Source organism: Scomber scombrus, chromosome 7, assembly GCF_963691925.1.
Source record: "Scomber scombrus chromosome 7, fScoSco1.1, whole genome shotgun sequence".
Taxonomy (NCBI): domain Eukaryota; kingdom Metazoa; phylum Chordata; class Actinopteri; order Scombriformes; family Scombridae; genus Scomber; species Scomber scombrus.
In genome coordinates this window covers 5,251,937-5,396,115 of record NC_084976.1, presented here as the reverse complement: position 1 = coordinate 5,396,115, position 144,179 = coordinate 5,251,937, and the positions used below count along the sequence as shown (strand labels likewise).

General features: G+C 40.2%; 5 protein-coding genes across 8 annotated transcripts; 1 reads left to right on the top strand and 4 right to left on the bottom strand.

Annotated features, from left to right (window-relative positions):
* Nucleotides 1–15,354: 15,354 nt before the first annotated feature.
* Nucleotides 15,355–21,206, bottom strand: LOC133983165 (polyadenylate-binding protein 1A). Of its 2 annotated transcripts, none has more exons than XM_062422133.1 (15): nt 20,393–21,206; nt 19,754–19,947; nt 19,451–19,566; nt 18,559–18,689; nt 18,368–18,462; nt 18,118–18,255; nt 17,781–17,876; nt 17,409–17,681; nt 17,208–17,298; nt 16,958–17,080; nt 16,700–16,842; nt 16,392–16,476; nt 16,126–16,256; nt 15,826–15,916; nt 15,355–15,718 (listed from the first exon to the last, which is right to left on the bottom strand). In XM_062422133.1, exons 1-14 carry the CDS (start codon nt 20,583–20,585, stop codon nt 15,827–15,829), a joined length of 1,899 nt encoding a protein of 632 aa, XP_062278117.1. In that variant the 5' UTR covers nt 20,586–21,206; the 3' UTR covers nt 15,355–15,718; nt 15,826. The 2 variants fall into 2 exon arrangements, with proteins under 2 accessions (XP_062278117.1, XP_062278116.1); XM_062422132.1 differs by having other exon boundaries at nt 18,550–18,689; nt 20,393–21,205.
* Nucleotides 21,207–25,134: 3,928 nt separating this feature from the next.
* LOC133983218 (14-3-3 protein zeta-like) lies at nt 25,135–37,494 on the bottom strand. Its single transcript, XM_062422217.1, has 6 exons — nt 37,418–37,494; nt 34,837–35,148; nt 29,611–29,734; nt 26,889–27,052; nt 26,578–26,673; nt 25,135–26,322 (listed from the first exon to the last, which is right to left on the bottom strand). Exons 2-6 carry the CDS (start codon nt 35,137–35,139, stop codon nt 26,266–26,268), a joined length of 744 nt encoding a protein of 247 aa, XP_062278201.1. The 5' UTR covers nt 35,140–35,148; nt 37,418–37,494; the 3' UTR covers nt 25,135–26,265.
* A 4,401-nt stretch (nt 37,495–41,895) lies between these two features.
* On the bottom strand, nt 41,896–45,603 carry LOC133983493 (zinc finger protein 706). The gene is made up of 3 exons (XM_062422585.1): nt 45,528–45,603; nt 44,477–44,625; nt 41,896–43,223 (listed from the first exon to the last, which is right to left on the bottom strand). Exons 2-3 carry the CDS (start codon nt 44,609–44,611, stop codon nt 43,128–43,130), a joined length of 231 nt encoding a protein of 76 aa, XP_062278569.1. The 5' UTR covers nt 44,612–44,625; nt 45,528–45,603; the 3' UTR covers nt 41,896–43,127.
* Nucleotides 45,604–47,541: 1,938 nt separating this feature from the next.
* Nucleotides 47,542–57,306, top strand: LOC133983333 (grainyhead-like protein 2 homolog). Its single transcript, XM_062422387.1, has 14 exons — nt 47,542–47,622; nt 47,723–48,133; nt 48,453–48,514; nt 49,250–49,508; nt 49,681–49,792; nt 51,050–51,144; nt 55,074–55,232; nt 55,355–55,412; nt 55,641–55,780; nt 55,997–56,034; nt 56,625–56,716; nt 56,825–56,910; nt 57,039–57,103; nt 57,186–57,306. Exons 1-14 carry the CDS (start codon nt 47,557–47,559, stop codon nt 57,304–57,306), a joined length of 1,764 nt encoding a protein of 587 aa, XP_062278371.1. The 5' UTR covers nt 47,542–47,556.
* A 3,110-nt stretch (nt 57,307–60,416) lies between these two features.
* LOC133983201 (neurocalcin-delta A) lies at nt 60,417–130,879 on the bottom strand. 3 transcript variants are annotated; one of them, XM_062422192.1, is made up of 8 exons: nt 130,781–130,862; nt 128,749–128,828; nt 128,314–128,453; nt 113,919–113,984; nt 76,550–76,960; nt 67,435–67,540; nt 64,836–64,955; nt 60,417–63,605 (listed from the first exon to the last, which is right to left on the bottom strand). In XM_062422192.1, the coding sequence occupies exons 5-7, from the start codon at nt 76,925–76,927 to the stop codon at nt 64,858–64,860; spliced, it is 582 nt and encodes a 193-aa protein (XP_062278176.1). In that variant the 5' UTR covers nt 76,928–76,960; nt 113,919–113,984; nt 128,314–128,453; nt 128,749–128,828; nt 130,781–130,862; the 3' UTR covers nt 60,417–63,605; nt 64,836–64,857. The 3 variants fall into 3 exon arrangements, with proteins under 3 accessions (XP_062278176.1, XP_062278178.1, XP_062278177.1); XM_062422194.1 differs by lacking the exon at nt 128,749–128,828 and having other exon boundaries at nt 130,781–130,879; XM_062422193.1 differs by lacking the exons at nt 113,919–113,984; nt 128,314–128,453; nt 128,749–128,828; nt 130,781–130,862 and adding an exon at nt 100,068–100,402.
* Nucleotides 130,880–144,179: the final 13,300 nt, after the last annotated feature.

Sequence of the window (144,179 nt, the reverse complement as noted above, 5' to 3'; positions counted from 1 at the left end):
GTGACAGCGCAAAATGGGAAGGAAGCAAAGACATTAACAATAAAAGAACAGAGAGAAAGACAAGAGAGAGAAAATAGAGAGGTCTCAATAACTTAACATTCCCAAAATCTCTCTAAAAGCAGATTATGCTTCATCACCCGGAAGTATTGGCTCACTAAGGACTAAATAACGTACTTTCAGGGCTTATTTTGCTGAAAAAGTGAGTGGGTCTGGAAGAAAGGCCAGGGATCAGATTTCGCAGGACATTTTTTGACAGATTTAATCAACATTGGTGCTGTGTATTTTATATGGCCTTGTGTGGAGAGTAGAAGCACTGGATGATGAAATGTTAATGTATGTACATTTTTGTAGTTGTGGAAACTATTGATCCCCTGCAGGGAAATTGTGTGACACAACGTGAGGCCACTAGATAGACTCCACAGGACGACTCGGACATCAGGATAAAATGATGGAGCGCACTAGACAGAAGAAAAAAATGTGAAATGCAACCAAAGTTCTCATGACAGCATGGCCAACAGCCTACTCAATAACACTGTTTGTTGCAGCAGGAGGAATAATATGAATCAGAGCACAATACATAAACATAGGAAAGGAAGTAAAGTCAACCCAGCTGCTAATAACTGAAACTGTTTTTTGAGGATGATCAGTATCTACCATTCACCCCCTCTAGCAGTTAAACAAGCATGCGTACATGCACACATGTATCAACACTACACACACCCTAAATATCAATACGCAGTTTGTTTACATCTGATCCGAGACAAAAGCGCCCACATTTGACAAGCTGTCCTTTAGCTGCTGTAAACAACTGTCCAAAACCGATTAGTGAACAACCACATGAGGCCTGAAGGAACAAAACATTTGTGTTGTGGAACAAACAGTGAAAGTCTTGATCCCATTTGAGATCATAGGTGAGATCACAATCTTCCTGTAGAAAAGCCATTTGTTACTTGTCTTCCTTTAAAAAGAAAAAAGTTTTTGTAACAGTTCTCGTTGTTTATGTTGTGTCAATCTTTGAACTAAACAATTTTTAAAATGGCCAAAAATGGCAGCCATGAATTTTAAAGAGCAGCTGTACCAAACAACAATATAACTCTGACATGTATACTGTGACAGAATAAAGCACCTTTCAGGTCCCTGCAGGCTGATTGTCATATTATAATAAAATAAAGGGAAGCCAGAGGGTCAATGGAGGTTTTCTACTATAAAAAAGCCTAGTGATGGCGCTCCATGACGAGACACACCAAGCCATTTGAATGCAAAAGTAAACATTTAAAATGTTTCAGTGTAAATATAAATGCTCTCTATAGCAACATTAATCTTCTAATATAAAAGTGCTGCAGTCACCACATTACTGCATTAATGCAATCACGTCACACCCACTGCAGAGTGGAGCTGATTGCTGCTTCACCGCTGCGTGAACGGCTTCACTGACGGGACATTAGTTATTCTCTCAGGCTTGACATAAAAAATGACGTGCTGCCCAACGCCGACCAGTACTCCTGCTGCAAAGTCACCTCTTCATGAAAACACTGGAGTAAAGACACATATTGAGACTATAGAGGCTATAAAGAGCAAAGTAAATACATCAGAAAAGTTTACTTTAATGATCCCTATATAGGACTTTTTTTTCCTGGACATGAGTCTTATATTCAGTGTCTAGATAATTATATGTTTACTATATCAGATCTTCTTTGTGAATGGATGAAGTATGAGTGTTAAAATGAGTCTTACACTGAGTGTTGTATTATAGATTGTTTGTAGGATTAATGTTAAGTGTCTTAAAGTCTGTTTACAGTGAGTCTGTTAGTCTGTTTCATTACACCCGGGCCACAGAGCCTACTTCTACTAGACCATAGAGTTTGACTTTGATAATGACCATGAATAATAGAATGTTTCCTATCATTTTTAGTGATTGTATTGATTATTCTGCCAGCCGCTCCAAGTGAAAAAAAATCCTTCCAGACAACACCAAGTTCCTAAAGTGAGCCAATCACACTCAGACAATCAAACATCCAAACTACCTTTCAGGAGAGAAACTGACACTGGTTTGAACTAATATCACAGAAAGTGAGCAGGAGTCAGAAAATAAGCTTGGTGTGTTACCACCAGAGAGGGTCAGCATGCCCCATTGTGTACCAGGCAGGCTGATACAGATATTGGGACTCTAGTGAAAGGTGTAATATTACTGGTATGACGTCAATATGACTATCAACAAATCATTTTGAATGTCGATCTTTGCTGAGAACGGCACAAGTCACACGGGAAAAAACAGGTCAGACCCCGAATCGGTAGATGATGCACCACAACAGCCACAAGTGAACTAAATGCCTCATGTGTGGCTGTGTGACTTCTCTAATCTGTCAACATGGGATCCAAAATGAAAAACAAGTCGTGCAAAACTTGTTCCACGATGCTTACGCAGGCTGTGTATCCCGACCGTTAAGTTTCTGAGGCCTAATGTAACATACATTTATGACGAATGAAAACAAGTTCAAATTGTCTTCTGACGTTTCTTCTGCAGAACTGAAACATGTCGAGCTGCCAAACACCCCCATCACAGAAGATAAGGAGCTCAAAAACACAAACAGACAGTGTTATGAATGCTAACTGCTGGATAAAATCATGTCTGACTGCTTCCAAGAGCCTGGTAGGATATGGGGAAAGGAAAAAAAATCAATATTGTGGCAGCTCTAGTCTAATAAAGCATGTGCTACACACAGAGTTTGACCACTGCAACCACCACGTATCTTCATCAGAAAAAAGCTCTCTGTAATCTTGGGTAATCACCAGTTCAACGCTGACTCGAGCCTGTCTCGAGTATGACACAAATGAACACCGTGGAAACGTGTGCGCATCCTCCAGAACAACAGAGTGAGAAAGCAGATAGAGAGATGGGAGCTGGTAGACGTGCCAGAGATTTCCTCTGGGATGGGGGTTCATTAGGCATTCCACAGAGGAACAGAGTCATGACTGACCTCAGATGACCCGCTGTAGCCTGGGAGAGTACGACTCTCACTGAGCACACCACTTTTACATGCAGCACAGATTGAGTGGAGATTGGTGTTTTAAATGTCTAAATAAATCCAGCTAAATGAATATGGAGGAATATTTAGGACAGGTTTGTGTAAAAAAAGAAAAAGAAAAAAGGATTTAGCCCCAAATTATTTGAAGAGTGGTGAAGCTGCAGAACAAACAATAAGAATATTACATATTTTTTATATCAACATTTATTTTAAAAATCACGATGATGACACTACTCATGATATCAAAATGTGGTCAGACACACTCAGACACTGGTCTTAAGTTTTAGTTGTCTATTTAAAACTTACTTCAAAATGGATATACTATAAAGTGATACACTACACTACACATTAGGGCCCCACCGATACTGGATTTTAGTGCACTGATGTCATTTTAAAGGATAATTATGATAAGTTATAAATTAAAAACAAAACAAAATGTGTATATATAAAACTTGAATTAAGAAAAAGGATCAAATATAGATAAAAGGCTGCCTATTTAACTTTCAATAAAAATATATATCGGCACATATCCGACAATATCGCAGATACTGTTATATATCTGTGAGTAATACATCAGTCGGGCTCTACTACACGTATCAGACATTATTAAGTATTATTCACATGTGTAGCATTTACTTGATCACCACCACAACTAAAGTCGGCCTCTGAGGTCATTTATTCATCACAGTCCTCTCTGTAACACTTCCTGTATTATCAGTTCTGGCAAACAGAAACACATTTTAACAACCTGTATGTTATTCAGAGCTAAGTGGCCCTCGAAACCCACTAAACAAACAATCAGTTAAAGGGGCCTTTGAATTATGTTCCAGCTTGGTGACACACTGGTTAAACATAAACCTGGTTAGAGGGGAATTATAAAGGGCAAACCTCTTCATATCCAACACATTTTCTAGGTGAGGAAAGGTAAACCACCACCTTTTCTTTAGAGTAACAGAAAGGAGAGGAGAGGAGAAGAGAAGACCACCGAGTGACTCAGCAGTGCAAAAGAATGCCTGCCACTCCGCTGAGCTGATAATTAGACCCGGGATTCTACCGAGTCTAAACTTAGAGTCACTAGTGAGCTGTGTTTCTATAAGTGGTAAGCAGCATGTGCGAGTGTGTGGAGTTACATATGACTGAGGCCAAAGGAAACCACCCACAAAGAGATGAGAGGTCCGTATTACTACTGCCTGCTGTGGGTAGAGACACACCTAGAGACAAGCAGGGGGACTGGTGGACGGACAGGTATTCAGACACAGACAGAGAAAGGGGGGGGACAAAACAGTGACGGCAAACAGACTAATGTGAACAGTGAAACATGCAGCAGCTGAGCCGGTGTAGTTGTCCAGTCCAGTCCAGTATCAGTCCAGCTGCATTCCAGGCCTGCCTGTCTCCTGTGTAATGCTGCCTCTGTGCACATTCCTGGGCTTCTATGGGGCCGGGGACAGTCGACGCATTAGTGAGGGCTTCCACTGCATCGGGAACAGACGCAGCGACAACCTCCTGGCAGGCTGAGCTGAGCAGCTATTGACTGATGTGGGATGAAAGTCAAACAGCGTGTCTCTCCCTCCTCTCTCTCTCTCTCTCTCTGTCTCTCTCACTCTCTTTCTCTCTCTTCACTAAAGTGTGGAGCAAGCTGAAAAACTGAGGGTGTGGTCAGCGGCTGCGTTTAAATGACAGGTTTAACCTTGCGCCAGTGTTCAGATTTGTTCACATCAAAAGCCTAGCCGTGCAGTGTGTTTTTTGTTGTTTGCCGACCCTACGACAGACAAATCTCCATCTTTTTTTTTAAGCGGTATGACCGCGACGGCAGTGTTAACAGGGAAGCCATTGTTGAGTGTACAAAGAGAGGCAACGCAGGCCGACGCGGAGAAGAAAAGGAAAAGTTTCCAACACCAACAAAGCCAGTACAGTCTCCAGCTGCCCCCCCCCAACTCCCTCCCTCCTCCTCGCAGACTTCCCCTCTTTCCTCCCTCACTTCACTTGAGAGGGGAGGAAATGAGGTAAGCATCCTGGCATTTCTGCTCAGCTGAGAGAGCTGAGAGCTCAGGAAGAGGGTGTGAAATAGAAAGGAATAAAATGGTCAATTTGGGAGTGTGATATAGTTGCCCTGGTAACGCAAGCAAACTAATTCTACTTTAATTATGGGCGTTACAATAAAAGACGATAAATATCTGTCACAATTCCACGCATACCGAGGCAGCCATCCCTTCAACATCTCTGGTTATATTAATGCTGTCATAACTATCTATTGTGTCTCTTCATTGTTTCCAAGACAGTCTTCATTCCTGTCTTTTGCTTGATCATGCTTTTTGAATAGAATGAAGGTGTTGTTGTGCGTTTGTTGTTCAGGTAACATTTACACTGATTGCTTCTTAACACGAACGTCCTCTGAGGCTGAGTAAGTGAATGGCAGTTCAGTGTGCGTTTCAGGGCTGACGGCTGTTTAACAGTTTAACAGGATAGGAAAAAAAGAGCAGTGATGGAGCATGTGAAAGATTCAGACCTCCCCCTCCCACGTTAGAGACGGAGGGACGATCGAGAATCTGCTTCACTGGAACATCTGAGCCAGAGACGGGTACGAGAAAACCTTCAGCTGATGTACAGTAGGGGTGTAAGTGTACACTACGTTCACAGTTTGTATGGACCTTGGTTTTGGGGTCTGTGTGATTTCAGTGCAGCAGAAAAACAAGAAAAGTAGAGAATAATATTTTTTTTTTTGTCTTTTATTTTGAAAAATGTAAATATCCAACAAAAAGGCTCATCACTGAAACAGTTTAGTTGTGCCGCAGCGGAAAAAGAAAATAACTTTTCAGTATCTTGCAGGGAGTCAGGACAGCTGCTGACAGCTGTTTTATGTTGATTTATGGTCTAACTGTTTATAAAGTAGTACCATGAGCAGCTACAACAGTAACATGCTGCTCTAACACCGATGCACCAGTATTAATAATCTAATGATGTCAATGTTAAAAGTCCAGAGATTTAGTCTCTTCCTCGAGTGTTTGATGTGGTGCGTTTCATTTCTACTTAAACTACAACTGGAGAGCGGGTTTGACCAGGTCACCCTCAGAAAAGAGATTTCAATCTCAAAGGACTTCCTGGATAAGTAAAAAATTATGAGTCAGAGGGACCAAGCCAATACTTTTACTTTCATTGTTTTTAACCATTGACTGTGTCAAGGTCAAAGGTTGCCTGCCTTTGTATTATGGCTGTCAGGTGATGTTGACGGAACAAAAGAGGCGAAACTCTGACAGCACTTAAATGCATGTTTTAATTTACTAACTAAATATTCCCTTTGTGAGACGAACATGAAGTATGCTGTGAAAATTCTACACCGTCATTAAGAACTCCAGCAGTAACAAATGAGACCTGCTGACCAACACAGACTGCAGCATTTAACAACTGAAACCAACTCTAAGGTGAAGAAAATAACTAAGTGCTCAGTCTGCCTCAGCTCAACAACGCTGCGCCTGCTCAGTTTGTCGGACAGTGATGACTTTTCCGGAGCTAACGGTGGAGCAGAGAGGCTGCTCTCCACTGCTGGAGACATGATGTTCATAAGACAGCGGAGCAGTTTGTTATTCACAAACCAGTGAATGGTTCGGCACACAGTATACTGGACAAGAGACTGAAAATAGTGCCTTCTTTTCTATTCATTCTAGGGTTGGGTCATCGACCAGTAAGCCTGTATCATTGTAACATCATGATTAAAAAAGACTTCTCCAAGCCCTAATTCATTCACCCAGGTATCATGATAGTACTGAACTGGGAGATAAATATATTGTCCCAGGCCTGTAAAATAAATACTGTCATTTGTCACAACCATAACTATTCATATTTTTCTTCCATCTTGGTATAAAATTTAAATCCCTACTAATAATCCACTGATGACTGACTGATTTTATTAATAGAGGCCGGTACAGACAGCAAAGCTCTTTAATACAATGGAAGAAGTTTTGTTCTTGTCTATGTTTCAACACTACAGCTGTATTTTGGTCGATGAGGGCTGGGCATTGCACACAATGACTAACCGGCTCTATCCTGGAAACAGAACAACAACAGAGCACCTCCTTTATTTGTTTCCACATCTTCTACATGAATCACGTACCAGTGAGGACGCTGACATTTTGTCTGGGACATGTCAACTTTAGCCTCGGCCATTAGCAGCTGCAGCATCGTTACACAATGCTGAGTCATTATGGTATTATGTTTGTGTGGCCATTAAATTATATATTTAAGACACTTTAGATAAGTTAGCTGGAATGGGAAGTTTCAACCAACCCATAATGGTAACTTTAACTGTCCATTGTTTCAAAACCAAAGAGAGCATTATCGTTGTGCTAAAATGGACAGCTTGACAGGCATAGCATAGCAAACATTTAATTGCAAATTAATCAGCAGCAAATGACAGATCATTAGAGAGATTGTCAGCAGCACTACATGCTGGCTAAAGATGTGAGATCTTTCACACTGTGTTAATCTACTGAGTACGTCTGCACTGCAGTTTGGATGACAGCCTTTATGGGAGGAGCTGGGAGTTAACATACAGCTTATGGTTTTATACGGCCTTTTAACACTTAACAAATTTGACAAACCACCAACCACCTCAAGAGATGATCTGACCAACCAGACCACCACATAATCCTTAGTCAAAGCATAAAAAATGTACATGTGTTTAAGCACAATCAAATAAGTGCCCCAAAAGGCAGAGGTGCACTAGAGACAGACGCATATCGTAATCAATGACGACTTCCTGGTGTGTTGGTCTGGCCTCCGCCACCTATAGCCTTGCAGCGGGAGGTCACACACGCGGGTCATGACAAACGCACACAGAACACAGGCCAGGTCACCATGTTGGGCCAATGACATTACTTTGGAAGAACACACAGGTCTGGACGACATGCTGCTGAGCCCGGGGAGGCCTCCGACACCCCAACACTGATGACTCTGGAAGCCCTCAAAACACACAGTAAATGTGGTCTCGTCACAATCATTTATTTTCCATTTTGAAAACATCCTGACACATTGGTGGTTTAGCTTTTTTTTTTGGTACTAATTCATAGTCAAGTTGATTTTTATTTACCCCAGTATCATAAATCACAAGTATGCCTTGTACAGCACACGACATCCTCTATACTTAGACCCTAGACTGACCAAAACCAGATGACTGCTCAATGTAAAATATGCAGAGGAAGCGTCCCAAAAGAAGACGGGTAATGCCAAACATGGGGTGAATAGTTAACACTGCCTACATAGGCCAGAATCAGAAGATCCCTCTTGGAAGTCTTGGAAAGGTTTTAGGAAAAACTAAGAAGACCACAGTGCTACAAGACGGCGCTTTGCCACTAAAAGATGCTATAAAATGTAGGACCTAGTATTTGGTTTGTGTTTAATATACGGCGGGGTCCAAAAGGGTGGGACCACACTGAAAATCTCTATTTTCATGTGAACCTGGAAATATTTAAAAAGTTTGAAGATTGAGAAAGATTTTTTAGCCGAGTCATAGCATTGACCAACCTAACTGCTTTGTACAAAAAGGTCCCATTTCCTTGAGCCAATGTTCAACTGTTATAAACATGGCTTTGCCTCAAGTTTCCAGCAGATCATCCATTACTAACGAGTATAATGATGGTAGGCAACAACTAAGTAAGAGTGTCGGAATTCAAATAGTTATTCTAAGCAAAAAGGGGCTTTCTCATCATCAAATCATGGCTAAGATGAAAGGTTTCTAAGGGGGCAGCGCTTCAAACTCTTAAATCTTTGCAGAAACTGGATTTGTTGTATCCAAAGCACGATGAGGCAGTGACCACACATTTAAAAGATCAGTACATCACGTTTACTCCCCTGAGAGATAAAAAAGCAACTTCATCACAGATACAGACCTTGTTAAAGAAAGAACTCAAGTCTTCAATCAGCAAAACTACCATCAAGAGAAGGCTTTGTTGTGGTGGTCTCAGAGTCACAATTTTGCCTACTGTGGACACCTAAACAGGACTGACTACACCCTGAAATAGGAGAGGAACCACCACTCTATTCTTCAGAGACATGCTACACCCTCTGCTTTTCATCTCCGTAGAGAAGGACTCATACCGCAGCAGGATAAGGACCACAAACACACCTCAAAGCTCTGCAACAACTACTTCAAGACCAAAGAAGACAGAGAGGTCCCGACTGTCATGAACTTTCCTCCGAGGTCACCTGACCTCAACCACTCATCCGAGTGACTTCACGCTCTGCGGGTGTATTGCTGAGGACCCAAGGAAAAGTGGTGTGAAGCTGTTTAAATGAGTGACTCTGAAGAAAGCCCAAAGCAGCATTACCAGAGGCCAAGCGAAAGTTTTGAACAGGCACTGAGCTAGTTAAGACAAAAGGGGGTCTCAGACATCGGGTCACCACTTTATCCAGAAATATGAAATGACTTTTGAACAGAGCAGACACACCACAGACGCACTGTTAATCTGGGGGCAACACTGGGCAATAAAACTGTCAAGAACGGAAAACATTACATCTGGCAGTCACAAGTTTCACAATCAACAATTTACATCACAGCAAACAGTTTTACAAGACCAACAACTGCTTACTGAATTTTTTTTACTAGTTAAAGCTGCTTTAATTAGCTGTGCCTATTATTCTTTTTTGTATAAATGGAAACATCATTTTGATTAAGCCCAACTTTAGGAATGTACATACAAGTGTGTCCATGAGGTCTTTTATCCTAAAAATAGCATAAAATTCACATTCTCTGCTATATGACTACATGAGAAATGCACTGTGGGGCTTTTTCATGTTATTCGGGCTCATTTTTCAACAAAGCCCAAAGTAGCTGGAATGAGCCGTGTTTTCCCACAGTACTGAGAACCCAGAGGATGAGAGCCTTGTGGCTGTATAATCCTTCCCCATTTTTTGATATACTGCCTTTCCACCACCAGCGCAAGGCAATGACAGGGCAGCTGCTGTGTGTGCCAAAACATTTGAACCAAGTGTTCAATCTTTCTTCAGCCGAGGATGATAAGCCAAGCACAAAAAACTACACTGGAGGGCAGACGGGGGGAAGCAAAACACATTTTTCTACTCCACTGTACAGTCTTATATTTACTACCGTGTACAACTGGGCACAGCTCTCCATCACTCATTGACTAACTTGGTACAGCTGATTCAGATCCAGCAGAAAGGGAGGATCTCAGACAGTGAAAGACTTGGCTAGACCTCAAGGTAGCAAAGGTAGCTGAGCCAGACATTTTATGAACACCTCACCTGCATATTGACTATCAACTGCTGATTAATGAAGAAAGCACTAAAGCTTCATTGTTATAGAAAAGTCCCTAACATACAGGTCCTATGCATAAATTAGAGTCTGACCGATATATCAGTAAGCCAATATTGCCGGTTGATACTTGCATATAATAGATTGTCAGTATCAGTGAATATGTTATCTGATATATGCCGATATATATATATATATTTTTAAAGTTATATAAAGAAGCATTTTGTGTATAATTGATGCTTTTTCTTAATTCAAGTTTAGTAAAAAAAATTTTTGTTTTGTGTGATTTTATTACTCATAGCTATTTATAATGATTACATTCCCAGCTGTGTTTACTGTTTCAGTGCACGGATGTCATTTAATACAACAAAGTTTATTGTTAGACAGTTAAATATCATTGTCATCACTAACAAGTGTTTGATATCCACATCTGAGGGATCATTTGTTTAAGTATATATTCTGTATATATAACAATATCGGCCAATATATCGATATCGGAATTTTTCTTGCTCTCTAATATCGGCGTCGCCCCCCTAAAATCCAGTATCGGTCGGACCCTAATACAAATGTATATCCAGATGCTGATCAGGTTGACACAAGGATCACTGCAGTTGTGGTGCTGCTTACCCATCCACTTTATAACCTCAGAGCTTGCATATTAGCATTTTATGAGATTTGTATCTCCTTCCTTATCTCGGATTTTCCGGTATTACAAGAAGCATCAAAGGTCGTGAAAAAGTAATCTTGATTCACCTGGAAAACCCCTTATCTACAGAGAAAAATCTAGCCAATGTCTCCACTTCCTCCCCCCAAAAGTAAAAAGCATCAACACCCAATAGACTTTTTCTCAACTTCACGGCTGAATCCTTCCCCTGTTTCACATGTTAGATTACACACGCAGCGTTACAAAGCACCCTGAAATCACAACTTTTTCCTCCCATTGCTGCAGATTTCTCTTCTCATGGTAATCATTAGTAAATCAGTTAAACACACTGGCGCGTTGCTTGACGTCGGATTAAGGACAACTCTTTCACTGGCAACAAAGTGAAGTCCTGTAATCATTGATTCATATTTAAAAGCAGCTGGTATGGTTTATAAAGTAATGATGATGCCAACAGTTGTGCTGCTCCTTGTCTCCCACTTCTCAATAACGGCACACTGATAGTTCGCCTGTCCACATAGTCCATTGTGTTAATGTCAGCTTACGTTACCATACAAATTATCACTATCTATTACAATTGTACAGACTGAAAACAAGACACATGACGTTCACAAAAATATAGCTATGAGCCAGTGGAAATGCTGTCGGTAACCAGAGTGGCAGCCAGCTAACACTGCCAAACACAGCAAGCGTTAGCAGCTGGCTAGCAAAGGTTAGCTACAAACGATGAGAACGTACCGTCTGTTGCTAGTGACACTTGTTCAGGAGACAGTGACAAAGAAGAAAGGAAATGTTCTTCTTTCCAAAACGCAATGTGAAGTGAATTAATCAGTAGTCCCGGTGCATAGCCGTGAAGTACTCCTGTTTCCCTCTGCTCTTCGGTCCCACCTTTCCGTTCCGTTTCGAGCGACAACAGCCCGCACAGATCTCGCTCTGTTGTTTGCTGCTCTCGTTCTAGCTCAGAAATTCAAATCGTATCGCGAGATTTGGACCAAAGTTCAATTGGGCCTAAACGGTTTTAACCGTAGTCTGGTCATATCACTTTATATATGTCACCGTTTATTTCTCTCTCTCTCTCTCTCTCTCTCTCTCTCTCTCTCTCTCTCTCTCTCTCTCTCTCTCTCTCTCTCTCTCTCTCTCTCTCTCTCTCTCTTTCTCTGTGCGTGTGTGTGTGTGTGTGTGTGTGGTCAGTTTGATGACTATTTTTGTAACCAAATTTTGTATTCACATATCCAAATTAAAAGACAAACTTTTCAGAGCCATATCAAACATTTGTTGAGTATTTGAATATACAAACAAAACAGCTGTTAAAACATATAACCACTCTAACTAGACACTTAACTTTTTTTATTATCTTATCTTTGTTTTTATTACAACCTTTTATAAAGTAGAAGTTGTATACACAAAGTGCTATAAACTATTTGTTTCTATAAAGCTGTTTAAAGCATAGTCTAGGGTCAGGGGTGTCAAGGGCCTCATACAGCCCAGTTTGATCTCAAGTGGGCCGGACTAGTAAAACCATTGCAGATAACCTAGAAATCTTAGAAACCTTATAACTTTACTATTATAAATCATCAATTTACTTAAGAAAAATGAGTGCAATCTTAACAATATTATGTTTCAGTTTTGTTTTGTTTTTTCCAGATTATTTTGCAAAGAAGCTGCTGATTGACAACATTTTGCACAATGTTCAATATCTTAGTGATTTAAATATGATCACAATATGTATTCATGGTCAGGATGGAAAAACCTCTGACCTCACATTTCTGTTTGTGTACATTATGTTACTTGGCAAAAAATGACATTTATTAAAATAAACAAATCTGAGTAAAGATCAAGGGGCATACGAGGCCTGAAATCATCTTCATGCTTGGGAACTTCAAACACATCTCTGTCCATAGCAACTGCTTAAACAGCCATAAAACCATCAAGTCATCTATCCGGCTAAAATAAACATCCCCTCATATGAATGTCATTAATAAATTGTATTAATGAAGCCGAAGCATCAGAGTCGGTCGAATCTGTATGAAAAGAAGAAAAAAATGATGGATGACAGCAAATATGGTATAAACTAAAGCGCTATGTATATATCAAAGTCAAGCACTAAGCTCAGTCATGTTTCAGAAATGACATCCTCTAAATCACATGAATATATTAATTTCGTTATGAACCAAAAGTGGACAGATTCATATAGTGCAAATATTCAGTTGATGGAAGTGGCAGACAGGGCAGCTCCAGACAGACAGACAAACCTAATCCAAGCTCGAGAGGATTACATGATAGCTCTCTCTGTGTGCGTTTATCATTATTTAAAGAGATGCGAGAGGAAGTGACGAATGAGTTTGATGACACATCTCTACTGACATATCAGAAACGCTGTGTTTACTGGAAGCAAGGATTCCTGATCGCGATGCCTAATTAGGAAGGAAAGCCAAGCAAAACAAGTAAGAGCCTGAACCAGACCGTGGAAATCATGTGATAGCAGGAATCTAGGGTAAGCTGAGAGTTGTTGGGTTTTTTTCACTAATAAGAGTACATAACATACACACTCATGCATTCCTGCATTTAGTATGTGCTGTATGTACACACTCTAAATCCTACACTGCACAGGCTCCACACATGTTTAAAAGCATGTTTAAAAGCATGAAACTATCAAACTGTGTGGATTTTGAAATGCATTTACTCAAACCCCCCCCCCCTCTCTCCTCTGCGAACCATAAACAGACATGAACAAACATCATACGAGTCAAAGCTGGATAATCCTTGTAAAATCCCTGTGGAAAGTTGTTTTGGGTCGGCCGTGAAATATGTTCTCAGTCTGGTCCAGCTTTAACAAGACCTGATCTTGAGCCTGGGAGTGTTTGTGCTGGAGCGGCAGGGGAGACATTAAGAGGAGCCTGGACACGCTGGTGATATATTAAATTGCTGTTTTTTCTGGGCCCAATGATACAATGAAGTCATGAAAATAAGCAAAGATGTGATAAAACCGCACATTCCGACTTAAGAATTTTTACTGATCAAAAGCTCAGTTGGAGAAAGTACACTTAAGACAAAGGCCAAATCCAACCAGAGTTTTCTCTCCTGTCTCCACTGCTGTCTAGAAAATAAATAAAAATGTGGAAAGCCCCCTTTATAAGTGACATGAAGTAGATGAATTTACTCTTAAAACCAGCATTCTCAAGTTACAGGACTGGATGCTGAATGAGTTCTGGTAATAACTTTTCATAGGATTTCATCCAAAAACATCACAGGTTTTCTCTGTATCCAAAAGCACCAGGATAGTGACAGTATAGGTCGACGGCGTGTTCTGTTTCCCACCAATACAATATATGAGGAGAAACAGCAGTTATTCCCACAAAAAGCCCCCGTTCCCTCATCCTCTTTGACACACTCACGCTTTGTCGGTTCCAGGTTCATTCTACAAGATCCCCTCTGTGCTCTACGCTGGCTGGGAAAAGTGTCTCTCTCTCTCTTACCGTTGTGAACGTTTACGACAGAGCTCTATTTCAAGTGCAGGAAAGGAAATAGAATTGGCACATGTAGGAAAAAATTTGTAGGAGTGGAGAGAGAAGTTACAATAAACAGATGACGGCCGTAAGTTTAAACAGAGAGCAGAGAGTGCATGTTAGCTCAGGGGTGCAGTGGCTTTCATTATACGAGGGACTTGCTTCAATATCAGTCTACAGGTTAAACTCTCATTTTCTTTATTACATTTTATGAAATTGTCAAAGTTTGGTTCTGGTTTGAACACTTTTAGAGATTAACTGAAGTGAGAGGCTTGTATAATCAAACTGATAGTGATATAACATAGAAAAGTGATACTGTTAATATTGTTACACAAATTAGTTCTCCAAATAGTAAAAGGTACGACTTTAATGGCTCTGAGCTGATGCCACTCACTCAAATGTTTATTTATGCAAAGCTGTCTTACTTCTTCTGAAGAGTATCATGTATGTAGATCAGAGCTGCACACAAAGCAGCTGTTCAAGCATGGAGATTCATCAGGCTACAGTGTACATTCGATGACATAATATACAATTCTTGCTGTATATTCATTGTATAGTAAAACCTAGGATGTGTGTATTGCAAGAAAACATGTGTGGAGCTGTAAATCATACAGGCTGCACTAGTACAACTGTTCAAAGAAAGTACAGATGGACATAATCAAGCACATGTGCCTCAGTTCCAAGGAAATTATTTTGACCTGCTGAATAGATGAGCTACAGTGACACCAACTGGATGACAGCAGTACTGCACATGGCAAAAACCATATGAAAATCATGATCCAATCAGCAGTTTAATGTAATGTTTGACAAAGAATCATTCAGCAAATATAATTAAAAAAATCAGTGTCAGTGTTTTGTGTATTACTATTATGTTGAGTCAATAAAAAAACAAGCATATATTTTGAATGAAATTTATTAACCAGTAGTTTAAGATACAAATCACCTTTCAAATGCTCAGCTACCTCCATCCTGTACATGTCTGATATTCTGAGCACTGACACAGTAAAATGACATAAAACAGGAATGCATTCAAATTTTGTCATCTCAATGTTTTTCCGTATTTTTCTTTTTTTTTTCAACAAATTTTTGTTTATGATCAAGATCTAGTCAAACCATCCCTAGACCTGGCAGAGTCAATGTTTTATTCTTTTTTTAAGAAATAATTTATCATTTTGCGATGTTTTCAGTGTTTTAGGTTTTTCAATGTTTAAGTTTTTTTTTCTCTTTTTCCATCGGTGAAGCAGGTTTCAAAACGCCCTATCTGTGAAAAAAATAAGAAAAGGTCAGTCATTTACTTATGGCGTCTATAAATCTGTTATCTAGAACTTGTAATCTCAGACTTTATAAAATCCCTTCCTGTGTACACACCTTAGACGCTGGGAACACCAGCGGGAGTGGTGGACTTCTGAGCAGCTTCCTTGGCCTGGTGGGCCTGAAGCACAGCAACAGCCTCATCCACCTAAAAACAACAAAAACACTGAGTGAACCACTGTGTATGGACTATCAAACTCAATAAACTGCATGACAAACTCAACAGGTTATGATCTACCGAGTTGTAAAGACAAACACAACCAGGAATGAAGACTTAAAAGATGAGCAATGACAGAAGGAAATGATCTCAGCAAACAGGCTTCCAGTGATGTATTTAGAGATTAGCTGTTGACTGACCTTTGAGCGCAGAGACTCAGGTGACTCAAGCATGTGGAGCAGCTCTGAGTTATCAATCTCCAGCAGCATACCGGTGATCTTGCCCGCCAGGCTGGGGTGCATGTTCTGGATCAGGGGGAACAGACGCTCACCTGTGGGGAGAAAAGTCATTAACAACCACAGTTCAAAGTCAGAAACGGGATAACGACGAAGAATCGCATCGGGTACACGAAACACTTTCATATTCATGCGGGTTCATTTTAGATCCAAGCAGAGGATATACTAACCCAGCATCTGCTTCTGTTCCTGTGGAGGAGCAGCAGCCAGCATAGAGGCAGTCAGGGGCTCCTGTCCTTGGACATGGACAGCAGGCTGAGGAAGAGGGAGGAAAAAGGATTAGAGCCAACCTCTAGAAAACGGTTACAAACTTTTCCCTCTACACATCTCATCTAGCCGTAGTCTTGGGCTCCTGCCATATTATCGACACTGTATACACCTTGTCTAAAGGGTGAATCAGAACTTTAGAAACGGACTGGCCCAATAACCAAATCTTTTATTGTGTTCTACTGAAATCATGGGATGGTGGCATTCTTACCTGCTGCATGGCGACCTGTGGCTGGGAGGCCATGTGCTGCTGGGGGTTGCGCACACCGGCAGCGTATTTGTACTGGGGCATGGCACGCACTGGGGCTGCAGTGGCTGAAGCACCGGTGGGGCGCTGGCTGAGGGGCTGGGTGGCTGTCGAGCAGACGAAAGAAAAATGATCACATAAACATCGTATGAGAGGAAGCAAATGACAGTGAAACAAAATAAAGCAAATTTAAAGTTCAGTTATAGCAGCTGTAATACTTACGCATGCGCTGGGATGCCATCATGCGTGGGACCTGGGTGTTGGCGGTCGCGGTGGGACGGATGGCGTTGAAGGCCTGGGGCCTGGGAGCTGAGGGGCGCATAGCGTTGGGCATGTTCTGGAAGTCTGGAGGAAGAGCAAACAATGTTACAACCAAAACACTGACCCTCTTTATGCCATTTAAAATTGGGAGTGGAAGTTGTGGAAGACCTGCATTCCAATGTGTAGAATGAAAGAAAAAGTGGCTACTTACGCTGGGGGCGCACTCCCTGGGTGGCCCAACGTGGGCTGGGGCGGAGTTGAGCCAGCTGGTTGGCGGAGTAGTACGCAGCACGGTTCTGTGCCTGAAAAGGACAAAATCAAATTTATTACCACATGGTTGTTATCCATCTACTCTCAGTTTGGTGTATGTGAAGCAAACTCAGCAGATTGGATAGAGGGATGGGGGACTCACCTGAGGTATAGCCGCCATAAAGTAGCCTGAGGGTGGAGCAGGCTGGTATGGGTTGAGGACTGGGTTGGGCACAGCACGGACAGTGGCCATCCTCTGCATGTACTGGTTGGTCAGATGGGCCTGGCGCTCCTCCTTGCGCTGGGCCAGGGCCACGTACAGTGGCTTTGTGGCAACAATACGGCCGTTCATCTCTGTCACAGCCTTGGTGGCCTCCTCTGGAGAAGAGAAGCACACAAAGCCGAAACCTTTGCTGCGGCCACCCTCCATCATCACCTGTGAGGGAGAAGAAATTGATTAATGTCCATCCTGATAAATTATCACCTTGTTTATCTACGGAAAATTACATCATTATGTAGTCTTTTCTTTCTTTACCTTTGCACTTGTGATGGTTCCAAATGGAGAGAATTCTTTGCGCAGGCGCTCATCATCAAGGCCATCATCCAGGTTTTTCACATATAGGTTAACGCCCTGATACATGGACAAACAACAATGAGATGGTTTCCAGTCCAACAAGATCAAGTCAAATCAACTCTTAGTCTTGAGAAGGCAGCCATACTTAAGTCACTTCATGACAGAATGTATGCACAAAGCAGTTGAACAGGAAGGTTTGAATAGCAGCAATATCTGCAAGCGTCTGACACACTTTCATTTTGATTCCACGGTAGTTCCCGATTATAAATACACAACCACTAGGAGCGTTCTGACAAACCTGGTATCTGGTCATGCGGTCCTGTTTCATCTGTTCAAATTTGCGCTTGAGCTCGTTCTGGCGCTCTCCTTTCTTCTGTGCGCGGCCCACGTACACCTGCCTGCCGTTCAGCTCTTTACCGTTCATTTCGTCTACAGCCTGCAATGAAGTAGAAAAGTTTAAAATCCAACCCCATCAGCAGAGGTACACAGACAAACAACTGTTGCTTCATTTAACAGAGAAAAAGAATGGTGCAGTAAAGAAGACTAACCTTCTGTGCGTCTTCATGTCTCTCAAAGCTGACAAAGCCAAAGCCCTTGGATTTGCCACCATCATCGGTCATAACGCGAATACTGAGTGCAGGTCCTACAAAGCGGTTAACATGTAACAGCACAAGTTAGACGGATAACTCTCCGAGTTTTAAGCTCGGCTAAACTCTAATAAATGTCTTACCGTATTTACCAAACAATTCCTTCAGTTTCTCGTCGTCCATGTCCTCTCCGAAGTTCTTGATGTAAACATTGGTAAACTCTCTGGCGCGAGCCCCGAGTTCAGCCTCCCTCTCTTTGCGTGATTTGAAGCGCCCGACGAACCTGTTAGTCAAATGATCGGAATATTAGAACAAGCCATACACACAAGGATGAAACGCTCTCTCATCCCCAATTACCATTTAACTTAAACTACTTTTACATTAATGAGAAAGTCTGTTCTTCATAACATATTTCAACTTTTCTGTGAAATCACGTGTTTACTTTCCTCCAGATCATATTGAAAACATTATAAACATTAAGTGTCATTAAAAACTTGTTTCAGTGTGTGACATGCGGCTGCTTTCACACCTACAAAAGATTTCAAACCTGTCAGGCAGGTACCAGCTAATTGAAGAATTTCCCGCCAAAATTGTATTAATGATGGGGCTTTCTTTAGTTTCACCCACTAAGTGATCAGATCATTTAGACTTTAGACTGGAGATTTGAGGGCACATTTAAAAAAACATGTCGAGGAATGTTGAGTGGACTTCAGGAAAAATGTGACCGCAAGCAGTTTTAGTTTAAGAGTTGGAGTTTGAACCTGTGACAGTACCAGGAAACACTTTCATTTCAACAGCTCATCAGAATGTAATTAATCTGACAATGAAACACCACATACCTCTAATTCTATAGTTTTAAATCTCACCCCAGTTTACACAATTTAGTTGTTTGATTAAGTAAGTTAGGCATGACTGGCAGATGAATGGTCAACAAGATGCAGTTTAACACAAACAAAAACCTTTTATTAGCTGTCATGTTATATGTTGTTAATCACTCCCCCACACATTTTATTTACTATAATGGGTAATCATAATACCACTTACACTTTTCTGTCATTGAGCAACATGCCATTCATTTTCTCAATGGCACGCTCAGCAGCCTCGTGGGTCTCAAAGTGCACAAAGCCGTAACCCTTTGAGCCATTTTCATCACAAACCACCTTGGAAAGGGGGGGGAAATTTGAGCACGTCAGCAACAATCCCAAACACCATGCATTTCAAACAAAAAAACACATTACACACAGTCAGCTTCAAAATGGTGCAGTGTTGAGTCATGCAAAGTAGTGGTCTGTATGTAAAGCTACCAAAAACACATGAGGCAAACCAGATGAATGCCGCCCCGCCTACCTTGCAGGAGAGGATGTTTCCGAATGCAGAGAAGGTATCGTAGAGGGCTTTGTTATCAATGGACTTGTCCAGGTTCTTGATGAAGATGTTACCCACTCCGCTCTTCCTCAAGGAAGGGTCACGTTGGGACCACATGATGCGGAGGGGCCTGCCTTTGATTACATCAAAGTTCATGGTGTCCAGGGCTCTTTCGGCTGAAAAACAGGACCCCCAAACGACAACAGTTTTAATTAAACTGGACTATGGAAACAGCTGCAAGCTCTTGCTGAATGGCATGTCTATACTTTAATAACAGGTGACTTGGCATGTGCACTCAGCAATCTGACATCATTAAATTCAGTCATGAGATAAGACATCTTTATTGATCCCCTTGTGAGGAAATTCACAGCAGTACAGTGGAAAAATGTAGCAGTGTTTCTTAGATTATATACATGTGAATGTTCCTGAGTTTTACAGAATATGCCCTCAAAGGGATATATATATATATGTGCAGTATTCCCGGGATTGACATAGAAAGGTACTTTAAAACATGTGCAGCAGATCAACTTAATGACCCTAACAGCACCAGAGCTTATCTAAACAGATATACTAACTTCAAAATGGAGTCAATTGGCACCACATGTTGCTAGTAAAACCTACCATCAGCCGGCTGCTGGAAGTTGACATAGGCGTATCCGAGGGACCGGCGGGTGATCATGTCTCTGCACACTCTGATGGAGAGAATGGGCCCAGCCGGACTGAACTTCTCGTAAAGCATGGCCTCGGTAACGTCTGGATGCAGGTCCCCCACATACAGGGAGGCCATCGGGTAACTAGGCGCGCTCGGATTCATGTCGGCGTTTTGCTCAGGCAACGTGACAATGCGGTAAACCGAATGGGTTAGAAAAGCTCGATATTAACGTGGCAATTCCCGGTTAACACGGGCCTTCTAAAAGGAGTGGTTCTTTTTCGCGGTCTGCTCGCTACCTTCACAGTTAGCAACGTGGGCTAGTTAGCTCGTTAGCAAAATGTCGGAGCGTGGCCTAACAGATGCGGCTCGCGGAATTCACTATTTTCCAATCAGTACGCGTTCACAGTCAAGTTAGTAAGAAAATTCCCGTTAGTTTACGAGGCGAATGACTTCACTCGCACTGAAAACTGGAATGCCAAAGCCCGTAAAAGGAAGAAATAAGTGGTTAAGTGTCTAACGTTAGTCACCCACGCTTTCAACAATGACGCTAACGCCGCTAGCCTTCTTCTCGTTCCGTCTTCTTCTTCTTCGCGTTGCTTTTTTTTGAGTTGGCAAATCAAATCCTGCTTCACCGATTTTTTTTTTGGTTTTTTTTTTCTTATAAAAATATGTCTGCGTGTGCTCTCTAGCTTTTGGTTTGTTTCATAATAATAAAATGTGTGCCGAGACTAGCTCCGGAGCACACCCTACGCAGACGGATTACGGGAATGAAAGGAAGGTCGGTGGAGGTTGTTTCACGATGCTAGTCACCGCCGGCTGACGTCACGCTTCTCGCGATACTTGTGCCTTTTAAATTGCACTGCGCTCACTGCAGATGATTTCTCTCTACTTGATTGCATTTAGGTTTCATCGGCAGATAAGAAATGTGTCAATGATTTCCACTTGTTTTACAACTGTTCTCCAATCAGAAACATGTGACAGCAAATACTACTACTGCAGCAGCATTTCTGACCAGTATTAATCCAATCTGAATTCATTTGCTTCAGTTCACACTATGCGATTTACATGCAGTCATGAAAATAAAATTAGCCTATATCTATGTAAAAAGCTTATTAGATACCTTTTGGCTTTTAGAAAACAATATACTCGCAGTTTATAAAATGTTACATATAGATATTTAGCTTGGAGGTGACTGATAGTCTAAAAAAATAAATAAATAAAAAGGGTAAAAAAAAAAAAAAAAAGGGTAGGACTAGAAAAGCTCATTGCTTCATCCTACACCCATTCGAACATTATATATTTATTGTTTGTTGTATGCCTGAAAAAGGAAAGGAAAAAGAAAGGAGAAAAAGAGAGGGAGGAAGAAATAAAAAAAGAAAATGGAAAGAAAATATATGTGTATATGTATGTATATGTGTATATATATGTATGTGTATATGTATATATGTTGTTGTTTTTTTGTTTTTTAAATTTCTATTTCTTTTTTTTGCTATACTTTCTATTTTGCCATAAACCACTGCCTGTTTGTTTTGTTTCGCTATTTTAACATGTTCGAAATAAACTTAACTATATGTATAGATCCCATCCAGACTTGTATGTATTTTTTTTTAAACTATAATTTCTGTCTGATATAGTTTTTCCACAAAAATGTTATCTCATAAAATATTAAAATTACATCTACTCATTCTCCCTCATCCAGAATCTATGAATATGCAAATCATATTTAATTTAAAAGGTATTGTCACCTGCACATATTTTATTTAGGGCCACTTTGGTAAGGAGAATTTGCCTGCATAAATATGGAGGGAACTCTATTCTCAAGTACTCTACGCTATTCAAGTACTGTACTAAGAACAATTCTGACTATATCCAAATTTAAATTGTATCTTGCCAATTTGCTAACAACTGAAAAGAATTATAACAATTAAACAATTAATAGTTTATATTCTGGTCAGTGTAGGTGGGTTTTGGTTAGGGTCTAATACAGTTTTATGTGATCAGTGATGGAAAGTAAGTGCATTTACTTAAGTACTGTACTTTAGTACATCTGGAAGTACTTGCACTTTCTTTCAGCATTTCCATTTGATGCTACTTCACATTTCCACTCCACTACATTTCAGAGGGAAATATTGTACTCTCCACTCCGCTACATTTATTGGACAGCTTTAGTTACTTTTCAGATGAAGATTTGACACAATGGATAATATAACAAGCTTTTAAAATACAACACATTGTTAAAGATGAAACCAAAAAGCAGTGTGTAGTCAGGCTCACATTTCAGATGTCTATGAGTTGTTAACAGCTCCACCAAATAGTGATTTTCCCTCTAAACTTCTCACATGGTTTCATTTCAATAAATGTTCAAATGATCCAATATTTCAGCAAAAATTAAAGATTAGAGAAAAAGTCCAAAAACTGAAGACACATTTGTGTATCAGAACTTTGTTTTTTTCTTCTTTCCTCTCCTATTAATCATCTCACCACCCCTCACATTTATCTGCTGACCCTTTGGAGGGGCCCCACCCCTAGGTTGGGAACCACTGGACTAAACTAGCTAACTGTATATAAAGTAGTGTAAACTAGCTCCACCTCCAGCAGCTACAACAGTAACAAGCTGCTCTAACACTGATGCTTCACTATTAATAATCTAATGATGTCATATATAATAATATATCAGTCAGAGGGACCAAACCACTACTTTAACTGTAATACTGCATACTACATCACTCATAATACTGCAGTACTTTTACTGTAATACTGCATACTACATCGCTCATAATGCTGCAGTACTTTTACTGTAATACTGCATACTACATCGCTCATAATGCTGCAGTGCTTTTACTGTAATACTGCATACTACATCACTCATAATACTGCAGTACTTTTACTGTAATACTGCATACTACATCACTCATAATGCTGCAGTGCTTTTACTGTAATACTGCATACTACATCACTCATAATACTGCAGTACTTTTACTGTAATACTGCATACTACATCACTCATAATACTGCAGTACTTTTACTGTAATGCTGCATACTACATCACTCATAATACTGCAGTAATTTTACTGTAATACTGCATACTACATCACTCATAATGCTGCAGTGCTTTTACTGTAATACTGCATACTACATCACTCATAATACTGCAGTACTTTTACTGTAATACTGCATACTACATCACTCATAATACTGCAGTACTTTTACTGTAATGCTGCATACTACATCACTATAATACTGCAGTAATTTTACTGTAATGCTGCATACTACATCACTCATAATACTGCAGTAGTTTTACTGTAATGCTGCATACTACATCACTCATAATACTGCAGTACTTTTACTGCAATACTGCATACTACATCACTCATAATACTGCAGTACTTTTACTGCAATACTGCATACTACATCACTCATAATACTTGTGTATTTTGGACAGGATTTTCCATGCAGGGCATTTACTTGTAATGGAGTGTCTTTTCTTTTTTTTCTTTACTGTATTGGTACTTTTACTAAAGTATGAGATCTTAGTACTTCTTCCACGACTGGCTATTCCAATCAAGACAAATAAAATCACTCAATGAACTTCACGGGTGAATTCCCCCTCCACTCAAACAAATGTGTTTTGCTTATTGTTACATCACATGGATGTTTGAGTTTCACTGTGCAGAATGATGTATGTGCAGAGTGACACCAGAAGGCTGTTTTCACATTCATCTGCTGGAAGGGAAAACTTTGCTCACCTTCAATCTGAGTTCATCACGTGTACATATGAGTGAGAATTTCTGACATAAACAACTAGCTTGGAAACCGATCACGGTCTAGGCCAGCATTCAATTTACACAACTGTGATATGGAAACTGAAACCTCCAGTGCTTTCTCAGTGGATGTGTCATTGAAAGAGTATCACCTATAAAATAAAGTAATATTACCTTGATTGCACTTGAGGGTAAAGTCTGCTTGAACAGTGTTCTGCTGAGGATGCGTTTCACTTCTCTCATGATCACAGTTTAAGAGGTGGCACTGTAACTCTACATTCCTCTGCGGTGGCCTCAGTGCCCTCCTCCCACAGTGGGGCAGACACACCCAGGAGGGTGTGTAGAAGGAAATGCCTTTTTTTTTTTTTTTTAAGTTTCCCTTCCTTCACTTTAAGCATTGAAGCAAACGGAGGGGCTTTGACATAAGATATAAGTATCATACCTGGTTCTTCTGTAATGGTTGTTCAATGATAAGATAAGCCTTTTTGGATGTGAATGAGATTTTGCAGTTACCTTCTGTCTCCACATGCTCCATGTATTCAAGGGCGTGGCCTTTCTGTTTGTGTTCAAGTTCTTATATTTTCCTGGTTGAGACTAAATCTTTGGTTTCCCACTAAGTACAAATCAGTGTGATGTATTGCATTACAATGGAACAAACAGCATCACTGACCACAGCAACGGGAGGCTGTTTCCATTGGAGACAGTGAATCAAACTGCTGTTTAGAGTGAAGAGGACTTTCTGTGGGTCTTGTCATCTGCTCCCAGCTTCCACCTCACTGTGACTCACTTATTCTTTCACAGTGATTCACAGCAGCTGATTTAGAATGGTGGCTGGGTTTACCACTCAAACATAACAAAACCTACTGCTTTCTGAGGTAAGATGACCACTACTGAGAGTGGAATCAGCAGTGTATCCCTTCAAAAAAAAAAAAAAAAAAAGGACAAGTTGAAACTTTTAAATTATCTTTTTTTATTCCACTTACATGAAATTACACATTTCCCCCCAAATAACAGTTATGCTTGGGTGTTCTGTATGAAAATTTCCAAAGACATGAACAAAGCTAGCCAGCCTGACAACGACCTTCCTTAACATCTCCACAAACTACTTCTTACCGACATGCAGTTTAGGCAAGTATTGAAAGAAAAAAAAAGGAGGATAAAAAGACAAACCAAATAAAAATATTAATTAGAAAAAGCAGTAACTAGATAAGCATGTGGGAATTTTTTTTTCAACTGCTGTGCTCGTACAAAAGAGTGACAAACTTGTGCGCTCTTTTGTTTTTGAAAGTTTTCTATACCTCGTAATTAATACATAGACATAAGAATGCACCCGAAAATTTAAAAAAGAAAAAAGAAACAAATGAGTAGAAAGTTGAGCAACTGACAGTAAATGGAATGTAACCTTTATGTTCCAACTAACTCTTGCCTTTTTGCCTCCAGCGCTCCCCATCGCCTCTTCCGCTTTTACCTCCAGCCAACTAACAGCTACTGTCTCTTCCTCGCAGGTGCAGAGCCGACTCCTGACTTTGTTTAACCAGGTGTTTCATTTGATAGATTGTACTCATCAATAACAACAGCACTGTTAACATGAACAGGATAACACATACAGTACGACTGTTTCCTGATTCTAAAAAAACAAAAAAACCCAAAACCTAACCAGCTGCGTATTTTTTTGTTGTTGAGAACTTGCCCTCTCACCCACCACCTTAATAATGCAACACCCCCAATTTCTCCCATAGACTGAAAAAAAAAAAAGTCAGCAGACAGGCAACCGATCCCAAACGCACTTGACCCTATCCCACCCTTTCCACACAATCCCGAGCTTACCCTCCCTATCCCCATCCCCCTTTTCCCCACAGTTACTACAAAAAGAAGAAACCGATAGGAGTGAGATGAGTGTTGAGAGTACTGAATTAAAAAAAAAAAAATTAAAATTAACAAAGAAAATAGATGGAGAGAGCTGGACGACAATGATGATGATGATAATGAGGTGGTCTCAGTGTTTATGATGGTGATGAAGATGAGCCGGGACAATGGCAGGCAGATGGGAATGACTAAGAGGGGGGGGAGGGGGGTCGAGCTCAATCTCTGGGCTCCTCTGCATCCTCTCCGTCGCCCTGGTTGTCAGAGGTCCACAGCTGAAGAAACAAGAAGAGGATTAGAAGGAGGAAGAGGCAGAAAAAAAGGGGAAACATCCGTTAATACCTTCAGTTTCAATTGTATGGTAAGTTAATAGCGCCACAAAGTCTTCAAGCACTGTCAACAACATTTATAAAACACTGACTCATCACATCTTCATACTTGAATGTCGGTTCAATAATCTAACATCTGTTCATGTCATTTCAATTGTTACATTTATGCTCATGCAAACTGAACTGCTTGAACAAACTTACCGTCAAGTTGTCTCGCAGTAGCTGCATGATAAGTGTGCTGTCTTTGTATGAGTCTTCACTCAGTGTGTCGAGCTCTGCGATGGCATCATCGAAAGCCTGCAGGATTCAAACAAACACATTTTTAACTGCTGTATTTAGCCATTATGCATCAGTAGACAAGAATGTGTTTGTGTTTCAGGTCAGTTTGTTCATTTTATTGCCGTCTCACTGTGTGTGCATTAAACAACAGCTGCACATTCAGCCTGATAGGTTTGTATTAAATACAGCAGTGTAATGTCCACATAGGTATGAATAATGAGATGTGTCCTTACGCGTTTGGCCAGCTGGCAGGCCTGATCAGGCGAGTTCAGGATCTCGTAGAAGAAAACAGAGAAATTGAGGGCGAGACCTAGACGGATTGGGTGTGTGGGCTGCATTTCTTCTTTGCTGATATCGAAGGCGCTTTGGTAGGCGTTCTGCGAGTCTTTAATGATGTCTGAGAGGAAAAAAAGACAAAAAAAGAGCATTAGAAGACTTCATACTATACCAGACACTCTTGAAACTGTTTATTAGGTACACTAAATTAATCTAATGTAACAGTCCTGCAGTAAATCATGTCATGATGGTTGGTGATGTTCAGGCTATAGTTTGTGGAGCTACTGAATTGTATTGCTTACACTCATGTCTTTCTAATATAGTGTCAGTCATGTTTATATCAATGAGGTAAAATCAAGTTGAATCAACAACTCTCTAAAACAGGTTTAAACAGATAAAGTCACAAAAATAAGGTGCAAAAAGGGAGTTTTGTGTTAGTGCTCCTGTATCCACATCACAGTGAATGGTCTCTCTGCTGTCCTCTACCTTCACCCCATCTCTCAGAGGGGACAAAAACAACTCAACTGCTAAATGTGTTTGATATACACCACATTGCCGGTGAATAGATAAGCCTAGATTCCCACACTGGCACTCTAACTGGCTCGACAAAGCATCTAATGACTCTCCAACGCTCTACTGCAATACAGTAGCAATGACTGATGACTAATACTGTAGACGAGCCACACCTCTCTGTGGTATTGTCTAGGGAGGCTGTTTCTCACATTTGGTAAGGTGTAGAGCACTGAAAGGGGGCGGCTTGTTGAGAGATCTAATACACAATCACTCCTTTAAGCCTAAATAAACCTTTTCAGAGCACAGTATTGAAAAAGCCAAATAGTAAATGATCTCATACAGCAGATTGGTTTGGTGGGGTGGTGAGGGGCGGCCAACACGTCATGCTGACACAGCTAAATCCCCCCTACTAATGAACACACCACAGCTAGTTTGTTTAAATCAATACAACAACTGGAGAGCAAAAACCACCATCTGCAGTTTTTAGAGGGGTTATTACGAGCAGGATCAGTTTTTTGGCCAGGCGCGGTAACTTGCTGAAGTTGTGTGTTGTCGCCGGGATGTTGCCGGGGCGACCGCTGAAGCCTCCAGGAAGTCACCAGTGGCAGCCAAGAAAGAGTCATGGACACAACCCACCATAAAAAAACTAAATTCATCATTTTTTGTACAACTTTTGGCCTTTATATGACTGAATGCAAAAGTAGTGAATTTAAACATGTATAATTATGAAGCTATTGTTTGGTTTAAGCAGTGTTCTCTACATTGTAACTACAGCTGTATTGCGACACGCATAAATCAATAAAATACAACCCAGACAAGCTTCCATTATGTCATAAGTTCCTTTACTTGTCCTCTGGCGTCGAATCAACATCTGAGCGGAAAGCTAAAAACACAGAGAGGAGCCTTTCCTCACCCCCGAGTCAAACATCCTGTGGCTGTCGTTTTATGAATGAATGTGGAGGACAGAGTGCTGAAAGCTGCCAGTGGGTAAACCCACTGCTGTAAAATGTGCTCAACGAATATATTATATTTTCAAGCGATTTCTTAACACCCTTTAGGTTCATGACTAATTACATAAAACAAGCATTGTCAATATTTCAGTAATTTATGGTTAATCTATCCAATATTTCATTACAAAAAATTGAGAGAATACCTTCAATTTCTTGTAAATTTCACTAACAACGTTTATCTTGCGGCTGCTTAGGGTGGACCTGACCCCTAGGTTGTGGACCCTTCTGTTATCAGGATGTAAAATTAGAAAAATTCAGACAGTCTACAGTAGAGTGAGTTAATGATTGTGCTTCAGTCCATTATCTGGTTACACTGACATGTCTCTGAACAGCCACAAGGGGGCAAAAAGGTTAACAGCAACAGAAAAAAGGTGGAAAATGTGACACAAATAGAAACTACTGAGTTCAATAAAAAAATCTGAAAGTTTTCCACTCTTTCTAAAAATGGCTAAAATGAAATGTCTCTAATTATCCTGGCCTTGCCTGCTGTTTATATGTTCTACACTTACTATTAGTGTCTGTATTGACTGATCAAGACTCCCAAGTGTAGCTAAGAGCTTTCCCTTTCTCCTATAGACACACTCCCTGGACCCATGGGGGGAAATAAAAATCAATAAATCAATACATTAAAACAATGCCTATTGATTCCACTGCAGCCTACATGATAATGTTCATCTGTCAGTCAAGCTAATGAAGACAGATTGGCTGGCAGCTGTCCAGGAGCTACATGCTGCTAACAGGACAGTTGGTTTTTTTAGACAGTAATGGTTGAGTATAATGCTTAAGGCCTATTACAGCCAATTAGAAGGCTGACAAATTTCCTATTGGTTGCAGTTTAAGTGTAAGTTGCAAAAACCAATCTATTCCATAAAAAAATGACTTATGAGTGACTATTAATCATCAGCACCAGTGAAAGAAAGTGTCAGCTTCCATTACTTACAGCCAGAGGAGCATATGATACTGTAGTAATCAGCATTAAGGAGCCCATGTCACAAAGCTGACAACAAATACTTACGAGTTCATTAATAGGATCTTGGCCTAATACGTCTTATTTGGCTAGGAGACGTAGATATCAGTCCTTACAGTCCAGCTTTTCAACCAGACACACACACACAGAAATAATGGTGTAAAAAGGAACTTGAAAGACAGTTCTTACTTTTCTTTTCGTCTCCTGTGGCCACCTCAGCCAAGTAGCGGAAGTAGTCTCCTTTCATTTTCAAATAGAAGACTTTGCTCTCTGGTACGGTGGCTTTGGGGATGAGAAAAGCATCCAACAGACCCTGTGACAGAAAAAAAACAAGCAAAAGAGACAGAAGACTTTAAATAAACCCCATATATTCTCAGATACACAATCCCGTGTGTCGGCTGTAATTTTCAGCCACCTCTCAAAGGGGTCGTTTCTAAAATCAGACCTAAATGAGGGTAGAGAGACGAGCCGGCTACCTCCAATAGCCTCGGGGCTTGAGCCTGGAACTTAGCCTGAGCTACATCACAGATGCTTCAGAGACCACTGAGGGGAGGGGGTGGATAACATGAAAGCATGGTGGTGGGGAGCAGGAAAGGGACAGGCAGGACAGAAAAAGTGGGGAGGAAAAGGGTTGGAGGAGGAGGAGGGGGAGAGAGATGGTGGGAGTATTGGAATATAGATGAGAAAAGGAAGGGGGAGGAGAGAGAGATAGAGAGAGACAGTCGGCTGAACTCCTGATGAGCTTTTGCTGAGGAAGTAGGTCACTCGCGGCGCCCGGCTCGAGCGTGCATTGCTTGATAGCTTCTCCCTGTTGCTAACTGGAATGCTAGCGGGCGGCGGACAGTGTCTTGTATTGTGATAAAGGGGTGGGAGGTGTGCACACATATTTAACACAGCAGCTGTAAAGTTATTAATCTACTGTGTTTAAGTGCTTTGGAACAAAGAGGATTAAATGTCGCCTTTACACGACATGACTTAATATGGAGTTTTAAGAGCAGATTTGGCTTAACTGTGGATTTTAATGCAGTTTTAATGTTTGTCATTCAAAATAACTGACGTGTTGAGTAAAAGAAAGCACACTGCCTTTTTTTTACAGCTACAGCTATGGGTTGACTGGAGTGATGGACTGAGCCTGGGTCCCTGGGTAGAAGACAAAAATGATCATTTAGGTCACAAGTTGAAAAAAAAAATGCATAGCTGGTTCTAAAAAAAAAAAAAAGTATCACATGACTGCACCATGTTTACAGTTTAAACTAGTGCTCCACATGGTTTCAGAGATTTTTGCAAGTTCTGCAACATCCTGTTCTGTACATTCTCCCAGTTCTAATGTAATAAACAAGGCTGGTCTTTTAGACTGATGTAAGGGATCCTCTGGGAGCTGGATGTAGAACTAGGCCACCGGCAAGGGCATAGCTAAAAAATTAAATTACCACCATAGCAGGAATGTTTAGAGTCTGTGCATCCAATGATTAGACAGGATCTTCCTTTAGATCCCTGTTGCTTTAAAAGGAACTGAAGATATTCCCAGAGAGGGCAAAGAAGAAGAGCAAAGATTTAAGAAAAACAGGTCTAAGTGATACGCAACACAGCCAGATTCACAAAGATATGCATAAGTCAGGCCTCTGCACATTTTTTTGTGTGTGTGTGTGTGTGTGTGTGTCTGGTATGCACAAGCAGCATGGGGTGGCAGCACTAATACACCACGATTAGCATGAGATTAAACAGTAAGTTCAGTAAGCAATAAAACATGTTACTTAAAAGTGAGCACCACAGAGCGTACAGAGTTTATTTATTTTATTTGGGTTAGTTTGTCATACAGCTAAACTCAAAGCACAGCTGTTTATGTACATTACTAAAGGTTTGAAACAACTTTGTACTGCTGGAAATGCATCCAAACATTTTACATTAAAGTGACAACACGGTTAAAACCCATCTGGCTCTGCAGCAACACTCCTGATCTTTTCAGTATTAAGTGGGGAAAATAATGTGTTTTAAAGGTCAGTTTGTCTTATTTCCGTTTTATATTAATACTTCATTAATTAATCAAAATTAATGTTGGCATCAGTTTGGGCTATAATGCAAAGTAAAGGCATCCCTGTGCTTCAAATTAAGTGTTTGTTGGATCTTTGAAAAGAGCCTGAAACCCTCCACACCCACACCTTTCCATGTCATAATGGGAAGAGCTGCGTCCAACAATAATTGCGACTTTCCGAAAACAAAAATTCCAACGAATGAGCCCACTTCACTAGTGATGGCTTCAGGCACAGTCATTAAGCTTTAATTCATACTGTCTAAACTAAGACGTTTTTTTTGGATTCAGTCGAAGATTGATTGTGAGGGAAGAGGCATCACCCTAAAACTAATGTACGACTATTTATCAACACTATTATGCAGCTCTTCTCATAGTCGTACCTACAGATTGTGACTATTTTTTTTATTTTTTTTTAGGTGTTATAACTCAATTGCCCCTCTCTGATTTTTCAACCTGCAGCAATTCAGCACAGGAATAAACATTAGCCAACATTTGAATGTGGTTAACTCCTCATACAAAGTAGTTTCCTTCATACTCTAGCCTTCTCCCACTTTACCCTCTTATCCCTCTCTGTTTCAATCCCCATACGGCTATATGGCTGAGGTGGAGGTCAGCGGGGCAGACCGCTGGTGGCTCAGATCCTGTCATTATAGGATTAGTAGCTGTGAGTCATCAGGCAGATAATGTACAGGCTGAATGACGAACAGTGAAGAGCAGCAGAGGTCCTACAGATAACCACACTGCTTCAAGTATGTACATACGTCAATATGAAAGTAGTTAATACCACTAACAACACTAGTGGGAAACTGGCATTATAATTAGTTAAACTTGTGTTTGATGCTATATGGTCATAATCATGGTTATATTCATGCATGTTGAAAAAGAAGAATTTATTACACACTTACAAAAAGGGGCTCTAAAGGGCAATGAGAATCCTGAGCTTTCAAGTTTCATCAGGAGTTATTAATAACACCATCAAGCATATCATGTTTAATTAGGGAAAGCAGTTAAAAAACACCCACACAAAGGGAAACCATTTACTGTATATTGCCATTAGAAACTGAGCTGATAATTAGCCTGATTAGCTACCGTCAGTAACCAGTAAAAACACATTATTAAGCCTGTAAACCATTAATCAAACCAATAATTAACAAGAGTGTCAATGTCAGACAAGCGTATAATACTTAACAGTTAACTAGTGAACAAAAAAAAGTTCAAAACTACATTGTGCTCTCCAGGAAAAATATTACACCAAACTCCCTTTAAGAAATATGATATTTTAACAATTTCTTACATTTCAGCAAAAACACATAACTCTAGAAACACATGATAAAAGATGTAATATGTCCACTGTCCTCTTGTCAATTTGGCGTCAGTGTAATCCGTAAAGATTAACTGTATTTGAATATGAACTTTACATTTGGGATTTTTTTGGCCTCAACCTGCTCCCAGCCTCAACTGCTTATCTGCTCTATTTTAGTTGGAGGAGACTGGGAATGAAAGGTGAGCCATTTAAAAAATTATAATATATTAAATGTATTCTAATGTTAAGGAAAAAGGGTGCTGACAGTTTGATAAAAGCATGAAAGTCTCAGAGATGAAGCCTGCAACCCAGCACAACTTTCAGAAAATAGTTATTTAGCTTCTTTCCTTCAGCAGTTTCTCAGATTACAACTTGTATGATAAATTCATACAGAAAAGCCAACATTGCATTACTCTAATGCCCTGCATACTAATACATCATTGGTGTCGAGAGCTGCTAGGTCTGAAGAATGCTTAGCATGGGGTCAAGTTGCCCCTGCTGCCTGGGTGTCCTCCAGTTTCACTGTTATATACTGTAGAATCAGTCCTGCTATAACAAAGACTCCCATTCACAAACATCCTGACACACAGCCAAACCCAATCTCTGTAATACTGTCCATCTTAAAATACCACAACATTACATTCACACCTTTTTATCTACTGCATATGGAAACTACACTGAGGTCAAGTTTATTTCCTCAAATAAAAAACTGTAGTCAATTAAAAGTTGGGTCTCTGCGGTCAACACAAACAAATAAAGGACAGCCACAAAAACAGGGATAAACTCCTGGTGCCTGCCTGTTATGTAACATGTATGCCAGTTAAGCATAAATACAAGTTACCTGGATGTAACTCCAGTTCTAACTACTGTCACAGAGAGGGGGAGGGGGGCAGAGGAGATATCAGTTGAATAGCAACACTAGCGTGGTCTGCAGTTATTATCAAAATGGGTTGCCGTGGACAACTGGGGTAACTTGGCATCAGCATGCTACAGCTAAGTGGTGCACGGCCAAAAGGATCTATGACGACAATGATATATTAATATGAATAAAAGAGAGAAGACACTCTTTTCCTGCACTATCACAGGTGAAGTCATGCTTTCTCAGTTATCTTACTTGCTCCATCTTAGGACTATGATCTGTTTATAATTTGACTGCAGATCAAACAAGTAGAGCGTTAGTGCCAGTCCAAAAAACACAAGTGCAGCAGCAGGTGTAGTGAGAATCAACCAAAAGGAGCTTTACAAGAAGTCAGACTTACCACCTAACACTGCCAACACTGTTCCTATGATATATTAACTACATTTATATAAGCAAAGTATTCTGAAAGCTTTAAATCCTCATTTTTCATACTCTCATCCCACTTAAAACCTCTCTTTCATTACAGGGACAGGTGTAAAGAAGAATGCCATAAGCTATAGGTCACCTCTGATGATAGATAAAGACTGAAAGCTTTATGCGGATTGCTGTCAGACAGCCAAGAATAGAAATGAAGCGGTAAAGGTGTGGCTTCTTTTCGCAAAGCTTCTCTGTGCCTTGTAGACAGAAGTGACACATCAAACATCATGAGCTGTTGAAAGACACTGGAGTTCTACTCACGCCACAGTCATCCAGCATTTCTTCACATAATCATAATATATCAAAAACTACCAAAAGGGAGATAACCTCTTATTGCTTACTTTTTCCTAAGTACCTCTGCAATTATGGGAGATTCTAACATTTAACGTTTATGTTCATGGTAAATTTTTCTTCCAACAATGCATGATTAGATAAGATTGAATAGTTAACATTTTTTCACCTTTTTGCAGCATACAGAGTCATGAGCAAACTTTATTTTATTAGATGAATCAGCATTAGTGTTTCAGACATACACCTAAGTATGTAATTTTACATGTCAGTTTCATGTGTGAGTAAGCGGATGAGTCACTTACATAAAAGTCACAACACGAATCACTGAGTCAGATCTAGTAACACTTCTGTAACACTTCTAACACAACACAAGTCTGAATGTCATCTGATTCATGTAAAGGCTACAGCAGTATGATTAATTTATTAGGGCTAATGAAATGTAATAAAGCTCACCAGCACGTCGTTGCAGATGTCTTTCAGCTCCTTCTCGATCTTTTCTCGGTACTCTTTGGCCATCGTCTGCTTCCTGTCGCTGCCCTCGGCCTTCTGCTCGATGCTCGACACCACGCGCCACGAGGAGCGGCGGGCACCCACCACGTTTTTGTAGGCCACCGACAGGAGGTTACGCTCCTCGTTGGACAGCTGTTCGCTGTCCTCCGTCACGGCCTTCATTGCGGCGGCCATGTCATCATAACGCTCGGCCTGCTCGGCCAATCTGGCCTTCTGGACCAGTTCCTTCTGGGGTGCCTCGCTCATGACTGCTCACTGGAGGAGGGAAGGCAGAGAGGACAGCTGGAGGTCAATGAAGTGACTGGCAAGACAACTGATTTTTTTTTTAACTGGACCAGTACCAACTTACTAAAGTACACAAGTAAAAAAGAATTTGAAGAGGAGAAGCCATCTGTGCTGGCTCAGCTAAATACATTAATTAATAGATGTGGGTCCCTAACCTCTAGTCCAGAGAAGCTACCACACCACCTACCGGTAAATCTTTCAGTTATTTTTACGGGACAAAGAGGAAAATGCTAGCTAAAGTAAAATAAAGATTAAGTGGCTTTTTTTAAATACATACGAGGACTATAGCTTGGTGTGGTTTGAGAAAGCTAAACTGTATTAGCCACTATACTATAGTAGTGTATTAATCCTGCACGTTACTCAGCAGTATTGAATATTATAAAGGATTATAGGAGGAAAAACGTGAAGTATCAGCAGATATTGTGTAAAAGCAGTCTATGCCTAAATCTGACACGCACACACGCCAACACAAAGGAATTCTCATCATTGGATCAATAGCCTACATCCGTTTGACCCACCCGAAAATAGCCAGCAGGCTTCCACATAATCAATCCCTTTTTTTCCATTCCACTGTGCATGTAGTGTGGCATGTCTAAAATCAGAAAAGACAGCAAATTCTACCACAGTTCACACCCTGTATAGAGTTGGATAACTGACAGCTTTCAAATTGAAACCCCCCACCCACAATTTTAAACCTTGTCAGACAGCTTTCTTAACAGTTACCCTTTGCTCTACTGAAATCCATATCAAATTTCACTGTATTGAACTATACTCCTGATAAAGATTGTGTCACTTTTTGCTCCAAGTTTGGGCCAACATACACTTTCTGTGTGTGCCAAACACAGAATGTGCATTAAAATGTATTGTAGTTAACACACAAGTTACAAACGTGTGTCCCCTTGACTAATATTCTTTCCTTTTAATTGTAGCATTATTTTACCCAACCGGAAACACCCACAAACACTAATGGGTTTTTCCCCCCCCCTTTCATTCAGTTGAATCAGCATTGACAGGTATACTCATGAACAATAACGCAAACCGTGGGTAAACCAGGGTGTGTGTGTGTATTTCATCGTTAAATAATTATCCTACAACAAGTCAATTCGTAATTACAGTTTAGGTCACCTATGAATTCACGAAGGAATTTACGCAATTAATCCACTGTACAGTCATGGCTTGTGTTCATCATCTAGTATTACTGTCTAGCCTTCAGGGCAAACGCAAATGTGCCCCCCCCTCTTTCTCCCGCATACACACTCACTCTCACACCACACCCATCCCTGTACCTGTGGCTCGCCCAACAAGCGGAAACTAGAGCGAGATTAAAGCGCGTTTGGGCTTGGTTTGTCGTGCCCATGTCAGTGATTTTGGCCCACAGTTGCGCTAAATGAACAGACATGTTTCAGAAGAGAAACAGTATTCAATGAATGAAGAGGAGCCGCTAACGTTAGGCCCTCGTGACCCGATTCCAGTATGGCGCCGACTATTTCCTGAAACGGAAGCGTCCCAAGCCAGACAGCTTTTAAAAATTGGTTAAAGGTTATATACCATTAATATCGACAGAGTTATACCAGTTTATATAGCTACCCTGACGAGCTGGTAAAGCCTAGTGACACACCTTCAGCGTTTGTGTTTGTCCCGAACATTAAAAAAACAGCTCGGTTGACAGGCTTTTAAAATATGTGCATCTTTGTGCTGTGCAGTCTGCCAGGAGATGCGATAAGAATCTTACTTTGCTTGCTCTTGTTTAGTTCTGGACACGGTTACGTAACTCTGGCACGGAGGTTACTGTCACAGAACATTTAATAACGTTACAGACGCTAAATCTGGGGTTAAAATAATACGAGCCGTAACAGCATTATTCCTTTGAGGTAATACATTCCTATCACAGTTGCCCATTTATGCTCACAAGACACATACACTCTTCGGTTTGAACAAGTCAACACGTCTAACATTTGCGGCCACGGAGTCCGAGCTTCAAGCTTCAACCTTCGACCCGACACGCCTTCCTTCCTTCTCTGGTGCTAGAACCAGCCATTAGACAGAGCCCAAACTGTAGTTTCTAGCTAGCCATTGTTCTTCGGGGCTGGCGATTGTCGCCGCTAAAAGCTGCCTCGCAGTCAACTGAACACAGCGCGCTTCCATTATCATGGTATTTTACAATAAGTTAACAGGCTTAATAATGTATATTATGGATAAACAAATTGCAGTTTTAAAAGAAGTATGTCCTTTTCCATACCTGAGTAACGGCAGATAGCAGTGATGTCGGCGTACCGAGTTACAGCTGATTCTCTCAGCCCGTCCGTCTGAATGCAGTCCACGGGGTTTCCCTCCAATTACACAGGCACAGCCAGAGCAGATGGGGTGACGTCAAACGCTACCATGGCAACCGAACACGAGGAATTATGGGGATTGTAGTTCCCATAACATTATCAGCACTAAACTGTTCTGTATGATAGCAAATGAAGCAGCCAGGATATCAGCTTTTTATATCGTATGTATGGTATGTTATTAGAAGTATATGTGATGTGTCATGGTGATATATGTGAGCAAAGCCGACATGTATATTTATGAAAAACTCACCTAGAAACATCACATGCTTTGATAGGCTATGCAAGTTAGTATCACTGGAAGGTCCAATCACAGTCTTATGTTTCACTGCAGATCACAGTTTTGTATCTAAATAAAGCAACAGACAGCACATAAGCCTATTTATTGCAGCGTTACAACACTGAAAGAAATACTTAAACCTTGACCTTGACACCCACAATATGGGTGCTGTGACATACTGTATGGAGTCACATTTTACCCAATTCCAAAAAAAGAATTTTCACTAGAGACCACCAAGCTCCTCAGCGAGCACAGTGATACATTTCTCTAACAAACTGAGATAATCTACTGTGTTTTTCCACACAGCTGTGATGGCCTGGACAAACTGTGTTTAGAATAGCATTTAAGGAGTATTTGTCGGAGATGCTGAGGGCATCACAAACTAGAACACAGAACACAGAGCTACAGTATATCTTGCCTAATAGAAACTACTATTTCTGCATTCTCGTTGGTTTCCAAGGGGAGAGAGTGAAGCTATTTTTGCCTTGTCACATGTTTTCCCCTCGGGCCAAGATTTCAAGCTTGTAACCTATTTAAGGGCAGATCAGATAGTATCGGCTGTAAAAATGCACAGGCACCAGTGAAAGCAAGTGAAAGGCTCTTCTCAATTGTTAAGGTGTGGTCTTGGATTTCAAGTAAAGGAAAGAAAAAAAAAGAGGGAGATGACTGATAACTTAAAGATGTGTAACCAGTTTGGTGAGTTCTCACTAAGGCTATCAACCGTATCTTGAGAGACGTGAACACACACGTACACACATTGAAATTACCACTATTTTCCCATCAACGTGGCATCTGAGATTTATCAGCCATGTATGCCGAATGACTGAGCATACCTTTAATTTTCAAATCTGCAAGAATAATCAAATCCCTGCATGTACATGCTCTTGACCAAATAGTGGCTTTAATCACCTTATACTGTCTAAATCTAATGGACATCAATCTATTAGTCTCCTCATGAGAAAATGAAATCTGCAGCATTAATGGGGCAGTACCTAGCAGAATTATATATATTTTTTAAAGAACTGAATGTTGGTCCAGTGGTTCAGCCTTAAATGACGGAAGATTTAAGCCTCTATTGTCTGCAGGATTTCACGCTGTGGAAATTGCGAAATCCCAACTGACTCCACCTGTTCTGTTGCTCATTCGAGTAAATGACTCACAAGAAGAGAAAAAATGATAAAGACATTTCCTCAAAACCATTTATCTAATATCACATTATCATTTTGCTTACATGTCTACACAAAAATCTGTGAGGTGTGCCTGCCTTCATTAATTCAACATATAAAGAAGCACTTATTTTACACATCAAGATCAGTTTATGTGTCGCAAGTCCTCAGATAGTGAAAACAGTTGTGTAATGTCTTCTGTGGTCCTGGGGGAGCTTTGACAATTCAGAGAATTTAACCCTGAGCTGGGGAGAGCTATCTCAGTTTGGGTTTCACACAGCCTAAAGCACGCGGTAAAAAGTGGAGGTGTGGAGTCTGGAAGATATGGGTGTTAACTCAGGAAGGAGGCTCTAATGAAAGACACTTTTGAAATGCCTTATGGGAAATGTAGGATGAAGTGTTTTTGGAGCCACACTAGGTACTATATTTCAGGGTGTTTCAGACTTTGATGCTTCAATTCTTACCTTTTTTTAAATTTATTTTTTTATCTGTCTTTTATGCTTCCTCCAACTTTATGAAAAATTTGTAAGAAATAGATGAAAGATAAACTTTCATGGACTTCCACAGAAAGAAAAACATGGATATTGGCAGTAAGGGGGGGGGGAACAAATCAAAACACGTCTGCCTCTTTTGTAACTTATTCCTCGGTCTTGATTATGAATTCCTTTGTAAATTTTGATGGTGAATGTACTACAGAATGTGTGTAATATCATATGATCATAATATCATTTTGTATCCAGTAAGATTGAGGCGTTTTATACATTTCATCATGCACACATGTCAATTTATACTACAGTATTTTTTACACAGTGAGAAAAAAAGATGTTTGAATGTAACAAATAGCACAGTACACATGATATAAATTTGGTTGGTGTGATAACTTACCCATTAAGAACATAAAAAACAATACAAATGACAAATGACTATATAAAAAAACCTGTACAATTATCATTTAGTTGACTAACCAAGATACTAGCCTCGACTAGAGTCTGTATGAAACATACTAAGTTTTTTGTGGATTAGAGAATATGAACTGTATGGAAGTGTAGCCATGATTATGATATCTGTAATAGAGACAATGACATCTCACATTGCTGTTCGACACAACTAAACAAAATAATCAGTTATTCTAATGGCACTGTGTGTACATATTACATCTTTTTTTCTGACATACAATATATGGGTATTACTATATGTGCTTGTATAGGTGCACATGTGCATTTGTATGTATTGTGTACATTTATTTCTGGTTATTAGAGATGTTTTCATTTCTTTTTTTCTCCCTAATATTAGTTGTCATTTCAGTTATTGTGACTTCTGTATAAATGGGGACAAACAAAAAAATAGAATCCACACACACACACATACACACATAAAGCCCCTGTTGCATAACATCTAGTCTTTTGCAAGCCTTCATCTTGTTCCAGGTGTTACATGGCTGGAGTAGGGGGTGTGAGCGAGTGGTATTTGTCTTCAGGGTGAAAAACGCCATTGTACAGGCCTGTTCGTAAAACCTGTCATCCTAGAAGCACATCGGTTAAACAGGCTGACCCCACTGTTTACAATACCACAGTCACAAGATGAGCTTCAGGCTTCTTTATCAGAGCATGTGTGTTTGTATGTGTGTGTGTGTTTAGGCACAGAGAAAGAGCGTGAAGCGGGGCGCAGATTTTACAGCGTACAGGCTTCTCATTCTGCATTAACACCACTTTGGCAGGGTTTGTATAACAAGCTGCATAATCATGTTTTGGGCACTATGTGGCAAATCTAATCCATCTATTCAAATTAAAACAAAAGCTAATTCTGCATTTGAACAAAAAAAAAAGTGGTTTGGTTTGACCCAAATCTGATAGGAAGTAATCCCAGAGTGAATGGAAATCCCTTTTAATTTCTACATGTTTGGGATTACATGCAAGAGTAGGAGAACTCAGGGAAACTAAACACACGTACATGTGAGTAAATTGCCACCTGGAGAGTATTACGTATGCTTACATCACCAATGAGCATGTGCATTTACTCACCTCTTACTACAGCCGTGGATCCTGGCAAACAGGAAAATTAAACACTATTAAGAGGGAATAGAAAGAGTGTGAATTCTCTAAGAAGCATTCTGCCTGTAACATGTCAGATTACCCACCTTAATGACTTTTTACAGTATAATCAATGTCCGGACAAACAAATCTTTTAAAGCAATCAGCATGGTGTGAAGGCAATAATAGGTCAAGTGCGTGAGTAAACAACTAATATAAATAGTGATTCATTATTACCTTTCTGCTACATTTCTAGCTTATAAATATAGACTCAGTTTTATTATCAGCTGAGTGGATATGCAGCTGTTGGAGAGGTCTTGGACTCTCATCAAGGTGTAAACTGACATGCTCATAAAACTCAGATTATTAGTTATATTAAATTTGTAGGTGTAGCTTAATATGAAGTGGTGAGGATGATTGATTCCAGTTCATTTCTACATTTATAGGCTGGTTTATAAATGGTGTGTAAATGTGTAGTGGCTATGATAGTTGGACATTAACTACAGCATATAGGACTCAGCATTATTCTAATAAACTAACTGTAGGTCATAACACAAACACACATACACAGAGGAAAAAACATTCTACATGATCCAAGTCCTGTTTAAAAATCTAGTTTAAAAAAACAACACACACAACTTCATGTCGGTAAATCTAAAAGTAACACCTTATTTATTAAAAGGCTTTACATTACATTGTGTGGACAAAGATATGATCAATACAAAAGTAAAAACATGGCTGGTTGTCAGTCCAGACTTTTAGCACAGTGATACGATGTCAGTGGTTAATGACCAGTAGACCCACAAAATGTATTGAAAATAGTTCCTTTCTATAAATTAAATCTCTGTTAGCATGCTATGAAAAGAATAGAAAAAACAAGACAACAAAAAACAAGATACCTTACAGTGTAATGTAGATCAGACTTTTAATGCAGGTAAGAATCAAAGTACTTTTGCACCATCATGACGGGATAATAGTAAAGAGTGCTGGACTGTAACTGGGATCATTTTGTTGTCCAGATGACAATGAGACAGGTTTTTTTGAACAGTTAAAACAGTTGAGAATACAACAGTGACAAACAAAATCATTACCAAATATTACAGCGGTGCGCTTACTCATTACAACAAACTGGGGGAGGGGTAGAGCATTAGTGCAAACTTTTATCTCCATCCTAATTCACTGAACAGAGCACTCTTAACAGGATCCAAGATTACATGAATGTTTTAATTGTTATCACACTGCTCAAAGATATTGTGTCAGGAGAGGGTTCGCTATGAGTGGACTTGCAGTGCCCTCTCTGGTCAACTTTTACACCTCTACAGTACACAGGAAAGTTTGGAGAGAATGTAACGCACAGTTTCAGTATCTGTGTAACACACTGTGTTTCATATACTCTTCATATTAACAAAAATTACACACTTATCAATTTAGACATTAGATGAGGAAAACTGAAAATCAGTGCAGAGTGGAAATTAATTTAAATTAATTCAATAGAAAATATTATTAGTGGTTCTGAATAAGTCTTTTCAAGCTCATTATGAATTTAAAAAGTCAGTCTGAATTAACTTTATTTATGACTCCGATCCTGATGCGTCATTTAAAAAAAATCCCTAGTGGTTTTCACAGTACGCTGGATTTGGATAGAGATGACTTATGAACATCATTTCAGTATTGCGACTTTGTTCAGCTGAGGTTGTGCCAATTCAAGTTTTCTACGTCTAAATTGAAAAGTGGAAACAGTGGGAGCCCTGAGATGGTGTAATGGCGGTACAGCCCGTGGACAAAGCTGGTGTTGTGAGCATGAACATTTTGAAATGACCAGATAAGAGGAGTATTGCATTTTTGGCACATGCCAAGAAAAAGGTAGCTGGCGGCTGTGTGTGTGTGTGTGTGTGTAACATCAGTACTGACCCCGGATCAAACTGTAGCAAGCGAGGAAACTTTGCACAAATTTAATCTGGGAAAAAAACCCCACCATGGGCAGGTGGGTAAGTACCATCCCTGCTTAAGTCACCCATATCATCTATATCTAAATTAAGCAGCATGAGGCATAGTTGAAGTTGTACTTATCTGAAACATTGCAAAATGTAGAAACCTGTCCTGAATCAGCCCCAACTGTCTTAGTGAAAAAGAGGTGAAGCGGTTAAGCCTCCACATCAACCAACTCTGGAGGCATCGGAGACTTTGGATGTTTGCTTTCAAAGTGTTGCTTGAAGGTCTTGGGGTCGGGCATTTGTGTCTGACAAAGAGTAAAGAGAGGAAAGAGAGAAAATTAACACAATGATGGACATTTACAGAGCAGTATAGGAAATGTATATTAATAAAAATGTTATTAATTAACTTGGTTTCGAGGCATGGAAATTTATATCCTCATAAAATGATATCACTTTGACCAAACAATGCCATAAAAGGTCAGTATCTGCTCTATCACAAGTTAGCTCAACTTGTCATAAGATGTATTGTCCACTATGTTTGACACGTCAACTTGAATATACTTTTACAGAGCAGTTAGATACAGAGTTGAGGTGAGAAGCTGGTCATAATGACCAGAAGGGGTAATATACTGCAGAGGTAATTATTGGGACCAGAGATTATATATTGCATTTACAGGTAACACAGGAGGTAATTTGTCCTAGTGACTGTTAATACAAAAAACAGCTGTGATAAACATTATCAAAAGTATGGAGATGAAGAGTGTCCCTGCCTCTACTAAAACTAAGGACGGACAATTTGTGAAACTTTAAATTTAACAATTGAACAATAACAATTAAAATGGTTGAAATAGGACTATGGAGAGAAGCGTTTGCAGAGCACTTCAAGTTCTGCCCATTTTTTAACATCAACACAAATAAGAGTGACCACCAGATAGTTTTGAGAAGTCAGATCTTCTTCATCTAACTTTCTGTTAACTTTTCAACTATTTCATAGCATCTAAAAGAATTTAAGATTTGGTGACAGTTCCCCAAAGATGAAACAGAGAGGATTTGTGGATGAGCTATGGTCTATCCATGCACGAGGGCTTTTATACAACTAATGAGACTTAAATCTTTACAACTTAATCACATTAATGTGAAAAAGTGGCTGCAATAGTTCTGAGTTCTGTTAGCTTGGTAAGAATATGCCAGCTATCAATACATAATCGTTAGGAACATCTGTAACAACCCAGTGTAACAGCCCTGTGATGAATCCTACATCTGTGAAGCTTGGGCTAAATTGAGCACTAAATGAATTGATAACTTAGTGCAGTTATTGACAATAGTTGGATCACTAGTATACTATCATGCACATGGGCAGTGTAGCCAGTAACTACTCAATGCAGGACTGATATTAAATGTGAGTGAAGATCTATCTTAATCACACTTGAACAAAATCATCTGTGGTGGAAGGCATGCACTGTCTTTAAACGCCTCTCAATCTACTGAATTAATCTTTCCACCTTTAATTGTTAAATAATAATGAGCTCATAAGTCCTGTATTTGCCTGAGCACCTACCCGACACACAGCGCATGTATATACTAAAGCAGCCTTAGCCGCTGCCTTCTGGTCATGGCCTTTTGCCTTCTTAATGTCTGCCTGCTTTTTGGCATTCTTCTGCTGGGACTGGATCTTCTGGTGCCCACGGGCCATATCTGATGCTAGACCTAAAAAAAAAAGATACAGAAGTTTGATCAGCACGACACCACGAAGTAGGCGATGATGGGCCATGAACTTATAAAAAGACTTTAAACCTGGCTTGGAAACAATTGATTTCTGACAAGTGAAAGAGAAATGTAAATCACTAAGGGACTCAAATTCACACTAACTGGGAATGCAAAGCAGTATAATTTACAATGGATTGATGAATCTTATAAGATCAATATGGTTCAGTATTTGCAAGACAGCAGTGGCTGGGAAAAGTCCAACTTTAAGAACTAGGTTAATTGCCACTTTTTGGGTCACAGGGATAAGGCAATTAACTTGGAAATTTCCCCAAAGAAAATCAGACTGCAGATATTCAAAGTTATTACACACAGTATAGATTTGGGTCAGTGCTATGGTTGAATGAACTGTGATATTGAATGGTAGTGATGGGGCAGGGACTTCTTTTTTCTATCAATACTGCTGTCAATCAAGAAAACCACACTTATCATAACTGTGTGTGATGGAGGGTAGTAACGGTGTACATATAAAGTAACGGTGGGCGACTTGAGGTCAGTCCCCGCCTTGCATCGCTCTCACCCGGCTTTAACAATGTTAGCAACGGTAACGCTAGCCAACTTTAGCCGGTCACAGAGAGTTTAGTTTAAAAGCGACAGTTTCAAGCGGTCGATGTGGAAGATAGGGTGGGCACCACAACACAAACTCACACATTGTAATAAATGTATAACATAAGTACAACCAGGTGTTAAATTCAACAACCACTCATTAAGCAAGGCTAGCCTAGTGTTAGCCGGTTTGCTAACGATAGCTAGGAATAGCATGGATGATAACACACACACAATATGGATTCTGTTAAAGATATTATGAATAAAGAGTCAGGATAATAGTTTGGTAAATGTCTTACCAGTGAAAAATGACTGTATTAGTAACTGAAGATAGACGAAATAAGATCCTCCGGATGTTCCGCCGCTTCTGTTGGGTTTTTCTTACTGCACTAGTGCGCATGCCCTAACCGTAAAGAATGCTGCCTTCAAGTGCCGTCAGTAAAGCGGAAAAGCGTTCATAAACACGCTTTAAGTTTCAACGAAATTGACGGAGGTGTGAAAGTGTCTTGCAGCACGTCAAGGCAGCACCACTTCCATTTTAGAGAAATAAAAACTCAAAACTCAAATACGAACATACCAAAAGTGTGTGAACATATAGCATATTTTATTCATAAAGCATGTTTTTTTAAATGACCCGCCTCTATTGGATTTAGGCACATGTGTGAAGCCCATTATGAATAACATTTGCTGTCTGTTCGGTGCAAGATTGAATGCCTGCCACAAGGTGTCACGGTACAGACACCTATAAGGCCAAGGTTACTCAGAGCAACTATAACGTTCCTCATTTTTACATATTAACACATATACAATACAATCATGATTCATAAAGATATGGTCCCTGACATAGTAGGCTGTACAAACTAAACATATACAATATACGCCTAGAAAAATGTCACTTTATTTTTTGATGTAGAGTCAAACTTCAAATTCAATAGTGTAAAGTAGTATTGATTGTTAGGGTGGAGGAAATAATACTAGCGTCAAGAGAAACCGTGTATGCCTCATTTCAGGTTACCCCCACCCCAACTTTCTCCCTCATCTTGATTGACCAATGGGGAAACGATTGTACCACCTGTGAAGAAACACCTATCCAATCAGCAATGCAACTCTCGCTTCCTTGTTTACCCTACTTCTTCAGGTGCTGGAACACGCATCTCTAAACTTGCCAGCTTCTCCAAATAGGATACAAACCCTGACTAGTGCAAGAAATGCAGCAGTGTGTCAATCGTCAGTAGCAGGATCCCATTTTAACCTGACAACAAGGACATTGGAATATATTTTAGTATGCAAGATTACAGATGATTTCATTGGCTGTTTTGACAGATATGTTAAATAGCCTTTTGCGGGCCTAGCTTTTATTTAGTCTCTCTCTATCTCAAAGTCACCTGCACTAACAAGAAAGTCCAGTTTCTCAAGAGTCCTGGAGGCAGCATGGACCTAGACAGGTAAGAGAATATTAACAATGTGAATGGTTATAACTTCTGTTCATGCCATTAAAATGTTTTTTATAAGCAATTCAGATATTTAAGATATATTTAATTTATTTCTTCTTTCATTGGCCACAAAACGTTTACTTAGTTGAAAAAGAACAAATTTCCATAGTTTATTCTTATCATCTGTATGACACTCATGTATGTAGTAGTATTCAGCAGCAGATATAATGCATGACAGGCATTGCAGAAAAAGCCAAAATGACTGTTATGGTATTGTCATTATTGTTTTTCATTTGGAGAATTTTACTGTAATTTATGGAGATGCTGCTAAATGTTAGAATGTTTATATTTACTCCTAATTACTGCAAAATATTTGACTTAACTCATATTAAAAATGACACAATGCATGACACAAAATTATTAAGATCTCATAGACAGTGTGTCTTTTAACCAGCTTCCCTGAATGATGCTTCAAAAATGACATTTAAAAAAAAAGACTCTTAATTTTGATCCTGAATCACCGGCTTGACATCTTTAGAAATTAATTAGTGCACTTTCCTGTTTTTTTAATATGTGATAAATCAACAGTAATCCGTCAGATGTGCACTTACATAAACACATGTCACACAAAGCGGGCAATTCCCGTGAAGTTTGGTGAGAAACAGCCTGGGGCGAACTCCACTTGGCAGACACGACTTCCTTTAATGACATATTGATTTTCCAGTCACAACACGACTTGGTGTCTTTCAACCTGTCGCCCTGATGTCTCCTCAGTAAACGGCTGGTGGTGGTGGTACCGAACGAAGTGCCTGTGTCCTCCCGCAGAGTGTTTAGCAGCGAGGATGAGGCTTGGAGGAACTACCTGGAGAACCCACTGACCGCTGCCACTAAAGCCATGATGAGCATCAATGGAGATGATGACAGTGCAGCAGCTCTGGGGCTGCTATACGACTACTACAAGGTGTGCCTGTCATTGCAGCCGAAATCATAAGACAATTATTACATAATATGTCGTGCTTCATTGTGGGTCTAATTTTTGGTGTTCGCTTCAACTTGATCAGGTTCCCAAAGAGAAGAGATGTGTCCCCAGCGGGGTTAAAATCACAGAACCCTCTGCTCTCGGACCTGATAACTGCAGAAGCTTGGAGATGCTGGATCACCATCTTCACACCCTCAGATCCATGCCTGTCAACCTCTCCTTAAACAACTCATCTACTACAGAGCACCAGGGCTCCAGGTACAGAGGAGAGAGTAAAGGTGGAGCACCAGCAGCAGCTCTTGCTCTGGTTAAGACAGAAGGCCATACGCCCATGCCGCTGTCCTGTTCTGGAGGTTCCCATCGACAAGAATCCAGAGAGCAGATAAGGATGGTTTATGAACAGAGCCGCTATGATTTGTCCCTCGCTGGGTATTTGAAAGATGAACAGAGAAGCTCTCCAGACAGCATTTACGAGGATGCTGTGGAAGAAGAGGTGAGAAAGTTTATTTATTTATTTATTCAGAATAGTTTCTCTAGGAGTTAAGCCTCTCTTTAAACAGAAACTCACGGATCACATTCACACAGTTTCACCACAGTCTGATCTTCTGGCCACAGTTGGGGTTAACTGCCATGCTTAAGGGAGGGACAAACACTTGTTTTTCACCGTCCCCACCCAGTTTTATTCTGCCAGTCCAGGGATTGAACTCATGGTCACAAGCTCATTTTTCGAACCTTGAGGCTAACACTGCCCTTGTGGAGCATTTTCTCCATTGGTTCTAATTTTTTAAAACACACACGATCTTCTTTTACAGATGTATCACAGAAGTAGAAGTCCTTCCTCAGGAGTCGATGAATCGCACTACAACCTGCCAGTGTAAGTTCAAACTCAAAGAAAAGCAAACTCAGACTCAGCAAATAAAGGAGTCACACTGGTTTTATGTTAAATACTTCTTGTCTACACGGTGCTCTGATGAATACGTGTTCATTAGGTCTTACAGGATATTGCTGGTAGTATTCTATATTTGTGTTATTGTCAACAAATCCCATCGAAAGACGGAAAAAACAACACTGCATCTCTCAATACAATACTCCTGTCAACCACAGGGTCATTGATTCCTACTGAGGATGTAAAATGTTTAAAAATACGGCTAACAAATAAAAGCATATACCCTTAGTTTATTTAAAATAGGCCTCATTAATTTCCTATAACAGCTGGGCACTGTTGTTTTTAAGCAAAAGTTCTTTAAACAGGAGGAATCAGTGCATTTGTTAGGGACTATTTCCTGCTGCGGATTAAGACACATTTGGTGCTTTTTAGTGAGTATTTCAGTGTCTAAATTAATTGTAACGAAGGAACATGTCATCCAGTGCAACGATGTGGCTCATTGGTGTGTGTTTAATGTTTTATGGACAACAATGGAACTCTTTTGCTCAAATATATAAAACACCTCAGGCTTTGAATACACACACTACTGTTTTTTTTTAGTTTCATGGGATTTGTTGCCAATAAGGAAAGTATAGAATATCACCTCTGATCAACAAATAATTTTAGAGTGTCATAAGAACCACTAATTGCCAGACGTTACCACACATACTCATGTTGTTACAGTGATAGTTTCCAGTACTGTCTGGATGCCAGCATGTCGCTGCGGCCACAACAAGGACAGGGACCGATGGCGTATTTGAACCGGGGCCAATTCTACGCCCTGACCCTGTCGGAAATCGGCTTCAGATCATCCCTGCGTCAGACCCGAGGCAAAGTGAGGGTGAGTGGACCGAAGTCGTCACATGGGCCTGATGGGAGCAAATCCAATAGTGAGCAGTGCACCATGGAAGGCTCTGAACTACAGCGGGACAGTATTGTACAGGTGAGGGAGGGGAGATAGTAAAATAGAGAGGTAACGGAAGAGGTAGAGGTTGAGGGTTTTAATCTTATTGTGGGGTGGTGTGCGTTTCAGAAGATGTTGAATACATATTTTTGACGACTAAAATCTTGTACTGTTTTGCTGTGATGGTAACACACCTCTGTTTCAACCACAGAGTGTCATCATGGTTGTCTTTGGAGAAGATAAGTGCAGAGACGAGCAGCTGAAAAATTGGAAATACTGGCACTCCCACCAGCACACCGCCAAACAAAGAGTCCTGGATATTGGTAAGATGATTATTATCTTCCTCACTGACAGGCCTGTTGGTCTCATCCAGTGCTTGATGAGGTTTAAAAAGAGAACAGATGGGGAATAGAATCAGATACAAAAATGGCGAAGTCACTTCAGTATCAAATATCACCCTTAGATACAGATAATGTGACGCCTTAGCTCCACAAAACCACACAGGTAAAAAGGGAGCAGGTGGCAGACCTGCAAGAACCTCCAGGAGAATCCCTTCACATACCCCGAGGCAAAACCCCACCGCCATTTGAATAACTGTCAATCTTCAATTCGCACAGGAGCACTGAGTAGAGACAGCCAGTGGGTCTCCATTTGCATAGACGTTAACAGGAGAAATAGGTGGGGGCTTGGACTCAGGCCATATCCTGTACGATCAGCACAGAGACAGGCCTCAACCTGTGCTCGAAGATGCAATGGAATGAAGCAGAGATGTCAGACACTGTGCTGGTTTTGTCTGTGGCAAGTTCATGCCAATACTATGGTGAAATTTCAAAGTTTGTGTGCGAGTGGAAACTACTACTGTACGTGAGCAAATGAGTGTTTTGGGCAGTATCCAGGGCCCCTGTGGGAATCTTTACGCATTTACATATTCATTTGTTGGCAGATGTGTCTCGTCAGGTGAACAAAAAAAACCCCCCTCAGCCACAGATACATTTGGAACAGTGTAAACAGATAAGTCTGAGTTGGTTTAAAGATAAAGATAGATCAATATCACAGCAGCTCAGCTGGGGTGGAAATAAGCATGTTTACTCAAAAGCAGTATTTTAGTACAGTTTGAGCTTTAATTGAACATTTCCACTCCACTACATTTCAAGGGGAAGTATCGTGAATTCTACTGCATTCATTTAAAAGCTGTGGTTACTTCTCAGATTAGGATTTCATATAAAAACACATGAAAACCTCAAAAGCATTCTCCCAGATATTTCATTAAAATAACTAGTTGAGGCCCACATTAGTTGAGGTAAAATGATCCAATATTTCACAGAGAAGAACAGAAGAAGAGAAATGTCCACAGTGCCCCATCATCATCATCATCATCATCATCTTCTGACCACTCAGCATCATCTTGGCTTGACCACTAGGTTTAAAACCACTGGGCCAACTGAATTTTTTTCAACTTTGTCGTATTGTATTATTGCTTATGTCACAATTTTGCAAAATGGCTTGAAATGTTAGAATCAGTTCTGACACCTCTAACGCCGACCGTAACACTTCTCTCTGATCTTCACTTTTGCACGCAGCCGACTACAAGGAGAGCTTCACCACGATCGGTAACGTGGAGGAAATTGCCTACAACGCTGTCTCTTTCACATGGGATGTCAGTGAAGAAGCAAAGGTAAAAAAAAAAAAAAAAAAAGGGAGATTATGCTGTTTTTTAGGGCTCTTTAACTGTCTCTTTAGCTTGTTCTGCAGACTATGTTTCAGAATAGCTGTCAGAGCATATACACCAGACCCCTCTCTACACCCATCCAACCTCTTTGTCCTCAGTGACAGAGAGAGCGTCCCTTGCTTTGTGTCATTATTTGAGGTCGCAAACATGCAGGGCAAAAAATCCTGAAAGGAGCTGCTCGGATTTCGGCTTTGTTAAAGGTGGTCAGTTGGATAAAGACTAACGGCAAACAATGCGTATTCATTCAAACACCCACACACACACACACAGTATAAGCTCACCCTCAAGCTGTTTTGGGCCTGGGAGATCGGGGCTGCGGCTCCCATTTGGCTAGAGTTTAATGAGAGCTCCACAAACAGGCTGATTGAATGTGAGGTAATTGCAGCTTTGTGAGTCGGTGGATAAATATTTCTTGTTCGGCACATACCTTTACTATGCTGTAATTGTTTAGAGTGTTCAGGTGGTGATATTGCATCAAGCTGTGTTTACTTACTCTGCACCTTACCATTGTAATGTACCTGTATGTGCAGTTTTCATTTGAATTTCACATAAAGAAAAAAATAAATAGGGTCACCTGCACAGTCTTGTTCTTACATGATATAATCTAGATGGTTTCTGTCTGATAAGATTTTTCAGGAAGGATCGTATCTTCCACAATCATTGATAAGAGATCATATGATATAGAGCTGCAACTAACGATTACTTTCATTATCAGCTTATCTGTTGGTTATTTTTTCGATTAATTGCTACGTTTTTTTTAGTCCAGAAAATGTCAGAAAATGGTGAAAAATTGGATTCACTGTTTCCCAGAGCTTAAGGGGACGTCTACAAATGTCTTGTTTTGGCTACACACAAAAAGATATTCAGTTTACTGTCATAAAGACTAAAGAAATGAGAAAATATTCACATTTGAGAAGCTGGAATTAAAAAGAATTGGAAAATTTACGAGAATCAATTATAAAAATAGCAATTAATTTAATAGTTAGAAACCAACCGACTAATCATTGCAGCTCTATTATTTATGATCTCATCAGCAGGCATAGATTGTCTGTACTCAGTAATAATTGTCTGTTTGGATCTGATCCAGATCCATCCTGAATTTTTGACTTTAAGCTGTAAAACACTGGATCCTACGTTTCCCATCATGCATCATCAATGGCATCTTTTTCCTTCATGGTTAACGTCCACATCTTTCCAAATGAACGCACCTGTTCATTCAGATGGCTTTCCATCCGTTTGGGCACGAACCAAAGTAAACTTGATGATGTCACCTTGACTTCATCAGGGAGGGGGGGGGGGTATGTTCTCAGACTTGACACGGCTCCTCCAGAAGACGTTACACACTGTTCTACATGAATTCTGAGAAGTACTTACTAAGTAAAGGATTCATTAGCTGATTTTCATGCTTAAAATAAAAAAAAAGTAACACAAGGGGTCAAACACATATTTCCAGTGTATTGCATGCTTGTTAAACATGAGTATGGAGCAGGGTGGTTTTTGTGTGTCAGTGTGTTTGTGCTCCATTATACAAACTTGATGATTATCAGCATTGTTGCTACACACTAACCAGTACAGTTAGGAAATAATGTGGGAGAGGCTGAGAAAAAACACCTTAATGTGATGGTTGACATATCTCTGCTATCATTTTTTCTCTCTCTCTTTCTCTCTCTGCGTGTGTGTGTGTGTGTGTGTGTGTCACTTAGAAATGTATTCTCCAAGCATAATTGGATGTCCAATCAGGCTCTGATGAGCTGACACACGAAACATATATTTCTGGAGCAAATTATTAGTTTGGGTTTATTTTTGTTGTTGTTTGTTTTGGCATGGGTCTGCTGTTGCCAGGCAACACAATCATCATCATCATCATCCTCCTCATTGTAATGGATTGTGAAATGTGAGATGAGCTCCTTCCTGCTGCATGACTCTGTTTTCATGTTTGTTTATTTGTTCCATGTTAAGCGGATGGCTGTGTACTGTACAGCCACTTTAACTGTGCCCTCGTGAACTTTTCGCTTTTCAGGAAGGCTATTTGAATGCTCACACATGTAATTCGTGCAAGCAAAACAGGCCTCCTACACACACACACACACACACACACACACATAGATACTAGCAGTAGTGTGTTCTGTCCTCCTGGAGAAATTTAAATGGCTTGGGTCTGTGGAGGTGTGAATTTGTGGAGGTGTGTAGGAGGCTCATTTGTGCCTCTGGCCTTTCCAGAAATCAGCCCTCACCTCTGCAGGTTCAGACACGATGCTGCTGCCGCCGCGTACTGGGAAAATAGCTTTTAAGCCACTGCGAGGAATCTTTACCGTTATCCGTCTCTGCCGACCTGTTGCTCAGCCTGTCAGTCCTGTTAGACTGGAAAATCCATGAGGAGTTTTATTATGTTGGTTTAGATGCTTTGGCATTAAACATTCCCATGGTCACCAATCATGGGAATATGTTCCCTCCCGTAATGAGATGTGTCAAGGTAGTGTCACGTAGTGCTGTTATTACATGTCATGGTTTAAAATAGGAGTAGGCTGCAGGCTTGTGTTAAGATTTAGGTGAGAGGTTAAGTCTGTTTTTTCTCCCATGAGCGGCTCTGTTGTGCTACTTTATTTATTTCCAGGAAAAAGATTTTGGACTAAGGTCACACACTTCTAAGAAAAAGAAAGGAAATCCAACTTTCTCCTAAATCGGTATATTTCGCAACTTAGTTCTCACAGATTGGAAGTTGATTTGTCAGCATAACTGAAACTGAAGTGTTTTGCTTCTGGCCTGTGAACTTCTGCTGCCTCTGCTGCTGTGACTCACGACCCCTCCGTCCTCCGACCGTCTCACTTTCTCACTCATCAGCGCACAGTTCATGAGTCAGGTCGAGATTCACTTGGAGAACAAAGATGTGGCTGGCTGTAAAACTAACTGAGCTGATGACAGGAAAATGATGGGTTCTTATAGCTAAAATACACAGACCGTGTTTCCTTTTTATTAATAGTTTAAGGTTTATAGTTATTGATTTAATAGAGTGAATTAAAAGGACTCATTTCCTTGTTAGTGTGAGGGGAGAACCCTGCATTAGATCCCTGTTTGACCTGAGAACTTGTCCTGACAGGACGAACGCACTGATTCATCTCCTCACAAAGCGTCTTTAGAAACGACTGAGATCATTGATGTAGTTATTAAGTGGGTTGAATGATTACTCACAGACACAGCCATAGTTTCTCACCCATTATCACTGCGTAAGCCGGTGATTCCAAACCAGTCAGGACTGTGAGCCCTTTAAACGAAGCTTTACTTGTACTTTACTGGACTTAAATACTTTATTGGGATTAAAAGTTTGAATGCAGTGGCTAAAACGCAGAGCAGCTTTAACTATTCAAATGATATAAATCAGGATGATGCAATCCCATCAATAAGTTATTTATAAAAAGGGTTTTTTCACTCACTGCGTCTTTCAAGTCGTCTTTTTGGTGCGTCCAACGTAGAAACATCTGTCTTCATTCTTATTGTTTTATATAAATATGTTAAGAGGCCTGAAGATGTAAAATTATCTTGTAAAAGCAACAAAAACAAAATTAAAATATGAACATAAATTTGTCTGAGCTCAGACTTCTGTAGCAAGAATGAGTTTTCTTGCTTTTTGTAGATCATCTCCAGGTCCCTTTGTGGGTCCTGAACCACAGGTTGGGAACCACTGAGTGATCTATATGATTTAATGTCTCTTTACAAACTTGCATATTTGGTTAACAATTGTCCTTATTCCTCTTTGAAACGTGTGAAGTTAAAGACTGTAAAACATACCGTGTGATAACTGTTTAGTGACCACGCTGCTGCCAGTTTCAACTCACTAAACACCCAAATGTGTCTTCTGTCTTACTTTTCTTTCTCAGGTCTTTATCTCTGTGAACTGTCTGAGCACAGACTTCTCCTCTCAGAAAGGCGTGAAGGGGATGCCGCTGATGATCCAGATCGACACCTACAGCTACAACAGCTGCAGCAGCAGGCCCATCCACAGGGCCTACGCTCAGATCAAGGTCTTCTGCGACAAGGTGATGGCGGCCCGCTGGCTCAGACATATAGCTGATCTGATTTCCACTTAGATGATGTTTTTTTTCCATCTATGGGCATTTTGTATATTCCTATCTGCTCAACATGACTGTGTGTTTTGCAGGGTGCTGAGAGGAAGCTTCGTGATGAGGAGAAGAAGCAGCTCAGGAAGAGGATGAAAGGTGAAGATATGAACTAATTTTAATCAACAGCTGCACATCTTTTTTTGATACCATATTAAGTAAAACATGAACAGTAATACAAGATAAACAGCAGGTTTCAGTACAGAGAGTACAGAAAACATAAGCACAAGACTGAAGAAGCAAACAAAGTGTAATCAAAACTTCAAATCAAATCTGGTGCGGTTGCCTGGCAACAGATGCTGAGTTCACACTCTCTCTCCTGATTAGGGAAACATGGCAGCTCAGGGCCGACCTCTCCCACGAAGAAGGATGACAGCAGGCTGTTCAAGACCATGACGGACCTGGACTCCCAGCCTGTCCTCTTCATTCCTGACGTGCACTTTGGAAACCTGCAGAGAGCGGGCCAGGTGAGGGGCCACACACACACACACACACACACACACACACACACACACACACACACACACACACACACACACACACACACACACACACACACACACACACACACACACACACACACACACACATACACAGGCAGGAGATACACACTTGCTGAGCTGATGACTGTGGTGGGATCCAGTCTTTAACTATGTCTCATGTTGTCTGCTCTCCATTGGCAGGTGTTTGCTTTCAACACAGAGGAGGTGGACAGGGACGGGTGAGCGTCATGCTGTTATTTTATCTCCAAACTCTCGTGTGCTGCAGCTCAGTGCGCCACGTGCACATGTGTAACAAGTCCTCTCAGTGCTTTATGATTGATGATCCCTCAATGCTGAAATAATACTCTGTGTATGTGATGGTTAAATAGATCAGGATGACTCCACTCCTTTTTATATCACATCTAAGGGAACAGAAAAGAATATTCCCTTTAAAATAAAATAATGCATGATTATTAGTAGTAATCTACCCTCAGTATCTAAAACTGGCTCCACATTGTTAAACTAAAACATAAAATTAACACATGTTTGTTAGTGATACAAAAATATAATAGAATATAATATAATACTGTGAAAGAAGCCACTTTGCATAATGAGTACTTTAATTTTGGTACTTTAAATGCATTTGCTGTACTTTTACTTACATTTTTACTTAACATATTTGTATTGTAGTATTTTTAGACTACAGAGGTTCAACTTTTACTTGAATAAAGTATTTAAATACTTATCCCACCACTGCATGTGGTAAAAGCTCATATGTAGATATTGAATTATTTTAGGGTGGTTTAAATGGTGTCTGTGTGTCTATCAGGAGTGTTCTGATGAAGAGGATGTCATGTGCTGCTGAGGAAGCCGTTTGTCCTCCTCAGCCCAAGAAGCCTAAAGTGGACCAGGAAAGAAAAGGTTTGTAATGACATCACTTTATCTCTCATCATTCCTTTCATCAAACATTTGCACTTACTGTAGATCTGTACTCATTTCTTTTCTTGTCTCTAACATCTGGATCATCAGTTCTGCTGTATGTGAGGAAGGAGAGCGACGAAGTGTTCGATGCCTTGATGCTGCGCTCCCCAACCCTCAGCGCCTTAACCGAGGCAGTGAGTATCAGTGAAGTGCTGCGTTAGCTGCTGCAGGATGGACATCTATAGTGTAGTAGACAATCCTGTTTAAATAATGCAAACCTCAGGGTGCTTCAGCTTGGTTTAAAATACACTGTGTTTGACAGATCTCAGAGAAATACTCAATGCCTGGTGACAAGATGGTCAAAATCTACCAAAAAAGCAAGAAAGGGTGAGTAAAGAGCCAAACTCGAAATGAAAAACTAAATAATAGGAGTCTCTCTCATCTGCTTTCATGTCTTTTCTGTCCTCAGGGTCCTGGTGAACATGGACGACAACATCATCCAGCACTACTCCAACGAGGACACCTTCATCCTGACTATGGAGAACTCAGCGGAATCCCTGCGCGTCACTCTTTCAGAGACGGTCGCGTAGCCATCATCATCATCATCATCATCACACTGACACTCAGAGGGGATCGCTGGTGGGGATCGCTCACTCTAACGTGTCAACCGAAGGCCACGTTCGAGTGTCGGGATCGTTGTCTAAACTCCATCCGGCAAACTCTGAATGACTCTTTAAGAAAGTGCCCAGATGTGTGGATGGATGTTTGATGATCTCTTCACTTCTTCATACTCGTGTCCACCAGAGAGGAAAGAAGTTTTTTACCCGCGTCAGCACACAGCATCCAGCCAGCTTGCTGTGGTCTCACAGGAAGAAGACACTACAGTATACAGCAGTCTTATTGGATTAGCTGCTGTTTGCTTCCTCTGTGCATCCTCCACCATCCTTCCTTTTACCTCCTCTCATTACGGAAGCTTTCAAATGACTTTATCAGATGTTTGGCACTATAAATCTCCAGGTAACGGCGTATTGTTTAGTTTGTACATAATACTCTTTAGATGTGTCTTTTAAATGCTTGTTGTGTTGTGTTGTGATTTTTTTTTTTTTTTTAGTATCATTGGTCATATTTTTTTGTAACTTTTCTAATCAGAGCTGGTGAAATAACAGTTATCCCAGGTTGTGATTACATGCCGGTGTCTTCGGATGTGTAATTACATGAGGCACCATTATAGAACAAGCCTCCAGGATGCCGTTAAACTGCTCTGCTTCCTCCGCTCGAGTGTTTATTGCTCTTGATCTCGCCGAGGAGGCTGCGCTCATTAGTATTTATGACATTAGGAACTTCCATTTACACCATCCTATTTCTGAGGCGGCTGAAAAGCATCGCAGCGGAACAGTCTAATCGCCGGGTTTCAATGTACTCGCCCTACTGTGTTCATGCCCGATCCTTCATATATACAATCCATGCACCATGATGTCTTTAAATGAGTCAATAAATATAGTTTTATATGCAGCCGCTTGTCTCTCCTGGTTTATTTGACTCCTGACAACACTTGTTTGCATTTTTATAAGTAATAAGAACTTTTGGGTTGCCAGTTTGTGAAAAATCTGGTGTCCACCCAATGATCCATATGTGGTGTTTGGTAATAGTGCTGTTAGAAATATTAATACCAGTATTAATGTGTAGCAGGTTGTTAATAAAAGAATACATTTGTCCAAATCCTCTGCATCAGCTTTTGATTTATTTTAACCTGACAACCCAAAAGTTCTAATTAATACTTTTTAACTTGTTAAAAAAAACCAAGGGAGTAAATTCCACTGTTCAAAATGCTATTTTTCCACAGTTTCTGTTAAAGTTACTAGTATAAATAAGTTTTATGAGAAGCACAGTTGCTTTCTGGCTTTCTTTATTCTCAGTTTTGACCACTGAGGCTGAATATTGGATGCTACCATACTCTCTGCATGGTGGAGCCAGAACCTACAACTACAATCAATGTTTTTATTTACACATTAGAGTCTCTGGAAATGGCCAGAATTGAACATTGGGTAAAGTAAGATAGATAGTCCGTTATTGAAAACTAATAATCTAGTATAAATAACATGCCCTTGTATAATTTGTGGGTTATTTTCTAATCTTTTCTTTTTTGTAATTGTAAATATTGGATAATGGGACCTGTTTGAACAGCTGTTTAAATAGTTTAGAGGGAAAATGTCTCTTTCCCGGAATTCTTAACTAGACATCTGAAATGTGGCAAAAAGCCCCAACTGCTGATTTTTTGGGGTAAAATGTGAATCTGGAATGTAACTACTATGGCTGTAAAAGAAATGTGGTCGCATAAAATGTACAAGTGTAGTGAAGTAGAAGTACAAAGTAACAGAAATAGAAATTCTTACATAAATTAAGCCTGCTTAAAAAGTATATATTGTAATATTTGTGTGAATGAGTGATCTGGTTTGAAATGACAGCTCTTCTGTGCTTCCTGAGGGGAAAAAAGTATTAAAGATGTTTTAAGAAGTTTCTTCATTAAATTTATCAGCAGGTTATTTCACTGTGTTCCTTTTTGTGTAATTAAGGATCAAAGTAGTTCACAGACTGCAGCTCAGCGCGACAGGTCACAGTGATCTCGCTTCAGTAAGCCGAGCTGGTTAAAAACTTTCATTTGAAGAACACTGAAAAAATGTCAGTTTGGGTAGTTTTAGGTTATTAGAGAGTTTGACAGTATGGTGGATGTAATTTTAGTCATGACAGTCAATGGTGGTGGAAATATGTCGACAATAAAACTAGATGGATTGTCATGAAACTTTGTGCAGTCATACTTCTACTGACTTTGACGATCTCCTGACTTTACTCTAGCGCCACCATGAGGTTGAGATTTTTGGATATAAATAAAATATCTCAAAAACAGATGGATGAGCTGCCATTATATTTCATATAATAATGTATTCCCATATGTTGGATTATAACCTGGGTTGGAAATTGTGGTTGATGATGTGTGTACATTATTGTGATATGTGAGGAAAAACAGAAGAGCAACCCCTCCTCAGGTGACTGAGAATGTCAGAATGCAGGATGTGACCACAGACACTGGTCAACAGACATGTGGAAATAAGTGATCTGGTCAGATGAGTCATCTTATTATTGAGAAGTGTGCGAAGCCATGTGTGGCATTCACCAAGAGAACAGTACAGGCCTGAATGCTTGACCCCCTAAAGCGAGGGGATTTGGTGGTTCAGGTTGTTATGCTGTGCGAGGCATGGTTTGAGTCCACTTGCCCCCTTAGAGGGAAGGGTCACTGCAAATCAATACAAAGTAGTTCTGAGTGGATCACCTTTATCCTATGATGAAACATTTCTATCCTGATGGGAGTGGTCTCTCCCAGGGTGACAATGCCCTCATCCATAGGACATGAGGGGTCACTGAATGGTTTGAAGAGTATGGAAATGATGTGAATCATATTTTATGGCCTTCACAGTCACCACATCTCTTTAGTACTGATGTGTCAGACAGTGCTCTCTACCACCATCATCACGACACTCTCTGGTACACAAACTATGATGGCAACGCTGTTTCTAAGCTATATTTGGCATTCCTATATTGATATTTCTTGTACTTATCAGCAGACATGTGCACATGCTGCAGTATTTATCATCCTGGGTGTAACACAACCCACAATACAACACAATACAACAAACACGACATACATGCTTGCACACAATAAATTGTAAATTTAATTCTTGCCTTTTAAATTTGACCGAAAAACAGAATCCTGTGTTCCAAAACTGCAGTCACTAAATACAGGATACCATACAAAACCTACAAAATGCAACAATTACAAACAGTTTGTTCAACAGATAACAATTTTACAGTATAAATTTATACAATACTGTTTTTGTTTTCATTTGGCACTTGACCACAAGATGCTATTTTTGTGTTTAACAGAAATGTTACACCTGATGCAGCTTTTTTTTTTTTTTTTTTGCTTTAGCTTTTTGGGGTTTTTTTTAAAAAAAAAAAGGAAAGAAAAATCATAAAAATACAATAAAAGCAACACATTGTGACAGTATCATTGCAGTAGTTGTGATTCTCGGTTTTTCTTTGTCTGCATCTTTTTCTTTTTCTTTTTCTGTTTACAAAAAAAACAAAAAACAGCAGTTATTTAATAAAACATTCAAAGCTTTTTTTTCTAATTGGAAAACAATGCAATAACTGAAACGGCTTGCTCAACCCTCGGTGGAGGGCTCGATTACATTCAGGGAAGGGGGAGGGGGGGGGGGGGGGGGGTTGGGGCACTCAACTTGGTAGAACCTCCTAAATACGATTAAAGGGGCAAGAGCTTCTTTTACTTTGAGTTTTCTGTGTCAGCTGAGTGAAGGTGTTTTCATGTCAGTGTCAGAGTTACGATGTATTCTGGATGCCTACACTTAATCTGAATGTTACGTTTTACTTACTTTAACTACATTTTTACAATTGAATTGACATCATACTCAGAATAGGGACTCCTGCTTAAGTCCTTTTTGTGTTGAGTCCTGTTTAAGATGAATTAAAACCATCATTTGAAATATTAAGCTCATCTGAAACAGAAAAAGAAGCTCTCAGCTCTGACCCTAACAAACAGTGAGTGTAAAGATTGCCTCTGCTCCTGCTTGCTTTGCCTCCATGACATTATCTTTATAAACCATTAGCTACGTCAGCTTTGGCAGTCCATTTGCTGTCGATAACACCGACTACTGCTAGTACGAGCTGTGACAATACTAACATACAGAAGCCAGCAGAGAGCCGGATGGTATCCACAAACATAGTTAAACACACATGCGCACAAGTCACATGCATACTGTGTTATTTAGTCTATACACCCCCCCCCCCCCCCTCACCCCTTTACTCCACTGTTCAACCACTGATTTAACATGCGGCACTTTAAAAAACATCGAAAAGTGAAGGTGAAGAAGCGCGTCTCTGTTCTCCACATAGTAAATGTTAAAAAGAAGGAAACTGGTTTTGCATGCTTGATATCCTGCTTAAATAAACAAAACTATTTCATTATTTCACAACATTTGTTCTGAAAGTTGAAAACCGAGCGTTCTGGACTATCTGAGTTTGCTTTACAAATTGAGGTGAACATATCTACACTGTACTCATACTTTAAAGACTAGTTCTCTATGTTTCCTTTAATCTAGTGCAGTCGTTACAATGCCTGCCTGCCTGCCGCTCGAAACTCTCTCTCTTTCTCTCTCTCTCTCTCTCTCTCTCCGTCAGATTCCTGCTGATATGAAAAACCACTGGAACAGATGATGAATAAAGGGATGCTTCATTACATCAGTGAGACTTCACAAAATCAGAACTACTGGTTAGGATGCATATGCATAGTAGCATAACATTACATGTTCTTGTTGCCCCAGCAGAGCTGCCGCGGTTACTGTAATTAGATTTAAGAGGCTATAAATAAAAGATTACTACAGGAATAAAATGCATTAAAATAAGTTTACCGTAATGGTCTCAATATAAGATGTTTATTCCCTAGAAATACATACGAAAAAGTGATGTTGTTTTATGTTAGGGGTCATAGAGTGGAGAAAGTAGCGATGTAAAACCAACTCCTACATGGATTGTTGTATTATGGGTTGTTTGTAGCCTTAATGTTGCTAGGCTAGTGAGTGTTTTGTGTCTGTTTATGTTGAGTGTTAAGAGTCTGTTTAGTCAAGTTTAACCTGCAGGAGTTTCTGAGGGATCGTGTAACTCGTTTTTCATAAATTCATGACAAGTGAAAACGAGCCCAAAGCGTCTTCCAACATCTCTACTGCAGAAACGGAACATGTCGAGCTGCCAAATACCACTGTCACAGATGATAAGGAGCTCAAAAACACAAACAGACAGTTTTATAAATGCTAACTGCTGGAGAAAATCATTTCTGACTCCTTCTAAGAGCCTGGTAGGAGTGGGTGTGAGTATGTAACTATAATGGAAGTTATATTCAAAAAGTCTTTTTCCAAATAAAGCTGTTGGAAAAGCGGGGGTCATCTTATAATCAGGGGTATCTTATATTCAGGCCAATACGGTATTTAGGAACATATTATTATATAACATCTGAGGTTGAACTTATTTTTTATGGTGGTTACCGCAATAGTTTGAATGGTTTTGCTAATTTTTGCAGTAAGAATAAAAATCAACACCGCGGCAGCTCTATGCACAAAGCACAAATTATAAAACAAAATCTACTGAGTTTGCAAAAAATACACAAACACATGTACACATTCTCACAGTAGAAAAAAGATGAAAGTAAAAGTACTAAAAGTACTCATTCTGAGTGAAGGACAAACTTCACCAGTCCTCTCTGCAGATTAAATAATCTCACCTACAGTATTGTCCTTTAATTAAACATATCATCTCTCTCTCTCCCTCCCTCTCTCTCTCTTTCTTGTTGTCTCATGCACACACTCTTGTCTATGACACACATTAGAGTGATAGAGGCTCAGTGTCGCCCCGGGCTGGAGCCTGGAAAGGGCACAGAGAGCCAAGCAAAGACACTGATACAGACACTCCAGTTTATACTGTATATACAACCTACGGTAGACATTTCTTTATGCTCTGACATGCTTATAGGAGGACTGAGGGATCCTGGTCAATTACACAATCAGTGGAGGGGAGGAGAGGGGAGGGATTTGATAACCTGATAAAGGTTTGGGAAAGTCTTCAGGTTAAGTCTCTGCAGGGGTTTTCTTTTTTTGGAAGGTTTTTGTTAAAACTGGAGAATGTGGCTCCTGTGCCCATCCTTTGAAGTCCTCAGTGCATATTGAAGGCCTGTCTTCTTCATCGTCATCAGCTTGTCATTCTTCATCATCAGTCTGCTCCATAGTGGAGAGTTAAGGGCATTAAGAGTCACCCGAAAGAAGCACTGCAAGGAGACAAGAAGTAAAGGTGAACGCATTAGCAGTGATAACAGGGGTTGATGTAATTAGACATCACATGCTGAATATCAAGGTGATCTCAGCCCAGAAATATTAGACCCAGAGGCTGTTTTAGCCTTCACAGGAAACAGGAACCAGATTAAGAGCTGTCAGGTAATCTAATGTTTTTTTGTGAAGGGGTCTGTCTGAATGACATCACCATTTACAAAAGGTTGCATCAGTGTTTGTTCTTATCTTCAAGTGCATGTATCAATCCTTAAACATACAACGTAAACATATTTAAATATTCATGTACTGAATACATAAACTCTTAAATGAATTATATAACTGGTAAATAATTAAAGAGGTATCAATTTTGTTCTAATTTATTGATTCCTCAGCAATATAGATACGATGGCTATCAATAGTAATATATGACATTTTCTAGAAAGTTGTAAAAAATGCAGTGATTTAAATACCATCCGTGTTCAGACTGCAAACAAGGTTCACATTCCAATAAGGTTCATAAAATCTGTTAAAGATCACTGTCTCATCATTAATAATAAAACTTTATGAAGGGGAACAAAATACATCCTTAATCCTGGATTGAAAATACAATGACCATAGAGGGTCATTATCAGTGTCATGTACTATAGCCTCATCTACATCAACACTGAGATCCTGCAGGGGTGTATCATCTATCCTGAACACCATCACTGCAGCAGCACCTGCATCACCCTACATACTGCGGACACACTCCACCTTCAAAGTCAGAGCTGACACGACTCATCTCTTCGTAATATATGTGTGGACTTCAGAGAACTTCAATTTGACTTCTTTTTAAGCGGTTCCAACAAAGATAATACTACCTACACACGGAGGCTTTAAAAACAAGAAGCTTCTTCAGAGAATTCAGCACCTGCCTCAAAATAAAAGATCACCACCTACAAATTCTCTCATATCAATCCACGAAATACAGATAGTCACAGAGCCGCTGCCGTCCTGCGTGACCCCTCCCACATGCTGCACAGTGCACGCAGCCTCTGAATAGATGTTCTCCAGCAGGCGTCTTCACTGCATGGGAGGCTGCTCGTAGGAGAAACACCATTGTTCCTGTACCCTCGTACTCTCACCTCTTCGAATTATGCTACGCTTTGCTGTTTGTAAAATGTTAGTTTAAAGTCTGGTGATATATTTGTTGTGTTTGCAGATGAAGGTGTTTGAATGTGAGCCCTTACAAGTTGTGTTGATGCCTCAGGTTTAAAACTGTCCAGCGCTGCTGGGGTCGCACTGCAACAGGCGGACGATGGAGGGGTCGCTCTTCGCTCCTTTGATGAACTCCTCCAGGGACAGTTTACCTAAAACACACACGACACAGACAGCAGAGAGTAAGAAGGATGATCTTTAGGAATGTAGATCTTTTGTTGTGTACTTTTTCGCACAGCAGAGAACCACAGAACAGAAAAGATGCCAAACTAGTGATCATTTTATCAGCTCTTTTTTTATTTAGTCTTAGTCCTGTGTTAAATGTCCTTGTCAGTTTTTATCATATTTTATCAACCTCCTGTTTGTTTCAGTCAAGTTTTAGTCGACTAAGCGTCTGAGCATTTCAGTCTTATCTTATTTAGTATGTTGACATTTTAGTGTTGAAGCCATCAGATAATATAGAATATTTCAGTGAGTCTAGTTGAGCTAAAACCAGAAGTTCTTCATCCTTGCAGTCAAACTTATTTCACATGAGACTGTATTGTATCATTATCTGATGAAAAACAGGTTGAATGTCTGATCTGATGGCATTGATTTGACATGGAACATGTTCTGATTGCATATTTATTTTAAACCATCGGGATTCAACAGCTGGGTCCCAAAACTCTCTTTAAAACTATTCTAAAACAATGAGAGCTGAACACACAATAAAATGTTTTGGTTGCCCGAGGTACAAACGTAACTTCCTGTTCTGAACAATAGAAATAAAAGTAGTTAACCTAATAAAATTGAATAATATAAATCTGAGGCCGGTGTTAAAAAGAAAAGAGAAAAAAAGCATGTCATGGATTTAATATTGACGTATGCTTAAGAAAATTGCCAGCTAGTTCACAGGGCATCAATATTAAAGGTTAATCAAGGCAAACTTTGCTCCGATAACGTCCATGATAAGGAAAGGTTAAGTTATACGCTGCTCTTTTAATCAATACGGCTGTCTACACAGGCTGCATAATGTCTCGCCCTTCACTCACACTATGTACAGGTCACCAGACAGCTATTTTCTTCTTCTTTATATGTGTAACCACAGTGATTGTGTGCTGTGGTTGTAGCGTTGTGGTTGTCTGCTAACGTCCTGCTCACCCTGCACCTCCTGTGACTCTGTAATATCTTGTCTCCTCTTTATTTGTCGATGAAATTCAAGAGAGATTTTGGTAAAGTTTTTATTTTTTAAACTACATTTTTGTCGTCAACAATATTGCACATGTGGGCACCGAAATCTTCTTGTCTTTGTCATGAAAATAACGGTCGTTCATGAGCATGTTTAGTCATCGTTTTCATTAACCAAATGAAAATGACCATTAGGCTGAACCAGATCAAAGTCCTGCCGGAGGCTCCAGTGCCATAAACAGTATAATGACTTTTAAATGTACAATAAGAAAAATAGCATTTTAACATCATGGAGTAGTGACTGAGCAGCACTGCATTCCTACACATAACTGGAGGTCATTTTATTCTGACAAAACGGCAGCAATTACAGACACCGACGATAATCTGCTGCAGTTTTAATCACTAACTGCTTTCTTAGTGGATTTCTCCTCTAATGAGCTTGTTTACTCATTCTAAAGTGAATATGTGATTTATAAGTTTACAGGCTACCTCCTGCTGGTACAACGACTAGCTCGTGTTTCTGCAATTCCTCGGTGGGTCACGAGGCAGAACGCCTCAAATAACTTTACGGCTGTTTACTGGAACAGTCCTTCTGGGGATGGGATGTTTGTGGATACATTTTAGTGAGATGAGAATAAAACACATCATTCAGGATGCCTCTCTCAGGATTCATTTTCTTCCTTGCCTCCATAAACAGTTTATTTAACCATGTTCCACTTCTCGCCAAGAGGTGGCAGTGTTGAGACGGCTCTTCGCTCTCCTGACCCCCTCTCGTGATACACAGCCGTGCAGACAGACAGTGCGCTCCTTGCTACTCGTGATTCTCATTAGAAGAAGAAAAAGAAAGACACTGCATTCCCATGTCCAGGTCAGGACACTCTCTCACACTTTGGCTTACCATCTTCTGCCACTTCTCTCCCAGCCCCCCCTCCCTCCTCCTCCTCCTCCTCCTCTTCTTTCACTACATCTTTTCCCACCTACACTACTCCCTAATTCCTCAATGTAAACTCTCTGTTCCTCTCATCTTGTTTCTGTGCCTAGTGTTTCTGCTGTCTGAGCATCTGCAGTGTGTTTGTTTGTGTGTGTGTGTGTGTGTGTGTGTGTGCATGACTGGAAGTGTTGTGTATGGCTAAAATCTCAGGTCAGGTGTGAATTCTGTTGTCAATGAATGGCTGCTTCAGGCTGGAGTGCTTCTGTAATGGAAAAAAGCATGCAGGCTGATTTTGTACAAAGACAACAGCTGCCGGCCAGCCAGCCAGGTGCCTGTGACAAGCTGTGTGACACATTTGCAATGGAAATGCCCGTCCAGTCTTCAATGAAAATAATTAGTTACTCAAATAATCAATGAACTAATTCTAACTTTCTATATCTGGGTAGATAAGCATAAAGACATAGTATGTTGTAATGTTCTTAAAACACCTGATTCTTGACACAAAAACAACCAACAAGTTATTTTTAAGGTACCGTCTCTGTTGGTGTCCATCTGCCTGAAAATCTTCTCTGTCCTCTTCTCGGGTGTCGACTCGTCCTCAGGCATCTTCATCACGGAGGACACCATCTTATAGATTGCCTGCATGGAGGACACAAGTGAAGCCAGATAATCAATGATTTATCCGTAGATCTTCTAAGGTATTGTGGTGCTAACTGTTGCTTGTAGAAATGTCACAGTTTCTTTCATTTTAACTCTTACTTTTGTTTGTTGAGTCTCAAACTAATCGCTCGGATTTATATATGTTGACTGGAAGGATCAGTGGAAGATTTATATGTATCTTTTCATATATAAAGCCATTCAAGGGTGCCTGGAAGACAAGCGGAAGGTGTCGCAACATTTGTGTGTTACTAGTAACGTTTCACTTCTATGTTTTATGATCAAACATACAGAAGGAATAAGCAGTAAATATCACGATCACTGCATCTGTTAAATATGCTGTAAGGCCCCAGCTAACAACATGATGAGTTTAACTTCTTGTCAAGTAACACACTTTGCAGCTCATTACTCATCTAGACCCAAAGCAGTCAGAAATATAGAGAAACCAACGGAAACATTTTGGGAACCGCTATATTAAACCAACTACATGGATCATTTTGAATGTCCCCATAGTCTGCTTGGAATAATTTACATACCAAACCTAATTTGGAAATGTTGCCTTCATGAAGAATCAAACCGTTAATAGTCACACTTCTGTCTTTTCTAAATGAAATGTGTACATTATCAAGAAAAAAATGCTGTTGTGTCTTAAATAACTGCCTATTTAATAGTAAAAATGGTAAATGGACTGTACTTATAAAGCACTTTTCTAGTCTTTTTGAGCACTCAGAGTGCTTTTACACTACATGTCACATACCCCCATTCACTCACATTCATACACTGATAGCAGGGGCTGCCACGCAGGGTACCAACCTGATCATCAGGAGGAAACTAACATTCACTCAAACATTCAGCCATCGGTAGCAATTTTGTGGTTCAGTATCTTGCCCAAGGACACATTGACATGTGGACTGGAGGAGCCGGGAATCAAACCACTGATCTTCTGATTGATGGATAGACTGCTCTATACTTCCTGAGACACAGCCGCGCCCACAGTACAGTACAGTGCAGTGCAGTACAGTACAGTACAGTACAGTACAGTACAGTACAGTACAGTACAGTTTAACCTCAGCCATGTAATTCATCTGACTTCATGGTTAAATAAATGTTAAATAAAAATAAAATCATTAGTTTCAAAGGTACAACTTTTTCCATCAATACCAACCCTGACACCTCCATTCAGAAACATTTCTGCTACTCTCTCTTCTACTGAATGCTTCGGAAATGTTCTGCGCTACTTTTATTTTCAGCTTGTTACAGTCACAGCTGCTTTTATACAGCCTGCTGATGTGAAGAGAAAGAGTCGTTCGTTTGATGATAACCTCGTCCTGCTGACAAGTGCATCCTCAATGCATTCTATGACAGTGAGAGCATAGCAGAGATCCAGGAAATCAAACACACAGGATCTGATGCAACATGTCACTGTGACATACGATATGGGTAACATTTTTTTTCTGCTGTGTCAAAGGTGAGTCAGTATTCACCCGATCGGCACTGACATGTCAACTTGTTGCACTGTGTTACTATTCCAATACATTTTCATGGTTCAGGTGGGGTTGACAAACATATACACACACACCCACACACAGACTATTTATCAGTGTTGTGTCTCCTCTGCTCTATGTTGCATTGCCGGCTGTTTGGCAGTAAACAGTGAAATCACAGCCCACTCTCTCTGTCTCTAATAAGAAGGCGGATTTGAGGGGAATGGGAGCTGACATGTGAACAGAGGAGAGCTGATTGTGATTACAGTGCAGTGGGAGCTTTAAATAGGTGCTGGTTATGCCTCCTATTACTCAGTGGCAGGGCGGCTCATCTCCCGGGTCACAACGGAGCTCAGACACGACGGTTAATATCAGCCTTCATTTCAGTTTGGAGCCCGGTCTGTTATTAATCGAAATCCTTCAAACTGCTGCGAGCGCTTAGTACATTTAGCCAATAATACATGTTAGGGATTTGACTGCTGGTCTTAATCCAGGGCAATGCAGTGGAATGAGATTAAATTCCCAAATCCCAAAATTACAAGCAACCAATAAGAAGTGAAACGATCTGAAGCTTATAGTTCACTCAATATTCCCAACTAGCCTGCACACAGTGATATGAAAACAGAAATATTTAGTTTCAACCAATTTCATTCTGTAATTCCAATAAATGCTTAAAAACATTAAAACAAAGATTGCTTGATTTAAGGGATAATATATTCTATATTTAATAATCATAACTTCATTTATATATATATATAAAAGACAAAAACCAACAAAGAATTGATCCACTAAGACCATCGTGTCTATATATGGACTTATCATATGACACATGGACATGACCGTGATCAGTTTTTGACCTCAATATTACCACACTTCACATTAGCTGCTAAGAGGCTATTCATGTCACATTGACTAAGCAAGTAGTGTCCTCCATTCTTCACTGTGTACATCCTGAGTGGAGACTGTAGAAGAATTATTCATTACTATAGACACACAACCAGCACCGAATATGTGCATAGTGGTCACAATGAATCAAAAACCCTTTTTTAAATATATATGTTCATTGGTTTCTTTAGTAAATCTGTGTAACAGCCACAACCTGGTGGCTTGCCCTGAAATTTGAAGTCCAATTAAAAACCAGTATGGGTGATATTACATCTGACATGCAGAGAGCTTCACGAATGCAAGTCCAGTCCTTCAGCACCAATTTAGTGTAATGTATCCACATAAATTCAAAATGTACAGTTCATCATTGGAAATGGAGTATGTTAAAATAATTTTGGATTCGATTCATGAATCCATTTTTACATATTACTTCAAATGGAAAACACAAACAAAAAAAGAGTGGACGTATCGATAACTTCTTAGAAAAACATGAAAATAAGGGGATCACAATTCTTGCATGTCTGGCTGCTTATGTACTCCTGTTTGAGTAACGTTTGCTAAAAGCTACAGCACCCAGCTGTTGTAGGAAATGAACAGAGCCGCTCTTTAGAAAGCACATCTGAGGCTGAGGCAGAGTGCATTAAAGTAAAGCCAGTGTGATTCAGGTTTGATCCTGTCTTCTCCAGCATCCACAAACCACAACCCTCGTCTTAATTGGTTGTGGCTTTTTATCTTCTCTTACTTCACACACGGCCCTCTGCCAGCTGGTGTATCCGCCTAGGCTGATTGTCTGTCTCCTTCTTCCCCCTCTCACCTCCCACTATGGAGTCTCTTCATTTCTGTCAGTAATTCAGCAGTGAAAGCTACCTGGACATTTCAGTCAGGTCTCTTTCTCTGTCTTTGACGCACACAATACATTTTTTTTTCGACTTTCATCGATATTCATTTGTCAAGGCAGCATCCTTTCAACAACCTGAATGCCCCTTAAGAGAAAAAAAGAAGTACTTTCGTATCCTTTCGGGGGGGGGGGGGGGGGGGGGGCTTCCAGACAAGAACATCATCAACATCATCTCCTGTGGAGCTGGAAATAGTCGGTTAAGTGAAGACATATGAGGAGAATGAGCTGATGACTGGACTGCTACCTGACCATTTACGAACGAGAGCGAGAGGAGAGCTCCATCATATAAATGCCCTGGTTATTACACCGTGGCTAGATCAAACAGTACAGAGAGAGACGGATGTAGAAAAGCACACTATGAGAGAGCTAGAAAGAGAGAGAGCGAGAGAAGTCGTCCACTTGTTTGTGCCAGCTGAGCTCTGTTTGACTCTTCCCGAGGTAATAAACACTCAAGCACGTACACCGTCTCACCTCACCCTCGCACCAAAGATGAATGCGTTTCCCATGGCGACTTTATCCGCATGAGCAGCAATCTATTCATCTACCCCTCTATTCTGTTCAATCACACGAAATTACCAGTATGAATGCACTCTCCATTCTTTTTTGCTTATTGAGACAATGTACTTCCCTCTGCTTTCCGTCTGCTACGCCGATAGCTCCGTATTTCAGATGGAAAGTAGACAAAGGTTAGATATCAACTATTGATGAGTGGATGAGGCGGTTTTTTATCTTCCTCACTATTTTCGGAGGTGTTTTTCATTATCTGAAGAAGATGAGACCGGGCTGGCTCCGATCCATCTCAATTACTCCCACAGCAAGGCCAATTATGAGCATCACAAGCATTTACACACTCTCTGCAGGAGAGAGCATTAGCTAGCTGGAGTGGGCCTTGACTCCCAGTTGCTACGGCACATGGAGGCGAGTGTGAATAGGAAACATGGAGACCACTGTGGGAGGAATGACACAGTCCTCTGGGTGAAGCTTTGGCAAGTGCTGGTTAAATTAATACTGTTGGACAATATCCCTTGAAGAGAAAATGTCAATCAAGTTGGTAACACACTGCCAACTGAGGATTAAAAGAGTTGGAAGATATTTTTCATTAATGTTATATAATGTAATAATACAATAAAGCTTATAAAGACAAGAGTATGGCTAAATCTAAGACACAACCCAAAGATATTGAGTTTACTGTCATAGAAGACTGAATAAACCTGAAGATAGTTGGCATCTAATTGATTAAGCGGCTAATCGTTGCAGCTCTATTTAGCAGTTATAGTGTTCACCCTGTTCACCATCCTAGTTGAGTGTGTTAGCATGCTCACATGTCTAGGTGGGAGTCTGGGTGTCATCCTGGACAGCACATTATCATTTGAAGCCCACATCAATAATGGTACCCGGTCTGCATGCTTTCACCTACGCAATATCAATCGTCTGCGTCCGTCATTTACACCAACCTGCTCCAATATTGTCATTCACACCTTGATAACATCCCGTCTGGACCATTGTAATTATTTTAAATCTTTGGTATTCCATGTAAATCTCTTCATAAATTCCAACTGGTCCAGAATGCAGCTGCTCGTATCTTCACTAGAACTCCCTCTATTGAACACATCACACCTGCCCTGCAGCAACTTCATTGGCTCCCTATCAAATACCATATTGATTTTAAGATTCTGCTTCTCACCTTCTAGGTCCTTAATAACCTGGCACTATTGTATCTTTCCAAACTTGTTCACATCTTCACATCCTCCTGCACTCTCAGATCCTCTTCTGCCATCCAGCTACTCTGTCTCCACCTTTAATTCCCGCCTGAAAACACACCTATTCCGATTGGCATATTCTGTCTCGCACTGACTATGATATCACATTCATGAAATTTTGCATTGATGTTTATATACTGCATTATTGTACTAACGTAATATTCTACCTCAATGTTGCTGATTTTATGATGATGCACTGTTTGTTGTTTATGTGTCCTGTAAGGTGTCAGTATGAAATGTCATGGCCACACATGATATTTCAGTCTGAACCAAAGTGGTGGATCGACCGATGACATTACCAGCACAAGAACCACTCCCTCTAACGAAACTAAAAATATCATACTGAGGTAGAACTAGCCTAAAGATGCTGAACAGGAAATGTCATTCACCAACACCAACTGCACCCAGCTAAGCAGCAGAAAATAGATGGATTTTGCTTTATGACATCCACCTGCTAATTTGCCCTTTTACGTCCCCTGGAAGCAGATACTGTGATCACGCTCAACTGCAGACTTTACTCAAAGGCTTTACTCAAGACTCAGAGATCAGGCTTCATTTTAATTTTGGCGCTTACTTGCAGAAGTCAGAAAACTTTTCTCTTAAGTCTGCCTTCTCTGTGCAGAGGCGGGTAGGCTTTGAACCAGGAGAGCCAGCCAGCCAAACTGAGAGAGAGACGGCGGTAGTGCATGAGTGTATGTGTAAATGCTTCTGTGTGTGTGTGTGTGTGTGTGTCTGAAACGGAAAGAGACTAAATGAGATGGCCTCGGGCTATTTCTACAAATGCACTTCAGCTCAGATTCACTTGAGGAACGGTGCAGTAAAACACAGAGCTCCTGCATTTGAAAAAGCTACCATCACATTTGAGTTAGACTTATAATACCTCTTCCGTGTTTGCATGGTGATGGCGAGCATTTGCTCCTAATTAACCGCAGCTAATTAGCAACCGCCACATCCGCACAAACGCATTTGCTTAATGATCATAAATGTGCGCTCACTTCCTCCTCATTAAGGCAGAACGATCAACTTTTTCGGCACTCTTCGTCCTTCTATTCATTTCGACTGATTAGCCCTGCAGAGAGCTAGACATGACCGTCTGAGTCACGCTTTCTTTTCTTTTGTCCTTGGAAACGCTACCTTTCAGTGGAAAGTGGGCAGAGGGTTTATATCGTCAGGATGTAGAAAGAAGAATTGACAGGTTGAAGTCTGAATCACTGCTGTCTTGAGGTAGGGTGACAAATTTAGCCTTGAGGCGTAGATACGTGGGCACATGTGAGGTATTATGGATGGGCGGTTGCTACCTTGGAAATGGATCAGAGGAGTTGGCTGCTTCATTAGTGATTCAGATGCATGCAGAAGAAACTAAAAGATTAACATTACATGGATAGTTATATCATTTAAATGATTGTGAGAATGTGAGAGGACCAAAGCGAATCATCGCCCAACTCTACAGTTCCCATCTGTTCTACACAGCATTTTAAGGTTAAGATTTATTTATTCTTTCTTTATTGTCATTTCTCAGCACTCACATACATTGAAATGAAATGCATCGTCTGCATTTGCGAAGTGGGCAGGTGTGGTGTAGCATCAAAGGACCGACTCCAGTGCCACTGACAGGAGTTTTAACCCTAACATACATGCCTTTGATGGTGGGAGGAAACTGGAACACCCGGCGGAAACTGGGAAGAACATGCAAACTCCAGGCCGGGTTCAAACTGAGGACCTTCTTGCTGTGATGCAACAGTGCTAAACACTGAGGCACCGTGTCTGCATTTGACCTATTGAACACACTAGGTACAACGGACAGGTGTGGTGTGGTGTAGTGACCCTGGACTGACTCCAGGGCCACTGACAGGAGTTTCAACCCTAACATACATGTCTTTGATGGTGGGAGGAAACTGGAGCACTGGCGGAAACTGGGAAGAACATGCAAACTCCATCCCGGGTTCAAACTCAGGACCTTCTTGCTGTGACGCAAGAGTACTGACCACTGAGGCAACATTCCACCTTTAACCTCTTTCAGCTCAATGTTTTCAATTCACAGCCAGCAACTCTTACTGTTCTGGTTCACTCTCACCAAATTTGCTTCTAACTAAAGCAGTTGTTTCTAAGTAAACAGCTGTTTCTAAGTAAAGCTGTTGTTTCTAAGTAAAACTGTGACATACTCATTGTACACATGCTCATTGCTTGCCCAATACCAGTGACAAAGTGAATAACTGGCTTGAAACACAGTGGAGCATTTATCACTTAAAGAGAGACACATCTTTCTCAGAAGCTGGTGGAGATCATGTCAGAGTTACATGGAGTGTAAATATCTGAGGTGAAGTATCAGGTGACACAAACATGACTTTAAATGATTGCTAATGTTGTTGCTCAATATCTATGCATTTTCTTCTCTTCACTTCTGGTCCTGTCCTTCCCCCTTTTCTGAGTTTCCGTCACGATGTTCAGTTCCGACTCTCCTCATACAAACTGTCCTTTTCTCCTCACATACATCACAGAGACATCCTGTTTCTTAGATGACTTCTATGATAAAGACAAGAAGTCTGAAACTGATGTGGGGCTCACTAGCTGCTGTTACACAAATCAGGAGGAAGTAAAAAAATAAATAAAAAAAACAGCGCAAGGGGTATGTGAGTCTTGTATATAATGGTGTGTTTACATGAGGAGCCCTTGTGCAGGAAATGCCACCCGCCCTCCCCCCTCATTTTTCCCTTGTCGCTTTCTTTTTTCTTTTGCCTTGCTACACAGCCCAGAAAACAGATGTCACTTTTTTTTATTCCAGAGTGAGAAAAAAATGTCATTCTATCCATTATAATTAGTAACGATCCATATTGCAAAATGACCTGCATTTGAAATGAATTGCTTGAGTTAGTTACTTTCTTTTCCAACACGAGTGCTAATATGGTGAACATGTTTGAAAGGCTGTCTAGAAGGTAAATGGCTGGACATTTACCTTCATTACCTTTATAAATATTAACAGATTAAACATGACAGGTTTTTAAACACAGTCCTGGACTTAATTTAAATGTCCTTCCTTATCTTTCCAGCATAAGACTGCTTTTGGCAGCAGTGAAAGAATCCACAGAGGCCTTACAAAATATGCTAATGATGTACTAGATAAAAGCAAGCATGCATAAACATAATATAACAAGACTTTGTACAGTCTTAATACAGACTATAGGCCTAGCTTCAAAAACATTGAATGGAACAGCATCTGTAGTATACAGTATGTGGTTTAGCAGACATGGATTAGACTGAGCTTTAGTTCCATTTGCTCCTGTAACCGCTACAAAGTAGATGGAAAATCTATTCTTTTCCTTTGTAGATAAAGCTAAAAGCCACATTTAAGACCAAGTAAAGCTAGTAAATCCCTGTCTGTTTCCACAACTACTTTCATTGGCACATAAGGAAACATTTCCAATTACTTTTAATATCTAAATGTATCTTTTTTTAACCACACTGACATTTCAGTAAGGTCCTTAAATTAATATCTCTCAGAAATAATGTGTTTAATGGATATGCTTGTACGAGCTTCCTCCCACCCTGTAGCAGAGCTGTATGACCTCTTGTTCTTAAAATGCCGGCACAGTGGCTCCAAGTCTCATAAAGAGTGTGTTATGGATACAGTGCAGATACTGTTAATACAACAGTGTTTAACAATCACAGCCCTGGCTACTGTTATAGTTAGCGGCTGAGTGTGTACATGTGTATGCATCACCTCCTGGAAATCAATTCACATAAGTGACAGAAAACACTTAAGACCAGTGTCTGAAATGAACTTTTTGACTCATGTGCCAATGGGACTGGCAGTCCCATTGGCACATCCAAAATCAAAAGCCATCATCCAAAACAATAAATTTCTATTTACAATAATAGCTATTTAATTAATAGACCGGCAGCAAGTGACAGTTAAGCAAAGAGCTGCGATATCAAAATGCATCCATCTGCCTGCATACACACTTACCTGTACAATCTCCAGCATCTCAGATTTACTGATGTACCCGTTTCCGTCCAGGTCGTACATACTGAAGGCCCATTTCAACTTCTGCTCCAGCTTCCCGCGTGACGTCACACTTAGTGCGATGATAAACTCCCGGAAGTCTATTGTCCCGTCACCGTTCGCATCGAATGTGCGGAAGACGTGTTCGGCAAACTTTGACGCGTCTCCGTAGGGAAAGAAGTTACCGTAGATCTTCTTGAACTCCTCCATGGACAGGTTCCCGCTTGGGCAGTCCCTCAGAAAGCCCTTGTACCACTCCTGGATCTCGTGCTCGGTGAAGTCGGTACTCTCCAGCAGGTCCTGCATCACCTCAGGACGGAGCTTGCTGTTCTGCTTCCCCATGTCTGTTGGTCCTGTCGATCACTTGGCTCACAGCTGAGAGACAGAGAAATGAAAAGGGGTTGTTTTAGAATGTGATGAATATCAATGGGCAACGGCAGTGACAGGGCAACACATAAATATGCAGCCTTTGATACAATTGATCACAGCATTCTGTCAGACACACTGAAGCACTGGGTGGGTATATGTGGTAGTGATTCAAAATGGTTTTCCTCCTGTCTGTCAAATACTGTAGGTTCTCTATAATGACAATGGGGTCTCCTCATTGTCTCATAAAAGTATGGTATGCCTCAAGTCCATTTTGAGGCCTATTTTATTGTCCTTACATGTGCTTCCCCTGAGACAAATCATCTATAGACATGGCATGTATTTTGCTGTCATGCTGATGACACCCAGCTGTACCTCACTTTTTATTTTGTTGATCAAAATGACTCTTACTGTTTTGTTGTAAATACAAAATTGAATCCATTTGATGAGATTATAAAATTGATTTTATGATTGATTGATTTTCATTTGCATCCTTCTGTATGGCACTTTGTATGTTGTTGATTTCTTTGGTCCAGGATGAAGAAAACAGATGACATTAAAAAAACTTAACTTAACCCTTACATACTGTTGAGGGTTAAATTTGACCCTTTTTCCATTTGAGAGTTGTAAAAACACATCTTATACACATTTATTTTAGTCAGACTTGTCCTAATATGACCCACAGTTTACAAAAATTGATTTTCGTGACGCTGATAGACATTTTTATATGTGCAAATGTACAAGTTTAACAAATAATCTAAAATCAGCATTCAAACATGTTTTTGTATTCATCGTATTCTATAAAATGTTCTCCTGGACCATGAAATAGTGATTGTGAATGTCCTTTTTTCATAAGATTAATCAAACAGAAGGATTAATCAAACATTTATTAATGACTGATGGATCATTTATGAATGTGAATTGGAGACTTATCAATATGTCAGAATATGAACATTATGTAAGAGTTAATAATGTATAGATATTTGACAGCAGAACTACAGGTGGAATGGAAAAAAAATGAAATAATCATGTTGATAAACATAGAATGCTCCATGGAAAACAGCACTGTGTACTCTGAGTACACATGGCGCCATACGCCCAACATGGGTTTAATTAGTCTATAAAATCTCTAGGCACACACTAAACTCAGGCTTGGATGCACAGGGAGGAAAAGGTGGTGCAGTCAAATGATATTTAAGCTGAGCCGCTCAACAAACATCATTCAGATTCATAGCCTCTCGAGAAACAATTTCTTAATTCTCTTCCTGGAACTGGCATATCAATGTTTGCCTTGCAGATCTTTATGAACAGTATAAAGCTTTATACTCCCCTTTTGCAGTGTTTGCTGTCGATTTAAAAGTTCATACCAAGTGAGAAATATAAAATTTGCTCAAAATAATGACGTTGATGAGTCATCTACATGCAGTTAAGCCAGGATAAAGGCATAATGTATTACTTTCTGACAATAAAAGATACAATGCTCATAAAAGACACTGTTTGCTTGCTGTCTGGGATTTTAGACATTACAGGGTGACCTGGTCATTGAGGTCATAACACACTTCCCTTGAGGAACAGATGTTAAATTATGTATTGGCTATATGCACTTGTTGGACTAGAGACTATCAAATGTTTCATAGATTCATTGTTCTAGTTAGATTCATGACACTGTATTAATATCGTTGTAACATTGTCATTATATCTTCACTTCAAATCAATACTTTTAAACTCACAACTAAAACCTTATATTTATGGAGGCTCAAAGTGTTCAATTTTACATTAATTAAGAGGACATGAACTTACATAATAATCCAATACTTTTAAAAACTCATTATAATGAAATATGATTGTTTTTACAATAACCTAATTTACTGCAGGACATCTTAACTTTCCATTCTAACGGTTATTATTTTAAACAGGTCCTGCACAATGCCATTTTTTCCAGTTTTTGTGTTTAATCACAAAATCTTGGACATCTGTCATTACAAGAAATGGCGCTGTGAAATAAAAACAGTCTTTGTTTTTATAAAAAGGAAATAGGGAAAAAGAGGCGCAGAGGCAAAGAGTGACAAGAACAACAGTGGAAGAGTTTTCTGTCGGCTTGTTTGACACAAACAGGAAGTGGCTGCTCCTGGTCTCCATGATATTGTGCTCTGAGGACAGTAAACCATACATTCAGCGTTTATGAGTGTATATATACTCATATTTAGTCTGTTTCTTATTATAAGTCTATATGCAAAAGAAATACAGCTATAAGACGTAACCAAACATGACAAAAACAACCGCATTAATTTCACTACCAAGCTGTCAGGCCGGCTTGTGTTTGAGTTTATCTTGTATGTGTGTGGGGTGTATGAGTTTTTGTCCAGTATTTATTCAGTCCTTTGCAAAGCCCTGGTAGTCTTGCCTTGGCCTCCAGTCTGAAAAGTATCAGGAAATGAGTCACTTGTGTACTCAAAACCACCTACCAGGTCCTTCAATAGTACAGCGCTATAGGAAACCATAGGAAATGGCAGCGACTGCAGAAAGTTTCCCTTTGGGTCATCTACCCTGCTGAGCTTTCAACTACAATCTTTTTTTTTTTTTTTTTTTTTTTTTTTTTTTTTAAATATCTTTATTGAAGGACTCAAGGGTTATACAGGATAACAGTACAGAGGTTCTCCTTCAGGTTTTCTGCTTTTTTTTGTAACAAAAACAAGGCCAACAAGGCCAAACCCAACCACCCCCCACCCAGCATAAAAACAAACCAACAAACAACTAAGAAGGAAACAAACAAAAAAAAAAAAAAAAAAGCCAGCAAGAGGTAAATGACTAGATGGTGTTAGACAACATAATGTACAAAACAAATTCGGTGGAAAGAAAGAGAAGAGGCCAGGCTCAAGTGCTAGGGGTGTCACTTTGGGCTTTGATGGTCTCACACGTCTGCCCATTTGTCCAACAGAGGTTGCCATATCCTTTGAAAGATTATTTCTTTATTGGTGATCTTATAGCGCAACCTCTCCATGTGCAGTACATTGCCTAGCACTCTAAGCCATTGCTGGAACAGAGGGCTAGCCTCTGACTTCCACTGTTGCAAAATGAGGCGTCTGGCCAACAGAGTGCAGAGGGATATGGCTTGCCCTTCATAACTTGTGAGGATGAGGTTATACACCACTGAACCAAAGATGGCAAGGAGTGGGTCTGGTGAAATACATTTATGAAAGGCCTTTGAAAAGTAATCAAATATAAGAGACCAGAATAAAGTTAACTTGGAGCAAGACCAAAACTGATGTGTAAGAGTCCCTGGTTGTTGTTTACATTTATCGCATAAAGGAGAAATGTTGGGGTAAATGCCATGGAGCCTGGCTTTAGAGTAGTGAAGCCTGTGGACTACCTTAAACTGTACTAAAGAATGTCTGGAGTTTATTGAGCTGCTATGGATCCTATCCAAAATACCCTCCCAAACTGTTACATTGAGTTCCGTGTTAAGTTCCTGCTCCCAATCGTTTTTCACCTTTTCAGTGGACACCTCCTCATGGGCCATTAGAATACTATACAGAGAAGAAACTGTGCCTCTGCTTCCTGGTATGAGGCGTCTAAGGTTGTCTAGTGTGTTGTGTTTGGGCATATGTTCATAGTGTGGTATATGAGTCCTGATAAAATGCCTAATTTGGAGGAACCTGAACAAGTGTGTGGACGGTAAGTCGTATGTCTGTTGTAGGTGTTGAAATAAATCCAGGTTACCTTCAAAGTACAGGTCCTGTAAAATCAACTACAATCTTAAAGTGAAAAGAATTTGAAAAACGGGGTGAGTGAGAACAGTGTTCCAAGACAAATCATGGCAGGTACAAAAGAATAGAGTTGCACTCAAGGTTTAACCAAGGCTACCACTGAGTAGAAAACCCACAATGGAACAAGGATATTTGAGAAGTGATAACTTATCAGAGGGTTAAATTATGTTGTCTCAGAGCCAGATGGAAAAGCCTGAGCTAAGGCCATGCTGTAAAACACAGTAAAGTATCCAACTATGTGGTTAATTCTGCAGAACAGTTTCTATGTCTCTCTGGTAAACATGACGATGACAGCTCTGATGTCTGGGTGAGACATAATCAAAGGGAGCAATCACTCTGGTAGCACACGGATGAATGGAAGAATCATTTTTGCAGAGGCATTATTTTTTTACATTCTGCTTTGTTTACTTTTATCACAGACGTGTGTTTGCACAGTCATGCGCAGTACAGCAAAAAAAAAACAAAGCTTGACATTTAGACAGTGGGCATGTTGAAATATGTGGGGTGATAACACAGAACTAGATAGCAAAATAAGGAAAAACAGACTACACAAATACCAATAAAAACAAGATAACAGTATAGAAAGCAGGGTCTCTCAAGGCCATGTAAAAAGTTAAAGGTGCAGTGTTTAGAATTTAGTGGCAACACAGTTGGCAGAAATGGAATATAACATTCATAAGTATGTTTTAATTAGTGTATAATCATGTTTTTGTTACTTTAGAAGGAGCCATATATATCTACACAGGGAGTAGGTCCTCTTCCACAGAGCCCAATATGTTTGTACAGTAGCCCAGATTGGACAAACTAAACTCTGACTTTAAAGATGGTCTTTCGCATTTTTTGGCAGCCACCATATTCTCCTACACACTTGGACGAGGTAAGGGAGGGAGGGGTAATCAGTTAGTTGCAATCTACAACCTCACTGTTACAGTTATATGCCACTAAATCCTACACACTAGTCCTTTAATGTGCATAATAATACTATACATGGCAAGATGCTTCATCTTAAGGTCCTCTACTGCTATTTCCGGATGCTATTCATACTTGAAATGGAATTAACATTTAAATTAGAAGGTTTTATACATGTTTTACATGTATATGCTGTTTCTGTTGTTAGATTATTTTACCAAAACCTTTCCTATTGCAAGAACCATGCTACCAGTAGTTTGTACTAAATGTCACACAGAGCTAGTATGCTGATGTTATGCAGGTATAATGTTTATACTTTAGTTTTGAACATGTTCATCTACATCCTGTGTTAAAAATGTCTGTGCAGAACTTTGTTGCAATTCTTCCAACAGTTGTTGAGACATTTCATTCAGATGTGAACCTCATGGTGCCAATAAAGGACACATGGATCATGCTGTGAGCACCATTGATGTCTGGACAAATGTGCCAATCCATTAAGTGGAGCTATTTCAGTCTGGCCTAAAGTGGTGCATTGACTGAAAAAAACAATCAATAATGCCATGGTGCTAACACGGCTACGAAAAACATTCAAGTGAGTCTCAATAGTATGTTTTGTTTTATCATCCTCTGTGCTATAATGGCAGGTGAACTTGCACGATTGAGGGTTTAGTGGAAAAAGTTTAAAAAACAATTTACGCCAATTACTGCACTGACTACTCTTTAAGTTGTGCTACAGTGACTGACCCACAGAGCGATTACACTTCAGTCTGTCGTCAAGCTCTTCACTAATGGAATCCACAGCCGTGACCCTGTCCGCTGCTTTAGCTCTGTATACACGCACACGCACACGCACACACACACACACACACACACACACACACACACACACACACACACACACACACACACACACAGCCTTAATTACTGACTCACTGCTCCCTGTCACCTGCTATGATACACTCTATTTCCAGTCTGTACATATACACACACACACAGTTGTAGCCATGAAACTGCTCTGCTACTCCTGATGACATGCTCAGCCTTTCATTTAAGAGTTAGGTATCAGTCAGTGCCCGTGTGTGCTGAAAAGAGAACTACAGCTTGTACTGTACTATGTATTTGAGATTGACAGCAGCTGACATTAAAATGAGTAGGCACTGTTGAGTGACAGAGAACATTACTGGGACTTGTGAGGTTGCTGCATGTTTCAGTGTGCTTTTCAGAATGTCAGCTGGTGTTGGAAAGCTGCTTTCTCACAGTTGGGCTGGGGGTGGTTTATCTACATTACAACATTTCTGTAAATGTCCAAAACAGGCGATCACTCTCCACATCAACAAGCCAGGTGTGTTTAGATGGTCAAACAAGAGGAGTTCCAGTTGGTCCATGAATTCAATTCTGTTTCTTTACATGGCTACTTCCTCCATGTCAATCACTGTTAACCGCTTGTCTGATTCTCACATTCCAGCTGCCACCTAGTAAAATGTCATTATACCTATATAATGATTTTTTTAGGGTGGTGTGTTTTCTATAGCCTTTCCAAAACCAAAGTTACAGGAATAATAGTGTAAGGAATGAATTAAACATTTGTTGTGTATCAAATCTCATACTTCTGTATAAGTGTGTTCACCACTTTTCAAACTGGAAATGGCGGCCGAGGATGTTGTAACATCGCCGCATTATACAAATGTAAATTATACATGCAGTTTTTTGCACTCATCACCACTATACTGTTGTCACATATAAGCCATCAGTAGGTTAATTTAGCAGTCTGTAATGATTGGCACTGCGAACCACAACGCGAATGATAACACTAACTTGCTAATTAGCTAATTGTCATTTCCGCGAGGTGCGCAAAGGCCGTGTCTGATTTGAGACAACACTAATGGTGATGGAACATTCAATGTGAAAAGAGTGTGGAAAAGTGTGTAAGCCAGGCAGCCAAACAGGGTTATGTGTTTTGCTGGTGAACCAAATGTTACAGGGGAAGATTTGACGTCATTACAACTCTGATAAAGCACAGACGGCAAATTAGACGAGGATGATTTTTATCTGTTGGACAAATAGTAAGAACAGTTACATGTCCAGTCTTGAGGGCAGCTACAGAACCATCTGGACACTGAACTCACTTCAACCAAACAGATTATCATTCAAAAGCAACGTGCAGACAGAAGGGGATTCAGATTCTAATAAGAGTCTAAGCAGAGCTGATTCCATGGCTCAGATTCACATTATAACAACCTAGCCACTTCACATACACACTCACCAGTTCAGCAGCACATATTTTCCAGCCACTTCTTCCGTGGTCTAAACAATGTCTATGTAAAACACAAGGCCTCTCCATAATGAAAGGCTGTGAAGACGACGACGATGATGATGTTGATGGTGTATGAATACATTTATGAGACGGCTCTCCTGCACTGATATGAGAAAGGTAAGGACAGCAGCAGAGGAGACACGGAGCAGCCTAAAAATACAAAGAGACAATATATACCTTACATAGATGTCATTTTTCCTCTGTTGTTCTTTATCAACCCCATTTATCAACAAATCTTTCCTTCTTTCTACTATCTCATTCATAAACTCTTCTTTCCCTTCAACCTTCCCTGTACCTAATTTCCATACTCTTCATCCTGCGTTTTATTGCATCCTACACACCACCAATTCACTCTCTTATGAAGCAATTTTACTGCGGTTACCATAGTAACATTGGGCAAAAATCTCACAGCCATTGATGAGCTTTCCGGCCGAGTGCGCACACATGTACATACACATACTCAGGGGCATGGCGCTCGCAGTCAGACACACAGAGTCAGTAACTGTGGGTTGTGTGTGTCCATGTATGTGTGTGGGTGTACAGGTGCTTGTGTGGGTGCAGGTATGTGAGGTGAGTAGCAAGCAGCCAACTGCAATAAAACATCATGATGTGAATCAGGGAGTCAAATAATAAAAATTAGTCAGACACAAAATGGTCCAATGGTACAACAATCTAATCCTTCATCTGTGCAGCCACTCCAGACTATTCTCTACATTAAATTATGTTCATTATAATGATTGTAGTTAATCATATATTAATTACAGCAGAAGTAGACTGTTGCCGACAGGTTGGCGAGCTGTGCCATCGGATTCAGTGGAAAATCTCCTCAGTTGTTCTACAATTGTTGTAGAGAACAGGAAGTGAAAACGGTTCTTCTGCACTGGACCTAGTAACTAATGCTGGATTTTATTTACGTCAGAAGTTCGAAGTCGGAGCCTGAAGTGTTCCAGTTCAAGAAGTTAGCCATTGTTAGTAATACCAATTGATAAAAACGCGTTACACTGTATTTTGCACATACAAACACTGTAGCAACGTGTCCACAGATAGAAATTGGACAGCGCTTTGTGTATGACTGATTTGATTGACGCACGAATAAGACAGAAGTTCTGAAAAACAGGACATTACTACAACTTTTACACTGTCGCAACCATCTTTGGAGTTTTAGGTCAGGGCTAGTGAGGTTCCTCCAACCTTCTGAGTGGGAAATCTGACTTCAGGGGTCATTCCAGTCGAAATTTCCATTTGGAAACCCTGAAATTCCGACTTCCGAGCACAAATGGAACGTACCAAAAATCCTCTTTGTGACAGCAAGCAACAAGGTTTATGGGAAATGTGTTGATGTCACAACTACTCAATGGCATGACATACTGAAATATTATCAGGTAGACAACTATTTGCACCTTTTAGTCAAAAAGGGTATACATTTACACATAACTCTGTCACCTTACATCTGGATGAAATGCATAACAAAATGAGACTTTGTAAAAGGCTACATCTTTATTACACTGTAATATTAACATTTGTTCCAGCAAAATGAACCAGCTTGATCTCTTTTCAAAGCACAACTCACAGATCCTGCTAAAATAAACGGCAAAATAAAATGACGAAACCCACAAAAACAGTACCAATGAGCCAAACTATTCCTATAATGAACTTTTAGCCCTGGCTGCCCCCATTTCCCCAAACCTATAGCAGCAGCTGTTACAGAGGGATAGAAAAGGACCAGCTGGAGCAGATTCCTGTTAAGAAGGAATTTGAGAGGGAAAAGTACAGTGAAATGACTTTTGTGGAAGTACAAGATGCTGAGGTTGTAATGTAAGCAATCTAACATACTGAGAAAACTCCCATCTACAACACTGCCAACTTTATGACAATTCTGGGACAAACAATGGCTGTCTTCAAATTCAAGATTAAGTTTATTGTAATTTTCTTGTACTTGCCCACAGCAGTGTAACAATAACAGAAAGAATCAAATTATATCTAAAAATGAACCCTTAGCAGGACAGTGTATTTAAGTGCATTTAGAAAGAAAATGCACGTATTAGTTTGATGTTGACAACTGGTGCATGTCAACGAGTGGCCAGCACTGATGGGGGCATTACATAATCCACTTTATTGTCCAGAGAAGGAACATTAGCCAGCATGATTGATGGAACTGCTGGTTTGTATGGTTTCAGGGGCTGAGTCATTCAAAGTCTGCGCTTTTAGACAGATTATATCAAGAGACATCTAGCCTTGAAGTGAACCTCCCTTACAAGTTCTATGGATATATTTAACATCAGACTGATACTGTATTTGCCAGTTTCCATCATCTGTTGACTGGAAACTCTGGCAATGTGAAACTAGGACTTTGATAGTGGAAGATTCTGACTCGATGACTTGATTGATGCTATCCTTTGTTCAGAAAATCCTTTAAGGGATCCAGTCCCTTTAGTGGGACACAGCTGTAATCAATCAGAGCCAACTTATCCATCATTCATTCATATTTAAAGGCTTCACAACTCACTGGTCTACTGGCAGTTATAACAGTCTCCCTGCTCTCCTGTTGTAACCTTCAGTTACACTGTAGGATGCAACAAAATCTCTCTCACTCGACTAACATTACAACACAGCAAAGCAGCACATACATACAAGTGGGCCCTCTATGGTGTCTTTGTCTGTACACAAGGACAAGCTGGCAATGATCTAACCTCATGTAACCCAGTTATGTATCTCAGCTTAAATGAAATAACTCTTAGTCTTGGCTGGATTCAAAGAGCTCTCTGCTCAGCCTTCATTCCAGCTGTGGTCTGGTTTGCTCAAACTGTGGCAGAGGGTTCTTTGTCTGTTTTACGCTTTCTAAAAAAACAGCACAATATTCAATATGCCACCGAGGCCCCCCAAAAATAGAAATACAGCTAAGACACCAGACGTGTTACTGTAGATTGATCCAACAGGCACAAACACCTGAATGTTTCTAGAGACTATTGTTCCAATTCACAGCTATAATGCAGAATGCTTAGACAGTGCCATACGGTTCACTGCCATTTTTTCCACATAGCGAGTAACATACTACACAACAACCTGCTTTCGAAAGGCACTTCACTTGAAACATTCCTTCCACTTTCTCCGCTGCATTACAGGGTGCTAGTTTATAACTTTGAGTGCCTTTGTTTTGTTTAGATGTGCTTTAGCATCACATGTTTAATGGAAACCCAAGTGGAGATGCTAAATTTGCAATGGAAAAAACCACAGTGGTTTGGGATTAAACCCCCTAATAATAGTGCTGACCGCAAAGAGGGGCTTGTGATGGTGCAACTATAATGGAATAGTTTTGGTTTGTGGAGAGTCAATGAGAGAGAAAAGACAGCGGTGGTGACAGAAGGAGAAACTTTCCCAGGGAAGAAGTAGGAGTGAGTTTTCTTTGTAAGAAACATCTGTACACTTAGTTCTCTGAGTGCAATGCAGCAGCTTGAGTCTCCAGAACAATGGACACCAGGAACAACAGGGGTGGGAGTAGGGGGGGTGGAGGGTGGGGGTGAGACGGCGAGAGAGAGAGAGAGAGAGAGAGAGAGGGACACAAAGACACACACAGAAATAGAGATTAAAATAAGAAAGAAAATGCTGATGAATGGATGATGACTGCGTCTGCCTACATTCTGCTGAGCCCCAAGAGACACACACCTCTGTTCTCTGTTCTCTCTCTTCCTGTCCTAGCAGGAAAACCCTTACACATTGGTGCCATTCACTAATAATTAATCACAGTCACACTGTCTAACTGAGCACCGGTGTACCTGTTTTAGACTTATTCTCTCAGGAAATAGTGCAGAATTCCTAATGCATTGTGCTAAACCATGGTATAGGATTTTACTCATCCACATTCAATGTTATAACCAGGCTACAATGTTCCGTGGTTCCAAAGTGGCCTCCAAAAGGAGAAACCTCTCCCCTCCAACTTCCTGACAATACTCTGGCACGGAGAGGTGAGGTGGGAAGACACAGTGAACAGGCACTGGCAGCTGGCCAGGCAGTAGCTGCATAGAGGATGACCCAAAAGGAGAGGAGGGGGGGGGGGGGGGGGGTAGGTAGATGAGTTTGTACCACTTGGACCAAAGCCAACATTTTCTAGGATCTGACTCCTTAGTACTCGTCTCTCTTTTGTAATAAAGCTGAACTGTACTAGTGCGAGCTCTTTCCTTTTCTCTCAGCATCAAACCTGACACAGCAGACAGGCGGCGTTTGAGGTTTCGTCTGAATGATTGGGGTTTGTTAGCTGGTTTGATACATGCTGCCCACAGTTGTTATTTTCAGACCTTATACTTTTAAATGTCCTCCTTAGCTTTCATTAGGTTGCTACGGTAACAGACCTGATAGGAGGAGGAGGAGGAGGAGGAGGAGGAGGAGGAGGAGGAGGAGGAGGAGGAGGAGGAGAAGGTGGAGGAGGAAACCACATATTGTGCTTGTTGATTCAGGAGAGAAAGAGTGAACCAGTGAGAAGTATGAGATGACTCGGTTTGACTCGGCAGGGGTCTGCATGTCCATTACAACAGCGATACCAGTTTGAAGGTGGGTTTTTAACTGATGAAGTGCTTGTCTAGAGTCGACAGTGTTTAAAAACCTTTTTAGTGCTGTTTACTCAAGCCCCCAGTAAGTATGCAGACCTATGACTAGTGGTCACAGGAGCGTCTGTATAACAGTGGATACATTTTTTTGAGCGTCACAATCCCTGTCAAATGATAACATTTAGAAAGTGTAGAGGAGCCACATCATGAAGTTAGCCGGCTTGTCCATAAGATCCTGTTTAGACCTGGCATGAATATGCGTCTCAGGTGATCCGATGGTAAGTTGACAGCCGAGACACACTGCTGTTCACACCTACCTCTTTATGCGTCTCAAGCGGTCTTGAGCTGACCACTTGTGTCCAGAATTTGTTGCTGGATTCATCACTTTAGTGAGAAGGTCAAATAGCCCCACTCGCAGTTATTACCTCAGTCAGACAAGCGCCCAAGTTGTTGTTAGTGTGGACTAAAGAGCGAAGAGCTAATAGTAATGTTTCAAGATCTAATATACTTGTACAGTCTATTCCAACTGTTCAGATTACTCCAACCTCGTAGATCTGTGCTCATTTCCATTCTCTCAACCGTTTACCAAAACAAACGCCACCTCCTGCATTGACTGATTGTATTTTCCTTTTACATCCTTGTCGTGGGACGTATTAGCGTTTACACTACAAATGTGGTCAAATGCATCCCAGACCACCTCTGCAAGTGGTTTGGGAGATCGGATCACAATGTGACTCGGAAGTCGTTTACACTTGTATTTAGTGCTGTCCACTTGTGATTGGTTTATCTGAGGCACGTTTTGCCAAGTCTAAATAGGATATATGTGATGAGGAAGCCCATCTGACGTCACTGGAACTCACTGGGGGGCAGGTTGGGCGCTCTTGGACCCCACTTTAGAGATGGTCCATCTCGGGTGCAACTCGGTGCAACTCTGCAGGCTTAAACGCAAATCAACGTGGCACGGTTTGACTCAGCGTGACCAAAAGTACCAATGATGAAAAGGCTACTCAAGTCAAATTCATAATCAAGTTAAGGTTATGATTATGTAATGTCACCTAGGTTTTAAAGCTATGATCTGAGGTCACTACACCAAAACAGCTATGGGCTTTCATTCATTGTAGAAGTATTAAATATAGATTACATAACACCACTTCCATCTATGCCGTGTTGTTTGCTTGCACTGCATGTATGAATGCATAAAGCTCATGAGTACATGAAGGATAACAGCGGATTAAGCAACTTCTCAGCTGAGTCAGATTTGACAACTATTTTGTGGACTGTTATGAGAGAATCAGCTCTTGGTTGCATGCCTGTGAGGAATCTTTCTTCTTCCTCTCCGCCTTGCACTCGGAGGTCGTGTCTAATTTGTTTGGCTCCCTGTCTGTGGTGCCCTGGTGGGAGCTCTCTGTCTGCCTGGCACCGGATCACTGAACCTGGTTAATTGGTTGTATGACAAACTCCTGAGTCTTAACAGGGGGAAAAAAGAGTAGATGTCTGACTGTCTGTTGTTATCTGTGGTTATGTCTCTGTGATCTAGGTTGGTAGCATTAGCAGCTTTAACATAAATCCTACAACACTAAATTACAGAATAAAGAAAACAGATGAAGCAACTTGAAAGTTTTCCATCTATTTAAGCCTTTTATACACCAACTGTTGCCATAAAACTGATGACTATGATAAAAAAAGAAAAGCCTCCCACTCAATGACACCTGCTGGATACAAATTTCCATCAGCACTGTGAAATTAAGTGAGATGACTATAAAATGTGCCCGAGTATTGGGCCAAAGCTGAACTATAACTGATAAAAAAGATATCTGCAGAGAAACTATGAGAGCGGACGAAGAATGTGTGGTAGTTACAAAAAGAGGGAAAGTGTATGCATTATGACGGCCAGAGTAGATACAGATAAGGGGAGGAAAAGAGAAAGGGAGAGAGAGGGAATAAGTGAGCCCAGAGATGGTTCTGATTGAAGCGTGCCTCGGGGGATGCAACAAAGTTTGCTCTGCTTCCTGTGGTCAAAGAAAAATATAGAAACAGGAAATAGCGTCGTGGAAAATAACAAACAGAACGGAAGTTGCGTCACATTTGAGGTCAGGGGTCGGGATGAACCCAAGGATCGGAGATGTGTGTTAACAGTGGAAATGTTTTGGAGGATTACGATCAGTGAGAATAGAGACTGCTTGGCTGTTTGAATGAAACGTAATGTTGTACCAAGCAAAGATCTTACAATTACAAAATAATTATTTGTGCTGACGACGTGATGTTTTATATTTATGAGAAAGGGAACTAGAGCAGCTATTTATTTAATAGAAGGACACTTAGGTCGCGGGCATGGGCAGTGAAAACGTTGGACAGAAAAGAAAAAAAAAAAAAAATCCAAACCATGAAAAGGAACTGTTTCCACAACTGTGTTAACACTGGCAATGGCTTCCTCCAAGTCAAGACATGAGAAATGTATTTTGGACAGGAAAATCTCTCTACTATTTATTTAGTTGTAAAATCAATTGGATTTAGAGTGTGAGTGTTAAAGTACTGATGATAGTGCTGTGAGCGAAACGCCAAATGTTTGACCGCTTATGATGAGGATGCTGCCAAAATCAAGGAAAAAAATATTTTCTCCGACTATTGAGATGTTTTTAGATCCGTGACTGATTACTATGATTCTGCTTTTGACATGGTTTACAATGCACTTTTAAGCTCACTTTGAAAAAACTGTCTTTTCCATGAATATCTTTTTTTCTCCATGTTTTACACTCATCTCTCAGAGGTTCACTAGGAATCAAAATTTTGTAACAGCCTAAACTGAGTTGCATCCACTGGTGTGTCTCACTGTACTGATATACTGATGTGAATATCCTACTGAGACCATATTACAAGAATTACATTGTTACAGCCTCTAGCCAAAACAGTGGCTGAGGTCTGTATAGTCATAATTCTCTCAGTGAGTGAATGAAATAGGTGCACTCCAGTCCGTAACTATATCGATCTTACACACAGACACACAGACACAGACACACAGACACAGACACACACACATACACACACACAGTCTCCTTCACCTTCAGTGACAGAGATAAAAAGCAGAGTAATCATCAAAAGGCACAAGGTTGCCACCTGAGATGATCAAACACAACAAATGATGCTCTCAGCCATCATTCAGCGGTGTGAGTGAGACATGGCCTGTGGAATTTCAACTGGCTGTTGTGTTTTCGCATCATTAACTGCAACTATGCTCAATATCTTACAATGTTCTCATTATGGTCTATAACAGGGTTGGACACTTATACCCATGCTGTTATCAGTCAAGTCCCTTCTTGTAAATAAAGTTTGAGTTAACACTCATCGTGGAATGACTGAAGACCTAAGAGGAGGTCTCAGTTACTCTGTAGATAACTAATCACAGAGCATGAAAGCATCTTATAAACAAGGCAAAGCAGAGCATTTATCATGTCTGCGCTGAAGATATTCATAACTAACCTCAGTGAAACTCTAATCTGTGTGGGCTTACTGTATCTCTATCTGTATTGTGAGCATCCGCCGTAACAATATACAAGCTTGGAACTCTACTCTACTTCAATATCCCCTCTCCACGATACCATCTTCATTTCTGACAGCTCGCGATAAACGCTCGGCTTCAGAAAGCAATTCCCCGGCAGATGCCGCATTCGAGTCATTTTTTTTAAAGTGACAATTCAGCGCTCTTCCCCCTTTTTGCCTCGCATTCCTCAAGTAAGGCATGCATCCTGACTGCCAACGAACTGAGCGAGCTCGGAGGAATTCCAAGTAGCTGTGTAGCTGAGATCCATCATCTCCTAGCTGCCACGCTGTCATCTGCAACACTCCATCTGGGAAATAATCCACATGCTATATCGTGAATTATGCAGTATCTTCATAGTGGCTCAGAGCTGCTTCTGTGTTCCATATGAAAGGTAGAAAAACAGCTTGGTTCCAAATAATGTCAACAGTAATCGAGTATGATATTTCATGAGTGTCTAATTAAAAGCCACCATTCACCATTTCTTCTGTCTCGTGACCCAACAGCACTCTATTTAAGGCTTTTTAAAACTAATGATATTGCTTGATCTGTGTTGAGCGTAGAGTGACCCATCATGCAGTCTTCATGGTCCACATCCCAGTCTGCACAGAGAGTATAAAATAGTTAAAAAATATTTTTCTTTTCATCAGAACAATCATTTAGACCACCCTTGTCGATCCCAATTCACAAAAGGTTCATGTGGCTGCAGGTTTTCATTCCAACCAAGCGGAAGCACACCAGGCTCGACTCATTTAATCAGCTGATCTCAGTCTTCAGACGGTTGATTGGTGCACATGTGTGCTCTGGATTGATTGGAACAACAAACCTGCAGCCACACAGCCCTTTATGGAATAGGTTTGACCTGCCTGATTCAGACTAAAGCTGTGTTCAGAATGATATTAGCACTTTGTTACCTGTGCTTTTCAACCTTTTCGTCGTGACATGGGAAGACCATTGCTTTGCAACTGATTCCATATTGGCTTTAAATAGTGTTATTGAAATAATGGCACCTTCATAGTCAACATGCCTGCTTTAGACTTATAATATAATAATAATATATTCTCTTATTACTGGACTGAGAACTGACGTGACAGATTTTGATGTAAAAACAATATATTTTTCACTTCACTGGGACTTTAAACTACTCATGTGTTCTCCACTGATGTGTACTGATATAATCCTCTCCCTCCATCTAATAAATAAACCCAAACAGAAGATCGGCATCACATGTTGATTTTATGTTATGTTGTAAAAATAAGCATCAGAATGTATGTTATTTTACTGCATATTATATACCTGTATGTATATTTTGTGTGAGAAATAAACCAGAGGAAGCTACTCTACATGCTTTGACCTCTGATGAAACGGAACTAGCTTCTTTCCATCTGAGCAGCAAAGTGAATAAATGAGCAAATGCACATTAAAAAGTATTAAATTGACTACAACATTGAAAACCATTCCCAAATACCTCGTTTTGTTTGTCCTGCAACATTATTGTGACAAACTGTATAACCACAATGTCAATGGAGAACACACAAATACATTTATGGCATTAATATAAATCAGTTAACCACACATTCAACTGTATTCCGGTCTTCTGAAACTGCTCACGAAAAACTCATTAACTGAGAGAAACATGGAATTATTAAACCCACAAACAACTGATGCAACAAACTTCTCTAACAACAGGATATCAGACATTTCCAGATACTGACACAGAAAGACTCTATAGTGGCAGCAGGGAGAGTTCATTTGTTGTGATCCAAAGTTCCAAATATACTCTAGAAAACAGAAAAAAAGTCCTTCTTTTTCTTTGTCTCTAGTGTCCACCATGACGTGTCTGAGTGTGTGAATTCCACTTTGTGTCTAAAAATAGAACATCTGTTTCTCATAGTTCCCTTAAACAAATGCATGGGAGCCTATAGGCCAAAGTTATCTTCTAAAATGATCCATGTATGAGCGTGTCACCCTACGTGGGACCCCTTAGCTGCAGATAATCCCACAGAGCATTCTGCATCTGCACCCCCTTGGAGCTGAGCTTTGGTTAAACGACCTGTGACCCCCTTCATAAAGAACCCCTGTTGGACAATGACAAAGAGCTGACCAGCTGTCCCTCGCATCCACCGCTAACATGTGTCTGTCTGAGCACCAAACTCACTCAACTCACTTGTTTGTCACCAAGATGAAGCTTTCACAGGGGACGGAGAGTGGAATTATTTATACACTATTGCTCCAGGGCACACTTGTTTTATTTATCCATTCTTTCATGTCCAGTGTCTTGTGACTGAACAACACATCTCTACGTCCAATCCCAAACAACATTGCAGATTCTATAATACTTTTCTTCTGCATAAATCACACCGTAAAAACTCTTCCAAGATCAGGTTGAAAACACTGTTAAGCACTGCACTTCGTCAAATGTCCAGTGAGCTTGTTAATGTTTCCATAAGCATGTCTAATGTTATACTTCTATATGTATTTTTTACTCCCTTTACAATCACTGATGGATTACAGGCCACAGCCATGCAGGAGACTATGCACACTTCACACCACATATTAAAAAATACATCTCTCTTTAATTCAGTAATGAGACTAAATTACATCATCATCATAAGAATTATATAATCATTATATCAGTGGTATAAAATGATCTTCAAATGACAATAATATTGTTTATCGCGATTATTTCTGAGACAATATATCGTCCAATAAAAGAAGTCATGACAGGCCTTAAGACAACAAGAGTAACTAAAATTAAACTTCAACTTGACAGATTTTAAATGTCAGTAAAGGCCAAGCCACATATTGTGGCTCATATAGTATCTCACAACAGCTGACATGGTTAACAGCTCATAGTGAGGGTGGTGGACACAACATGGAGACTGCAAAAACTGCATTCATTCAGCTCTTCAGGTTTGCAGAAAGTTAAGTGAGGTATTTTTTTTCGAAGTTATTCTATTCAAATTGGATGCATGACTCATCCGTGTACCCTAGTGTGGTGGTCCTATGCTGAGCTATAAACTCTAACCACCCCGATACCTCAGTAGAGACACGTGACTGCAGATAAAGCGGTGAAACATGTTGAAGCCTCCTCAGCGCGGTGAACACAAAGGTCCCCACTTCAACACCTCAGTCAAGCATGCACGGTCATTGTGTCGGTTAAAGTTGAGAACACAAATACTTTTTGACAACTGGTTATAACATGCTGTAAATTAACACAGTGGCTATGTTATGAATGTATAGAATGTATACATTAAAGAAAAACAGTGCAGAGGACCGTATAGTGCTTTCAGGCCTCGTGTGTCAAGTGCCTTTTGCCCAACGGTGACTTTTTCTTCTCCGCATGTAAACCAGCAGCTTTAATGTTGAATGGTGCTCAAGTTGAATGGGTGTTTATGTCAATGGACCCACATTTTAAAACCTTTCGCACTTCACATGAGAGCCATGTGGTACAATAAACTGTAAATTATACCATAAAACACTTTTTTTTATTCTACAAACAGAGCGGTGCTGCAGGACAATGTGTTGATGAACAGATGCCTTTACTGTTTGCATCTCATGTTCAACCGTGTACTAATGAGGATGCACATGCATGATGCGCTACATATTTCTGATATTTCTGCTGACTGAAACGAATGTTTTAGTTTGCAATGAAAATTCTGGGTAAACATTACAATATGAGCCAACTGCTGAGTCCATCACACAACATAAGGTGTTTGTTATGGCCTATAATCGTTCGTACTGTAAAACACTTACAATTTTAGATGGAATAGCAGATGCTTGTTGCTTTTGAAAGGAAAACCCCTGACACAATGCAATTGCTGTTGGACTCTTTTACTGTGTATAATAGCAGTTAAATACACTAAACAGAGAGTCGTGCACTCATTGACACACTCCACCACTTCAAGCAGCCATTATCTAACACCTGATAAAGGGTGAGAGCTATCCAGATAGAAAACATATCTAAATACCTACTCAAGTGTCTGGCTCATCTTTTGTGTTTCTTTTTTATGTATCTATGTTGCCGTCTCCCTCTCTGACGCTCGTCGTAAATCAACAGTTATATAAACTGCCTTCAAGTTAGTTTCCATCAGTGTTACATGAAACTCCCTTAAGTACAAAACAGGATGTTTTAGAGCCCTGGTGGTTCATACGGTTCAACAAAGTTTGAGTGTAACAGAATTACACGGTTTCTCTCCAGGTTTATTGAAACGGATGTGGGCATAAATACGGTACTCGATTGCCTCTGCGTATGTGTGGGCTCTGTTGCAGGAGAACACAACGAGGTAGAAGTCACCCTTTTTTTCTTCTTCTCATGATATAACTATTTTAATCAATGCATCCCTTGATGGCCATTGCTCTCACACACACACTTGTAGCAGCTACGTTTATACACACTTGGCCCTGCAGAAAACTTTCACATACATGTATAAAAACAGACGCACACTGTACTCTATGATATGCATGCAAGAAACTGCCGCTCAACCTTCACACACCTGCCACCACACGTACTGTAAATACTGCACGCTCACCGACTCACACATCTCCACCCAGCTGCAGAGCTCTGATTGCAATAACTGTACAGCTGATAAAAGACACTGGCAGCATTGGAACTAATCACATTGTAATGACAGTGAATGATTATGATTACACTGTAATATTGTACTACTGCCTATTTTCAATTGCCATGAAATTCCCAGTGTATGATGGTACTGATGTTGTTCTCACTACAGTAATAGGATCAGGTTGTTATGCAGTCATTTTACCATCATTAAGAAGCAACAGGAGAGATAGAGACAGGAAATTAGGAAAGAAATTATATGCAACATACAATAGGTTCATGGCAGGAATCAAATCAGGGTGTTACCATTAGGCCACTGGACTCAGTTTATTGATTAGACAAACCCTAATGTGCCACATTTCCAACAGGTTAGAATAACTGCATCAAAACCAACCGTGCTGCTCATTTGGTGAAGTGTTAATCTTTTTTTTATGCAGTACGGAGTTAAAGGTTCCCCAATAGAATTTCTGACCTCTGGAAGCACTATGAAACAGTTTTTTAAAAGAGTGGATTCCTGTTTTGTTTATCTGGTGCATGTGCATGAGAATATACTGCAGGTGACTGTAGTGTGCTGTGCTAAGAAAAACAGCAAAGGCATGGAAGAGGACTGCATGGAATGTAAACAATGCATGGAAATGCATTGAACACACAGAATGCATTACACTCAATGTAGCTTTTTTCTTTCACAGAGCCTCTTTAACTGACACTAACATTGTTCAATAAAGCTATAAGTTGCTCTCTCTGCTTCAAAATTACAGGTACACACTTACAGTGGATGCTCAGAGGAAATGTAACTCCAACGCAGTGACAGGAAGCATTATGTATGTGTTAACACAAGTTACCACTGAATGTTTACATTAGCAGTGGAGCAGTAAAGCCATCTTTAGATAGAGCATCTTACCCAGAGATAAGGCCTGACCCAGTGTGTATTCTGTGTAAATAAAAACCAGAAAGCAAAATGAACAAATACCATGGTAACCATCCCACCCCGCTCAACCATCCCATTACCTCAGTCCTAATGTGTGTGTGTGTGTGTATAGAGCTGCTAGTGTGATGAATGTAACTATGAAAAGCTGCAGTGGTTGAGTAACAAACGGTTACAGTAAGCTGATGATTGTGAAAGGAAACTTGACTCTACACAAATGTTTTCACCGCACTTTAACCTAATACAAAGTGTAAAGATAGTTTAAGCAACAGGTTTGACATTAAAAAAAAAAAAATAAAATCTGTAAACTACAGTATGTTCTTAAACCGCTCTGATATTTTTTACACTACAGTAATGTACCATCTTATCAGTACGGCACTATGATAAAACTATGATGTGACTATGTGTGAGATCATCTGCTGCACCCATTACTTTGGAAATTGAAGCGTTTATCATACCAGATTAAAATATTGTGATACATTTGCACAAATCTGGATAAATATTAAACTTGGCCACCTCCTGCACAGTGTTGCCTTTGAATGTGTTGCAGGAACACACACACACACACACACACACACACACACACACACACACACACACACACACACACACACACACACACACACACACACACACACACACACACACACACACGCCCAGTAAGAACTATCCACTGCTGCAGGATGTCAGATAAAGCTGGCTGTGTGCTCGAGGTGTGTGTGTGTGTGTGTGTGTGTGTGTGGCGTCGGTTCTTTCTTCAGAGTGACTGCTGCCAACGTGCCCGTGTCACTCACACAACATGTGCAAACTCACTCAAATCAGATAACAATATGCCCTGTACGCTTGTAATGATTATTTAGATGGAAATGACACAAATACAGAAGTCAGACATCGTGTGACTCTTGTCTCTTTTATAGATCAAAATGGCCTCTTGTGGTATTCATGCAGGAAGACACTTGTGAATGATGGACACTCTGGCTTATCATGGAAAATACACACTGGAGGAAGTAATAACTATTATTTGTCAAAGCAGGAATATTTACCATCTAGAGGCGGTAAGTGTGAGATGAAGTCCACTGTATGCACGCCTGATCTGTATCTATCTTAATTATATTCACTGACAGTAAATACTTGCAGTCCAGTGGACCATGTAAGGCATCGTGTCACAACAACCTTTCTACAAAAAAAACATAAATCCAACCTAATCAGCACAGCAAAAGCTAATTTGTGTCCCTAATCCTCGGCACAGACCTGAGCATTTAATTATAGATGGAGCTGGTAGATATCAGCATCCAGGATACTTTCAGATGCTGTCACAAAGACCTGTTACATGCCTCTTGGCTCGTCTCCACTTCATTAAGTCGGAGGACGGATGGCGCTGCTGTGGAGGGGAATGAAAGGAAGAGATAAACTCTGGGAGAGAGATGAGGGAGGAGAACAGGAATGAGAAAGTGGAGTTTTGTAGTGGGGGAGATCCGAACCACTTGTAGCTCTTTCTTTCCACCCTATTTGGGCTAAATGTGGGCCGGTATGCTTTTGTTTGAGGCATGCGGGGAGGTGGGGTGGTGTGTGTGTGAGGGAGGGAGGAGTAGAAGGGGGTTCTCAAGCAAGAAAACTCCTGAAAAAACTCCTTTGACAAAAACAAAAACACCCTCATCTCATTGTATTATTGATGTTTTTCTGACTAAATAAATATCAAAACTGACCACGACTTACATTTCTGCAGCGCATACCTCTCAGGCTTTTCCCCCTCTGAGGGGGGCAGGTGGCAGCTGCTCTGCATCCCCCCCACCACCAACCCACGCCCCTCCTTGCCGCCTCTAGCTGTCTGGCAGACAGAGGCAAGCAGCTCCAGCCCACTGCTGCCTCTAACATTAGCAACGCTTTGGGGAGGAAAAGCCATGTGGAGCTGCCGATCACTCCCGGCTACACAACACATAACACTCTCGGCCCCCGTAATGATCGCGCTCGCCCTCTCTCCCTCTATCCCTCTCTCTCCCTCTCTGTCTTCTATCATGCGCTCACTTCCTGCAGGGGGGTTTGAAAACAGATCTGGCAGTGTTTGCTGAAAGAGAGAGAGAGAGAGAGAGAGAGAGAGAGAGAGAGAGAGAGAGAGAGAGAGAGAGAGAGAGAGAGAGAGAGAGAGAGAGAGAGAGAGAGAGAGAGAGAGAGAGAGAGAGAGAGAGAGAAAGCAACTAGTCTTCCAGATCACACCCTCATCGTGGATCTCCCTCGAAAAACCTCAAACACCACGCTACATTTCTGCACTTCTACTACTTTAAGTTTAACTCTTAAGCTGCTAAAAGAATTAGAGAGTGACAAATTCACATGCACAGATTCATTCATTTTTCTGTCGTGGTGGTGGTGGGGGGGTGTAGTAGATTTGACTTCCCTTCTGCACAAGTATGCCACTCTTCCAGCGGTGCGAGTGCAAGAGCTGAAAGCGTTCCTTTATCCAGCTTTAACTTGCTGTCCACCCTTCTGGAAGCAACCAGCGGCTGCTAAAGCCACACAATACACACAAGTCCACACACACACACAAAGAGAAAAAGCATGAAGCTTACCTCACTTTGTAGCGACGTACAAGCCGTTCAGCAGTCCATCACCCAGCACTTTCTCTCTGAGACTAAGTTTGCAGCAGCAGCAGCAGCAGCAGAGGGAGAAGAAGAAGCAACAGGCGAGAGTAACGGAGAGCACCGGAGGGAGAAAAAGAAAGATGAGAGTAAGAAAGAAGGGGGGATAGCGCGGCGGATGGGAGAAGGGGGGGAGGAGAAGATAGACTGAGTGAGTGACTGAGGCAGAGTTAGCTGTGACTGACAGACTCCCAGAGACTCCTAGTCTGAGCAGGAGGGTTTGTTAAAAAAGCCCACAAACTAACTGGCTCCTCTGCCTGCCTCCCCCAGCTTTGACGTCAGCGCGGTCACATGACCTCGCTCTGGAGTGGAGAGGGGGAAATGAAAGGGGAGGGGAGACACAGACAGAGAGAGAGAGAGAAAGAGAGAGAGACGGAGAAGCCTGCGTTACCCTGGCAACAGGCACACTGCACCACAATGATTTCAATAGGTCAACTGACACACACACATGCACAAACACACACACACATAGATAATACCATTTCTTACATACAGAGAAACTGCTAAAAGACAAGCTCAGGGCTGCACACACTCATTTCTAAAAAGCTGAACGGAGTGGAAAAAAAGAGAAAAAAAAGGAGAAATAGAATCGGAAACTGATAGAGAGCAGTAAAGGTTTCCCTCAGTTCTCAGGAACACGCACAAAAACACACACACACAGACACACACACATACACACACATAAAGGAATGTGCAGCAGACAAACTGCACTCTTGAACTTGTGCTTTGGCTCCTTCAAACAAAATAAGCAGCGTGTTCTGCTCTTAACACCAAGTTCACTTTTCATGTAGGGACTTTTTCGAGTATTTATAAAAAATGATTATTTTGATTGTATTTTTAAACCCTATTTTGAGCAGTTTGGATTACAAGTTTCTCGTAACAATTTTCCATAAATTTTCCATGACTGGGGTCTAAAGATATCGGTTTAACTCCCTGAAACGTGACTTCAGTTATTAGACACGATTCTTGCCTCCATGTTGTCATTAAGGACCGCCCAAGAATCTACCAATTCCTCTTGGACTCCTGTGATTAGCTCAGCATATGACTAATAACAGACTATCTCAGCAAAGGCATAAGGAGAAGAAATGTTACCCAGAGAAATTAACCGACTTTCATTACTTGAGGGAAGAGGGGAATACAGCAGCTCCAACTCCAATGGTGTTATTGTTTCTGCTGTTTCATAATACTGTGAGACAAGCAGAAGAGGCACACACAAGGAGCGATACAAAGATCACATTTCTAAAGTAATACTAAGATTAACAGCCATAAAACAACAGTGAGGATATGGGTGTGATTGTAATATAAATAATGTCAGAGTTAATAATGCACATCAGCCCTTTTTCAGCAACTTTTTCAGGTAGCAGTGTTTGTCTCCGCACAATATCTGACTGTTACTCTTGATATATGAGTGTAAGACTGTGAGTGAGTCAATTACACACAGAATTTCACAAGTTTGGATATAATTATTATTGTAGTTACTATGAAAACACATCCACAAGGCTATATAATATTACAAGCAATGATATTATGATTTTTGTTCTGAAAATCATATGAATAGTAAAAGCGTGTCATTAATTTCTCTTTTGGCAACTGCAGACAAAGACAAAAACACCATCTTAATTTAGCATGTTAGCATACTAATGTTTTTAATTAGCACTAAAAACAAAGTACAGCTGAATGTCATTGGTTTTGCAGGTATTCAGTTATAAATATCTCTAAAATGGACATATCTGCACTAAATTTCATCCATTCCATTCATTGAATTTCGCTCAAAACCACAAATGTCAACATCATGGTGGTGCTAGAAGATAAGTCTGCGGTCAGCAGACAGCATCAGATTGCACATAGCACCTAACAGTAAACAGCATGATATTGATTAGTTGTACAGAATGAATCACAGTTGTTTTCCTTTATAATCTTAGAGTTATCTTTTGTGGTTTTCTATCTATTTAATTAGAGCATTGCTGCATGCAAGTGTGTTTATACATTTTAAAAACAAAATACCAATTCTGCATTCCTACTTTTATATGCTCAACAGTTTAAATGCAACTATTCAACTCCATCTCCAAAATGTGCTATGCAGTGTTCAAAGTTTATCTGGGTCAGAGCTTGAGTATCAGACAAAGACTGAGGCGGTGCAGCAACAAAAAAAAGCAATTTCAGGGCCATTTAAACAACTTCCTTATCCCATCCTCCACTCACTGCTGTGAGCTTTGGTCTGATTACATTCATCACGAATAGCATCTGCGGGCCAGTTGAATGGAGCGAAGTGGGGCCCAGGCCAGGGTGGGGTTGTGTGGCGGGGTGGGGAGAGGTCAGCCAAGTGAACACCACCCCCCACTGAACCGCTGTGAGTAAGGGTATGTATGTACGGCTGAGTGAGAGAACAGGGGCATGAGAAGAAATGCCATTGAAATATAATTTAATAAAGCCTGCAGCTAGCATAATAAAGATCCTGCTGAGGAGTAAAGCTGACCTCAAAGAGCTTAGATGATGTAAAGAACTGAAATGAGAGTCTGGCTGTCAGGTAGGTAAACTGGTAGAGGGGATAAATTACTTAGAGTGAAGCCTGAGTCCTGGGATTAGTAGGCTGAGTGGTGATGCCTTCAGGTGAATGCATGAACTTTCAGAATTACCATCGTCCACCTTTTAAAAAACACAAAAAAAGCCACAGACTGCCTTTGAAACAGGGGTGAGACATTATCATAATGAGAGGTTGGAGGGGGATTATAAAGGAGAGGTATTCATCGGTATGCATTTAAAGTGAACACAAGGTCACTTTGCTGTATGTCTGGCATTTTCACTCCCCTGAATACACAGCTGGTTGCTGCAGAAAGTGGGACTGACTGAGAAAAACACAAAGATCTGGTACTGCAGACGCTCTTATATGACCTTTTAAAATTGACTTTTCACTGCTTCAAGACTCTTTGAGCAGCACTTTTGTAGAAGCATGTCCCCAGCTGTAGCATGTGCGTGCGTGCGTGCGTGTGTGTGTGTGTGTGTGTGTGCGCGTGTGTGCGTGTGTGTGTTAGGATGTCGGGTGGGTAACAGGCACAAGAGGGAATTCCTCCCTCCTAAAGACTCAGGAAGCAACAGCATGGGCGGAAGAGAAAACAACTTCTCTTTCCAAGGCAAACCCTTCAGAAGTTGTTCCTGAGGAAAAGGAAACGCTCCCCGCGCTGTGTCAATGTTAGAAACCCACTTCTAAATAACCCTATTATTGTCTGCAGCATGTTACTAAAATCAGCTGAGTATACACAAAAAAAAAAAGTCAGGAAAACACTGTGTGAAACTTTGGACTGCCGTGAAAAATTCCTCAGATGGAGACTAAACCCAAAACTCCAACAGTGAGCGATGACATGTGTTCTTATGCTTGTGTTTGTAAGGGTTTTCTTTTTTTGTTTTGGAGGAATGAAAGTTGACCTGAAGCCTGAATGCTGGAACTGTGTCACAGAGCGGTCATGGTCTGTAGGTCTAATCAGCTGTCGGTGAGGGAAGGCCAACGACTGTTAACAAGAGTAGGTCTTATCTAACCAATCAATGAAAGCACAGAGACATACCAACACAGACACTCAATCATTCTCCAGCGTTTTATGATTATAGTGGGTGGTTTTGGTGTTTCACAAGTCCAACTCAATGAATTTTACAGCCTTATTTTGGAGAAAAAAAAAAAGCTAGTGGATGGAATTATAAAAGGTTAAGTTAAGAGGCTACAATGGAGTATATCTGTGTTATGAGTAACAGAACATCCCTTTACATCACTAAAATAGCTAGATTTCCAAACATGAATTGGGATACTACACCTGCACCATCCTGCACAGTGAACAATAGTGAGGCTGTGATAAAAGCATGATGTGAGAAAACATAACCTCAGATTAACTATCATATGCTCATAAATCTCCCATAGAAATGAATGCTTTGTGTCTGCAGGATGCACTTGTGTCCATGAGCAGCAGGAACAGTTTATCGGGGTGTGTACTGTGAAATTAGGTCAGCCGGAGCACGCAACTAAAGTAATGATTGATAGTTTTGAAGAGAATCCACGGTTGGGCCGCTGCCAGCTTTCCTGCTGTGATGTCACTTTAACAATATGGTTAAATCCTGGGAATCGGAAGTTCTCAAGGAAGATAGTCCAGTGTTAGCTACGGATGGTTTGACTATTATCTGCCACCCCCCCCCCCCAACCCAACGGATGTACAATTCAATCCTGCATGTCCACACGCAGAATGCTGCTTGTGTGTTTATGCATAAACACTTTAATAAAAATTGAGTGGATCACAAGTAGTGATTTAACCCTTACGTGCTGTTCAGGGTCCAATCTAATCCATTTTTACATTTGAGAGCTGTAAAAACATTCTATACACATTTTTTCTAGGTGGACTTTTCCTAATGTGACCCCGAATATACAAAAATGGAAATAAAAAGCATGTTTTTTAAACTTTTTGTGCAGCTGAAATTTTTGTTTATGCAAATGTCCAAATTTGACCTACAAAATTCAAAAATCAACATTCAAACATGTTGTATTCTTCATATTCTATAAAATGTCTCACATTCTGTTTGCTCTCTGGCAACTTCATTAAGGATTAATCAAACATTCATGAATTAGAGTAGGGAGTAATTATGAGTCAGAATATGAACAGTATGTAAAGGGTTAAAAGCAGCGAACTTCATTAAAGCTTCAGCTGGAACTACTGCAAACGAGAGTGTGTAAATCATGTTGCCTGATTGGTGGATATTAGTTGGCCGTTCCTCGATTAAATTTATGTGTCTGTTACGTTTCCTGTAATGAACTCCAATATTCAGAGGAAACACTTTGTAGTTGGCAGTAATATCATCACCTTACTTTTCCAGCTCCTTCATCTTCCCTCTAATTACGTTATCTGCTCTCCTTAAAATTCTCAGGAAGCTGGCACATTACCTTAAAAAACCTGTCTCATCACATTCCAAGTCAATCTTTGTGTGCACATGTAGGTGTGTGACGCACAGTGTTGCTCTACCCTTATAAGTAACTGTTAGGGACGTGCAGCGTTTTTTGTCAACACAAGCAACACATGGAGACGAAAATGATGCAGAGTAGAGCAGTGTTGCACAATTACAAGCCTCGGTATGTAACTGCTAATTACAACACACACACACACACACACACACACAAACACACACAAACACACACAGGACTCAGCAGAAACCTGGCTGACAGTCAGGGAAGTGAACTCCTCTCCCACACACCATATGGTTGCGAATGTAACTATGCACTGTCCTGAAAGGAGAGAGAGAGACAGAGAGAGAGACATCCACATACATCCCCCACCCTCCCCCCATCACCAGATATGTAAATATGCAGCCATGCATAAATTCACATACTGTAAGAAATCCTCTCTTAAGATCTTGCGCCGTGAGATTAAGAGAGGGTTACCTGCAGCACCTGTAGAGCGGCTTCCACACTGCTGCTCTCACGGCTTTACATCAGCCCTATAGGTTAATTCACGACTCACTGAAATGAGCTTACTGGAACGTTTAAAAACAAATCTCCTCCTCGCGCGTTACGCAACCGCAATACACGAGGTGGGCGAGCCAATGCACCTCGCTGAACAAGGCTAATCTGATGCACCGCCGTGCTCGCCAAAACAAGTGACAAACGCATCTCTGAGGTCTATGTTGTGTAATAAGAAAAGATGATGATGCTGTACAATCGTTCAAGAGAAATACTGGACATGAAAAGGTCACAGCCATTTGTTAATTTAGTGAGCAATAAACTAAAATGGGAAGAAAAATAGTTTCAGTTAGACGGTTTGTAATTAAAGTGCTGCACTGAGAAATGTAAAATCTGGGCTTCGAGGTTCTTAGATGATTTCATTAGCAAAAGAGGTGGTGTTACAATAATGACTGAGGAGGGAAATTAAATGTATTTAAGATGGTGCTATTGAGACGTGTGTTTCTTATACATTTAAGTGGCTATCACTCAAAATTCAGAATTGAATGTATACCACAGTTAATTCATATAAAGTATGTGCTTGAAGAATGGATTCATCCTCTGAGACCCCTGCGCTCAGATCTTTATGAGTCAGAACAATGTGTGGTGGTCCAGTGAGATAATGTAAAGGCCAGCTGGGTGAAGGAAACACATGAAGAAAATCAATTACAGGAGGAGAAACGATGGAGAACTCACCAGGAAAGAGGAGGCGACACGAGGTCAGCTCTCTGAATGCACTTTGACCCAGACTCACATATTGGAAATGATTGGTGCAAATCTTTTTCATTCTAGTTGTTCAGATATTTTTCACACGTTCAAATATTTGAATGTCATTGTTACACATTAACATATTTGAATGTCGTCATACTAAATGTTTTCACACATTCATTAATCGTGACACACTGCTACAATACTTATGACCCTATTTTGTTTCCATAGTAACACAGCCACTGTAACTTTAGCCTGAGAGCATTATGAGTTTGGACTGGGGTGATCACAATAATCACATTTTAAAGGATAATTGAATAAATATAATATAATCATGACACAAATAGGATTAAAGTTTGGAAGAGATCTTTCATTAATAGATTGTCTTCACAGTCACAAAGTAGAACACATTAAACTACTGAGTAAGAACAGAGGACGACACACTGGACGGCGCCATCGGAGCGGTGTCGCTAGGCAACCACCGAAATCCTGCAGGAACTGTTGCATGTGACAGCACCAAAGCATAAAAATGGACATACATCAACAAGACTGAGTCTATGCTAGCAGCTCTGTGAGGCTGAACTTAAAGGCAGTGGTGCTTTGAGCTAATTGCTAACATTGCCATGCTAACATGATCAAAATGTCAATGCTAACAAGTTAATGTCCAAGAGGTATAATGCTGCGTTCCATTTAGCTCAGAAGTTGGAAGTCACAGCTGGGAATGACGTCACACCTGAATTGCTGCGTCCACAGATAGAAGTTGGACAGTTCTGTGTGTACGACTGATTTAATGAAACACAATTAAGACTAATAAACAGGATGTTATTACAACTTCTTTTTTTTTTTTTAAGATTTATTTGGGCTTTTTTGCCTTTATTTATATAGTAATTGGCACAGAGGCCGACAGGAAACAGGGAGAGAGAGAGAGAGAGAGAGGAATGACCTGCAGCATAGGTCCCTGGTCGTATTCGAACCAGGGACCCTGTGATTACGTGGCATGTGCTCTAACCACTCAACCACCAGGGAGCTCTGTTATTACAACTTTACACTGTTGATGGACAGGGCTACCATCTTGGATTTTGAAGTCGAGGCTGGTGACGTTCCTCCGACCTTCTGAGTCTGAAAATTGACTGGGAACTCTGAAATTCCAACTTCTGGGAATAAATGGAACACACCATACTGTTTACCATGTTCTCCCTCTTAGTTTAGCATTTAGAATGAATCTTCATTAAGATTGTATTATACTCACTACTTTTAGACGTATAAGCATGACCTGCAAGGCTGTAATCATTGTTATCATTAATACAGGTTATCCCACACAGCTATTGACTATCAGTACCAGATGAACTTTTTTGTGCATATTGTAATCCCATATTTTTCAGGATATTGACATTTTACACATAGTGCACATGGTGTTAATTGAATTAATCTGATCTATCATCCAGCCCTTGCTGAGGCTGATGGGAAAGATGAAGACAGTAGATGAATAGTCAGGAGGTCACTAAAGTGATTCAAATGCATACCGATGAGGTCATGAATCTTCGGCAATTCAACAGTTGCCAAGACATTTCACTCAAAACCACAAATGTCGACGTCATGGTGACACTAGAGGAAAAGTCAGGGGCTTACCAAAGTCATTATGGTTCATTATTCATTCAGTCTCTGACCAACTTCACCATCACAAAAGCTGCATTACAAATGTGACTAAAAAACAGCCTGCTGACAAATGCTGCAATTTACGCAGAAAAGAAGAAGACACATATTCAGTTTGTTGACATGGTGAAATAAGCAACGTTTGACTGTTTACATGGTTCATAAACTGAATTTTAAACTAATTATCACTAACAACAGACATTATAGTGATGTTAATGGTTTGAATTCCATGTAAAATATGAAAAATGATCTCAATGAGCCCTCAAATGACAAATGCTTTCTCCTCATGAGTCAAAGCAGCGTTAAGACTCTCAATTTAGTGTGTATTATTCAACCTTTAACGTGTCTTTATTTCTTCATAATTCACAGTGGCAAAAATAATGCTATTTGCATAATTTATTTGTTTAATCACATTTTGAGCTGCGGAAGCTGGCTGTGAAAAAACAGGAAATTGGGTGTGACAAAAGGTTTGTTATACAATCAGCAAAGTGTCTCAAGAGTTACTCAACAGCATTTACAACCCACTCCATCCTTGGTGATTCAGAAGCTATAAACAGATACCAGAAGAAAAGACTCATGACCAGTGTGTCCCATCTATTGTTCTTCATGGCAGATGCAGAGACGGGATTAACCAGAGCCCGACCGTCTCGGTCCCTCTCTTATCAGAAAACGGCAGGTTGGGAATCAGGAGCGAGAAAGAGACGCATCGCATCCTCCCCTAGGAGTCATGCTCTGCTCCTCTGCTCACTATTACTGGTGCAAGCACAGCCTCACATATACACACACACACACAAGCGTCAATCATATTCATACAGAAATAGTGCCATTGACTCTGCATATTGATGACTATCTACTGGCATGGAGGGGATTGATAGATGCAGCTCACCTATAAAACGTCAGATACAAGCGGATTCACAGAGTAAGCACACAGCAGTCATTCATGACATTGTGATTTTTTTGGGACTGTGAGTCACACACTTTTTCTACACCTTTGGATAAATACTGTCAGCTGTTACAGTGATGCACAGGAGGAGATATTAATAAGACAATTGTGTTTTTGACCCTAAATCTGTACTATACCAACATCTGGTCAAGTAATAAGGTTTACAGTGTATAAGCCCGATTAACAAGACTTACAGTACCAGTCAAACATTTGGACACACTTTCTCACTGAAGTGAATAGGAAAGTGTGTCCAAACTTTTGACTGGTACTGTATATGTACAATTTGTTTTTATGAAGGCATCCTACTGGGATGTTCAATGTACAACATATAAATTATGTATAATTTATTGATCATCACACTGAGCCTGGAAATCCACATAAGAGATGATGTGTTATTCCACTATGAGGTTTTCCAAATGGGCAGTGATAAAGTTACATATTAGTAACACCCTCTTTATCATGGTCTGCTGTACATCTGCAGATATACATACACAGATAAAATAAGAGTGTAGTAAATAACTTCCAGTTTTGTGCACATCAAAACTCAGTAATGCTCTGATTGGCCAACTGAAAAAATCATGTTAGAAATCCACAAGTCACAACAGTACTGGTTTTACACTAAGTGATGGATAAGTGAAATGTTGGATGAATATACTTCATGGAAAGCCACAGCAGAGCACTGACACCTATTGTTTTGACATTGTGGAAATATGGAAATATGCTAATTAACTTTCTTGTCGACAGTTAAACTAGAATTCGATATTACTCTCATTTCTGTCTGGAGTCTTATCTTAACCATGAGGTTGCCAGGCAACCAGCGAAGACTTCACTGCTTCCAGCTAAGACCTAGTCTAATACATAACCCTGCATAAAACCATAACATGACGTTTTTCCACTTACTTAATTAGGACTTTCTAACCTTCTAACCATAATGTAAAGCTAAGCTGTCAGAAGCTTCATATTCAGCAGACATACATTAGAGCGGGGTATTGATCTTCTCATCTAACTCTCAGCAAGATAGCAATTAGCAATCAATGAATTGTTCAGAATGTCAAACTGTTAAAAAAGCTTCTCTCAGCATCCTGTATTCTTTTGAAGCAAGACCCAAAAGTATTATGTCCATATCAAAACACTTGTATAGTCATTAAAATAGTTTTTTGCCAAAATCACAATGGAATAAGGAAGTCACAATTGCTGTATTAGTAGTTATTATAGTAACTGATCTACACATCAATTAAACTTTGTTGGATTATGTACATTGACCCGTCACAACAATAGTGTTCTACTACCAGTCTACACTAGTGTTTTCTCCATCAACTCCACCAAAGCATCACATTAAATTTAAAATAACACCACCAGCTTTTACTGCTGTAAACTCCTGCTAAGACGGGAAGGCTGTCAGAGAAGGTGAGGTAATCCTACCAAACTTAACACTCGTTATATAGAGCCTGACCTCAGGGACAGATCAGGGGGGCCTTCAAAACAACGAAGCAGGAAAGGGGGGGGGTCACGCTCCTTTAAAGGATACAAATAATGCCAAGTGAAGGAAAAACAGATATAATGAAGTACTACTGCTGTTCAATAAACAACTAATAAATCACAGCAGTAACTCTAATCACAATGAGAAACCAACTGAGCTGTCAGACTCGCTCTTTCACACACTTTGTCTATCACACACGCATGCCAAACTTCTTCCCCCCTCACCCCCAACCCTAATGAAGACAGCAACCGCTTCTGCCAAATTATGCTGCAAGGACAAACTGTGTCAATAGTTTCAAGTTCAAAAATGTGTCTTTAAATGCAGTCTGTGAGAGAAACGTACACACAAACATGCACACGCACATACAATAATGCTGAGTGTCCTAACCTCGACTGATATTATAATACATACTATGCAGAGGTCACAGCTTGTTCCCTGCTTTATTTTGCAGCAGCTACCAAATATTTGTGCAGTTAATCTCTTGCGTGTTTGCTTTTGAGGTCCTCTGTTTGTTTGTGTTTTTGCTTTTATATTTTTATGGTCCTCTATGTTTTAATCTGTTTTTCTTGCTTCTGCTTCATTGATTTTATTTCATTTGTTTTTAATATTTGGATGTTTTTATGGTCTTTTCAAATGTTATTCTTGTGAAGCACTTGAATTTTATTTCAGTGAAAGGTCTATACTAATTCCATTTATCATTATCATTATTATTAAAACCAAAAACACTTATTTGAGTCGCGTTTAACATGTGCATGTTTACATATGTATTTCAAGTATTATTAAAGTTTTTCTTATGTGTACTAAGGCCCTACTGATACTGGATTTTTGGGGAAGATGCAGATATCGATATTAGGGAATAAAAAAATAAAGTAAAGTGTAGGTATTAGATCTTATTTGGAATTAAAAACAACAGGTTAGATAGACTAAATTGAAAATACGGGCCTCAAAGTACCTCAGTGCAACGAACATTAGAACACCTGTGACTTCCAATTAAGACTAACTGCCTTAAAAAAGTGCCTGAACAAGGTTATAAAAGATACTGTGAACACCACAACTGTCTCAATGTTGGTCTGGGTGAAACATGTCTTCATATGATGAGAAAATACCTGAGCAATTAACAAACCAGATTGTGAGACTTCATTAAGATGGGAGAGGGTAAAAGACCATCAGTGGGCTACTGAACACAGTTGCAGCAGTGGTTAGGAGTTCCAGGAAGAGCCATACTAGCATTAACAGAAGACACAGTGGATGTCCTGGAAAAATGACAGCACAGAATTCTCTATTTATGCAACTATGTATTGAGAAATAGGAGGCCAAGTAATTCCAACTTGGCTCGAGGATTATCTGTGGAAACCGGCAGTTCAGAGCAAAGGACACTGTATGAAGTCAAACTCTATGGATGATGTCCAAATAAAGAAAACTCGCAAAATGGCACAAAACTTTGCCAAAGCACATGAAACTCTGCCAAAGAACATGAAAAGAAGTCTGGTGAATACTGGCGGCACATTCTTTGGTCACATGAAACCAAAATAAATGAGTTTGGATCAGAGTGGGGTCCAGCATGTCTGGCGAGGACCTGGCCAGGACTACCACAGTGACTGCATAGTGCCAACCCTGAAACATGGAGGTGGAGGGGGGGTTGCTGATATGAGGCTGTGGAAGACACTTACAAAAAAAAAAAAATCACGTAGAAGTTTTAAAAGTAGACAAAAAGTAAAAACTATGACCTGGCTGAGTTTGTCCCCTAACTTTTAACCAATAGAACACCTTTTGTGGAGTATTTCAAAGCAGGAAAGTGGAGCATCAAAATCCCTCCAGCAAAGAGCAGCTCAAAAAGAATGATCTGCGAAGGATGACAGTTCATCTCTCCACAGATTGAAGACTGGTATCATCCATGCCCAGGAGGATCCAAACTGTCATCAGGAATGACAGGCGGGCATAGAAAATATCAAAGAGTGAAAGAATGAAGTCTCACTAATGAAGGCTGAGCTGACTTTTGTTTCAGTTGGCTAAACTTTTCTTGGGTTTGGTCTAAAAATTAAAATAAACTGTATTAAATTGGACAGGATTTGGTAATGACTTATTATTTTAGTGATATTGAGCAGGAGTGTACTTGGTATTATTATATACTGTAGATAAGTGGATTTCATCTTAAGGAAGTTCAGAGGTTTCACTGACAGCGAGTGACCTGAAGTGTAAGTGTGAGTGCAGAGTTACACACTGCCCTTGTTATATGCAGTGGGCCTCTTAACTGGAGAAGCTGCAGCTGTCCCTTAGTCTGAGAGCCCTGCAGGCCTCTGTGTGTGTATATAGATGTGTGTATGTGCGTGTATGGTTGACAAGTTAGAGAGAGCATGTGTGTGTGTGTGTGTGTGTGTGTATCAAAGAGCAAAGGATGTTCAGGCCATTCGTCTCTTTAAATGTTAGTCGCACACAGAGACACATGCACACACACATACTTGCCTCTGATTTATGAGCGACTGTGTGCGTGTATGTGTGTGTGTGTGTATGTGTGTGTGTAATGTCCTGTGTTTGGAGGGATCTGGGGGCCTGGGAACTGTGTGGAAATCACATTGGGCTTCCTCTGGCTCATCTCTGAGTCATGGGAAACGACACTGACCAAAAACAACAGGGCTTATGGACGCTGCAGCTTGACCACCCAACAGCTTACTGTCCTGGATGTCAGACACCAGGAGAGGACACACTCATCTAAATTAATTTCTGGAGCTTACGTCCAGGTAGGAAGTACAAACAAAATCAACATAACGCTTAAAAAAAGAAAGTCCATCTTATGTTCATCCTTCTGAGAAAAAACACTAAATTGCACGTGATTTGCCATCACTTATTGTGACTTTAGAACTTTGAGCTACAATTTCTTAATATGAGAATTGTGTAATGTTATGATTACATAAAGACAATAAATCTGCTGAGCTCTAAACCCTTCAGGGTTAAGTGGAAAAACAAGACGTGCTAATCGGACACACACTACTCTCTGGTTCTGTTTAGTGTGTCATGATGTTCCTCATGTCACAGTTTTTTTTTTTTTATGAACAACTGTTTTTATTGGCATCATTTTCATATATCAAGGTCAAATATTATCAACAGTACAAACATTTTAACAAAACCCTCCCTCCCCCCGGCGGCAAGCCCTTCCCTCCCCCCTCCCCTCTCGGTCTGGTGTCTTACTGGTACTGGGTACTTTAATCAGACCTGAGCAGGTCCGTTACAGCCGAAGCAGCTCTCTTCCATGAGTCCAGTGTAGAGCTTTTAGCTTTGTTCTCATGTCACAGTTTATAAAAATGTTTCTATGCTGTGACATAATTACGAAAATGTACAGTAACGTATGTAATGTATGTTTATGAAAAGAAATTAGAACCATCACAAAATTGCCCAGATGTGTCGTTGTATCCATCAGTAAACCGCAATGAGGCTGTCAGTGTGTATCCTTGTTGACTTTCTGAAAGCTACTTTCAATGCTGTAAGTGACTTTTAAGGACAGATGGATGAGTTTAAATATTAAGTTCAAACCTTTAGCGTCGTCTTCTAGGCTCACAGGGAAGTCTGTTGCCTCTCAGGCGGCACACCGAGTCAGATCTGGAAAAAAGAAGAAGAAGAATATATTTTCAAATAGTTAAAAGCCAAATAAATGCAAGTTCTCAGAGTCTGCTGGGTAACAAGACTACTGTACTTCCCACAGTGCAATAGCCTAATTAACCAGGAATTACTCGAATTAATCATGGTCCGTGAGTTCTCTATATTTAGAGCAGACAACAGTAAAAGAGTTGGAAAAATCCCAAGGTCCAAATCTCACTTTAGGCCAAAACAAATGCCTCCAAACTGATGAGTGTTATTTACATGCAGAAAAACATCTCTGTGCTATCAAGTCTGTCGAAAAAGCAAATAAGCAACGTTTTTACAGATCGAACCCACACGTTTGAGTTACGCACATTGTAAAATGCGTGTATGAGGTCATGTGAAGTACCGGTTCAAAGTTTGGACACGCATTTCCCATTCTTTCATGGATTTAGGTTTTCATGGACTCACCAAACCGCATCATCAAACATGTCTGTAAGTAAACAACCCCAAATATGTGACAGGTATTTAGTAAATATGAGAAAATATGGAGAAGTTAATACACTGTAGAGAAACGGAGTCCTAACACAAGGCAGGAGATGAGAACGTTACTTGATAAGAGTATATATAGTTCAGGGAAACTGTTTGAATGCTGTTTCATCAAGACACCAAAAAAACAAGAATAAAACTATAACCGATGTCGTGACTGTAATATGTATGAGCAGTGAATTGACAATAACAAAATGACAATGGTCCATCTATTCAGCAGTGGAGGATTTCTGTTCATTGTTATGCTTTTTCACCACAGTGCTGAGTCATATCATGAAAATTACCCTTCAATTCTCTGTATTCTTTATAAATACCAAGCTACATGACCTGCTCTCTGCGAGTACGAGTTGTTTCTCTCAGCTATTATAATACAACCCGATGCCATTAAAGCTATTTCCTGTCGGGTGCTCGGAGAAGGGCGTCCGACAGGAAAACGTACGAGGAAAAGCTACCTTCCTTGGTACGGCGGCCCGCGGAACAGAACAGCTCCTGAAGTTCCTGTCTTCTCACTTCCCTGCACACTCTCTCTCTCAAATAACACACCTCCTCTGGTAGAGCGCAGCCTGATAACCACAAACTCTGCAGGCGAGCCGACGACTCGGCATGTGTGAGAACGTGTTTGTGGGTGTGTAGGTGCAAAAGCATATCCACCGTTATACAACCTTCTTCCTCAACAGAAAAAAATGATATGTAAGACATACATATAAAAGATTTTTTTGTATAAATAGAGAGGAATTGATCAACAGCTCCTAAACAGAGACTCGTAATGTAAAATGTACACACACATCTGACTCAACTCTGAGTGATGGTGTTGATTCTTACTCCTAGAAAGAAAATCCACCAGTCAACATTAAATACTGATGTAGGTGGTGTAGGTGTCTGAGCTAAAAAGCATTTGTTAAAGAGCTAAAACATATCACACATACATTTAGAGCCAAAGCTGTTTTCCACTGCTGGATTTCCCAAATGTGATACAGCAAGGTCAACTGGTGTCCCAATGGGAGACAGAACTGCCACTGCTAGCTCCACTAGAGATCATTATAGACTGTATGAGTCTTCTAACAAGACTGATATTACCACCGCAGCACATGATGGATGGATGTGGTTGTGGCATATCGCACGTGACTTATATTCCCCACGCTTCATTACTTAATATGAAACTGCTCTGTGCGTTTGCTGTATAGTGAGCACAGTTCACACTCAACAGAAGGTTTGCAGTGGACATGGCTCAGATAGATGTGTATTGCTGAAAAGGAAAAATAACTGAGCCTTTTTTAAATTGGCTTCATGTGATTCCCTCAAACAATTTCCATAGGCATCAGAATCTTGTAGGAGAAAAAACTAAGCAGCCTCACGCAGTTGTTACTGTCCCCAAGTGAGATCTACATTGTTGTAAACTGTGGTGTGGCTTACCATTAATGGTGAATAACAAGTTCAACTTAGTTCAGACAAGTCATTGCAAAGGGGTGAATACTTTATATTTTTTGTATTGCCCAATGCAGAATAATTAGGATCACATCAGAGATTTAATGTAAAAAAGATAAAATTGGTCAAAGTCCAAGCGTGGGTGAACACACAACATCTTTACACACCGGGACATTCATTGATTTTAGTTAGTGAGGGGAATCTGCCTGTAGTGAAACAGAAAAGCTCACAGACAGACAGGGAGCCTTGATCAATCACTGTAGATACTAATTGATTGGACATGAAAAACCAAGTCATGACGTTGAAGGAACTGCCTGCAGAGCTCAGAGATAGGTTTGCTTTGAGGCAATGATCTGAAGAAGGCTACAAAAAGGTTCCCACAGTGGCCTTCATCATTCTTAAATAGAAGAAGTCTCATCACCTGCTCAATAACATCCCAACAGTGATGTTCATCATGCTGTGGGGGTGTTTCTAAGCGACAGAGACATGGAGGCTATTCAGAGTTGAGGGAAAGCTGAACAGAGCCAAATACAGAAATCTCCTTAATGAAATATTCACCTTTCAACAGGACAATGACCCTTAGACCACAGCCAAGACAACATTGGGGTGGCTTAAGAACAACTCTGTGATTGTCCTTAAGTTGCCTAACCAGAGCCCTGACTTGAACCCAATCCAACATCTCTGGAGAGACCTGAAAATGGCCGTCCACCAACAGTCCCCATGCAACCTGACAGAGCTTGAGAGGATCTGCAGATAAGAATGGCAGACAATCCCCAAATCCAGGTGTGCACAGCTTGTTGCGTCATACCCGCACCTTTGGCTGCAATCGCTGCCAAAGGTGCTTCAAATAAGTACAGAGTAAAAGGTCTGAATACTTGTCAATGTGACCTTCTTGCTTCTTCTTTGTATCACAGTTCACCTCATTTATTGGTTAGTTTGCTCTCTCAGTATTGTTAACGGGAATGCAACTAATTTGAGAAGTTACATCACATTCATTTGAAACATGCGTAGTTTTGAACATTTATTTTTGAATGATTATTTTGGTGCATCACTTCATTCTTTGGGAAGATTCTTGTGAAAGGACCTCCGTAACAACTACAACTGCAACTCCAAACATAAGGTGTTGCTGCTGCAAGCTTTCTCAGAATAGTCTCTCAGTGGGAAGGTTTTTGCGCTTTTGGAAGACAAGTACGCACACATTTTACCATGTGATAACAATGCTTGTTAGTGTGAGGTAATTATGTCGGGAAGCTTCGCCATAAATATCTCGCTGATAGGGGAGCAAACATGTCTCTTGTCTCTTCAGTGACAAAAAATGGCTGATTCGCTGCAATAAATTCAACTTTATTTCAGCATCTGACGACCCAAACATCAAAGGAGGAGAGAGATGGGGGAGAGAGATTGGTGCGTGATAAAATGCCGGGATTTGTACCACGGATAACAGTCAATCCATCAAAATACATTCCAACAACAATTCCCTCAATCCACAGATGCCTTCAAATCAAAAGGCATTATTTCCCCTGGTTTAGTAAGAGCTGGTTTGGCTCAGGGCAATTTTAATAGTCCCATGAGTGAAAGCAGAAGCGCTGGTGTTTATGCACGCATGAGCTCTGATTCTCGCTTGCCTTCTTTCACACACGCACAAACAATGCATACGTAGCGACCACAGATTGTCCAGGGCTCGTGCATATTTCACACGCCATTCGTGAAACTACACAAGTACTAATGACCTACAAGTTGGCCTGTCTGATGACTGTATAAGGAACCCGACGTCTGGCTCAGTAACATAATTACTCAATAACTTTTGATGCTATAGTATGGAGAGGAGAGGAAAGAGCTGCAACTACAACTAAAAATAGAGCAGCTTGTCTAACAATCCGTGATGGAGTCCAGCTTTTGTTTTCTGGCAAGTGATCCTATTCAATACCATTACATCACCTCAGAGCCATTTTAGCAGCCCAATAGTAAGTAGATAGTATTAAAAAGAGGTTGTTATATAATCAGACAATACCCACAGGCAGGGAAGAGATTTATGAGTACAATGTTCATACCGGTGCTGAAAAAAAAAAAAAGGTAATACAATTATGTCATAATATAATCCTGGCTGAAAGGACATTGAAAATTATCTTTTAACCACCGTAGCGGAGTTTCATTCTATTTTTTCCAGTTCTGTCTTTGTAAAGACGATGTTGTTTTTCAGTTCCTTCCCCTGTGGAGAGGAATTGGTTTCAGTCTCTGGGTGAAAAGGAGAGAGATGTTAAGGAAAATAAATGCAGTGAGGTAGAGAAAAGCAGAGAGTTTGGAGAGCTTAGATTCTCTTTTATAACAAAATACGACAAAAACAGGGAGACCTTTTTTTCTTTCTTTTTTTTTTTTACTGATGCCATGGCAACATGTTCCGTGCACGTGGTAGGTAAGAAAAAGCAGCGAGAATCAGGTGTAAAAACTAGAACATTCAACACCGCGAGAGTGATCAAGAGTCAAAAACGCCAGCGAGTGTGTATGTATGTGTGTGTATGTATGTGTGTGTGTGTGTGTGTGTATCTGCATTCATGCAAAACATCAAACACAAGCAACAGCGTCCAATGAGGAAAAAGGACAGCATCATTCAAGGGATTAACATTTTATTAGCGGGGGAGCTGTCGGGCTCTATTCCTGTTATATTCATGAGGATAAAGCATCTTTAGAAATGACCAAACAGCACTGATACTGACAGCTCAACAAGGAAATGTGCCACTCAAGGGCTTCAGCATGAATTATCGATAACCTACTACATTTATGTGTCATGATGTCTCTCAGCATGACAGAGATTTCTACTCTGCCATTGCCATCATAGTTTTATGGAACTCATCGCAGCCTCTGATCACGGTCGCTCCAGTAGTGGTAAGGCGCAGGTATCCAAACCGTATGGAAAGCAGGCATACGAGTGGTATACTTTATGTAAATGAATTAAAATATTTTCACCTCGAAGCAAATGATCACGAAGGAAATGAAGATGCCCATTAAGGAGTTTACACAGGGGTACTCGTTTCCATACGGGTCGCTGTTTTAGATATTTCACACTATTGTGAGCGAAAGCCTGACACCACAGTTAAATGTGAGAAGCTTTGTCAACAAGAAGAGAGTTTCTCCTTTTAATAATATCTCGAGGTTGTTATGTCATGAATTTGCTCAAACAGCGGAACCACAAGTGGGTAGATTAATTAATAAATCTGCAACAATAAAGAAATGATATGGAGAAAATGGGTAGTATGAAAGATTTGAACCAGAGCGATGTAAAATAAATGTTATGAGGTATTAAAAAACAACATAATGTACACAGAAAAAACAAACAAAGTGGTAACAATGTATTGCTAATCTCCTAGGACTCCAGCCCAGGCGGTGTGGGTGTCTGGACGAGACACGCTTGCTTGCTCATTCGCTCATCTGTTCAATAAAACTGGGCTGCAGCTGCAACATGTTGTCTTCCTACCAATATTCGCTGTGGTATACTCCTACATGTACCCCCCCCCTCCCCCTCTCATATTCACTCTTTCTCTCGTGCTCCCCTTTACTTGCGGCAGGCCGGCTGTCACGGTTTCCAGCCCACTCGTTACCGCTCCTCTCTCATGTAACTGTCGCTCCAAGAAGCTTTTCATCCTACCTCTTCTCTCCTGCGCTCTGGGTGGCAGAGCTGAGAAAATGAAGAGGAGAGAATGCGCGTTGACTACGTGTGCATGTATTCATTTGCTTTAGTGTAAAAAGGTTTGTGGCTGTAATGTCAGTTATGGTCATAAATGTGTTTTGTGAATTAGGGATGTCGATCGTTTCATTACTGTGCTCGACTGTATTTTTGTGAGTGAATCAGAGCTCATCTATAATTGAGAATGGTTAAACACATTCCAAAACCTTGACGTTTAACCCATCTTTCATCTTTGCTCTTATCTTTTGCTCACAATTATTAGCAGTGTAAAAAAAATGTAAAAATAAAGATTTCACTGCCACTGACTCACTTTCATGGGTTATAATGACAAATGTCTCCAGCGGCAGATTATATCAGCTGTTGCTACTTAACATTAATTCTGTGAGTAACCTGACAAGAGGCCAAAATTAAACCTGCGTGTCGTCTGGTTTCTGTGCTCTTTCCAGCCAGTGTCTGTCCTCATACAAAGATCATTTGTAAGGGAAGAAACTCCACTCTGTAACACTACTCTGCCGTCGTGACACGACTGGAGTGTTTCTGTAGTTCCAGAAAGTCCAATAAGTCTTGAGTAAAACCCCTCTTGTTCGTATCATGTCAATGATATAAAAATATAGTATACTGCATTTAGTAAGCTTCATTTGCAATTTCAATGTACAAGACACATTTTTAATAAACATAAGTGGAAGTATTGGATCAGACTCTGAATGGGCATATAAACAGTATTAATGGACCTGAATCGGGATTAGGAGGAAACTTGAGGGCCTTAAAACCCTAAAACCCAAATAAGAAATTACAACTAATTATCACTGTGTAAAGAAACATACAAACATGGTTTCATTCTGGCAGAACTGAATTAATACAATTTTCCTGCCTGGGGCTCATGGCAGATTTCCAGGATTATTGTTACTGAAGAGTCCTCCACCTCTGTGACATCGGTCCCACATCCAAATACAACACGAGCCTCTCAAAAGGTTAAAAAATGTATTTATATATATCAGTGCAATGTTTCTTTATCTAAAAATGATCTTTAGAGGAAATAACAAATCTCAGTTTCAACATGATTTATGACAATTTGTGAGTAAATGATGGTGTTAACATTTCCTCTCTAATGGATGGGAATATGCATTTATAAAAAAAAACCCTAATCTATTCACAAATGATCACACACATTGGTAACTATTGTTTCTCTTATGGATCATAAAACACACATTTGTAACATATGTGCATGTTCTTTGGGCTTAATGCTGCACCGTGTATAGGACACTGTGTTCAATTCATTACTGCAACATATTCTTATACTCTGCTTTTGCACACACACAATCAATTACTCATCCTAAATATGTCTAATATCTCTTAAGTTAATGTTTACAGATGTATTAACAACTAAGAGTTCGTGCTTAAGGGGTTAAATACATATTCTTGGCCCCTGAAAAATCCCCGTGAAGTCAGTTGCATACTCAGGTTTTCACACTTGGCTGACAGTGACAGTCGTTCCAGCTGCATCGCATTCTCACATAGTGGGAAAGCCCTGTGCTAATTCAGGGCATGCCCATGGACTCCTGACCAGCCGGAGTGTGAAGCCAAAGCCTGTCAGTGAAGCTTAGCAACTCCTCTCAACTCTTCCAACACAATCCGCTGCTATTGATGCCACCACTTCTGACAGTCTGTCTGGCCTTGGCAGCGGCCTGTCACTGTGTAGCTGGTGAGGTAATGGATTGTGTGGTTTAAGGGTGTCATAGCACATACCATTGTTTTGAGCTGTTCTGATTGAAAATACATACTTGTTATTAACTGTTTGAGTCTTTTTTTGCTTTTTATCGGTCTACTGTCTTCTATCTTGTGTGCATTCTGTTTCTCTTTCTTCTTCACTGTGTATTATCTATCTCTATGTAAGGCTATCTCTATCTCTGAAGTTGAGCAGCTGTTGTACAAGGTGACACACACATCTGATGTTAGCAGCAACAACAAAGGAAAATAACTATGCTGCTATTTACTTTATCCTGCTAGTGACATTAATTATGGAAACATATATCAAAGTGAATTTTATCAGCAGCTTGTTTCATCTAGTAACAAAGGCTCATAACTATGTGGACAGGGAGCTACAGCTGCTCTCATCCTATTATAGCATTTGTATTGACACGAACGACAGCAAGAATGTATTAAAAAAAATCTGTCAGTCAATGTTTGATCTGATCTTTTAACATAGGACCCTCGCTGTGCTTTATATATGTTTGAAGCCACATACAGAGCTGCTGCAATGACATAGGGAGACAGACAAAGGGAGAGCACACTGAAATGCCACAGCTGCTGCCCATTACGGGCAAATCACAAATGGATGTATTATGGTATGTTTCTCCACTGGGGTAAATGTTCCACCCCCCTTGTTGTAGGGCTTCATTAAACATGCAATAGCCAATTTATCAAAAAATCATTGAATTAAAAATTCTTATATCGGCAAAGGTATCATTATAAGGATATGAAATGACCTATGTCGGGATATGAGATTTTGGTCACATTGCCCAGCCCTACTGATTTTTTTCATGTCTCCAGGACCTGATTTAACAAACACATCTCCATAATTAAGGTGTACTTGGCCGCTATTACAGCATGTCATGAAAGGTTTGATGGTAAAACAGCCAGCCAACATCCTTTGGTCTGGCGCTTCATGAAAGGGGTGCGTAGGCTCTTTCCTGTTTTCAGGCTGCTGGTGCCCCCCACGGGATTTGGCGGTGGTTTTGGATGGGTTCTCTTGCCCTCCTTTTGAACGACTGGAGGAGGCTGACTGGGGGAGGCTGACTGGAAACACTTGTCTCTGAAGACAGTGTCGTTTCTGGCTTTGGCATCTGCTAAATGGGTCATGCACTTTCTGTGCAACCTTCATGTACTCAGTTTGCCTAACATAGCCTTTGTATGTATGGTGGTTGGTCCATGCTCCCACATTATATCCTTATTGCATTCTCTTCCCCAACTTTTTCTTCCCCTGGAAAACAGTTCATGCTTTGCGCACCTACATGGACAGGATTAAGGGATTTGGGAGAAATGATCAACTCTTTGTATCCTGGGGTACGTGGGAAAACCTATTACAAATCAAAGGCTCTCCCACTGGATTTGGGGGGAGATTTCTCCAGCTTATACGGGCCAGTTTGTCCTGTTTATAGACTGGATATCTCTGCTGAACAGAGTACAACTGGTTGAGTGCTGGTGGTTGCTGAAATAATCTTGTCTGGCAATATGAGTGTCTCCATATCCCATAGAGAAAAGATACTACAAATGAGAACTTTAGGTTACCTGTGTAACCCCAGTTCCCAGAGTAGTATGAGTGAGCTGTCTCACTAGACAATCCTTCTTGCTGGGATGAAGTGAGAAGAGGGGCTTATTTTGAATGACCCCTGAGTCATAGCGTAAGCTATTTAAAAGTAGGTGGAACCCCCTAATGCAGACGTCACGATCACCAGCCAATCAGGATCGGCGTAGTGAATAGAAAGAGATAGAGAAAAATTCTTCTGAGGAATACACAGGGGGGTGGGTGGGGGGTGGTTCCCATAGTGAGACATACCACTCATTCTACTCTCAGAACCAGAGTTATGCAAGTAACCTCAAGTTTTCAAACCTTTTTTGCTGAAACAAGCTCTTAGCTGCAGCTGAGAAGCATGCGGATGAGAGCAGTTAGTGTAACCCAAAATTGTAAAGTTGTGGGCTGGAAAAAGTAAATGTTGAGCCAAAAGATGCTAAAATGCTCTGTAGAGCTGAGGGGAACTGCACAATCAGACAATTTTTTCATCACAAGCGACCTTTTTCATATACAGTAAGTAATCCACTGACAGCTGAAAGCTTTGATTTGAGGTCATTTGTCACAGATACTGTTCAAAGTAAGGAAGGAACTTCCATGCTCACATATCATGCTTATATTCAGTAAAACATCTAGTCCCCAGATGTTTTACACCACAAACCAGATGGGAAAAAAAATCTACATTTTATTATTCCCATTCTCATTCCCGTGGGATTCAGCATGGCGTGTGGTATTTTTGGAAAAGTTGGTCTTGACTAGAATTCAAAATAAAGTTCTTGTAGGTCTGACTAATGAATGTAATGATTGAGAGACTGAAGAGTTATTCAGGTTCACAATGGGCTTTACTGGTTGATATACAGTACAGTAAAGACTTCACGGAAACCCTTTTCTGATTGTGTGTGAGGGAACAGAAATGTGGCTCTATTTAGCATCAGGCACTGAAGGCCGTCACCACATTATTAGACACTGGCAGTTGGTCTCTGTTTGTCTATCTGACCTTAATAGAGAGAAGTCATGCCAAACAGACAGATATACAGACACACATACACACACATACACACTCCGAGTTAAGCTATAACTGCCAGCTGGTGTGTACAGCTGACATTTGAATGAGAGGCCGCAGAGGGATGTGGTGCATACCAGCAGAAGGGCGCAGTAAAGGATGCACCAATGATTGAGAGAAAATCCTAAAACTAAATATGATAGTGATAGAAAACCCTTCATGTGGGTCCAAATTCAAAATAGAGCGAAGATTTTATAATCCACATAATATAAAGCTATTAGGAAGCAGACATTTAACTTAACCGTTGTCTGTGCCAATTGCAGCCAACAGGATATAACTATAAACTGTGATGTGATGTCACAATAATAGACAATGACACCACTTGTTTTAATTTCTCCCTGTGCTCCTCTTAAAGAAAATAATTAGAAAAACATTTAAGAGAGAGGTGAAATATGTAAAAAGTCTAATATGACAAAGACTATGAATTAGACTCATAACCACAATAATGCAAATACATTATACAAGCCACGAGATGCCATGTGCTTCAGGTTGGCGGGGAATAGCTGTGGTGACTCATAGGTCAGAGAATACCATAATACCATCTGACCAATCACAAGGCCAGGTGTCAGCGCTCAGTCATTAGTCATCATCAGTGTATAGATTTCAGTCTCACTCTGACACACGAGACGTGATGAGTGCCTTTCATTCTAGGTAATCTCTCTATATGTAATACACAGGGCCAATACTCATACTTAAATGAAGACGTATAAAATACAATTAAATGTGATTAGATTACAGGCAGCTGTTCTAGCAATTACAACCATCCTACTGAAGTCATAAATATCAATTTTCTCTTTGATGGGACTTCAACGCAGCATGTGAAACTGTTGTATTACCGGTAAGTGTTCAGTAGCTCTGAGAGTGAGTAGCTGAGTCGTCACAGAAAAATCCCTGAGTGACATCATTTGGGTGGTTTGACTAACTGGCAGCAGTTAAGGAATTACACTACCTGCCCTACCTTCAAAGTTTAGAAAGCAAGGTTTGAAACTCCCACAAGTGTTCTGAAATGAAAACCTCTTAAGAGTGAATAACTTTGGATTTTAATTCTTAAGTACTACACTGTTGACTTTTAATTCGATTTTTCGACCTGCGTGTTTCAGAATTACACTACAAAGGAACCGGAAAATCTACACTTTTAAAGCAAGTGCCAACCCCTGTTCAAATTAAATGTTGAGTACCAAGTTGACACCTGTCCTGTTTTTTATGAGCAAATGATTCATCTCAAGAAACGAGAAAAAGATGCTTCGTACCGGATTTGGCTACTAGGTAGTTTCCATCTGTAAACAATATAAACAGAGACGTGAGTTTGCCTTCAAGCTACATAGTTAGACCATGATATCATTTCACTGAGTGATCATGCAGAATACCTGCAGCTGCAACCTAACAGGTGCAACACTACATGCTCTGCTATTGTAGCTGTTTGAAGGTGACAACCACAGAGCCTTAAAAAAGCAGCTAAACAGTTTCTAAAACGTCACTTCATCGCTTAGATTGGGCTTTACTGCTCACCACCATCTTTATGACTTACTGGAGCTGGAAATATACATTTAAACAGGTGGAATGGAGCTGTGTGATCATTTTTAAATGATTTGAAGCTAATTGGTGTGAATTCATAAGTGAGCCGCACAGCAACTCAAGCACTTATAAATCGTCAGCCCGTGAATGGATGGAGTGAGGGGGCGTCGTGTGCCAGGCCTTCTCCTGGAGAAAGTGGGCAGCACATCATGTTCCCTTGTTCAAGCTGTCAGCGCCGCGTCCGTGGGAAGCACGAGGCTGACAGTTGATGATCCTGTTTGATCTCAGCCACTAAGCCACCCTCGTGTTGAGCAGAGCAGAGGCACAAGGGAGTAATCTCAGGGCGGATGGGATGCTGCGATATTTGTCTGTACAGTAGAGCTTCAAGGATATTTATTGAAGGCCATGCTTTGATATTTTTAGTTTAATTTGTTTGTTTTTTTAATCACATAAAATGCAAATGTGATTTCAGCATTTGGTAGCTTCTTGGTCTGAAAGGCTCATATTATGTGACTGTGACTTCCTTCTGGGTTCAGATCTGAAGTGCTAACATGTGATCCTCGTCACGTTCTCCAAATCTCTCCAGTCTCAATCTTGAAAATTAACTTGCCAATAAAGGGAGTAAAAAAAAAAGAAAAAAAAGAAAAGCTGAGTTCAATAAATAAATAAATAAATAAAATGTGACCGTTATGCAATTGGTTGGACGTTCTTATTCTGAGCGGGGGGGCGCGGAGAGTTGCAGGGTAGCTTGTGTCCTTGGTTTCAATAAGGAATGCTAACAATTCCAAGTATCCATCCTGGGAAAAGTGGAGGACACATGTAGAAACTGTTTCCCACAGTGGGTCCGTGTTTGATAAGGAAAAACAGCCAACGAAAACCAAACAGCCAACTCAGAAGTGCTGCCATACTGTCAGGCCTGGATGAATTCCTACACGTCCACTGCACCATTACAGAGAACATGTCTGCTCTCTCATTCTGCTCACTGCTGCTTTTATAACCATTGACTACACATACACTACACTAGACTAACTTTTAGTCAGCCTTGGTTGTTCAATTTTTGTGAATTATTATACTTTGTGCTCTATGAATCTAAGATAACTTGTCATTAATGCAATATCTTCCCGAAACTCCTCTGGGTCATGAATGCTTGGACACCTTCTCACCAGCTACTCCCTACAGCTGCTACTGAGGAATCCCCAGGCATCCCCAAGCCAGATGGGATACATAATTCCTTCCCTGGAATAGCTCCTCCACAGGGAGGAACCCAGAGGACCTCCCAAACAAATGCCCAAATCACCCGAATTGGCTTTAATCCTTTAATCGTCTTTAATCCAAAGGAGCATTGGTTCTTACATGAGGTTCCTCCAGATGTCTTAGCAGCATTGCCTTCATGCTTATCGTAGTGAATGTGCATCTGTGTTCCTGGGAACAGGGAAATAGCACCTGCTAGAGTTTCCCAAGGCAACCTGATCTTAAGGTAAGGGCCCAACCAAGACTGATTCAAGAACTCTTATTGACCCTCCGACCATGCTTGGATTAAGGGAAACTGGGGTCTAGTACAAGTGATTTAAAGGGTAACTTCAATTTATAATCTAACATTCATTATACTGAGTGCTGAGTATGAAATAATAAGAGAGGACTTCTCTCATACATGACTTCTCTCTAAAACAATTATGGAAATGTCTTATTATCTGCTGCTTTTTCATTGATATAATGCAATATATTTGCATACATGCACAGGTATTCAGATACATGGCTAGACAAACTGGGTAGAATGAACACCCCTTACACAGCCCAGTTGGAAAAAACAGGTATAACAGAGGTACTGTCTGTATAAAGACAAAATATTGTGTGACCTAAAAAGCCATGTGTATACTACTGTATAAAATCAACTGGAACTGGTCCCTGGATGTAAAATAAAGCACATTTTTAGACTACAGTTCCCAACAGATTAACAAAAATAAATAAATCAAACATTGATAACATATTTTTTTTGCATAGAATAGTCAGATACACTGCAGCTTTCCTTATAACATAGACATTCACATGTGACCCGTCTAGGGCTGCATATTGTTTAAAAAAGTACCAGTACCAATCCAAGTGCCCTTAAAGTGATACCGATACCAACCAAGTACCAATAGTACTTCATTGGATACCCATTCCACATTTAGTGCACTTGCTTTTATCTGATGTAACAGGAGTGTATTGTAACCACACTTTAGAGCGTTTAGGTGGCATCTTGGCTGCTGAACTGCTAAGCGCTTAACTTAAATTCACCGTGACTTCAACACCACAGATGGGTTGTAGCTGCAGTGGCAGTGGGCCAATCACATGACACATTAAATCCATGAACACTTGCATTGATTGGCTGTGATATAAATAGTCATATTTTCTAGCTCTGGGTGCAAAAAGGGTCGATTGCAGGTATCGTTTGACAGGAGACATTTGGATACTACATGGTATCGATTTATTTCAGTCGATACCTTAAAGATATAGAGTACCGATACCCAGCCCTACGCACGTCTACTAGAAATAGATTCCAACTCAAGAGCTTCTTGCACTGAGACCACATTGTTAACTGCTGTCCACAGCTTGTATACCAATAAATGCAGTCAGTGTGAGTGTGTCTTGATAGAAAGCAGTTTAGTCAATACACATCAAACTAAGCGCTGTTGCTCTAAATTAAGACACATTCACAGTAGGGAAGTCAATCAGCCCCCAGAGGATCTCTAATGAACACAGCTGCTTTTAACACTAAAGTTTAGTTTGATGTTTAAACACTGATGTCCTCACATGTTCAAACTCCTGCATATAAGCTGTCACTCACCAGGTGGAGTGTGTGGACGCCTGCAGCCCAGTAAGGGTGAGTGGTTTAAGACTGTTGGGTCACTCCCTCTGCTGTTTGAATTTACAGTGTCCTTCCTCCTTCCTTATCCACCAATGACCTCAACACAATGTTAACAGCACCTGAGGAAAGATGCAAAGAAAGAAAACACATACTTTTGAATTAAAGGAGCAGTGTGTAGAATTTATTGGCATCCAGCAGGACAGACTTGGTAAAAATGGAATATAATATTCAGAAGTATGTTTTTGTTTCTGCACTGGCTTTACTTAACATGTGCATATATTATGTGTGTGTATTTGTATCCTTAAATACGTGTGCACAAACTAGCACATAACCTTGACTTTTTTTATTTTTATGGGTTAATATGTGTGTACATGAGTTATTGAGCAGGTCAGTGGTTGTTTGTGTATCGCTGACCGAGGTCCTTTCAAGGGTGGCCTGCGTGGTTCAGGGTCATTGACCTGTAGACCCAACAGAAGCCTGAGGTCCTGGTTTGACTTCAGAGTCCACACAAGGGGTGGGAAAAAACAGTGAGTGAGGGCAAAGCTCAAATTATGTTACTGTATGAGCGCTTTTTATCACAGCCTCGGGTTAAAGCATATTAAATGGCATGGAAATATTTAACAAGGATTAAAATGAAAAGATAATACACACAGTCATTGAAATACTTCACCTTGTATCTCTGGCCCTAACCCTAACCCTATTTCAGGGTAATGAAGAAACCATATAATCTATATATAAAAGGGTTTTTTAGCCCTGGTGGAAGATTGTCAAACAAATTAAAATAGTGCTGTTACATGTATGAATTCCAAATATCACTTTGTACTCTTATTTGTACGCACATTTCAGGGGCCTGAGAAAAAAACTACTGCTTTCTGAAACAACAGAAACACCAGCGCATCCTCCTCTCACAGTTTAAACAGGAAACAGCCATTCAAAGTGTCATTCATCTGCAGCTCAGGTTAGCTCAAAAAACAAACAAACACTTTATTTTTCTTTCAGGACCCCCCTATTTAAGATTTGATCACATAAAGCGTTCGCAGTAGCAGTGTTAGACACCTACCTGCTTAGGCTGCTGAAGCCAGCTACAGCTGTCAGAACTACCACACTGCCTGGTGATGTGCAACCTGCCTCATCTGTGTCTCTTTATATGAGATAAGGTGAGAAAATGTAGTTTGCACATACATAAGCGCGGGAAGGTGGTGGGGTGGGCTGGGTGCTGCAACTGCTTTCTTGTTATTGATCCACACCAACCAACTAACACCTCCTTTAGTACTGTAACCAGATGTTTTACACTTCCTTCACAGCATATAAATCGTGTAACATTACCAAAGGACATTAAACCACACTACCAGTCTACTCTTAGGGGTTGTATTGTAATCTGCATATAAATTACGTAAACCTTAAGCCATAAAAATATAGGAGAGTATTACTCCCACTTAATCCAGCAGTATAGCAACTGTAAAACCATCTACCAAGGATTAATATGTATGCATTAGAGCTGTTTGATATGAATTAAATGTTATCCATTATGTAAACATCTCAGCTTTTCCTGAATAGTTATGTCCTCATATAGAGTAATGTGTTAAACATTACTTATTAGGATACATACAGCACATTTTCATCGTATAATATTTGAGGGTAAACAGAACTTTCATCCTACTATTATTATATTACTTTCTGCGAGCTATAACATGAAGAGAAGATGACTAGTTTTGCTTTTACTGTACAGTTATACAGTACAGGTCTGTGATTGTGCCAAATCACAGCTGAGTTCTACTACTTATTTCAGACCACCCAGACGTATGACTCTCTGCGCTATCTAATCTTTCAGGATTGCTAATGTGGAAAGATTTGAGAAATCCTATTTTTATAAATGTAACTTAACGCATCTTCAATTCAACCTTAAATCCCTCTTAGCTTAATGCCCACAGCACAGGAAACAACAAGCAGTTTCCAACCTGCGACTCTTCACAACATTTGCATTAACGGCGCAGTAATACAGTGACATGTTGATTAACGTGGTACAACAAACGTAATAACGGTGGACCTGCAAAACACTTACAACCTTTTCATTTCTGGCATTAACACAAAGCCATTCAAATAAGTTGGTTACTGCTTAACGCTTAATTAGCATAGGAAGCTAAAATGCTACGGTTCCAGACACGCCAAAGAAAAGCTACACACGGTTGTTATAGGCTATTATTGACCTAACATACTACACAATACTGAGAAGAACAGCTAGCTTAAGGATATATTCAAGTTGGTATACAAGGAAGTATTTTTCTTTAAAATCACTGTTTTCAATTTGAGCCAGGAGAAGAAGATGCACCAGCCACAGTTTAACCCAACATATTATAGCTAACTATATATTGAGTCTATAGGACAGTCTCTGAGAGGAAACAAGCAATAATGAAGTAAATGAGCTAAACTCAAACAGGCGACTTACCAAATTAGGTTAGAAATGCCAGCGCTTAATTAAACCGGTGGGTCGGTATGCTGAACAACACACAGGAACACATGTATCCCCAACAAGTGTCACTGTGTCGAGAGTTACAGCAACGATAGTGTATTAAGATAATGTGCCACTCGGTAGGAAAACTGGCTCACCTTCCGCTCTGCAAATTTCTGGCATGACGCATGCGCCTTTTCCTTAGCCATGCAGAACTGTTTCTGGGAACCTTTTTTTTTTTTTTTTTTTTACTAAAAAGAAGAAGGGGCACCTACACACTGTCTTCACTTGCTCAATAAAGATACTGAAATATTTACAACGTTTCAGTCAAAGACCTTCCAGTAGTAGACCTATACCTCTTTTTAGTACATGGTTATTTCAACAATGCACCTGTCACAAAGAATACTACTCAGGTGTGCAAGAGTGTTTTTGAAGACCCCATCCCCCAAGACCGAATTACTGCAAAAGAGTGCCTTGTAGCTCTGTATTATGAACGCTATTTTTATTTTTAAAAACGTCTTCTTTGACAAGAAGACTCTTCTTATATTTAAGACACCCAGAAATAGGTCAGAGTGAGACTTCTGTCTTTATCCTCCTGCCCTGGCAGCTGGAAATTGATTGTCCTTTTCTTTTTTTATATTAGACTTTGGCGCCATCTACTGGACATATAGGGAAGATATGTCTTTTGGTCTGCAGACTATATCCAAATTTAAATTGTATCTTTCCAATTTTCTAACAACTGAACATAATTATAACAATTAAACAATGAATAGTTTATATTCTGGTCAGTGTAGGTGGGTTTTGGTTAGGGTCTACTACAGTATTTTGTGATCAGAGATGGAAAGTAAGTGCATTTACTTAAGTACCGTACTTTAGTACATTTGGAGGTACTTGCACTTTCTTTCAGCATTCCCATTTGATGCTACTTTACATTTCCACTCCACTACATTTCAGAGGGAAATATTGTACATTTTACTCCACTACATTTATTGTACAGCTTTAGTTACTTTTCAGATGAAAATTTGACACAATGGATAACATAACAAGCTTTTAAAATACAACACAAACTGAAAAACTGAAACACATTAGTGTATCAGAACTTTGTTTTTTCTTCTTTCCTCTCCCATTAATCATCTCACCACCCCTCACATTTATCTACTGGCCCTTTGGAGGGACCCCACCCATAGGTTGGGAACCACTGGACTAAACTAGCTAACTGTATATAAAGTAGTGTAAACTAGCTCCACCTCCAGCAGCTACAACAGTAACATGCTGCTCTAACACTGATGCTTCACTATTAATAATCTAATGATATAATGATATATATATATATATATATATATATATATATATATAATAATATATCAGTCAGAGGGACCAAACCACTACTTTTACTGTAATACTGCATACTACATCACTCATAATACTGCAGTACTTTTACTGTAATACTGCATACTACATCACTCATAATACTGCAGTACTTTTACTGTAATACTGCATACTACATCACTCATAATACTGCAGTACTTTTACTGTAATACTACATACTACATCACTCATAATACTGCAGTACTTTTACTGTAATACTGCATACTACATCACTCATAATACTGCAGTACTTTTACTGTAATACTGCATACTACATCACTCATAATACTGCAGTACTGTTACTGTAATACTACATACTACATCACTCATAATACTGCAGTACTTTTACTGTAATACTGCATACTACATCACTCATAATACTGCAGTACTTTTACTGTAATACTGCATACTACATCACTCATAATACTGCAGTACTTTTACTGTAATACTGCATACTACATCACTCATAATACTGCAGTACTTTTACTGTAATACTGCATACTACATCACTCATAATACTGCAGTACTTTTACTGTAATACTGCATACTACATCACTCATAATACTCCTAAGTAGGATTTTTCATGCAGGTCTTTTACATGTAATGGAGTTTTTTTACATTGCTATATTGGTTCTTTTATTAAAGTAAATAATCTGAGTACTTCTTCCACCACTGGTTAATGATGGTGAACTTAGTTCTGTGCCTTTTTGCTTATACTATTGCATATATATTCATGCAACTTTTCTTCTTACAGAATGTTTGAGTGTTTGCAAGGTTAAAGAAAACAACTATTATAGATGTTGAATAAAAAACCTACTACCTATATGTCGCTGGTGGATTAACCTCAACGCAGTGCAAAATGTTATGTGGTTATATATTATAGTGAAATATGAGATATACCAAAGTAATGAACTTACACACGATCGCTGCATTTTAAAAGGGCATGGTGCATGATGATAAGACCACCAGGTGGTGATCAAGTGCTGTTCTCCATATCCCCATGTTTTACATCTAACTTCAGTTTATACAGAGTTGCTAAGATCCATCCATCCATCCATCCATCCATCCATCCATCCGTCCATCCATCTATCCATCCATCCATCCATTCATCCATCTATAAGTCATTCATTTATTCATTCATTCATTCATTCATTCCATATAAAACATAGGCTCATAATAAAGCTTTAAATTTGAGTTTACAAGTGACCTTATATACATATGTACTTGCATGTTTTAACAGAAGGAAATGTGTGTGTGTGTGTGTGTGTGTGTGTGTGTGTGTGTGTGTGTGTGTGTGTGTGTGTGTGTGTGTGTGTGTGCGTGAGTGTGTGTGGGCGCGCGCGCGTGTGTGTGTGTGTGTGTGTGTGTGTGGTCTATTTTGGAAAGTCATGTTAGCCAATATAACCTCGCTCTGCCTTTGTATAAATCATAAGTAATTATGGTTATCATTAATCTCTCTCTCACTTAAAAAAAAGAAAAATCAACCGAACTGCACTGGATCACTCATAGGTTTTCCACCATCCCCTCCACACACACACACACACACATACACACACACACACACACACACACACACACACACACACACACACACACACACACACACACACCCTTCACCCATGCATCAGTCAGATTCTGTTCATAAATCTACTTTCACTTTAATGAGTAGCGAGGTAATCAACAAGAAGTGATGCCAGGCGTGGCAATAAATCCTACAGGAATACTAATTGGGGTTTTGAAGGGTCAGAGGACTGTGGCTGGAACATAAACCACTCTGTCACATGCTACTCACATTGTGCTTCTCATCTTAAACACTTAAGTTTGCACCATGAAAGTACAGGATGAATTCAAACAATAGGTTTCACAATAAAATACAATATGTGTTTTGTTTTTTTGTTTTTTTTAAATTAATCCGCGTACACAATTAAAGGCCACTGTGCTGCTTATTTCCTATATAAGCTGGTCTTATCCATCATATATTATCATGAACATATCTATGCTGCTTATTGCTTGGTTTAATTGCAATACTTTTTTTTGTGGAGAATATCTCTGTTGGATGTGGGGTGTGGTGGAAGAAATTTCATCATTCATAATGCCTATTGTCCAAAAAAGCCCACCACAAATCCGGTTTTTGTTCAGCTGAATCTTAATGACTGTTAATCACAATTAACCGGCCAATAAAGTAGATAGAATTAATGGACAATTGAGGGCCAAAATGACCATTCTTTACCTCAACAAAAAAAAACCCCACAGAATGAAGGCAAAGAATTCTATAATAACTAAAGCTTGGTGATCAGAGGAGAGCATAGAAATGGCCTAAAACAATAGGATGTGTCCAGAGGGGAGGATTAGATTTATCAGGACTGCAGACAGAAGACCGGATCAGAGAAGGATAACTCACAGAAAGCAGGCTTGGATGGAAAAAGCCGGAGCAATCTAAATAATAAAAGAGTTAATGTATGAAATAGGACAAAAACAAAAAAAAAGAAGAAAAAAAAGTTTTTAATTATTTCAGTTGTATTTTGGAACATGAAATTGCTAATTATGTCAACAATGATTCCGTAAAATTGTTATCTCCAGAAAAGATTTGCTCATGCCTTTTACGCCGTGCAGCATTTTTAAACGAATTAATTAGGCGATCACAGTAATTACTGTTTATATTGTTGTTAATGAGCCCAAAGGCAAGCGAGCTGCACTCATCCAAATTACACTCATGAGGCACGGAGCCAAGAAAAGGTCCAAACCAGAGCGCCGCATGTTAAACATTCCCCGAGTCTTCCATGTTTAAGAGATAACCAATATCACGCTGAATTACACTTTTAACCTCCTGTTTCCTTTTGACAACGCAAAACCCTTCAACTTTGTCTTAAATACACAACACAGAACTATTAACTCTCAACTACAGTAACATGCATATAAATCAGGGATGTCAGATTGCAATCACTGTGTCATTTTTGCTCATTTTTTCTTTCATTTCATTTTTCATTTTGTCAGGAATCTATCTCAGGTTTCCTTCTCTCTCTCCCCCCCCCCGTCTGTCAAATTGGTCTGACATTTACTGTGACCGCCTCTTGCCCCATGTTGTATTTCATCACGCGCCGCAGCTATCCGAAGCACAATAGCTCGTCGTTATAATGGAAAAGGTCTTATTGTAAATATGATAATTCCATCAGGCTCTGTAATCAGGTTTGTGAGTGAGTGACAGACAAAGATCCCCTGCCTGAAACATTTCTGTCACTTTGTTTTTTTATTAGTGGAAATGTCAAAACAAGGGAGCGCACAGTACAGTGCTATTAGAGTGTAGAGTCTGGATGCAGGTCAAAGCACTTTTACCCCAGACACACATATTAGAGGCTATTACTTACAGCAAATTGTTTGTTTGTTTGTTTGTTTGTTTGTTTCTTTCTTTCTTTCTTTCTTTCTTTCTTTCTTTCTTTCTTTCTTTCTTTCTTTCTTTCTTTCTTTCTTTCTTTCTTTCTTTCTTTCTTTCTTTCTTAAATTAAAGGCTAATTTTATACCATAACTTTACCCTTATAATGCAGAATAAAGGGACATTGGGGATGACTGCTGGTAGAGATGACAATGATGGTTAATCACTAATATCCATAAAGATCTATACTATGTTCTGCCCAGCTCTCCCAAAAATTATACTACCTCCCCTTATAATTACCCTTTTCTGACCCCTCCTCTAATAATTTGTGTACAGTCCCTAAGGGAGAGGAAAAATGTAAACCAAACAAGTTAGATTGTATTAATAATTACAATAATTTAAAACAAGGCATAGAGAGATGCATGTAAAGCATTAAAGCTGCAACTCATTTATTATATGAAATTGTTGACTAATTTGCATGTTATTTGGACCAAAAAACTTGATTGTTTTGTCCATTAGATGTCATTGGGCAACTAAAATGCAAAACACCTCAAAGTCTCACAGAAGACAAAGAAAAGCAAGAAATCTTCATAATTGAGAAGCTGGAACCAGAGAATGTCCTGAACCCTTGCTAGAAGAAAAGACAAATTATAATGAATGAAAAACACTATAAATATAATATGAAAACAATTCATTTTCTGTCAATTGATCAGCTGACAAACTGCCACAGACCTATATATAAAACTGTGCTGCTGTATGGGTGTGAGTATGGGTGTGGTGTGTACTCTAAATGCTTGTGTGTGTGTGTGTGTGTGTGTATGTGTGTGAGGGAGACTGAAAGAGAAAGAGAAAGAAAACAAAGAGAAAAGGAGGATGTTGCACCTGTGTTTGTGGGGGGTCATCCAGAGTTGATGAAGTCTTCCTGCTTCCTGCTGTAAAAAGAACAGAAAGAATATTGTTCTGTCGCCTTGGTAACCATCATGCTATACCCCCCGCCTTGGCCACGCACACAAACACAACTTGTCGGTCTCTCCGCTGACAGCTGCTGACTGAATTAAAGCGACAATAATATAGAAAAATAAATAAATAAGTAAACCTGCATTCACAAAGCATAATAAAAAGAGAGAGAGCGAGAGAGAGAGAGAGAGAGAGGGAGAGACACCTTTCACTTCTTTCAAATGTGCACATGAACAAAAAAACTCAGAGTATGAAATCATACACTTGTGACCTGTCGTGCAGTCAGGAGATTGATTATAAACAAAGAAATTAAGAAGAAGACAAAAGCACTTGTGTGTTGGCAGCACTGAGCTAATATTTTTGTGCTGTAGCAGAGGCAAAGATTGGCTAATGCTCCCAAATGTTCATGTTAGAATATCATTTCAAATAATGAACAATAAAACATATAAGTTGCATATAATTGTGCGTGTGTGTAACTCATAATAAACGCAATTTCAACGGCTGCAAAGGAGTAACCAAGACCAAGGGGAAATAAATGTGGGTGAACAGAAGCTTCATTTATTACAATAAGACATAGATTTAAATGCGTAATAGATACTAAGCGAAAAGCAAAACATTGAAGGTATAAGCAGGGTTGATTCTACTCTGTGTGTTTGGGTCTGGGGTCGGGCAGCTTGCAGAGCCGACATGAGAGCAACACCAATCAGCGGCTCTGATTGAGACGCTGCCTCAAACTGTTCTGACTGGGACCAGATGGAGCACAGAACCCAATTTACACAGGGTCACACACACACACACACACGCATAAGTACATGCATGTGAGGGCTCCTGCACATTCAACCAAAGCAACAAATACACATTTAAGGATGTGAGCTACTTATATGATGTTACACAGACATGAAGGCGTTGCATTCTCATATACAGACATAAAAAGAAGAGACTGGTGTGTTTCGTGAATTCGTCTCCAGATGTGGAACCTCCTTAAATAACAGTAATTTCTGATGTTTCCCCACTAGGAGTGTGTGTGTGTGTTGCAGGAAAGGCACACACACTGACAACAAGCCAGGATAATTACAACATGTTACTGTCCCAACCTGATGAAAACTGAAGCTCAGTATGTGTGCAGTGCTGGAAAAACCACAGTGTTTCAACATGTTTTTAGTGAGTGACAGAGCAAAATGCTGCAGGATTTAAATCACATGAAATACTGCATGTGTGCCAGAACAGTACCATAATTCATGACAATAACCTCATCTAAAATATACATAGAGATGCTCGCGATAAAGCTAATACAAAGATGAGGCTTGCAAACCTCTCAAAATATTATCTTTACAAACATCCATAAGGAGACGAAGGTTGCAACAAGAAATTACATTTGCTGAATGCAATCCATTTCCACAGATTGGAAAAAAAAATCGAGCACAATTATTTTCATGCTGCATATTAATAACTTTCCTTACATTTGCTCTGTCTTTCTCTCTCTCTCTCTCTCTCTCTCTCTCTCTCTCTCTCTCTCTCTCTCTCTCTCTCTCTCTCTCTCTCTCTCTCTGTCTCTGTCTCTCTCTCAGACATTTATCTAAATGGATGCTCTCTAATTAATTGCGGCCTTATTATTCTTTGAGGGTGATATTTTCCTGTGATGAAAGGCAGAGAAGGTCAATTTTAACAGAGACCCATGGGAGAGGACAAGATGAGGAGAGAGTCTGCTTTGTGTTTGTGTGTGTGTGTGTGTGTGTGTGTGTGTGTGTGTGTGTGTGTGTGTGTGTGTGTGTGTGTGTGTGTGTGTGTTGTGTGTGTGTGTGTGTGTGTGTGTGTGTGTGTGTTTACCTGTGTGCATATGCATTGCACTGCGGTGATTGAACGTAGAGTGTGAATGAATGAATGAATAGTCATTTATGTGTGTGTGGACACGTGTGTTAAGCCTGCATGTTACCTGTTAAAAAGAAAACAACAGTCTTAATAAACTGATCATCATTTCTAATTGGTTTGGTTTAAGGAAAACATCACTGAATCCTGTTTTGACTGAAATTAAAATTTAAGTAAAATTTATGTATGAAACTGGTAATCAATTTAATTTTCCTTGTTTGACCCGGGGCCATTCAGAATACATTTACTCTGAAAGGAGGCATAGAGTGATAATGCTTTTCGTGGCATTTTATTAATTTACTCGAAATAACTTATTTAGAAAAACTCTGATTCATTGTAATCTATACTAGAAGTAATAAAATCATAGGGAATAAATAAAAGCTTTGGACTCATACTTCTATATCCTTCATTTAACTCTTAATTAGGCTGAACTGTAACTATAAGATGGTCACACAACAATTAAAATAAAAAAAAACAAAAAAGTTTATCTCAATCTTGCAAGTAGCCCTTTAGCCTAATAACAGTTAAGAAGACTAGCACCTGCTGTGTGGGAAGAATGGATGTGAATTCAGTCTGCTATATTCATGCATCAATTGTTTATGCTTCCACTGGAACAATGTGAGTATTACCATAATATTAAGCTCCATAAGTAGTGTTGAAACTTTATAACCTATCTGCTTTTTAAAAAAAAATGTTTACTTGTTGCAGGAATCCAATGTCAGTATTGTGAGATTTGGAAGAGTAAGCCAAATGATAAAACACAACCAACATCAATAAAATAGCTCTCTATTCAAGAAAAGTTTTCTTTTCACAATATCATTTCAGTTAAAGAAGATATTTTTGCAAACTCATCACGCTATCTCTCCATCAGAGACACAACCAATGAATTAAAAGAAACAGAAAAGGTGAAAATAAATGAATGCATTTGGGAACCGATGACATCATAGGCAACAGTCTTCCCAGGAGAATCCAAATGACTTGACACCAACATTTCCAATTCACCACATCATCACATTTTTCATAAATTAACAAAAAGATACTGATTGAAGTTTGAAATTGTGTCTTTATACAGTAAGTGGAGCATTCTCTAGTGAGCCAATTAAGTGATTCATGCAAATAGGTCAGACATAGCCAGCAATACACCAAAAATGTGCTTTGTTGAACATTGGAGTGTCATGCATATACTGCAGCTTTCAGTTAATATCCAGTACATATTAAATGTACATATGTTCTGTTTGCAACTTTTTAACTTCAATGTGTGACTCATCCAGATATTTCAGACCTTCCTCTGCTGTAAGGCATTAAAGAACTTTCCTATGATGTTCAATATTTCATCATCATGATCTGGGTCAGACGTACCAGTCTACTGATGCACATTAGAGCCCCTCTATGCGCTCTCAGTTATCCATATATTGTGCAGTTCCTCCGCACTGTTTACCTCTGAACTCAGCTGCAGTGATAGCGACTGGCTGAAACCTGCAGTGCAATTAGCACCGGCCAATCAATGGGGTAATTGCAGAGCAGGACTGATGGACTGTGAGGGAAGAGGAGGGGTTTGCTGCCGGCACCATATCGATTTCCCTCAAACCAATTAGTTGGTTACCACCACTTCGGAGTGTTGGTCCCCGGCCATCTGCTTCAGTAATACCGAGGGGAGAAAACATACTGTTGTATACATTGTATGCTGCTCGGATCCACTTCCGATCTGTGCATTCATGGCTGCAGAGGAAATCTAAATTACAATCTGTGTCCATAAACACAGTCTCATATATTTTGTGAAAAGCACAAGCACCACATGCACACGCGCAAACACACACAGTGTTGAAGTACTTCTTCAGGAGATGGAGAATGTAGTAATAGTAGTGTAGGACATGCTTTCTGTTTTTGATGAGAAAGGCTAACCCTTTTGTTAGAAAAATGACCAAAATGCACCCTCCCTGTCAAACTGCTACCCCCAACCTCCATCACCTAATAGCAGAGAGAGTGCAGGGGGCATAGGGGTTGTTTAGTTGAATAGGTTAGTCTTGTCTGCCTGTATAATTGATTCTTTATCTGACTGAGGTTTGCACAAGTTATAATCTATGGCCCTGACCATGGCTTTGAAATATGAGCAGCCTAACTGTGCTGTGTATTGATAAATCCAAGGTGCTGTCTGTGGTGCTGAAGTATCAAACAGACTTGTAATTGTGTCTTTTTCTCTTAGTCTCGCTGTTCTGTCAGTTTCATCTTGGATCTATAATATTCTCTAAACTACATACTATGAATATGTTTTAAAAAAAACCTCCTGCTATGCAATTTTAAGAAACAAAGTGTCCTAAGGTAAGAAATCACCACACCAACTCTGAAGGCAGGGCTGAACAGCAATTTATTTCCTTTTTGGGGACACAATTATTGGCAGGGAATGAGAGTTGAAGCTCAGGCTTCTTCTCAGACTGCAGGCTGGGTTGGCCTGACTATAGACTGGCCTTAGGTTATAGGAGAAACATGTACACTTTGGCTTGTTGGAGTTCAAATCCTGATCCTCTTCCCTCTAGCTGCTGGCTGGTCCAGCCAAGTTTGCCACCTTCTGACTTGACACAGTTGGGAATCCTCCTACAATGCTGGTTCCTCAGAGATAATTAGTTTGTTGCACAGTTCCCTGTATATATATATATCTCTAGGTACATTTTCTGTTATATTGTAGCCTATATACCCTGTAGAGCAGTGTCACCTTCATGATCAAAATGAGTAAGTAACAATCTGTAGTTGTGGAAGAGGATAATAGAGACACACTGCTGCCTGTATTCCTATGATATTCCTATAATATTTCTATGATTATTCAGGAGCATCTGTGCTGCTGAAAATACACCCCCGGACCAAACTACCTCTGTATTCAAATATTTTAGGGGAGACATAACATTGGGTATAGTTTTCAGTATTGATGGTTGGTGTAACACACCACCCACCCCTATTAAAAATGAGCAAATCACCCACTGGTAGTAGCATTGTTGTTGTACTCCAGTGTTGAGCTAGTTAGTCATAGTATCATGAGCATAAAACTAAAAAGTAGGCTAGGATAGCTAGGATTGGACAGTTGCTGTTTGAAGGAGGGGTATTACAAATGGTCAATTAATATTAAGAATAATATGATGACCTGTACAATGCATTGCTTTTGGTACTATCCTAAAAAGGTAAACACAAGCGTAGCAAGGTCAGACCTGTTCAAACAAAGGACTCACTAGCTCTATAATCATTTCTCAGTTTAAATTTGAAGAATTCATTTTTTCAGACAGGTTATATAGTCCAGAGCAACGTCCCCTCCTGATGAAGTCCTCCTCTTATTATTATCCTCTTTGCTGAAGTGAACACACAGACACATACAGGCCTGGTATTGATTTGGAGAGCTATTTCCAAGATGTCTTTTTCCATTCATGCAGTAGTAATGTGGAAAAGCCCAGTCTCTCCCCCAAGTGAAGCCATTAATGCATGCAACCTGTCCACCCAACCATAATAATAGAGCCACTTGAGATCAGCACTACAGCATTTTTTTCTCTCTTCTTCTTCTTCTTCTTCCAGGGACCACAATCACAAAAAATTATTTCGTGCTTTTCACAGAAAAGCTAAATGGATCTCTAATTATAATGACCTTCTCTGAAAAGGTTGAGCCGTAATTGGAAAACAGCCCTAGATTACAGGCCATCTTCTGCAGAAGTGGCTAGAATGGAGGAGAGAGAGAGAGAGAGTGAGAGAGAGAGAGGTGGGGGAGCTGAGAGGAGGATGGAGGCGGAGAGGTGAAGGGGTTTGTAAGGCGGATCAATTCTGGCATCAAAATGGCAAAATGATGAAAAATAAAAGAACCGTGTCTTTTTATTCTTTGTCTTTTTCTCCAATTCCTCTCTCAGGAAAAAAAATCAGTTGTTTATTTAAATACACAACGGTTAACAGGCAGAGCGCTCAAGACATATAGAAGCTGGAAAATGATGATGATGAATGATTAATTTAACAATAAATATTTCACTGAGATTTGGCTTGTGTGCTGCTATACTTTTCAAAAATGCAAAAGCCTATTACTCACCTTTGGAAAAATACCCCCTCCCCCCCATAAAATACAATACAGAAAGCTTTACCCACCCCTATTTCTGATGAGTGCTCTCTTTTCAGATGAAGCTAAGTCTCCCGAAGCATTTTACTATACAGCAAATGAGAGAAACTTTACTGGAATGCTCTCTAAGGGAAGAGATGGAAAAAGGAAAAGATGTGGTAATTACTGCAGATTGCTGCAGAAATTAAGAAATCCTTTCAGATGAGTTAGGAAGCATTTTTTAAACTCGTTTTCCCTCCCATACCGTATTTACATATTTTATTTCTGTAGCCAAATTAACATAGGGGTGGCTGTATCCGCGCTTTTCATTACCAAGCTAATAGATTTTAATCTATTGTTCTTTGCATTCATTTTGCTCTCACTAACTAGACTGTAACCACACACACACACACACACACACACACACACACACACACACACACACACACACACACACACACACACACACACACACACACACAGACTGTGTTGTCTGTCTGCAGTGTGTGCTACCCGTCCTTCTCTTTTCTCTGCCTCTTTCAGAAACCGTCACAATGGAGCTGCTACCAAGAAGAGAAAACTGCTTCCTCAAGCACACTCTCTCCTTCTCTTTATTGTCTTCAACAAAGCCAGTTTATTAATCCAAAGGGGAAAGAGAGAAGAGAAGGGAAGAGAGCAAAAAAAAAAAAGAAGAAAAAAAGAAGGAGGGGTGGAAAAAAGGAGAGGGTGAACAGAAAGGCAAGTCAAAGCAGTTTTGAGTTTCATCTCATTTTTCTTTGAGAACTGGAGGGTGGAAAAAAAAGAAATCAATTATGGAGCACACCTGAATATTATTTCGAGCACCCAGCCACCCACTCGCTGCCCGTCCCCTAGAAAACCAAATTACTCAGCAAACTTATCGCTTGCTGTAGCAGGTCTGGTATTAAAGAAAACAATCAAGCAGGCCTGGATTAATCTCTGACAGGAGCCTTATCTTTAACTTGCACCTTTGTTATTTTCTGATGAGCTGCTCTTTTTTTCCCGCCACATTGTACCATACCTCACTGCCCCCTTTCATTTTCTCTATGGGCCACGGCAGAGGACCTTTCAGTTTATTAAAAAACCCTTTATTTGTGAAGAACAAAGAGGAGGCGAAGGCAAACAATAAGGTCAGGCAATCTCCTTTCTGCCAGCAGTCGCTCACCTGTTATTTGGAGTGTTATCAGTGCTGGAGAGGGATTCGCTGTAGGTGAGAGAGACGGACAGGACAGCAGACGCTGATGCTGCTGTGCGAGGGGTAAAAAAAAAAAAAGGAAGAAAGAAAGAAAAAAGGCTGATTGACATATATCAGCCTCCAGCCAAAGACCTTTTGGCTGCTCTTCATATCAAAGAAAAGAGGCCTCTGGCCGCTGCACATCTCCGCTGGATTGTTATACAGGAAGTAAAGATTCAGAGGGCAATGCTCCAGAGCACACGCACACACGCATGCACATTTAAACACAACTTGTGCACACACTCAAATGCAATAGAAATATATAGCGCACGAGTAGATGTGGAAATCTCAAGCTCCTGCTACCATTCAAAACATCTATACTTTAAAACATTATCTCCTTATGCTTTTCCAGCATCCTTAGTCAACATAGTGCTTTCTAGACACCTGTATATTACAGGAAAATCCAGTAAAAATGATGAATCACTGGCATCCAGCCTAACAATGAAGGCGATGACTGTGCTGCTGGAGTGACACAGGGAATCCCTGTCTAGCAAATTGAAGTCATCTCCCGGTCCGGTAGACC

Coding starts and splice junctions, on each gene's coding strand:
- LOC133983165 (XM_062422132.1), bottom strand. CDS start 20,585: ATGAATCCGAGCGCGCCTAGTTACCCGATGGCCTCCCTGTATGTGGGG. Junction 18,690..19,450: donor TTGCTCAATGACAGAAAAGT/GTAAGTGGTATT, acceptor TTTGACTAACAG/GTTCGTCGGGCGCTTCAAAT. Junction 18,463..18,549: donor GGAATTGTTTGGTAAATACG/GTAAGACATTTA, acceptor ACCGCTTTGTAG/GACCTGCACTCAGTATTCGC.
- LOC133983218 (XM_062422217.1), bottom strand. CDS start 35,139: ATGAGCGAGGCACCCCAGAAGGAACTGGTCCAGAAGGCCAGATTGGCC. Junction 29,735..34,836: donor ACATCTGCAACGACGTGCTG/GTGAGCTTTATT, acceptor TTTCTGTCACAG/GGTCTGTTGGATGCTTTTCT. Junction 27,053..29,610: donor CACAGGAGACGAAAAGAAAA/GTAAGAACTGTC, acceptor TTTTCCTCTCAG/ACATCATTAAAGACTCGCAG.
- LOC133983201 (XM_062422194.1), bottom strand. CDS start 76,927: ATGGGGAAGCAGAACAGCAAGCTCCGTCCTGAGGTGATGCAGGACCTG. Junction 67,541..76,549: donor AGATGCTGGAGATTGTACAG/GTAAGTGTGTAT, acceptor TCCTCCATGCAG/GCAATCTATAAGATGGTGTC. Junction 64,956..67,434: donor GATGGACACCAACAGAGACG/GTACCTTAAAAA, acceptor TGTGTGTTTTAG/GTAAACTGTCCCTGGAGGAG.
- LOC133983493 (XM_062422585.1), bottom strand. CDS start 44,611: ATGGCCCGTGGGCACCAGAAGATCCAGTCCCAGCAGAAGAATGCCAAA. Junction 43,224..44,476: donor ATACATGCGCTGTGTGTCGG/GTAGGTGCTCAG, acceptor ACTCTTTGTCAG/ACACAAATGCCCGACCCCAA.
- LOC133983333 (XM_062422387.1), top strand. CDS start 47,557: ATGATGAGCATCAATGGAGATGATGACAGTGCAGCAGCTCTGGGGCTG. Junction 47,623..47,722: donor TGCTATACGACTACTACAAG/GTGTGCCTGTCA, acceptor CAACTTGATCAG/GTTCCCAAAGAGAAGAGATG. Junction 56,035..56,624: donor GAGGAGGTGGACAGGGACGG/GTGAGCGTCATG, acceptor TGTGTCTATCAG/GAGTGTTCTGATGAAGAGGA.